This window comes from Panthera uncia (genome assembly GCF_023721935.1).
Source record: "Panthera uncia isolate 11264 chromosome A3 unlocalized genomic scaffold, Puncia_PCG_1.0 HiC_scaffold_12, whole genome shotgun sequence".
Taxonomy (NCBI): domain Eukaryota; kingdom Metazoa; phylum Chordata; class Mammalia; order Carnivora; family Felidae; genus Panthera; species Panthera uncia.
The window spans coordinates 9,580,084-9,701,979 of NW_026057579.1; the positions used below are offsets into that span (position 1 = coordinate 9,580,084).

Here is a 121,896-nt window from a genome sequence, read left to right on the forward strand (position 1 = left end):
CTCTGGTGGGTAGAGGTTAAGAGCTTCCTCGGGTGCCCTGGGCCACCAAGCTGAGAGGGGTCAGCTGGGCAGGGCTTCCCCAAGGAAATGACTTCCGAAAATAGGAATGACAATCACCCAGTCCCATCCAGTTGGCAGGCAAAACCCTGTTGATAGGCTCTGGGGCTTTACTGAAGGCAGATACCCTTCCTGATGAGAGAGGAAGACCCATCTTTGCATCAGTCTTTCTGCCCCAAGCAGTAAATCTACACGTGGCCCTGAGAAAATGTACCCAGTCTTAAAACAACAAACAAGCAAACAAACAAACAATTAAAACAAATTAAATACAAATACAAACAAACAAAGCCCCACTCTGGATTCTCTGTCTGGAATTCTGATTCCCTCAGAGTCCTTACAAGCCAGGCTGGGCCTTTTACTTACTTTCCAACCAGACTCCTCTTTTTAATACAACAACCCTGGGCTATAATAGCCCGCTCATATTCATCCACAGCTCCCCCCCCACCCCACCCCGCAACCTCTTCCCCAAGCTCTCATTATCACTATGATTCCTAAGAGACCATGAAAATATAAGGGAGAAGCACAGTAGATTTCCCCGGGACGCCGATGGAAGGGAATAAAGAGAATTGCGGGGTTATTGGGGCCTTGCAGCTTTTTATTACTCAGGGATTCTGTGCCTTAGAAACTCTATATCGTAGGCTTTTGTTGCTGTCAGGAGTGATGCTTTTTACACACCACTGTGCACGGAAACACGGTCTGACCTATGGTATAACAAATCCAAAGTACCAAGCAGTGATTTGTAACAAGATTTTAATGTATTTTCTCTCATTATCCAAGAGGAACCTTCCCCACGAGTACTCGCTCTCCTCGGAGTCTGTGATGGGGGTCAGAAAGATTGCAAAGAAAGAATACACCCCTGGATATGTCTTTTACTACATTCCAGAGACTAATTTAATGTCTTCCCTGCCAAAGTTCTTAATTTCTTTGCCTTGCACATGGTTATTTCCGGGGGGACTATGTGGCTTTTGAGAGCCTTTTGAAAGGAATAAAAATTGAGATGCAAATAGGTGTGATGCATCTTTTTTGCTTTGCAAAATTCCTATATGCAATCTAACCCAGTCCTGCAAAGCAGCAAGATCTAAAGAATTTGGATTTAATGCCTCAAAAACAATAGGTGGCAGGTATGGGAAATGAGTAAGTATTAAACCCATGTCTCTCCAATCTTAGACTACATATATTTCTTGGGTACTGATACCCATAAGCAGTAGAAGTCATATTCAGCTAGTAAGTTGAAAAAAAAATCCATGCATCCACGCACAAATATTTATTGACTATCTAAGAATGTAGAAAGACTGTGCTGACCACTGGCTCGTAATTGGTGTCCTCAAGGAGCTTGACATTTTGGTGGGAGCAGCAGGCAGACAACTGACAGAATGAAGTAAGGGCAAAACAGAGGAGGAAGAAGTGTGGGAACCTTTTAATTATTTTTTTTCTTTTTTCTTTTTTCTTTTGTAAAATTTATTTATTTATTTTGAGAGAGACAGACAGTATGAGCAGGGAAGGGGCAAAGAGAGAGGGCAGAGAGAGAATCCCAAGCAGGCTCTGTGCTGCCAGCACAGAACCAGATGTGGGACTTGAACTCATGAAACTGAGATCATGATATGAGCTAAAAACCAAGAGTCAGATGCTCAACCGACTGAGCCACCAAGGTATCCCGGGGGAATTTTAATAAGCAAAGATGTTCCTTTCTTGATCTTCCTTGTCAGTAGATAATGGCTGTCAAAGGGATATTATGCCCGTCCCATCCCAGAGTCACAGCACGTTAGTGGGCCATGTGTTGGGTACCAGCTATGTGCCACACATGTGCTACAGTCTTTATATACGCTCTCTCATTCGATTGTCACATCGATTGTAGGAAGCGAGTACTATTGTTAACTTCATTTTACAGATGAGGAAACCGAGACTCAGAGAAATTAAGTAATTTGCCCAGGATCACATGACTGTGTATCGCAGAAGCGATCTTTACAACTGGGTCCAAGACCAAGTTCTGAGGATTAGCCGTTGGTGGTCTAATTCTTCATCATTGCAAACATGGTCATAGTAAAGAGCAGTGGATAACAATCTGTAGTTCAAACACTACTGATGAATGTTGTTGGTCTCTGGAACTGCCCAGAATAGGTGTCCTAAGCCAGGGGCTGAGGACCTGAGGACTAGAAACAACTGTAAGGGATGGGAGCAATGTGTCTATTCAGTACTCTCACTTGAAATATAATGACTCTTGAGACTTTGATATTTACTACCGTGTTTTTGTGTTTCCTGGGGGAAAGCAAAGGTGAGCCGTTTTGTAGTAATTCCTCTAAGTCTTCAGACTCTGGCAGCACAGGAAAAATAGCAAGGAGAAGAGACCACACCTTCTGCATGATGAACTCATAAAATATGAGCTCAGCTACCTGCATCGTTCTCTTAAAGGCACAGCTGCAGGATAGCTTGAGCTGCATTGGTTTGGAAACCCTCAAAAGTGGGCCAAGACCTTCAGTCTGGTTTTGGAATGGGTGTTATTCCTAACCCCCCTCTGCAGGGAGAGGGCAGGTCATGAAGACTGCAGTTGCAGGCTTTGGACAGATGAACCAACCAAGATGGCGGCACTGCCAGTCATGGGCAGAAGGCATGGAGTGACCCTGCCCTCCTGCCTCCTGGGCCCTCCTGTTGTGTACCCTCTTTCCCAGGCTCAAAGATGTGTCCTGTGCTAAGAGGAAAATTGCAATATAGTTTGGCTTAGTTGTCACTGAGGCAACACATAAAAGACAAACTGCAGTAAAGGCAGCAAGTGAGGCCTAGAAAAATCTGATGATACAAATTAATTTGAGAGCTTCCAGTAAATCCTGTCTCATAGGGCTAATGTCATACTTTATGGTCAGTCTTCTGCTCTCGGCAGGGAAAAGGACCTTCTGGCTTGCCATTTCCTCTCTCTAGTCTTACTCTGTGTTTTCCCAGTTCCTGGTAAAGTGCCTGCCACATAAGAGGAATTTAGTTAATGGCAAATCCATCCAGAAGGAGGCATTGGGGGAGGCTTTGTGTAGGATGGAGCATGTCCTAGAGAAGGGAGGAACTGCTGGACGGGACCTTAGATGCATCCCGAATCCTACCATGGTGTCAGGCCGCAGGGGAGGCCCAATGTGGACTCAGAATGTTTCGGAGCTGGAGTCTGCAAGGACTTCATGTTGAGGTAGAGAAATTCTACAGCTAGATCCGGAGGGACGGAGGTAAGAACCTCCTTCTAAAATCAGAGTGGAAGGAGTACAATCTGAAGAGATGGCTGATATTTTTCCCTGAAAACTAAAATGGTGTATATCGAGGACCCAATCCAGCAATGCTGGAGGTTGAACTTAAGGGCTAGGGCAGAAAGAAGCTGGCCTTAAAGAATAGTATCAGGCCAGGCAGCCGGATGGAGAACGAATTCTGGAGGCTTCCAAGCATCATCCTGAAGAACACATCCACCCATCTGAGCAATGGGTGCTATAGAAACACTCTGGATGCCGGCATCATGTTCTTGATTTTGGCTAACTTCTTTTTAACCTGCCCTTAGTATGATTTCACGGCACCCTATATCTGCCGTGGCTTTCAGGGTTTCAAGCCGGGCTGCCACTCCACAATTCCTCTGGGTGACTTCAAGTTGACGGTCTCCGAGGAAGAAAGGCTTTCCTATCTGGGGCTTTCCACCAGACCTCATTTTCAAGAGGGTGACAGTCCTGAATGTAGGCCCTCCAAAACTGAACCTGCCTGAGAGTGATGACGGGCTGGGCCAGCCCCACCTGCTTGCCCTTGTCCAACCTGTATATCTTCTCCTACAGTAATTGCATCTTCTAGAGAACAGCCAGGAGCTTCCCGCAGAGCCAAAGCCTCAGGGGGAATTTTGCCATGCGGTTACACGCTCTCAGGGTCCCAGGGAGGAATGTAGCTTGTTTGGAAGGTGTTTGCTGTCCAGGCATCAGCAGAGACCTCGGTAAATCTCCCACTGACCCACTGACGTATGTGCGGCCAAGAGGGGCTTTTCCCTTCCCCCTCTTTCCCATGATTCTCCTTACCCCCTCCTCTGTCCCCCTCAGCCCCTGGATACAGAGCCTTAACTTGAACACCATACCTGCCACAGGGGAACAAGCGTGCAGACAGACTGTTCCGGATACAATTATTCCTTCTAGTTTCAGCAAGGCTGCCCTCAAGCAGAGATCTGACTGCTGTGCTGAGTCAAGCTCTCTTCCTTCAGCTGCCAGCTCAGGCTCAAAATCCAGACTTCTTGCCTGGCCGTGTGGCTTAAGGGGAGCCGGGGTGACTCTCAGATATACCAGCTCTCTCACAGTAGGGGGGCCGGAGGACACCGCCGAGGCCTACGTGTTTTCCCTTCAAGTTGCCACAGCCCCCGAAACTGCTATGAATCTTCCAGCACTTTCAAAGGTAACCCCACGGGAGGATTAGGATAGCAAGCCCCCACCCCTCACTGGTGCACGAGAGTGTATCCATTCATCAGCAGTTTCTTCCTAACACCCAGCTAAGAGAGATTCCTGGAGGGAGAGGTGCTTCTGAAAGATACTGGTTGCCTGAGGAGGTGGGGAGAGGGCCTCACCCCGGGGGGGAGTTGCCCAGATGACAAGGATAAGCCTCACTTTTCCTGGGCAGGGCAAATTCTTGTCTCTACCTTTCACTCCCCGCCACGGCTCCAGGCCCCTTTGAGGGAACGCCCTAGAAGCCATTCTCAAAGTGCGGTTCCCAGCTTTGTTCGGGAAGTCTTCTGCGCGGTCTGCAGACCGGTTCAAAATGCACGCGTGTACTTCCCGAGTACAACAGTCCACCCTCGGGCGTCACCCGTCGCCGTGGCGTCAAATCTGAGGTGCCCTAGGGTAAGCGGGGAGAGGGGGTCCCGGCATCCTGTAAGCATCGTCATCATCATCATCACAGAACATTCCCAAGATTCATGAATTCGGCCTTGACACGCATTCATTCGGCCAACTTTCCCCAGGTATCGTTTCTCCGTGTGCTGGGTTAGGGCAGGAAACAGAATAAGAAGACAGTGCCCTTGCCTTTCAAAAGAGCCTCTTTACAGTTCTCTGCATTCTGACAGAGGAACGCAAAAGTGCTGTGGGACCCAACCCATGTCTGCAGGGCTTACCAAAGATCTTCCCGGAGCAGGCGGCTTTCAGCAGACTTGTGAAGCAACGGTAGTTTACCACGCAGACGAGAAGGAAGACTTCCCAGGAGGCACCATGCCAAGACCTATTTCTGGGAACACGTTAGAGAAAGTTGCTGAACTTTTTACTCCTTCGTTCAGAAGCCAGATTTTTGAAGGGAGCAGCATCGGGTTGAGACCCAGTCTGAGATCTATCCTTAGAGAGATCTTTGGACATTTGGACATGGGGGAGGGATGGGCGTCCTAGGCTGAGGTGCCAGTAGCATCAAGGGTGGTGGGGAGTGGGCCATTCGGTTCTGAGTATAAGAAAAGGCATAGGGAGGAGTGGGGCTGGAATTGGAACTTCTCACCCCTCGGCCAGTCAACCACCTCGTCCTATCCATTCCATCTCTAAATGCAGTGAGTCGGGGCAGAGATGAGCACTCAGGTCTTATCTGTCCTCTGCTCTCAGTCCTTGTTGCCCCTCCCCAGACCCTCATCATTGCTCTGCCTTCCCTCTCAACTGCTGTCCCCGCCTCTGGCTTCTTTCCCTTCCCATCCATGATCCACACCCCCATTAGGGTTGCTTTCCTCAAAATGCAAGTTGTTCTTTGCCATTCTTCTGCGTAGACCTATCTCAGTGTTTCACCATCATTTTGGGGTAATCCCCGAGCCTTAGAATGCCTTGTATCATAAGGCCTTTTGGGATCCAGCCCCTGCCTGCTCCCTAGCTCTGAATCCACTGCTCCCACATGGCACCCTGCTTTAGATACACCCAACTACATAGGCTGTGTCGCCTCATGCCTTCAGGCCTTTGCACATGCTGTTCCCTCTCCCTGGAAAACCCTTCCACATCTTGTCCTCTCAGCAAACTCCTATTCATCCTTTAACGTGGACTCAGGTACCACCTCCCTCAGCCTTCCCATGAAGACTTAATCATTGCCATTACTCATCTCTATTTATATTGTTACTCTTATCAACTCTGTGGCTGGAATGAGCCCCTCACAGTAGGATCTTCTGCCAGACGCTGAACATCTTTAGGGCAAGAACTGAGTCTGATGCCTTTTCCCAGCTCGGGCCCCTAGCACAGGGCTGGGCTCATCCTGGAACAAAATGGAATAGATTGCTGAGTCAAGTTACACCGGGGTGCAGGGGCCCTCTGCTGTGGGTGCACTGCCTATCACCTGAGGAACTGTAAAATGCCCATGTCCTGGCCCCACCCCATCCCGCAACCAGGATCTCGGGGGGGGGGGGGGGGGAGGGGGCGGGGCATGATTTGGTTTTCTGTTTTTTTAAAGCTCCCGTGAAGCCAAGCTTGAGAGCCACTGGTGAGGCAAAGAGGAGGAATCTGGGGATCAGGAGACCGGAAGCCCAGACCACCACTGAGTCATCCTGAGATCTTGGGCAAGTCAGTTATTCCTCTGGCCTCGTTTTCTCATCTGTAAATTGGGAGTTCCAAAGCAAAAGCTTCCTAAGACCCATTCCACATCACTGACGTTTCCTGAAACATCATTAGGCCTCCCAGGTTAGGGCGCGTGCTGGGCACCTGGCTTGGTTCTGCTCTTCTCCCGACCGGTGAGGGGAAGACTGCTCATCCCTCAGCCTTTCCCGTTCTTCCCTCCACCAAGTGTCCTTCCCCCCTTCCTTTCCGGCGGTCCCCAGCCTCAGGAAGCAGCTAGGAGCAGTTGGGGCCGCAGGTGGGCTCCCAGCCCATTTCACACCGCTGAGCTGAAGCCGGATCTCGGGAGCCATGGGCCGGGGCCACTTTCAAATCACCGGAGATGATTTCTTTCAGGAATAAGTGTGCTTCACACACCACTTTTTCTTTTCAAAATCTCAGGCTTCTCTTTGGAGAGCACATGTACAAGGATATAATTAACAGTGAACTAGAAATATAAATGGTGTTTCCCTGGTACTTAGCTGACGGATCCGGAGGAGCGGGACTCTGGGTGGGGAAGGTCACTGCTTGTGAAACTCGGGCTTCTCTGCTGGGCGTACGGAGATTCTCCAACAGTTAGTCCCTGAGCATAAGAACGGCCTCTTGCAGCCCCTGCAAACAATTTCTATCATCGGCAATCCGGTGTGTCCCGATCACAGACGAGACTGTGTCGTGTGGTAATAAGCGAAGACCGAGCCCATGATGCCTCCATTTTCATTAGAAATAAATCATGTCAGCCTGTCCCCACAGTCAGTATGAATTTGATGTGTTGCAAATAAAAGCAGCTCTAACTTGAGCAGACACCATCCATTATCCTGCCATCTGTTGTGTCCCGGTTTCCATTTCAGGATAACTGAAAGATGGGGCTTTCTTGAAAGCTTGGCACTGTGGGTGCAGAGGAAAACACACTGCCTTCAAAGGATTTTATACTGGGTCTCCCAGATTACATACCATGAAATCAGCCTTGGGTCTGTATAGTCCCCAAATTGCTGGGTTTTCCCATTTTGGCTATTTTGTGTCCTTCGTGATGATTAGGGAGGAGGAATAAAATCACTTTTCCTTTCTCACTTATCTGCCCCTTTTAAGGGTCATCAGTTCCTAACCCTGGCTATGCATTAATTTTCTGGGGAGCCTTGGGAATTTCCTGATGCCAGGGCAGCCCCCATCTTTCCAAGATTTGGATTTAATTGCCTAGGGTGGGCTCCGGGCTCCTATAACTTTGAAAAGTTCCCTAGGTGATCCTAATGCACAGTCACGGTGAGGACCACTGGGCTGAGCAGTGTGGAGCTTGGTCTGCCCTTGTTGTACAAAAATAATTCACAGATGTTGAATACGCTCTCGCGAATCTTTTTTGTTTCAGATTCAACACTTATTACACCATGGAGGGCAGACACTATGTGTCATATGGTTCTACCTTATGTTTGGAGTTGACCTCTCTCCAGCCCATCAGTCTCCAAAACCTGTTTCTATCCTATTTATTCGTTTATCTGTCCCATAAGTACGTATTGTGCGCCTACTTTGTGTGAAAGGGTCTTGGCTGGCATGTGTCTTTACTAGTCTCCTTTTCAGTGTTTTGCCCAAGTGAGTGCTTACAGACTCTATGTGCCCCCAAATTACCAGGGAGAGATAAAAAATGCAGATTCCTAGGTCTCTCCATTGAGTTTGAATTTAGTAGATAGAGGATGTAGCTAAACTGATGCTATTCATTCTAAATAAGCCTCCGGGGTGTTCTGAGACAGGCAGGGTGTTTACCCTGGTTTGTCTTCCATAGCGCTGGCAGAGCGATCTTTCTAAAATGTAATTCTGTGTCACTCCCCAGTTTAAGATACCGGAATGTCCTCCCATGGAATATAAGATGGAGCCATATTCCTCAGTTAACAGGAATCACCCGTTGTGATCAGCTCTGCCCCGCTTTTTGGGTTGTGCTTCTGCCTGTTCACGTCTCCAGGAACCTGTGTTTCTGTTCTGCTGAGTACTCGCTGTTCCTCTGTGCCTGGAAACTTGTCTGTTCTAGTCCCCCCCTTTTTTTTTTTTAACTTTTATTTTATTTTATTTATTTATTTTTTTAGTTTATTTATTTTGAAAGAGAGAGAGAAGGGGAGAGAGAGCGAGAGAGTGAGCAGGGCAGGGGCAGAGAGAGAGGGGCACGGAGAATCCGAAGCTGGCTCTGTGCTGACAGCCAAGAGCCCGACACGGGGCTCGAACTCATGAACCACGAGATCATGACCTGAGCTGAAGTCAGACGCTTAAAGCACTAAGCCAAGCAGGCACCCCTAGTCCTTCCCTTTTAAACCAGACCACCCCACCTCGCGGCTGCCTCCAATAAACAGGAAGCTCTGTCTCTTCTCCATCTCCTCTCTCCCTCTGTTCTGCCAGCTCTGACCCTTTGACTCTGTTGTCAACTGACCTGGCCTTTGTCGGTGATGACCTCCCAGCTCTCTAACGGGCTTGGCTGGCCCTCCTCTCTGGCTCTCCCTTCTCCTTGTTTCGCTTGACTTTTAGGTTCACGGCCAGCTTGCCTGGCCCATGCCCTGGAGGGACCCATTTTGGCTCGGGTGAGCAGGGATTCAAACACATTTGCTTTTCACCTGGAATGCCCTTTCCTCACTTCTTGGCCAGCGGAGCTTCTCAAGACTTCGCTTCAAAGCCACATCCGCATAGATACGCTTTCCAGTGTTCCCAGGAAGAATGAGTGGCTTCTTTCTCTGGACTCTCCGGGGACTCTGGGCACACTTGGAACTATCCTTATCACACTCTTGCTGACCTACCACTCCTTGAGGCCGGGAACTTATCTTAATGGACCCGCTGCTGTGCCGGATCTTCAGTGAGTGCTTCTTAAATATTTGCACAATGAACAAAGGCTTTCTGACTTCTCCTCTGCCTCAGGTTTACATTCTGGGCTCCAGGTGCTGGCTACCTAGGGAGTGCTAACCACAAATTGCACATCAGTAACAACAAAGTATAGAAATGCGCCGATCCTAATCGGGCTGTGCGTCTTCCTTCCTGGGCTGGGTCATTCAGATCTCTTAGGTGAATTTATGGCCTTATTGCTCCAGGATTAATTGCTCTATGTCCTGCACACTTTGACACTCCTGCTCCACATCACCCAACCTTAGGAATTAGTTCACCTTCTGAGAGTTGTGCACTGAGTGGTAGTCCCAGATGAAAATTAACCCGAGTCCCTCTGCAACTTGTTAATAATTATAAGCAGGGAGAAGCTTAGCAATGCTTCATATATGTATTGTTAAAACCCAGTACGTAATCCTAACAGATAAATAATGCAACCCTTATTCTCACAGTGAATTTCAGCTTTTTCGTTTTATTACTCACCTCACTGGAGGCTGACCTGTGAAAGTATAGATCTGTGTTAGGACAGGTTATAGTTTATCCGAGGGTTGTTTTTGCTGGCTGGGCTGGGAAGAGCTCATTATAGGAGTTTTGCTGTGACCTGGTCCCACAGCATGGCCTCTAAGGACAGTGCTGGGCTATAGTCAGGCTCCAGTGGATTCTGTAAACTTTTAAAAGTCATGAGGGGTGGGGGTGGCTGGGTGGCTCAGTGGGTTAAGCAGCCGACTCCCGGTTTCGTCTCAGGTCGATCCCAGGGTTGTGAGATCAAGCCCCGAGTTGGGCTCACCTCGGGGCATGGAGCCTACTTGGGATTCTCTCTCTCTACCTCTCTCTCTGCCCCTCCCTGCCTCTCTCTCTCTCTTAATTCTCAAAATAAATAAACTTAAAAAAAAAAAGTCATGAGGTGTGTGAAATGTATGCCCACCTCTCCACTTGAGATGCAGTACAAACATGAGAAAAACACAAATGATGACCAGCATTATCTGGTACCAGACAATAACTGGATATTTAGTGACAAGGACTAACTGTTGCTTAGAAATTGGAATATTCTCTATTAAACAAATGTTTACTTATTTATTTTGGAAGAGAGACAGAGTGCGCACGAGCAGGGGAGGGGCAAAGAGAGAGGGAGAGGGAGAATCCTAAGCAGGCTCCACCCTCCACGATCCTGGGATCGTGACCTGAGCTGAAATCCAGAGTCAGACACTTAAGCAACTGAGCTGACCAGGCGCCACTATTCCCCATTTCTTTAAAGTAAGCACAATTCCATGCAGAAACAACTTTAATGATACCTTTTCGTTTTATAGGCATTGTCTCGTTGAATCTCTATAGCCAGGTATTATAAACTCTGTTGGTAGGCAACGAAAATAAAGTTAAGCATTTTGGCCAAGATCACAAGAAACGTGGACGTTGCAAGTAGGTTTCCAGCTCTAAACTTTAATATTTTCTACACAGTGTGGGGTTCTGTTGGTGGAGCAGCCAGAAGTGCCAAGCGAACGGCTGTGGCCAAGGTCATGGGCTATATGCCCAACTGGTTCACTTAGCCACATGGAAAAAAGGACTATATGTTTCATCATCCCTTCCAGTACACGTGGTTTCAAAAATATATCATTGGTGTTTCAGGTGTTTCAGGCAATCAAACTTTACTGAGTGTCTCTTTTATGCCAAGCTCTGTGCTTGGTGCCAGAAATGCAGTCTTGCCCTCAAGAAACTCAGACTTTTTTTCTTTTTTCTCTTCTTTTCTTTCTTTCTTTCTTTTTTTTTAGAGAGAGAGCATGTGTGGGCACCCAGTGCAGAGCCTGACACAGGGCTGGATCTCACAACCATGAGATCATGACCTGAGCCAAAATCAAGAGTTGGATGCTTAACCTACAGAGCCACCCAGGCGCCCCCAAACTCAAACTTTAATAGCAAAGACAAACAAATAAATACAATGTGATAAGGACTTTGATAGAGACAGGTGAAGCATCTCTAATTCAGAATGGGGGTTGATATTGGTAAGAGTTTCCAGGAATCTTCTGACCACACAAATCTTGGACACTAGTTAGCTAGCCTAGTTGGAGGCAGCCGGGGAAAGGCATGACAAGAAGAGGGGACAGCTTGTGCAGATGTGCATTGTAGTGAAACAGCATGGGCAACAGCAAATGTTCTAGCATGGTGAGAACTTGGCATAGACAAGGTGAGGTGGGAGAGGTGGGTGGGGTCTAAACTGAGAGTGCCCTTGGGGCCCTGATAAAGAGTTCAACTTTGTCTTGACTGTTTTAATCAGTCATGAAGGATTTTAAATTCAGATCGGGGTGTATATTTCATAAAGTCCCCTTGGGAAATCATATGGAGGAGGGAGAGTTGGGGAGCAAGCCTGGATAAAGAGCCCTGGATGACCCAGGGTGCAGGCAGGAGGGGGAAACGGGGAAGGCATCGCAAAGGGACATCACGGAAGACAAAGTCGAGCCAGCATCATGACAAGGACTCTGTGTGCCATACTAGGTGCTCATCATGCATTGTCTCAAATCATTGTCAAGTTAACACCAGGAAGTTCGTGTCAACTACCCTCGTTTACAGATGGTAAACCTGAGGCTGCATGTCACACAGCTATCAATATTGGAGCAGGTGTTTGAACTCAGCCCTTAATTAACTCCAGAAACTGTGAGCCTAACTCCTCCATGATAACTGCCTTTTGTTGAGGACTGGCCTCATCCAGAATACCGAACGAGGTCTTTGTCTAAGACACAGGGCCTCTTCAGACAGGGCAGCTCAATTGTTTTTTTCTCTATTATACAGTGACAGAAAAGGGAGCTTCTGTAACACAAGGCAATAATTGGTAAGGATTCCACAAGTGGCTGATCTAAAACAGACTGCCGCCTCTATCTTTTGACATGGCTGGGATGCACCAGGGAAATGCTTGTTTTTGCTAAGTGGGACTGGGAGATTGGTAGAGCTCAGGAACAAGACAGGGTGATAACCCCTACTTCGTCTGACCAACTGTGAGAATTCCCTTCTTGGGGGGCCGGCATGTCTTCCTGTGACGCGCCATGCCCTCACCCGCATCAAAAGGCCGCAGTGGAAGCCGCCATGTCACAAAGTGGACCAATGAGCGCCTTCTGAAGATTTAGAGTGCAGTGAGGTGGATGTCTTCCTTCCAGTGGGTGAAGCTGCAAAATGAAATAGTCCGTGTGGGCAGCCACACATAAAGTCACAGACAGGTGCATACAGTCTCTCTTAGCCAGAGCACATGTTTATACCAGGTCTGCAGCTGTTTTCAAAAGGCAGACCTGCCTTAGCGTGGCTTCTTAGTCTCTGAGGCCTGATGGGTAAAACAGGTTGGCTACTTCTGGTTCTCTGTTATAGTTGGATATCTGAACAAGCTGGGATTCTAGGAAAGGTCCAGTAACTGTTCTTTCTGGTTGTCATAACTGACTCGTCTTCCATTTCTGTCCAACCCTCTATGTAAGAAACTTGAACCTGCCCAGTGGAGGGGCTCACTGGTGCCCAAATGCTGGGTGTGGTACAGGGAAGCTTCAGGATTAGTGCATGCCCAGTGCAGACAGTCAAAAGCAAGGAAGAAACTAGATCGTGTTCTCCAGGGGCCCAAGAACAAGGCACAAAACCCAAGAGATCTCAGTTTGTTTGTTTGTTTGTTTGTTTGTTTATTATTATTTTTTAATGTTTATTTTATTTAGAGAAGGAGAGAGAGAGCACGAGCAGGGGAGGGGCAGAGAGAGGGAGACAGAGAACCCCAGCAGGTTCTTGGTACTGACATTACAGAGGCTGATGTGGGTCTCTACCCCACGAGCTGTGAGATCATGACCTGAGCTGAAATCAAGAGTCAGAGGCCCTACCAACTGAGCCATCCAGGTGCCCCTCAAACAGTTTAGAAACCAAAATTGAGCAAGGGGTCAGAGCCAGATAGAAAACAAAGGCAGACAATCTAAGGAAGTGGCTGCCAATGGGACCAGTGTGCCCAACTCCCATTTATTGGTCTCTGACTTGTGTGCGTAGGTCTATTTAGATGAAAACACTGGTTACAGATGGGCAATTCTAGCAACCATTCAAAGATTAGGTTACCTGATGTACAAGAACCATGGGTTTAGGGGAGGACCTTAGGTGTGTCCGAACAGGGGAGGCACAGAGGAATGTCAGGTTAAGCAGGATCCTTAGCCCCAGGAAGCCCTCTGCTTCTCCTTTCCTTGACTTTGGAAGATGCCCAGCCATGAAATGGAACACAATCAAATACTCTTCCATTCTATGTCAACTTGTGTTGAAGTGACAGGGAATTTCATAAAACATCTTTATTTATCCAAACATTTGACTAGTGTGGGTGAAGATAAGTAGCATTATCTGGGCTCTCTGCAGAGGCTCACCAAACATAAATAGACACAGTTGCCTAAAAGCATGATTTTTGTTCTAATAGCTGTCTGGGACTCACTAATCAAGCCAGTTGAATAAATAATGCCTCTCTCTGACACTCACTTTATCAAGCGTGATGTCTGCGTGCCTGTGTCTTCTCACAAAGAACTGTTTGTTTTTTTTTTCATGATCTGAGCAAATAAAGTACAGAAATGGTTATTGAACCAACAAGCCTAGGGGCCCCGTGCTGCTTTCTTGTGGGGAAGGAGCCAGCCGGTTGCCCCAAACAGCGATGCGAGTCACTCTGGGGGTCTAGAGAAATGGGTGTGGCCATCAAAGGAGAGTCAAAGTGAGCCAGTGGGAGGTGGGTGAGGAACTCACTTAGTGAGCCCTCACTTCCTATGTGGGAAGCAGACCTTTGAAGTTCAAAGCCTAGCTCCTTTTGTTTTACCATTGCTGTCAAGATAGTTATTTAATAACTTGAATCAGAGGGAAGGAAGGTAAGGTTTTTGCAGTGCCTAGAAGTTGAAAGACATCCTTTGTTTTATAGTCGTGAGTAGCAGAGAATGCAACGGAGACCATGGCCGACGCCCCTTTCAGCTATGGAGAAGTAACGGCCGGTCAATGATTCGACAGACACCCGCTTCTCGTTTCCTTTCCTCCAAAAGGAGGATACGGAACAGGTAGCAAGGAACACCTCTAGATCCTCCCTCGAAGTCTTTCCCCTACCTGGCAACAGGGCCACCCGGCCGCTGGGCGGACCTTTCCACACGTCGGATTACACCACGATCTTGAGTAGAATTCTTTGGGGGCCCTCATCCCCTACGAGACAAGGTCCACACTCAAGCTGGTGTATGCTTAGCTCACATCCGAATATAGTCCTACCTGCCTCTTCGCCTCAGATCTCTGGTCCATCCGTAGATGGTTCTGAGATCACAGTAGGCTCTTGCCCCATATGCCTATGTGCATGCTGTCCCTTATCTGGATTGTTTCTTAGTCCAGTTGACTGATGTCTACTCACCCTTTAAGACCCAATTCAGAGGCTGTTACTGAGAGGCTTTCTTTTCCCTGACCCTCCTGACCCTGTGCCCAGGAAGACCACTCTCTTCTGGGCTTCGCCTTGCCCACACACAGTCCTTTATTATCTCATGCAGTACTTAAGTGTCACTTGAATGTCTCCAACTCACCTTCACAGTCCCCTAGGCCTCACTAGGTTGTGTGCACAAGTGAGGTCGCATTAATACTTAAAGCCAAATCTGACTGGCTGTTTATCCCTACCAGGATGGTGGCAGGACCTCAAGTCCCCTTTCTGGGTCCCCTTCCATCTAATCTTTGGGTGAGGTCTCAGGTGAGGTCCCGCAGTTCTGGGGGAGGCCGCAACTACCCTGGCTCCTGGAGATGCTGGCGTCTGGGTACCACACCAGCCCAGAGGTTGGTCACACACTTGTCCTTAATTCTACCCCACTGACAGCTCTGGGAAAACAGGAAGGAAAATAGAGACTCCTCTGCTTGGCTTCTAGCCAGCCCACAGACACAGATCTGTTCCCGGGTTTCCTTTTCTGTTCCCGTTTCCAGGGGCTTGCCCTGTCAAATGACAGAGGCACCTCCTAGCCCACCCCTCGTGAGCCAGCTTCCCTCATCGCCACTGGCAAGGCTACCTATGCCCACAGCTCTAGCAGGCAGTGTTTTTTAAAAAGTACAACATGAATGGCACCCCCTGGAGTTGTCCAATAGCTCTGAGTGGATCTGCTTCCCAGGCTTCTTGGGAAACTCGGTCTACAGTAAAGCCAGAAAGGCTACAAAGTTCCTGCCTCTCCCCCGTTCAAGGCCCTCCTTCCAAGCTCTCACTGAATATTTTAGCTTTTGCCTCTTCCCAGCATGCTTGACAGTGGGGGAGCCTACCCCGCACCCACAGATTGGGGTGCCCTCTGGGGCCTAGTTATGGAATGCAATATAGAGTCCACATCCGACTTCTGTTACACAATTTACGTGCCTGTCTCCCAACTAGGCTGTGTACTAGGTTCTGCGTCGTTTTCATCTTTATATCCCTGGAATCCAGCCACCGTCAGTAACTGGTGAGTGAGCGGATGAATGAAAAGCTTTAGTTCTATAAGGCATCAGTAGGTGATTACTGAAAACTTGCCAGCTCCCCATGTGTTGGGCTTTTCCTTTCATCTCCCTGTGGCTTCTCTGAGACCCTGACCATGACCCCGTCCATTCCCTCCCACCACCCCCGCACCTGAGCCAGGCGCGGCTTAGCCTGGTGGTTCTCAACCATTGGATGCACATTAGAATCACCTGGGGAGATAGAAAAATATTCCGATGCTCAGCCCCCAACCCAGGCCAGTCGAATGCAGCGTGCAGCCGGGGTTGAGAAACTCCACTACCAGCCTCCCAGAAAGTCCCCGATGATGTTCTCTGAGGTGGCAATGTGTTCAAAAGCAACGCTTGGTGTTCACAGCACTCGGCATCCACAGTGCACATGGAAAGTCCAGAAGAGAGTAAACAAAAAAGCAGGAAGGGAATAAAATAATGTTTATGCTCTGGATAAGAGCTCTGTCGTAATACACGGGGCAGCTATCCTGGGAATCTGCTGTGAAATCGACAGAAGTAGAAGTAACCAGACATTACTTCTGCCCTGGGACTTTGGTCCTGCAATCAACCGTTGCCCAATCTTCCATGGATCTTTCAATCACCGTGTTCTAGCGTGTGACAAATGCATGCCTTCCCTACTGGTTACAGCACAGTAGCATCCACTGTTCACTTACCCCCCATTGAAGCCCAGGCTGGCCACCATCCTTGTCAGACCCAGGTGACCTCTAGCTTAATTGGCACTGGTGTCCTCCCAAGAGGTGGAGCTGAGGTCGCAGCTGATTCCTCACGGCCTTGCACCCACTTTGGGGGCAGCTGGGTAATTGCGTAACCATTAGGGCAAGGAGGCCATTCCCTGGGGCTGCGCCCACTGACTTCAGAGCCAGTGAAGCAACTTAATTGTGAATTTTCAGCCGCCACTGTGGCTGTGAGCCCCTGGAGCAGTTTCTACTTGAAAAAGTGCTCACCGGCTCTGTCATCATGACCCCCTTTTCCTCGACTTCCTTTTGTCAGGAGCCAGAGACTTAATTAAAAACGCTTAACCTTTTTTGGAAAAACTTGCCGTCATTTTAATGGGAGCTCCTGAGTTGGGTTCTGTCCAGAGAAGCAGGTCAAAACACAGTTCCCTATTATTTCTCGGGATCATAGAATGTCAGAGGTGGAGTTAGAGCTCACCTGTCACGGAAGTTCTCAAGCATGGTAACACGTTGGAAGCGCCCGAGGGGTTTTAAGAAGTACGGCTGAGTGGGTCGGACTAATTAAACAGCACCTCCAGGGACCGGGGCTCAGGCACTGGTGTTTTATTTTGTTTTTGTTTTTTTTGGCACCAGTGTTTTTAAAGCCCCCTTGGATACTAATATGTAGTCAGGGTTGAGAACCATTCGCTAATTAAAATTCCTTTATTTTTCATTTGAGAAAATGAGGGCTGAGGTGTTGGGAGGCAATTCTGAGCTCTTAGCCCTGCTTGGATGTCCAGTGTGGCCAACGAGTCAGAGTAATAAACAGCCATCAGGCAAGTTCTGCTCTTTTCTGCCAAGTAGATCTCTCTGGACCACTTGCCTGCTCTCCCTTTACTTTCCCCTCACTGACTTTACATTTCTAAGTCAGAAATCTCAGAAGTTCTAGAATCTCTCTTCTTTCTAAAGCAGAGGCTGCCTGGTCCAGGACCACCCAGCAAGTGGCTGTGTCCGGGGTCCCATTTGCTGTCCTCATTCGGGAAACTGCGGAACTTGAGCCCTCACCAGGGGGCTGTCGGAAGGACTGTTCATATTTAGTCCTGTTTCAAAGCTGGAGGTTGTGACATTTAAAACTGTAGTGGTTGTAACTTGAGGAAAGCTCGAAATGTGGGGGTTTTGTTGACCCCTTTTTACTCTGTAGGTGCGAAATCATTGTGACGATACCGCAGGGGTGGGGTAGTAGATGGGGAGGTGGTAACTGGGCTGGGACTGGGGTGTGGCAAGCAAAGGGCCCAGGGGGCAAAAGTGAGGGAGGTGTTTATTCTCAAGGTTGTGTAAGGGCCTCCTTCAAAAGTGTGCCCTACGCACCTCATTTACCTCATTTGCGTCACCCTAGACCTGGCTCTGAGGCAGGAACGGTGAGGGCAACGAAAGAGGGAAATTCTGTCTTAGCCAAAGAGCTCATTCTAGAATGTATTTCACGTTAAATATAACTGGAATGCTAGTCAGTCAGTCCTAACCTGCCTTAGGCACCGAGTCCAGCTCAAAGATCAGTGACTCTCTAGGCAGCTGAGAGGCACCCGAGGATACTGGGGTTCTGCTGAGGAAAGCCCACCTTGGCTCCCTTCTGGCCGTGGCTCGCTCAGTCTAGCACCTGCTGCACCAGCCCTATGTAGCCTCTGGGCCAAGGTGGCCCCTGGAGAAGCCAAGCAAAGAGACTCCTCAGAAGCAGCAAGCCTGAATATTTAATTTGTTATTTTCGTTCCTTTGACTTGAGAAGTAAATTCAGAAATAAGCCTGGATCTGGAGGCTTTGCACCTCTGCCAGAGTGCAGCACAAAACAGTCACACTGATCAGGGCGTGGGAAAGTCTCTCCTCTCATGCATAGAAATGCTCAACCTCTTGTTCCTCTCTGGTCCCAGAGTCTGTGGTTGGAGGCTTATACTCTCTGTCCAATGTGAGCTGCAAATTCCTCAGGCATTTAGCACACTGAGGCCTATGGAACATTCCTGAGAGCTGGATGCCTGCCCTACCCCTGGAACACATCCCATCCAGGCACATCGGGCATCCCACCAGTTCTGAGATATGTGCCTAGACCTCTCTCATCCAGAGAGGATGCTCTTTTTATTGTCTGCATTTGATTACTCATCCCGTGACTTTTCCTGTATTATTAAATGCATTAGTGCTCAGCATGGAATCACTGGTGAAATCTGGATAAAGTCTGGAGTTAATAATAAAAATGTAGCATGTCGATGTGTTGGTTTGGACAGAAGCACCCTGGCTAGGCAAGACGTTAACATTAGGGGAAGCTGGGTGAGGGATTGCGCAGGAGCTCTTTGTGCTATCTCTGCAAATTTTCTATCAGTTGGGAATTATTCTGAAATCCAAAAAATATTTTAAAAAATGCGTTAGACATTTTATCCTGTAGCACAGTGGAAAGACTGAAGCTTTAGAGTGAGAATCTCGACCCAACCACTCAGTAGCTGAGAGCTCTTGGCCAAGCAAATTACCCTGGGTCTGTTTGGCCGTGAAAGGCAGATATGTGCTATGTGGTCAGGATTGGACTTGCCCACTGAAACTGGTCCTCCTCCTCTTGTACAGTAATAGAACCTGGCTGGCCACCTTGAAGTTCATTATGGTCAGGTAGCTGTTCTGCCCGGAGCCAAATACCTGGTCAGATTCTGGAAGCCGGCAATGGGACTGACTAATGCTGAACACACCTGGCTAGGGGAACCCACATCAGTGAGGCTGCAGGGGAGTTTGGGTAAGAGTGGTTGTGGCTACGGTGTTTCATGTTAAATCACCTGGGAGCCGTAAGGAAACCCAGATGCCTAGGCCACACCCTGGACCAGGAAACTCAGAGGCTCTGAGGGTAGGACCTGGGCTTTAATATTTTCTCAAGCTCTCCAGGCGACTCCAACACACATCAAAATTGAGCACTAGTGAACAAAGTCCACTCTTGAGCTTCTGGATAGTACGCAAACCATGCTTTTGGACTTTAGAAGGTGTTTCCATATCAATCAATAATGGGTGTGTTTGGGAATGCAAAACACGCTGAATGAAGTCTGGAATCTCACACTGAAGGGCCTGATGTAAGAGGATTTAGGAAGTTAAATTTCCTCATTCTGACCCCGTTCCAACCCTGCTTCACCCTCTTCTCATTGTCTAGAACCAGCGTGACTTTTCCAACGGATGAAATCACCATTCTTTGAATCACTGTTTTCTGGATCAGGAAATTAAGTGGGCTTTGGTAAGGCCTTAGAGAGAGAGGAGAATTTGTGGAGTCAAGAAATAATTTTTACCAAAACAAATGTGACCATTTAGAAAAGTACTCATACGACTTGTATGTGTCCATACTAGTTGGAAAAATACAGCAAAGTGCAAAGAATAACATTTAAATCACTCGTATCAATTTCAGAGATATAAATCATTAACATTTTGGTATATTTAGTTCCCCTTTTTTATTTACATAAAAGTGGGATGATGGTGAATATAAAGTATTGTACCCTACCTTACCACTTATTATTAGTGTTTTGCACTAAATATTGTTGAAATCCTGATTTGAGTGGCTACATAATATTTTATCAAATGGTTGTTTCATATTTTATGTAACTGTTTTTTTTTTTATACGTGCCATTCCATATTTTCCCTTTTAAAATTTCCTTTTAAATTTCCAACTGGGTGGCTCAGTTGGTTAAGCGTCCAACTTCGCCTCAGGTCATGATCTCATGGTTCATGAATTCGAGTCCTGCATGGGGCTCTGCACTGACAGTGTGGAGCCTGCTTGGGATTTTCTCTCTGCTCCTTCACCACACTCTCTCTGTCTCTTTAAATATATAAATAAACTTAAAAAATCCCTTTAATAAATTTATGTGTTAAATGGCTACCTTTGGCCAAATGCCTTAAGATTTCCTGTGTGTGTGTGTGTGTGTGTGTGTGTGTGTGTGTTTGAGGCTGCTGCAATCATCTGAGCACTTGCTTCCTTGCACAGCAAAAATCTGCTCAAGCATATTGTTTGGGAAAGTCTTGCTTGTTTTCTTAAAGAGGTCTGGAGGCCCTAACAAATACCTACGGCTTCCTTCTATTCATTTCACATATTTTGGTTCAAAGATTTCATAACTCCATTCTCACCCTAACTATTCCCTAGGGCATAAGAGAAAAAGGAAAATATTTTTTAAAGGGCAAGGATCGTAGTCTTTTGTTGGCATGTTCCCCAACAAAGCCCTGTGTACACTTAAGGCTCTGTATAAATAAATGACATAAATATAGAGCTTGTGGGGGAGGGTTCTTGCCTGCTGTTTTTCTGGGGCCCAATGAAACGGTTTCGTTCATATGTTCGTGAACTGAGGCTGCTTGTGTTTTGAGTTGGGACCAAGCAGAGACGTATTTGAGTGTTTGAATTAGACCAAGTCGAGACATGCAGATATTGATTTTCACACATGACCTCATTTGAGAATTGGGGGAAGAAGATGATGAAAGATGAAGGGGAGAAGAAGAAGAAGAACAAATACAAGGAGGGGATGAAGTTGCAAGGGCCATAGAAATACCATGGCTTAATTTCCTGTGCATCCAGTTCCCTGGAGATCCTGTTAAAATGCAGGTTCTGATTTAGTAGGTCTGTGTGGGGCCTGGGCCTCTGCATTTCTAACAAGTTCCAGGTGTGGTTGGCGGAGCCACGCGGCCCTCACTTGAGAAGCTCGGTCTTCATGCAGGTTGAACCATTTTAGGACCAGTGCAAAGGCGCTCTCTTTCATTGTTGCTATTCCTATGTGCTGGTTCTCTCTCACTTCTGCTACCTCCTTGATCACTGACGATGCTCTTTCGTGTTCATGTTTTACAAAGGTGCCTCAACGCCGAATGGGACTTGTCTTCACTCTCCCTCTTTCCAGCAGCTTCTCTTTCCCATCCACCATGATTTTCAATTTCTCCATCTCATCTCCAGCCCTTTCTTGGCTTGAATCACTCATTCAATTCTTCTGTCCTCCTCCCTCTACCAAACCTGGGTTTATTTCTCTAGAGATTTTCATGCACAGTCTTTGCCCCAAGAACGCCTTCCACCTTTTCTTTCTTGTCCTATCTCAGAACAAAATTGCAAATGGAATTTCCTAGCGGTGGATGAGTTTAGAGTAGACCAAACTTGTAGCCTTAGTGGACAGCTTTTGTTCAGCTCCCAGTTCACTTCTTTATGAAGTAATGTTCACCACAATATATGGTTTCTAGAAAGTCTGCAGGAAGACCGGTGTTTTCCCTAGAATGCAGCTCCTAGTCACCGTGGTAAATAGGCATATTCAGACTTGCAGTCAAAGAAGGTCTTTAAGATTCCCTTTGGATGAGACTAATCCCAAAGGCTGCCTAACCTCCCTATAAATAAGAATTTTATAAGGCTTATTGCCCAAATGTTTGATTCTCCTGGCTGAAAACAGTGGTTTGAGTGTGAGTCACTGACCACACATCGAAATGCCTGACACCATCCCTCCAAACCCACTCGGGGCCAGTAAACCGTGATTAAGCTTACAGAGCTGAAACAATCCTTTCCAGACCTAACTATGCATTTCACTCACAAAAACTTATAGCTGTTTTGGCAGTAACCTCATTATATTGTTCCATGGTGTGTCCGTTCAGAAATAATACAATGTTATTTAAAGGTTGGCTTATACAGCATTCTAGCAAATGGAACTATTAACTGGTATTTCCACAAAGTTATGATATAATGGTAAATGACATTTGTAACGAAGAGCCCAAAGCACTTGCTGCAGTGTCTTCTGAATCATTAAAAAAAAAAAAAAAAAAAAAAAAAAAAAAAAGATGTGATTTTTGCTCAATAATTTTGGGGGTTAAATATATTTGGAGTTTACTCTTGGGGAATTGGCCAGGTATACCTAATGATATCTTATGTTGGCAGACCAATTTGCCGTTTACCCAGTATTTTACACAAGAAAACTTTATAATCCACAGTCTAAAGTGGAAGGAATTGAGACGAAGTGACTTGCCCAGAGTCCACAGAAGGTAGTAAGTGGAAAAGCCAGGACCCGGGATCCAGGTCTCCTGTTTTCTTTTATGATGGTTCTTTACCTGATTAATCAGAACACCCACTTCTCTTTGCAACCACTGACGAATCAAGTTAACTGAATGTTATCCTGAGTCGAGAGCAAGACTGTACACTAAGGAGACAAATTTGGTTTTACCTCCATGTACACTTTGATAGAATTTGTATGTCCAAAATTCACATAGGACTTGCTCTCTAAAGTAATTTATTTAAAGCTGATATGCACCTATTACTTTATCTTTTCTTCTCACATTGTTTGTGAGTTGAACAAGAAAAAGAAAATGGCTTGTTATGTCAGAGCCATACTCAATGTCAATTCAATTTGATTCAACAAACATTGGTGAAGTATCTGGTGTATGTCATGCAGAGACATGGTCACCCCCACCTGGAGGGATTTACAGACTTATAAAATCAGTGAGTCTAATAAAGTGGTGAGGAGACTACCATAGTGGCCCAAGGAGGGAATGGTCAACTGGGGAATGCAGGTTGCTGGGGGGCGGGGGGATCTGATTCTTTTTTTCGTGGGGGGATCTGATTCTTAAGGATGAAGAAGCAATTCCTAGGCACCGGTGTGGGCAGAGATTATTCCAGCATGAGGAAAGCTGACACATGGTCAAATAGTTGCTAGATCAACCCAGTCGCTAACAATCTAGATGCCTGAAGTTGAATGTCTAGAGGTCTTGTCAAGAGATAGGGCCCAGCCAGGTCCTGTGTGTCACCCTCATGGACAATGGTGATTGGCGTTTACCCTTCAACAAGGGAAAGCCGCAGAAGGGTTTTAAGTTGAGGAGTAACCAAGAGCACAATACTTGGCAATTCTGGCTTTTGACCCTCATGAGGTCCCTTCCTCCTCTTCTCTCATTGGTTACCTTTGCTCTCTGCAGAAATGTCCTTTCTGCTGTGTAGTTAGAGAGCAGGCATTTCCAGCAAAGCTCGTGAGAGCCATCGTAGTCAGGGGCTCACCTGCTCACACTGCGATTTGAGGTCCCAGATTGTATATACCTGTTTTATTTACCAGACTTGACCTAAACAGTCAACCACATTACTTGATAATCAAGGTAAAAGAAGTAGAGACTTCCCACTAAACGAAACGAAGTGGGAATCCCTGTTGCAGATGCTTAGATATTCTAAGCTTGAGACTGTGCCCATCTTTGGTGCTGCAAGATCGGTGAATTTCAGAGGTGAGTAGCTTAAGTTGTGACTTCAGGAGAAAGTCATGATCTGCTTTCTGACCAGCTGCGGAACAGTAGGTGAAGTAGCATCAAAAACAGAAATGTCTTGGGGCACCTGGGTGGCTCAGTCACTTAAGCGTCCGACTTTGACTCAGGTCCTGGTCTCACAGTTCATTTGTTTGAGCCCCTTGTGGGGCTCTGTGCTGACAGTGCAGAGCCTGCTTTGGATTCTCTCTCTCCCTCTCTCTCTACCTCTCCCCTGTTCTCACTCTCTCTCTCAAAAATAAATAAATAAACATTAAAAAAGAAAACCCCAAACAAATAGAAATGTCTTCAGTCTTTCTCTACAACCAGGGACCTAGCCTTCTCGCACAGGCTCCTAGAGGAAGAGAAGCATCCGGACCCACCCGATGCCTAAATGGCTCCCTCCCTGGCCATCCCAAAGCTACAGAGGCTTTATCAAAAGCAGCTCCAGCCTCTTTCCCAAGTAGGCAATTTCATATCTCTGCTTCCATCTCTGTCTTCCTACTTCGTCTTCTGAGTGTCCAATCCAGGCCCCCGAGGTCACTTCTCACCAACTGCCACTTGGTTCCAATCAGTGTGTGTGGTTCAGCAGTGTGTGGGGGGTGGGGGGGGAGAGGGGGCAGTTAAAGATGAAGCCACTGGGAGTACTCTCCTCTGCTCGAGGGACAGCACTGAGGGACACTCTACCCTCACTCAGCCACCCACCGTCCACTCCTGCCTGATCCAGCAGAGGAGCAATCATCACATGTCATATTTGCAAACTGTTAGATAAGTAACGAAAGCAACCTCACTCTGTTTGGCCTGATAGTTTAATGTCTTTTTTCCACTTATTTGAGGATTACCCGGAACATCAACGCAGTGTATACAACATACAATCATCAATGGTGTGTGCAGTACCTACAAGGTGTATTTATTTCACAGGCAATCAGGGTTCTACAAATTTCATAACTTCAATTACTTAAGTTGTTTAAGTGGAAAAAACTTTTTTAAAGGGATAGCACCTTAATTTATAATTTAAAGAATTTGCAAATATAACTCATCTACCTGTGCTTCCCTCACTAATATTTTAATTATCTTTGATTCTTCCTGTGAAGGATGAACATTTTGGAAGTACATGCTTATCTCTTTTGAGCCTTTTATCTTGTGCCTTTATTGTCTTTGCTGAAATTTTTGGAGAAGGATATTAAAATTTGTCATTACCAGTACTGTGGGCTCCCAATGGGGCGGAGGGAGAAAAAAATTGCAACTGATGCTGATTACGGGTGAGGGGGAAATAGCTGGGGTATAGGAGAATGGCAACAGACTCCCCCTCCCCCAGGAGTAGAACCCATGGTTCAAACCACTAAGCTTGGGGAGTGGTACTAAGTGTGATCTGGACAGGGCTGGTCCATGGGAGAATTGTATCCAAGTTAAGCAGGTAGAGCAGAGGGTAGGATATCTAAGGAGAGTTTGGGTGTACTATGTATATCCAACATGTTTATCCAACATGTCCATCTGTCCTGGGGAAGAGACAGGAATGAGCAGGGCCCCAGCCAATTGGACCAGAGCTCAGGAATGGGCCCTAGTCCCAACAGGGATCTGGAGAGGAAATTGGAACCAGAAATCATGGCAGAGAACAGTCAGACAGATGGACCATATGTGGTTGCTTGGGATAGGGAGACTGCAGCTCCCATTTCTGTGGACACCCAAAGGCAGATTCATTCTTGCCAGGAGCACTGGACACTGGGCATGGGGCTCTTTCCAGCTCCCCGTCAACAGTGGAGAAAGCTGCAAGCCTGCATTGCAAGCCTGCCTTTGCATGGGCTCAGAGACCAGGCTAAATGAGCCTACAGATCTTGGAGCTCCTTTCTTCCTATTCTGAAAAGCTTTCTTTTCTCTCTCCCTCCTTATCTAGCCATAGATATTACCATCTTACATTTACAGTTGACACTTTACCGGTTACAAAGCAATTTCATACATACTGCCTCAGACAGAATCTAATACCAGCCTGAAAGATGAATCAAGGAGGAATTACTACATATGAGGAAATGGAAGTCAAGTAAGTGCCCAAGGTCACACAGTGAATCCTGTTATTATGCCCCCCCCCCCCACTCAAGTACAGGACTGCCCACATTCTGAGATAAATTCCGAGGATGTCTATAGGAAGCCGCTGGCCCAGAAAATCTATGATTCTGATGAGCTGCGTGTTGGGCACTGGGAGCCTTACCTGAGTGAGTTCCCTGGGCCCTTGCTTCTTGGGTCTTTAGTCGTCTAACTGGGCTTTTCCATCCTGTAGTAGCTGTTTCTGAGATGTACCTGCCTAAGCTCATCGGGCTTACCTGCTCCCCTCTCCCTTGAATGATGCCCCTGGAGTTGGACCTAGGTCCTCATAATTTGCCTGCAAAGCCTATACCTGTCTCTTGTAAGGAAGTGGTAGGCTAGTTATCTCTAGATCCTTTAGGGCTAAGGGCCTGGGGGAGCAAACACTTGGGTACATCTTGCCCCACATTTTATTCCCTTTCGTGAGGAATGTCTTGTGTGTCCTTTTTGATGGTTTAAAAAGTATGCCTCTTTTATAGACGGTGGTCTTGCTATTATGATGATCTCTCTCCAAGAATCTTTGCTCTTTGTGGGGTATGACAGTAAGTGTTGATGCCACGCGTGCAAGTGCTGAAAGGTGACAATTAATTCGTTTAAGGTCACAAACCAAGTCAGAGATGAGACAGAAACAGCCTCTAAATCTTCTCTTTCCTCCTAAATCGTCTTTCTCCAAAATGACAGGCAACACTGGAGAGTCCGGATTCCTTTTCTATTCAGCTGGGACAAAGAATGAGTTATAAATCTCCTGCAGTAAAAAATGCCATGAAAATGATCAAAAGAGACATGATGTTAGCAGTCATTCTTTTCTCATTGTTTGGTCTCCTTCTTAACATCTAAAGCGAGCGCTCAGAGAAGATACTAAGGGTGGGGCGGGCACAGTTTAGAGTTTTACCAAATGCTCGACATCACTACCTCCACCCTCCCACCGCCTAGTTCCAAAGGTCCTTGTAACTCTGGATCTCTGGACTTTGTTAGGGGCCCAGGATGGGCCTCAGACCGTGATGCTAGTCACGGAATTAGTAAGCACTTCTGTGCAGTAGTCTGAGCATTGGTGCAGTGGGTCTCAGGGGCTTTTTGACTATGTTTGAAAGTGGACCGGACGGGCTTTGGCATGGAAATAATGAGGAAGGAGCTAAGCCAGGATGTCATCCCAGCTGCAGTCTAGCTTTGTTTGATATGATCCCAAAGGAGCACGGATGGTATCCCAGAGCTGGTTCCACCTTGCGATAGGGCTGCAACTGTTTGTATAAGGGGCTACTCCATATCAATCAGACATTGGCCCGCTGCCCCAAACGGAAGGGATGGTGCAACCTCCAGGACGAGGGGCTCCCATGCAGTGAAAGTCAATTCTCCAGAGATGAGGCCAGCAGTGAGCCCTTCACAGCTATCCAGGAGGGGGACCAACAAAGTCCATCTGGTACAGGGGGATGAATGGTGATCATCACAGGCCACTTGGCAGAGCTGAAGCCATAGAAATACCTATCATATTTTGACTTCCTGGTACTAGACCGAGCAGGTCTTATTGGGGGACTGATCTAGGTTTTGTGAGTCCTGAAGCTTATTACAATTTGGGGAGCCTTCTCTAAGAAAAAGGACACAAAACTATGTCAAAATTAGGTTCCCAGCCTGTGCAGATGGTAGGTCCTGAAGCTAAAGCTGTGTAGTCCCATCCCATCTTTTGCTTCTTTCTGCAGAAGAGAAGACTGAGGATCAGAGTTTAAGGAAAATTGCCCAAGGACATCAGTCAAGGAAGTGGCTGGAGCTGGAGCCCTATCCTTCTGGCTCGTAGTCCAGAGCCTGCTCTGTGATAACACCAGTCAAGCCCACAGCAGAAGGCTGCTAGGAAGGTCAGGAGATAACAAATGGGAACATGCTTTGTAAGCTCTCCCTGAAGGGTCATGTGGCTATAAGGCATTATGATTAAACGGGCAATTGATCTGGGAGACAGGATGTTGCCAAAATGAATAACTTGGTCAAAGAATATATATATATATTCTCTCCTCCTGCGTTTTCCACACTGGTTTGCTAGGTTTATACAATAGCAAGTATCTCTGGCTTGATTCAAACCTGCGAGCTCCCAAAATTGGCATGAGTAATAAATTGATAAATCTCCCAGGCTTGTGGCTCCTTGCCTGAGCATGAACGCAGAACACAAAAACTTTATCATAGAAAACAAGAGCATACCTCCTTATCACTCTGCCAGAATGAATAGTTGATGAGCCCTCAACGGTTCTTAAGAGGCTGAGGAGATAAGAGAAGTAAGGGGGCGGGGGGTGGTCTCCTGAATGATAGAGTAGCTTCCTAAAAACATTTTCTCTGTCCAAAAACCGTTGCCAATGGGCACAGCTAACTCTAGGTCTTGGATACTCCAGTTTATGCCCAGTGAGTTTTTCTTCACCCAAGTTTCATCAGCAATGAGTCAAAAGGGCCCACCAATCCCCTGAAGGTAACTGGGGGTCAATAAACTGGGATTCTGTTGAGCCCAACCAAGCTCATTTGCATATAGTCATTTGCACTATATAGAGAATTAAGGCATGAGGGCTTGAAAATTTGCCCTTTTCTATTTTTAAATCACTGATCTGGGCTCCTTGCCCGAGTAGAACTTACTAGTGGCATGCTCTTTCTCCATCCTCTCCTGGCCTTTCTTGGTTTTCATACAGCAAGGCCATTTCCTTTAAGTGTGTCTCAACTTCTGGGGCCCTGGTGCTGGGGATGGGCCTTGTGGGGATTCCCTGTCACCACTTTGTTTATAGAGCCACTCTCTGCTGGAGAGTGGAGGAAGGGGTGTGGGTAGGGGCTGATGGGTACAATGAGACTGTTTTCAAAATCTTGGGAGTTTAGAATCTTGCTGCTTTGAAATGCAACTTTAATTGCCCAGGTTGTACGTTGCAGACCAATCCCTTGAAGCAGAAGTGAGCCATGCAGTGAAGCTAACATGTGGGCCAAAGAGGGAACCACATCTTTGGAATTTCCCTAACTTTTTTGCATCCCAGAATTCTAGGTCAAGGGCTGCAACCAGCAGGCACTTAGATGTTACATTTAAGGAGGTATTTGACTATTTACTTTCGAGAAGCAATAACCCCAAAGCCAATTGTAAGGAACTCCTAAATTAGAATGTACGCTGCTTAGACCTTTGTCTGTATCATGTGACCCTGCTTGCTATTGCGCCAAAGGAACAAAGAAGAAAACAAATTGATTTCCTCTTTCCCTCGGAACAGAAAATGCACAAACATGGGATATGGGGTAGAAGGTCTACACTTTCTATCTGTGCTAACTTTCTAAATTTGGCCAAGATCAATAAAACGGAAACCACTCTCGTCAGTAAAATGGAAGGGACGATGGGAGTCACTGTACCTGAAAAGAAGGAAGTTATGAGGATTGTGATTAGAAATTGTTGAAGTGTAAGAGAAAAAAATAGCTTCTACTGGAACGAATAGGACTTCAGGTGACATCACGGACATGACCCCTTCATTGTCCCCACATTTCCATTTCTAACACTAATCCTGCTGGAACAGGTCACGTGGCCACAACGCCCATGCCAACAGCCCTTCTCCTCTCAGTACTACTTGGGTAGTAGTAAAAGTAACTGCAGCCAGTGTTTATTAAGTATGTGCAATGAGCTTTATCATCTCACTTATTTTTCACTATAAGCCTTTGTGGTATCATCATTTTTCAGATGTGGGAGCCCAGGGGTTAAGTCACTTGCCTAAGATTACACAGCTAACAGAAATATAGTTCTTTCGCTTTTTCTAAGTGTCCTCATTCACTCTGGCTCAGATCATCTTCTTGTTGTTGTTATTTTGGTCTTCTGGTCTTTTTCTGAGGTTTCCACCTTACGCTGCCTGTTAATTTCATCGACATATCTCCAAATTCAAGGAGATCCAGTGAGGTGAATCCTACCAGATTGCATACTCTATGAGAATAAGGAACTGTGCCTGCCATGTTCATGCCTATATCCTCTGACACATAGTAGGTGCTCCGTACATATCTGCCATATGAAATATTTGTTAGTGAAAGAATATGTCCATGGGGATTTGCTTTTGGGCTGAGGTCAGTCTTCTTGAAGCTCTGGGTCTGGGTTGACTGTTCCTGGGAAGTATTCTCTGGGATTTGAAAGGTCTGGGCAGGCAGATCCCTCCCCTCCACACCCCCCCAGAGCAGCCCTGATAGAACTACAGAGACAGGATCCATCCAGAATATATGGCTGGGTTCTGAAGACTGTTTGGAAGAATGCATAAAACACCATAAGGTGGAGTAATTGTTCAAGAGACGTATGTATGTGTGTGGTATTAAGGCCAGAATGAAATTTCTGCTGAGAATCCTCATAAAGAGATGGTGATTATACCACGTCTTCGATGACATCCATGCAGGAGACACCATGGAGATATTCTATGGCTCTTTCCTGTGGCTATACTCAGTAGAGGTGGATGGTAGTTTCCAGAAGTGCAGTCAGAAGTCAACAGGCCCACCTCTTGGATGCCACTGAAGAGGCAGCCTTCTCTCTGTTTCTACTCATCCCAGTCCCCCTGATTGATTCATTGTAGGGGCTTTGCCCCCTGGGACCAGTTGGGCACCCTGGGGAGACTTCACTCTTAGATTGTTCTAAAAGCAGCCCTAAAAATTCAAACACATGCCTTCATACACCCTGTGCCTTCTCTCTGACCCCTTACTAACCCCGAAATATGCTGGACCCAAAAGACCATTTTGCTTGGAGGGAGACAAAATAAGGAATAGTAATATTTGCTTTCTAAATAAGATGATGGAAAAAATGCAAAACAACCCAGCAATAGCCGCCCATTTTGCAGCTGGTGTCCTTTGTTTTGATGCAAATTTAAGACAGACCCTGGCTGGTAAAGAGAAAGTGGCAGCACAGGATCTGGTTCCCCAGAAATGTGAGTTTTCATTCTCTTTGGTGTGCTTTGCTGATGCCAAAGCCTTTTGGAAAAGCCACTTATTCAAAATCAACACTTACAAAATTTTCCAGCCCACGGGGAGTCTTACAATTTTCTTCGGAGCAGCAAAATAAATTCCAGACCTTATCATTTTGTCATTTAAAGTCCCCAAATCTAGAGCCAGTGTGATTAGGGACGCTGGCAGAGTCAAAGGGAAAAAGCTCTCTCCCAAGACCTCGTTGCGTCCCAGTGAGTTTGCCAGTTCTGCCTGTCTGTCCAGCAAGAGATTGTGTAATCCCAACGCTCCTGGGAGCCTACCAGTGCTGAAAGAGCCTGCCTGGTACTTTAATCTAGCCCAGCAGGTACCCCAAACAAAGAACTTCTTCATTGTCCCTCCGCAGAACCAGCTTGGACCACATCGTGCTGGATTTAAAGCTATAAACCAGCCACCAACCAGCACAGGAGGCTCAGAGACAAACCTCATCGTATTTGCGGAAGTCAGGACTTGTGAGCTGACTACTGTTGCACATCCCCAATGAGGGTGGCACCTGAGGGTGTGACCTCCGAGTACAGCATGGCAAATGTAGGATCCACTGAAGGAAGAGCCTCTGGCTGGAGCAGGTGACAGAACCCTGTTCCCTGAAGGAGGTGGTGTCCTGGAGGTTGGGGAGCTCTGATTCCCCTCGGAGCAGCAGTATTACCTGTAAATTCTAATCTCAAGGAAGTCTGGAAAGCTTCCTGTCTTTCAGACAGAATTTATCTTTTAAATATGTCCGCTGTTACGACTCTGTTTCTTGTTGAACAAGCTGTCCAGCGTTACAAAGAGTGCCCTTTTAAAATGTAATTACTTTACGGTAGGTTCTGCCTTAAACATGACCAGAGACTTTTTTTTTTTTTTAAGTGTATTTATTTGGGGCGCCTGGGTGGCTCAGTTGGTTAAGTACCCGACTATTGATTTTGGCTCAGGTCATGATCTCACAGTTGGTGAGTTCGAGCCCTGAATCGGGCTCTGCGCTGATGGTGTGGAGCCTGCTTGGGATTCTTTAAAAACAAAACAAACAAAAAAAAGTGAGTTTATTTATTTGAGAGTGAGAGAGAGAGAGAAGGGAGAAAGAGAGAGAGAGGGAGCACATGAGCAGGGGGAAGGGCAGAACAAGAGGGAGAGAGAGAATCCCAAGTGGGGTCTGCACTGTCAGCACGCAGTGATCATGACCGGAGCCAAAATCAACAGTCAGATGCTTAACTGAGCCACCGAGGTGCCCCTAAACATGACCAGTTTTCTAGAAGTGACAATCAGGAGCAGGGAGGAAAAGGCTGGGGTGGGGGTGGGAGCCCAGAGCCCAGACAGGGCAAGGCTTAGATGGGAAGAGATTGAAAGAGAAATATCTTGTTTCTAGACTTCATTGCCTCCCAGTGCCACCAGTAAGACAAAATAATGCGACGGGATCCCTCTGTTGTAAATGGGTTGAGGACAGAGCCAGGCTGGGAAGGAAAGGGGAAGAAAGAAGGAAGGAGGAGAAAGAAAAGGGAGAGAGGTGAACCCTTGGTGTGGGGTGGGATTGGGGCTAGTCTCAGAGTGTGCAGGGGGCGGTGGGGACATGCCCAGTTTTGCCCCCTCTTCCCCCCACAGCTCTTGGCTACTGATCGAGGGTCCGTGGATGTGTCTGAAGGTGCAGGCCGTGTGGTGGAGCAAAAGTGGCCCTGTCCCGGATGGTGGACGTCCTGGTCCCTGTCCTGCATTACCTGGTAGGGTGACCTCCAGGGTTTCTTATCCTTAACAGGAGGGGCTGGCAGAATGGGACAGTTCTCCAATTGTGAGAGGGTGATGATTTGAAAAGGCCTGGGATTCCACCACCAGCGGGGAGCAACCCCCTGCCCAGAAGACGTCCTAGTTAACCCAGGGGAAGGCTAGCTGTAGAGGCCCCATGTTCCCATCCCCGAGCCTCGAGCCTTCAGCCTTGAGCCTCGCTTCTTGGCAGAAAGTTTACAGGAAAAGTGCTTGGAGACTGCTGCTAGTCTTAATTCCTTTCTTTAACCTTGAGATAAGAATGCCTTTGTTTGAGTCTCAAGCAAGTCTCAAGTTATGTAACTCACTCTTATTAAAACTCTCCCTGACTGTTTTATATTCAGCCTTTTAGCTGCCCTGGTTTGCGGCTTTAATTGAATAGGTGGCCTTGTATTGATGCTAAGTTTTTTTGTCTTTGTCTTTCAGATCTTGACAGGATAATCACATGGGTTTGTTTAGTAAACACGGAGGCGGCTCCACAACCCAGCTGCCTGGCAAAGGGCCTGTGACTGCTCTGGGAAAGCTTTGCTCCTAGCACAGGGCTTCAGAAAGAGTTTTCAGGGGACCCAGTCCCAACTGAGCCAGATCGGCCTCCTTTCCAAACCCATAGCCGCTTCAGAGAGCCAGACAGTTTTGCAGGGGAGCTGTCTGTCGGTGCCCGCAGGGGAACTTTGTATTGGGTAGTTGTATGACTATGCACCCAACAGCCACTACTGAGGCTCTGGGCTTGCTGGGATGGATGTGTATGTAAATTAAAAAGAAAAAAAAAAAAAGAGCCTGGAGGTATGTTGATAAAACTAGAAGTTTCCTTGAACCCTCCTGTTCTGTCCTGCTAAGCATTTGGGAGGTTCCCATCCATTGATTAGCTACTTGATGTGCTAGGTACAGGGATGGGGTAAGGAGATGAATAAAATAAGGCCTGTTCTCAAGGAGCTCAACCAGTCCAGTGTGCGGCTGGGGGGGACATGCGAGGACACACAGGTCAATGACTAACTCTGATACAGTGAGGTTGGTGCCTTAACTGGGTGATGCACTCAGTGTCATGGAAGCAGTAATTGGAGGAGGAGGAGGAGGAGGAGGAGGAGGAGGAGGAGGAGAAGCCTTCAGCTTTATAGAATACGGGTGCAACAGGGGTTTGACAGGAGAACGGGCGGAAGGGCATACAGGCATGAGGAACAGCAGGTGCAAAAATATGGGGCCAAGAGAAGATGTGGGTGTCACCAGAACAGGAACACGTTGCTGGAGGTTTTTACATGTGCCGGGAAGGTAGTGGAGGTGCAGGAGGGTAGAAGGCTTGGAGGAGCCATGGGGACTGGGGCTGGGAAGGTTATCTGGGGCAGGATTGCGGAAAACCTGGCTCCAGGGCCTCCTAAGGCAAAGAGAAGGAGGGAGTAGGGCAGCCCGTAGAAATGTAGATCCCAGACTTCCTGGGCTGGTGAGAAGGACCCTGAAGTAGTCAAAAGGAAGCATATTTACAAGCCTCTGGGTCCTGATTGTTGCTGAAGCTGATTCTAGAAATTTGTAATTGCGTTTGGGTACATTCAGGAGTAGGGGCAGGTTTGGAAAGATCTTTTAAAGAAAAAGAATACCAACTTTGATTACAAGAGTGCTGGAGTGCCTTCCCGGGCCCGGAAGAGCCTTGTACAAGCAGGGCACTCTGAAGCTTATCTTCCATTAGCCTCAAAGTGAACCCACCCCTGGAAACTGAGTGGTGTTTATATAAAATACTGCAAGTCAGAAGTAAAGCCTGATTTTATGATTTCATAGCTATTCCCCTGGGAGAAAAGTCTTTTGCTGCCAGTTATTTCTCTTCTATAAACAAGTCTTAGTCCTGTGCCCTCTTTTCTACTGACCCCCTTTCCCTAGCTGACCAGCTTCTGGCACAATCCGTGATGTTTCCTGCACTTGAGCCCCTACCTGCCTTTCCAGCCACCTCTCCTATCGCTCCCTGCTCCAGCCCCAGGGCCTCTCTGTCTGGTCCTCGCACTTGTCAAGCTCCTTCCTATTTTAGTACCTTGGCCTCAGCCTTCCCTCTCTGCCTGGAGCACTTTTTTTCCAGAACTTCCTCCTCACTTTCAGCACACAGCCTCAACGGCCCCCTCTCTGACGTCCCTGCTCACCCAACCTAACGAAAACTCCTAGGCACACTCTATTGCATTGCTTTGCCTTATTTTCTCCATGGCACATTTTCACGAACCAAACTCACTTATTTATTTATTACCATGGAAGTACAGTTGACATACAGTGTTGTGTTGGGTTCAGGTGCACAACATTCAACAACTCTATGCATTACTCAGTGCTCATCATGGTAAGTGTCATCACCACCTATTGCCACACAACATTATTACAATATTATTGGCTGTCAAAGTCGTCTTGTTTTATTTATTTACTTTTTGACTTTTTACCATCTATAAAAATACCTCCTCATCACATGAGTTGCTCGAACACTGGGACCTCGTTTGTCTCGCACACTGTGCTATGCTTTAAAACAACAGAGTTTACTGGTAGCATTCTTACGTAATTATAATACTTTGCATCTGCGTAGCCCTTTCTAGTTTCCAAAACATTTTTACATACATAAGCTCACTTTTCCCTCCAAACAACCCAATGGTGTAAGTAGGAGAGGGATTGTTTTGGCTACATCTTAAACATGAGTAAATTGAAATTTAGAGGGGTGGAATGACTTGTTACAGTTTTCCAGCTGATAAGTGACGGCCCCAGGTCCCCTTCCATCAAGACGAACTCTCTTTTCCTCCTGGCTCGTATTTTGCTAAGACTTGTTTCTTCTCCTGTTCCCCAGAGCAAGGGAATCCATCCACGTAGGGATTGAGAAAGCACCTGTCCCTGTCTCTCCAAGAGGAAAGGAAACGAGAGCACATAAAGATTTATGGCAGACAGCCTAACCTTCACCTGTGGGCTGAGCAGAGAATGAGACTGATAATAATCTCCTTTGGACAATAACGACACATTCCCTATGTGCAGCAGAATTGTGTTACCTATCATGAAAATTGAAAGGGACTTGAATTTTCATTTTGATTTAATGTTGAAAGCATCAACTGCTGGGCAATTTCACATATTTTACCCTTAAAGGCAAACTTATTATTAAATGGTGATTGAAGAATGAAAGCCAAACTTGCTATTTTTAAAAATAGAGGTATGACAAGTAATGTTTTTCTAAAGTTGTCTAGAGAATCAGTAACAGAACAGGGAGTTCAGAAACCTGCAATTCCTGGTCCCAGTCAGAGACGACTGGCAGTCAATTTCTACAACTCTTCGGGCTTTGAATCTCGACTGGTAGAGATCTTTAGAAAATGTTGATGCATTTGAAACACTTGATGTGACCCTTATATGGATTACTTTATTGACAAATTACGTAGAAATGTGTGCAAATCACGGACCCAGATGGGGCACCTGGGTGGCTCAGTTGGTAAGCGGCCAACTCTTGATTTCAGCTCAGGTCATGATCTCATGGTTTGTGAGTTCGAGCTCTGCATCAGGCTCTGTGCTGACAGCTCAGAGCCTGGAGTCTGCTTCAGAGTCTGTCTCCCTCTCTCTCTGTCCCTCCCCTGCTCCAGCTCTGTTCTCTCTCTCTCAAAAATAGAATAAACATAAAAAAAAAAAAGTGTGCAAATCACCTACAGCTCAGTGAATATGCACAAAGTGAACATTCATTTGACCACCTCCCAGATCAAGAAATAAATCATGATTATCACTCCTCTTGCCTGTCATTCCAATAACTACCCTCCCTGAACAAAGGTAACCACTATCTTGAGTTCTACCACAATAGATAAATTTTATCTGCTTTTGAACTTTATACAAATGGAATCATGTTGTATGTAGTTGTCTTTTTTTTTTTTTTTTTTTGGGTCTGGCTTTTTTTGCTCCACATTATGTTGGGCTCATCCATATTGTTGGGTATAATTATGGTTTGTTTATTCCCGGGGCTTTTTAGTGGCTTCTTGCCTGAGTATGTGACATATCTATTCTGCTATTGATGGCCATTTGAGTCGCTTCCGGTTGGGGGCTGTTATGGACAGGGCAGCTATGACCATTTTTTATATGTCTTTTGGTGAAAATATATATGGATTTCAACTGGGTATAAATCCAGGAGTAGAATTTCTGGATCATAGGATATATTTATATTTACACGTACTGCCGAAGGATTTCCCAAAGTGGTTTTACTGATTTGTTCTTCCATCATTGATGTATGGGCGGTCCAGTTGCTCCACATTCTTTTCAACACTTGACATTATCTATCTACTCATTGTAGCTATGCCAGAATGCAATCATGTGTGTATATATATGTATATATATTTTTTTAACGTTTATTCATCTTTGAGAGACAGAGCATGAGTGGGGAGGAGCAGAAGAGACAGAGAGAGAGAGAGAGAGAGAGAGAGAGGAGAGAGAGAGAGAGAGAGAGAGAGAGAGAATCTGAAGCAGGCTCCAGGCTCTGAGCTGTCAGCACAGAGCCCAATGTGGGGCTTGAACTCACGAACCATTAGATCATGACCTGAGCCGAAGTTGGATGTTGACCAACTGAGCCACCCAGATGCCCTGTTGGTGGGTTTTAATATATTAAATTATAATTGGGGCGCCTGGGTGGCTCAGTCGGTTGAGCATCCGACTTCACCTCAGGTCACGATCTCGCGGTCCGTGAGTTCGAGCCCCATGTCAGGCTCTGGGCTAATGGCCCAGAGCCTGGAGCCTGCTTCCGATTCTGTGTCTCCCTCTCTCTCTGCCCCTCCCCCGTTCATGCTCTGTCTGTCTCTGTCTCAAAAATAAATAAATGTTAAAAAAAATTTTTTTTTAAAATAAAAATAAAAAAATTATAATTAATTTAATTTGTTATAATTTATTATATATATAGATTAAAGTTTATCTATTTATTTTGAGAGAGAGCGGGGGAGTGACAGACAGAGGAGAGAGAGAATCCCAAGGAGGCTCCACACCGGCAGTGCCGAGTCCAATGTGATGCTCAAACTCATGAAACGCCAGATCGTTACCTGAGCCAAAACCAGGATTCAGACACCCAACCAACTGAGCCACCCTAGCGCCCCAATTTGTTATAACTTAATGAATGTATTTGCGGAATGGTACCTAAGAAACCCAAGATTAGGTAAAGATTAGATCAATTTTGTTTCACAATTATATTCTTGCGTTCTCTAATTCCTTCATATATATAGGTTCAGCCTACCCAACAAGATGGCAAGTCTCCTGAGGTCAAGGGCTTTGTCATAAAGTTCTTTCACATTTGTTATAGCCCTTAGCACAATGCTGGGCACAGAGTAGTTCTGGTTAAATTGGGCTAAACTAAATAATGGAGGCAAACCCACTACAGTCTATGGAATATCTCTCTGTTCACAGATCCTTGCCAAATCGCTGTTTTCAGGCACTTCGTAGGGTGATGCAAGGATCCAAGAGGAATTCTAGAAGATGTCCAATTCCTTGATGTTCTACCAGGACCTACATTCCAGGCACTAAAATTCTTTAGGTAGAATGAGCCCTTCTATTTTCAACAGGATTTTCCTGAGGCATGTTCCTTAGGCCACCAGAAAGTAGACTGTCTTACCCTGAGTTATCAGGAGGAAGCTGTGCTTGTGCCCTTCCGTGCTTAAAGGGGTGCTTTGGACTCAAAATGTCTGATCTTATTACACTAGCCTAATTTCCCTATGGCTGCATCCAGTTTGATAGAAATTTCTCCAAAGGCCACAGTAATCTCTGTGAAACTCAGTTCCCTGTTTGGCTGATTTTTTTTTTTTTTTTATCTGTCCTAATTTCTAAGTACTATTTCTGTCATCTCATCAGCGAAAGGATCTGTACTCAATTGCCCATTTCGACATGCAGCCTTGTATCATGCTATGCACATTTTTGTTCATATTGAATATCGGCTATTTCTGGACTGAGATCCTGAGACTTTGAGTTAGTACATTTGAACAGTTCTGATTTAGTTTGGAAGCAGGCACTCGCTGAAAATAATTGGTAAGAATATTCCTCCACTCCCATCCCTGGCCTTTCAGTTTTGGACTCTGACTTTCAGCAAGGAAGATAGGTTTAAATGGATGTGGTCATTAAGTGAGGGTTAAAGAAAGAAAGAAATGGCCCTCAAGAAACATGTATAGAATGCTGACAAAACAGAGCCAGTTCCCAGACTCCATTTGGGCCACCTACTGTCAGACCTATCCAAGTAAGAGCGTGTGTGTGTGTGTGTGTGTGTGTGTGTGTGTGGTGGGGGGGGGGGGGAGGGGAATGGTATAAGAAACGAGAAATCCCTGAAAAGAATATTGTGGTAAGATCCCAAAAGCATATCAGTCAGTAATTGTATACAGTCACTAATGGGAACAGCCTTGTTCTACGAGCTAAAATCATGATCGTTAGGTAATCAGATCTACTGCTCTGGGGCCTCCCCCGACACGGTGATTGTTGTAGACTAGATCAGGACATAATAGCATGTTTGATTCTTTCCTCCTTCTCTCCTATCAGGGCTGGCCAGTCGCCCAAGATTTGCGGGGAGAGGGAGGAGGGCTGTGAGTTTCAGAATGTTGTTTTCCTCGGGGATGGGCCTCGTGTCTCAGCCTTCCTAGGAGATCATATGTCTCCTGTTACGTGTTATGCACACGTATGTCTCTCCCTCCATATGTGCATTTGTTCTTCAATCTCAGGCTGAACTGGCCATGACTTTTGGGTTTATCAAATTCAGGTGCATCAGGCAACCCCATGCTTAGTTTTGATCAGGTGGTCAGGGGCCATAAGCTCAGTTGTTTGGGTTGGATCGAGCAGGCAGCGTGAATATGAAATGGGAGTCTGCAACAAGCTGGAGAATCTACTTCCCTTCCCAGGGAGGGTCATAGTCAGCTTCAGACAATGGTTGTCATGTGATACCATGGTCAGACCTTTTGATTTTTTGAGAAAATCCAGAAATCCAGATTTTTAAAAATGTAATTTCCTGATTTTAAAGGTTTGTAATTAATTAACATTAAAAAAAATCACTTTATAGGCTAACTATGTAAGGATAAAATAAGACAAATCTGTAGGTCTCATTTGGCTCCCAACCCTAGGCCTCCAGGTTAAATTGATTTTCTACAGAGAAAAATCCAACTTATTCAAGTTACTCTAAGTTATGGGAGACTATATCATAAGGATATGTGACAGTAAGATAAACCGGATTTTCAACTATGCGTTCAGGCCTCATAGAAACCCAGGACCTCTATTAAACAGCCCAGATCAAGGAACGAACAAGAACAACACTTGACTGATTGGTACTTACTGAGAATTGGAAGGCCCTTTATCACCATCAATGGTGTAACTTATGCTTCTTCTTCTTTTTTTTAAATGTCAATTTATTTTGGGGAGGGGGGCAGGGCAGAGAGAGAGGGAGACACAGAATCCGAAGCAGGTTCCTGGCTCTGAGCTGTCAGCACAGAACCTGATGTGGGGCTCGAACTCACGAACCATGAGATCATGACCTGAGCCAAAGTCTGACACTTGACCGACTGAGCCACCCAGGTGCCCCCTTGATGCTTCTCGGTCAGTGGCAGGTTCGACATAAGCTGCTTATGGTTCACATTAATTTTTCTGATACTTGTAGAATTCTTGACTGGGTCCCAAGGCTTCCAGTCTGTTCCTAACCTGTTTGCGAAGGCCTTCATTACTTCAGTTATGCCCAACTTTGGGAGTAGAAGGGGGAAGGGTCCTTTTCCTTGTGGCAAGTGGATTGCTGGGGCAGGAGGAGCAGCTGGTAGGTCAGGGTAAATCTGGAAAGCATGTTCTTATCTATGACACCGAATATGGCTGTCTCTCCATCAGCCATTTGTCCCTTCTTCCTTACTAACACTATCTCAGCTTTGTTCAGGTATCGGGCAACTTATGTGCTTCAGGGAAAGCTGATTTCAGCCCAAAGCAGGGTGGATCTTGACTACATGGAACCAATCATGGCAAGGCCATTTTCCTTGTCAAAGATTAGTGTAGGAATTGGCATGGGTAGTAATTTTGAGCAGTGAGATTGCAAGAAAGTTTAAAGGAAACTTAAATGAAAATTTGGAAAACGAAATTAAAACTTAAGATGCCTTCTGAAGTAAAGAGTTTCAAGGCAGGAAATGGACCCTCTTTCATTCACACGGCTGCATCTCTATGGAGCTCTGTGTTGCACTTACAACTCTGGCAGCCAGTTTGCAACTACGGAGGATAAATGTGTGGACAAAAGTCAACCTTTTGGTTGGAGGAAGGAAGAGCAGAGGAAGGTAGACGTAGAAAATTGGAAAACAAAATGCAACCGGATGTCTTAATGATGTCGTTGAACAGTGACAGAGATTACCAACCCTGAAACCGCTCTACCTTTGAACGTAACTATTACGTGAAATGCTACATTCTCGTTTTTGTTGTGGATGTTCCTGGTTGGGTTTCCTATTATTTTCACCTTAAAGCATCCTAATGGATTATCAATTATTATTCCGCTTGGAGTAATAAAAGAGACTAGCTTTCCCTTCAAAATTAGACTGTATCCTCAAAAAAGCATTTCCTAGAAGCAACCTGTGAGTTTTTTTTTTTAATTTTTTTTTTTTTTTTAACATTTATTTATTTTTGAGACAGAGAGAGAGCATGAACGGGGGAGTGTCAGAGAGAGAGGGAGACACAGAATCTGAAACAGGCTCCAGGCTCTGAGCGGTCAGCACAGAGCCCGACGCGGGGCTCGAACTCACGGACCGTGAGATCATGACCTGAGCCGAAGTCGGCCGCTCAACCGACTGAGCCACCCAGGCGCCCCGAACCTGTGAGTTTTAATGTTGCTCTTTTAGCTCGTAGAAGAAGCCTCTGCAGTTACAACAGTCTATGTTGGAGGAATCTGCTAGACTTGCAGATGTGATCGGAGGTCTCAGTGGCAGGAGAGAAGAGCTATTTTGGAAACACATGGTGGACTAGTAGTTTGTGCCCAATACCTATCCTTACTATACTACCTGGGGAGTGAGGCAGTCTTAGATTTAAAACACTCATACTCATTGAACTGCAAATGATGTACATTTCAATGGATCTACTGAACTCACGAAGTTGCCTTTGTGTTGTGATCACTATCAAGGAGCCCGGTGTAGACCCCCTGGGGCGCAGTCTACCAGATCCCCCCCCCCCCCCCCCCCACACAGATCCTGCGCTTATCTCTGGGTGTTTCCCCAGCAGCACGTCCCAAGTCTCTCCTCTATTGCAGTACTTGATACTTTGTCCTTTATGTTCCCTTCCCACTTTTGTTGTCTGTACGCTTCTTCCTTTCCCTGCCACCCAAGAGGGGATAGGTGGCCATTTTGCTTTAGCGGGTGCTGGGGAAGATAGAATAGAAACCAAGGTCATCTTATTCTTCGTTTCCTTGCTGTGGGGTTTGGGAATACCCTCATTTATTGAGCAGATGCAGATTCCCTGGAATCATTTGTGACTCTAATACATTCCATTTATTCTCTTTATTTGGGGTTCCTGAATTTATTTTTTTATTTTTTTGAGAGAGAGAGAGAGAGAGCAGGATGGAGAATCCGAAGAGAGCTCTGTGCTGAGAGCAGAGAGCCTGTTGCAGGGTTTAAACTCACAAACCGTGAGATCATGACCTGAGCCGGATGCTTAATGGCCTGAGCCACCCAGGCGCCCCAGGGTTCATGAATTTTTGTTGCTGAATTTCTCTTTCCTCCTTCCTGGCTCTCAAAGGGCACTTCTTTGCCTCTCAGCCTTTTCTTACCTTCCTAAATTGAATTTCCTCTTAACTTCCTCTTCTTATTCTTGACTGTTCACATCTAGCTCCTTTATCCCCAAATATCTCTTTTCCTGTTCTGTTTTGTTTTGTTTTTTCCACCAGAGACCTGTTATTTTCCTTCCAACCCTCCTGGAGCGTCTATGTGTGCACCAGGAATTTCGGTGGTGTCCTAGAGCTCTCCTGTCTTAATTTTGGGGAGTTACCACATATCAGTCTTCTGCCCATAACGTTTAACGTCCTTCCAGAGCGGCTACCGGCGCCTCCCTTCTCACATAGGCATTACGAAAGATGTTAAAGTTGCTCTGCAAACAGTTTTCTTCGTTAAAATATTAGGCTGAAAGATTTTGTGTGTTTTTTTTATGCAACTGCAACCTTTTTTTTTTTTTTTAATGTTCATTTATTTTTGAGGGAGAGCATGCATGCAAGCAGCGGAGGGGCAGAGAGAGAGAGAGAGAAAGAGAGAGAGAGAGAGAGAGAGAGAGAGAGAGAGAGAATCCCAAACAGGCTCTGCACTGTCGGAGCCTGACGCGGGGCTCTATCTCACGAACCGTGAGATCGTGACTTGAGCTGAAATCGAGAGTGGGATGCTCTGCAACTTTTATGGTGAGAAGTAACCGCTTATCTTGTCAAGAACAAGTGCCCTACCTATAGTCCTGATCAACTTCCCCTAGTGTTTCTTCAGTGCATTTGACAAATCCTATCGCTCGCCATCATTCAGGAAGAAATAAAAGAAAACATGAATGTGTGTGAGGACAGAGTTCCAGTTTGGGACAGAGGGTGTTGTTGTTGTTGGTCTTGACCTTCAGATTTAAATATACCCATGACTAAAATCTAAAAATGCTGTTTTCCAGATGGACATGCACATTTTTGGTTCTACATACTTAAAATAAAAACAGGAAGAAAACATTTAACCCATGCTGAAATTCTTAAGTATTTTTAACATCTGTTACAGGGCAATTTTGCCTTATTGCACTAGGGCCAGAATACAGCTGGCGAGGACAATGTTTCTCCTTCAAGTCCCTTTCGGCTTTGCCCCCACTTTCATCACGAGCGCGTGCATTGTTTTGTGCCGGGTGGGTCAAATATCCATTGCTCTTGCAGAGAGGACAAGTAGGATTAATGAGGAGTCACAACATCTGGAAGGTGCTGCAGACCCCTGGTTAGAGGGGAGAGGCCAGAATCCGAGGAACTGGCTTCCTGAGACTTCGAGGCACTCCCGGCAAGAGGTGAGAGGAAGAAACCGCAAAGTCTTGAGAATCTTTAGGCACAAGCAGAACTGTTTGGAACAAAGCGTGGCGGGGCTGGTTGGAGCTTGATCTCCCCGCCTCTGCATGGAATCTTCTCAGCTGTGGTGCCCAGTGGACCAGAGGCTCCAGGAGCATCAGCAGTCTGCATGTTTGGCAGCGATCCTAGCTCTCGCCATGGGCCCTGTCAGCACCAGCAAGGATGTGGCTTTGTCCTTAAGAGCTCTGAGGGAAGCGGAGGCTGAGGGCAGGGTGCTGGAGGAAATGGCATGGGTGGGCAAACAGGTGCGCTGAGCACGGATACTTGCTAAAGGGGGAACAGACCAACCAGTCTGTCAGTGATAGTAGCAGGTTGCCTCCCCTCCCCTTTCAGTTTTATGGCAACGAAGGTACATGAAGTTTAAATACATTTTCAGGTGATCCTGTCACAAAGTCAGAATTGCAAGCCAGAGCCCTTACTGCTTCAGTTTCTGGGTTATCCATAGCAAGGGTGGTTATTTCTAAGGATGAATTTCCATGGATTAAAATACGAAACACACATTGTGCTGGGAGTGAGCCTACCTTTAAGATGCTCCAGAGGCTTCTGGAATGGAGCAGAGAATGGGTATGGGATTTGGATGTACTTGGCCTCTGCCAGGGTGGCCTAGTGTAGTATCCACAGTTATCCTGCCCCTCCCCAGCTCGCGGGCTGTTCCTCTTTCTCTCAAAAACAAATAAACATTAAAAAAACAAAAACAAAAACAAATAAAAATGGGGATAGTGATAGTACCTCAGATTTGGAGATATCGTGAAGCTCAATTGAAAAAAAAGTGATATAAATATATTATCTTATTATGGTAATGAGAATTACCAGACGTATGTAAGAACCTGATAGACGTTGTTAATAAGTCTTACTAGAGAATTCCAGGGATGTTCCCGTGATGTGAAAATCTGACTCTGGTGTCTTAGACTGCATTGTTTCTACTCCCCCCTAGAATAATAGCTTAAGGAACAGGCTTGCAGAGAGAGTGGAAAGCTTACTCAGGTGGCCGTCTGGCAAGGGGTGGGGGACGTGGACGTGCCTGTGTCCCAGTGCTCTGTGTGGGGTCTTGCTGAGCTCTGCGGTGAGGCGGCTTGGCCAGTCGGGTCACTGGGCACCTCGCACTCATCTGTGACGTTGCAGTCGGTCTGCCTGTGCTTTGGTCTTTGTGTGCCCAGGACCCAATGCACATTTTTGCGGATTCGGGTCACCTTGGTGAGACATGCCTGTCTGAATCACAGCTACAACCCTCATCTGACTCCTGGTTTAGGTTGAACACTCTGTACTCACAGTCATGACCTTCGGTTCCCAGCTCAGCTAACTTTATTACTGGTCCTTCATAGTATCTGTGGTGACATCCAGGTCCCATCGCCACCTAACCCCCATGCACCATTATTTTTAATCTGCTGTGAGTGTTTCTTAAAGGAGCAAGTCCACTCTGTGCCATAGGTCCCTCCCGAGTTCCAGATGAGGGAGGGTGGAAAACCCACCTCTGCTTCCTGTAATCCCTTCAATCTATTTAACTTCCACTTCCTGGATACAAGCTCTAGAGGAGCAAACTAGGACACATATACCCTTTGTCTCTCTAGTCCTGCGTTCTCCAACTCAAAGGTGATAGGAACATGTAAAAGAAAAGAAGTAAAAGAGTCCTACAGTGGCCGGCTCCAACCGTATGTGGAGAGTAGAGGGAAAACATTGTTTGAGAAGTACGGAAGAAACCTAGTCTAGGGGGAAAATCCTTCCAATCACGAGATGGGTAAAATCATAAGAAGAAGATTTTGATCCCGTCAGTAACGATGAGAAGTGGAATTTCTCCCCTGTCAAGAATCTGCTGCAAAATGCAGCATATGCAATTATAAATGCCACATGCATTTTCAATTCAGAGTATTTGAGACTAGTCACTGAGAAGAAAACTTGATATGCCCTGAAATCTGACACTCCTGCACAAAAGAGACCTGATAGAGATCTACCCGAATTTGACAATAATCCTAAAACTTCACATGACATCAACAATAAAATGTTCAAGGCTGACAGAGACTTTTTAAAACTATCAATAAATAAGAACTTTATGAACTATGCAAGAAGAAAAACTAAATTGTCTTTCCATTTTGTCTTTAGAAAATGATATCCCTAAATTGGTATATTATGAAGAGCCAATCAAAGACTGAATTTTAGAAAAAAAGTATTTTTATTTTATTTTATTTTAATTTTTTTATGTTTATTTCTGAGACAGAGACAGAGCATGAGAGGGGGAGGGGCAGAGAGAGAGGGAGACCAAGAATCGGAAGCAGGCTCCAGGCTCTGAGCTGTCAGCACAGAGCGTGGGGCTCGAAGTCATAAACTGTGAGATCATGACCTGAGCCGAAGTCAGTCACTCAACCGACTGAGCCACCCAGGCACCCCGAAAATTTTAGAAAATTTTAGAAAAAAAGTATTGGAAATGTATGCCATAAAGTTAATTAATAAAAGTATTATTTTTCTGTATGTTTGTGGTATGTGTTAGCTTTATAAAATTTGTGGTTTCTTTTTTCAATTCTAGCATTCTTTTTTTTTTTAATGTTTATTTATTTTTGAGAGAGAGAAAGAGAGACAGAGTGCGAGTAGGGGAGGGACAGAGAAAGAGAGGGAGACACAGAATCCAAAACAGGCTCCAGACTCTGAGCTGTCAGCACAGAGCCTGATGCAGGGCTCAAACTCACGAACCGTGAGATCACGAGCTGAGCTGAAGTGGGATGCTTAACCAATTGAGCCACCCAGGCACCCCTCTTTTCTCATTCTAAATCAACATTTATGGGGCTTCTGGGTGGCTCAGTCAGTTAAATGTCCGACTCTTGGGTTTTGGTTCAGGTCACCATCTCATGGTTCATGGGATTGAGCCCCACATGGGGCTCTGTGCTGACAGTGTGGACCCTACGTAGGATTCTCTCTTGCACTCTGTCTCTGCCCTTCCCCCTCTAGTTCTCTCTCTCTCTCTCTAAATAAACTTAAAAAAATTTTAAACATAAATATTTACTTTCACATCTAATTTTGATTCAGAATTTGTTTTCTTAAAGAGGTTCCCCAAATTCGTAGATGCTTTAGGCGCCACAAATCCTGGACCGGCTCCTGATGGGTGCTTCATGGCCAGTAGTCTAACCGACAGGGGCCACCAATGGATATTTGAGCACGCCTATGGGAACATGTCCTGCAAATGGATGCCATTGCACGCTTGTATTCCTGTCAAATAAAACAAAACAACGACAACAAAAAATTAAAACCCACTCTTCTAGACAGCAGCAGCAAGCAAGTAATTTTACCAAAGAGTGATTACCATGACCCTGAATTCAGTGTTTACTGTTGTTACATATTTGCTTATTGTTTTGCCGCATATATATGTTTATGCATTGGTATCACACCATGTGCATGCATTCTCGTTATCTATTGTATAACAAATAGCTCCCAAACATAATGCCTTAAAACAACAGTCATTTCATTATGTCTTATGATATCTCACCTTCCTGGAGGACGATCAGGACAAGCTTGAAAGATAAATATTTGCCGATCAAGTGCCAGTGGCATTCCTTGCTGACATCTCAGCTCCAGGAAAGAATGGTTGTGGGAAATAGAAAGGAGGAGCTCACGTTCTGAGCACTTGTACTTGAAGATAGATCCCAAGAATATGAGGGAGGGGAGAAGTGACGTGGGGCTTGGGGAGCTGTATGAGGTGAGGTGCAGATCTGTCCAAATATAACGATGAAATTTCTCCGGTGGCAGTGAATCCAAGGATTACATAGGTTACAACAAGGACAATCAATTCTAAGGACATTGTCAAGGTGGAGTGTTCTGTCTGCCAACTGGCCAGTCAGATTTTGGGAGCTTGGAATTAAGCTTGGGTGTGAGATAGGAAAGGTTTGGCTGCTTTCCAGCTACAAATGAAATATGTTGATTGTTATAAGGCCAATGTAGATAATGTCCTAATCTTAAAAGAAGCTAAAATATGCAATTCCTTCAGGGAGGCCTGGATTTCCCACTGACTTCAAAGGCATTCCTGAAGGCTGGGGGTGATGGTGGTGATGTTAGGTGTGCCCAGATAGGCTGCTTCTGCTTGGGGAGGGTATCATTTCCTGCCCTGTTCTCAGATGAATTGAAAGCACATGGCAGGGTTCCCCCCAAGCCACAAGCACGTTTTCTGTATCATGATGGTTCATTCAATTCCTTGTTATTATTTTTGAAAAGATGTTATAGAATATGATAATAGCTCCTAAGGAGTTCCGGACCGTGTTCTTTTCTCTTGCATGCTGACCTTCATTTAAAAACCGGGCTCTGTCTGCTCTCCCAAATATCCTCAAGCAAGTCTAGTTCACAGATTTGGATTTTTGTGGCTCCTATTATTCGACTATTTTAGGGACTACAAGATACCTATGAATTCTGTAGAAGTTGGTCGTTCAAGTAGATGGTCCTGTTGCATTTAGGAACGTGCTTCTCAGAATGCTGGGGGACGCCCTTGTCCTGGACTTTGAGTGGCGTCTGCCTCCACTCCAGCAACCTGAAACAGTTTCCTGGACATCCAGAAGCTGCTTCTAGCTACTTAGTGGTCTGCACAAATGGCTTCTGATTATAGAGTTTTCAGCTCCTAGCCTTTAGACCAGTGTGTAATCTGGAGATACATGGTTAAGAACACAGGCCTTGGAGGCAAACAGAACTGCATTTGAACTTCAGCTCTTCCATTTGCAAGTTATGTGGCCTTGAACAAATTATGTGACCTTTTGAAACCCCAGTTTCTTTTTCTGTAAAAGGCTGGCGATGCCAATAATACTTGCCTCATCAAGGTATTTTGTAGATTAACTGAAATTCTGAATAGGTACTATTATTATTAATTGTGTCCTTGCTTTTCAGTCTCTTCCTAGACTCAAAAGAGCTGCTTCATTGGAGCAATAATCATGATGGCTACCATTTATTACCGTGTGCCAACCACTGGGCTAAATACTTGATCTACGTTATCTGTAATCATGGCAAAAATGCTAAGAAGAAACCATTACTTTACAGCAGAGGAAACTGAGGGTCAGAAAGGTTAACTCACCTTCTCAAGGTTATAAAACCAACCTGCAGAGCTGGGGTCTGAACTCTAAAGTTGGTGTTCTTTTCACTAAGCCACACTGATGCTAACGTATCCCAGTTCAAGTCGTTCTCTCTCGGGATCGATGTGGGTTGCGGAGGTCATTGTTTCCCTCTTGCTCTGGAGAAAAAATGGACAGGGGCGCCTGGGTGGCGCAGTCGGTTAAGCGTCCGACTTCAGCCAGGTCACGATCTCACGGTCCGTGAGTTCGAGCCCCGCGTCAGGCTCTGGGCTGATGGCTCGGAGCCTGGAGCCTGTTTCCGATTCTGTGTCTCCCTCTCTCTCTGCCCATCCCCCGTTCATGCTCTGTCTCTCTCTGTCTCAAAAATAAATAAAAAACGTTGAAAAAAAAAATTAAAAAAAAAAAAAAAATGGACAGCTACTATTAAGCAGCAAGCCCAGGGGAAACCCAATTGCCCACAGTGTTCCATATGGAGCCATTGCCTTTCAAGATGCAGACAAATACGAGACAAACACGGTTGTGTTGGAGAAGCATGCCCTCACGTCCAGGCTTCTGCAAGTATTAGTCTCAAGGAAGCTTTAATGTTCTTGGTTTGCTCTCCCTTTTTCCTTTTTCTTCTTTTAAGTTTATTTATTTATTTATTTATTTATTTATTTATTTTTTAACGTTTATTTATTTTTGAGACAGAGAGAGACAGAGCATGAACGGGGGAGGGGCAGAGAGAGAGAGAGAGGGAGACACAGAATCAGAAACAAGCTCCAGGCTCTGAGCTATCAGCCCAGAGCCTGACGCGGGGCTCGAACTCATGGACCGCGAGATCGTGACCTGAGCTGAAGTCGGACGCTTAACCGACTGCGCCACCCAGGCGCCCCTTAAGTTTATTTATTTATTTAAGGGAGAGAGAGAGAGAGAGAGCCGGGGGGGGGGGGTTGGCTAGGGAGAGAGGGTGAGAGAATCCCAGCAGGCTCCATGCTATCAGTGCAAAGCCCATTGCAGGGCTCAAACCCACAAACCATGAGATCATGACCTGGGCCAAAATTAAGATCATGATCATACCTTAACCGACTGAGCCACCCAGGCACCCCTCGGTTTGATCTCCCTTGTAGAATATAACCAAACGACCCTGGCTCATCAGCTTTGAATCTAAGTAAAATCTCCCTGCCAATCAGTAACCCTGAGTCCCTATTCTTATCTACACCCACTCTGGTTTCCCTCTTCTGCTGCAAAACATTTCCTCTCTGGCCTCTCCCTCAAAATGTTTAATCCCAAAGAAATCCTCATGGTGGCCAAGCAGTTTTCTAGCCACAGTCCCGTGCAACTTCTGGCATTAATCAGTGGCCACTACCGCTGAGCCTGTGGCGTCCACCAAGGGATGGCAGTGATTGGGTCAAGCTCAGTGGTTCCTAGTGCTCCCGACACTGCCAGACCCCAGGCCAGTCCCCCAACCTTGTTCTTCTGTTTGTCAGCTGGGCCCTGAAGCAACTCTGTGCGCAGAACTCTACGTGGTCGCGGGGAAACGGCTCATTCGCGAGTCTTGCGCGAGAAAGAGAACATCTTTGCATGAAGGATCAGCAGCTCGCAAGCATGGCATAGCTTAAATTACACTTATAGGAGACACAATACTGATGACATAACAAGGTCTATCTGTGCTCCTAACGCAGACAACTTTTTCACCCTCAGAGAGTTAGTCGTGTCACGAGTCGTCTCGTGTCAGCCTCAGCAGTACCCAACGCCTGTTCTATTGCAGCCACTATTTTATCTTTGTTTACCTGTTCCCTGACACGAACCCTGCCCCATCCATCCGATGTCCCCTAAACCAAGGGGAGAGTTTCGGCCACTGGATGTCCAAATCTCTACTTCTTACTGGGAGGAACCGTCTTTCCACCTTCCATTGTTTCCATGAAAGTGAAAAAGATCATAAGGTCAGTTTCGGTCAGTTCTTATACTCTCGGTACCTTGTGTTTTCCTTCCATAGAAAACTCAGCAAGAATCCCTGAGATAGGAGAGTGGGAGGTTTTCTTTAGGAATCACTGCCTTTTGTCTCTGAGAAGGCTTTTTTCTTTCTTTTTTTAAAATAAGGATTTGGCCCATCTTGATTCAGGCATAGTAACCACAGACTGGGGTGGGGGTGGGGGGCAAGATGCACAGAACACCAAAAGGAGAAAAGTATATTGGAGGAAAGGAAAGGGAAACACATGGGGAACCAGACTGACAGAATTGGATTCCTTAAAACTGAAGTGAGGGAAAACCATAACGTCTCTATTACATGACGTTTTGAATCTTCCAAAAGAACACCTACGCACAAGAGTAGAGAGTAAAATGACTTCTCAGGTAAACTTACAGGTCAATAAAGACCGCAGTAGCATTTCTGTTGACTATATAAGCTTTAATTTAGCAAATGATCTATGCTGTCCTGCTTATAAACTGTTTATTTCTATGTGTCTTGGCAAATTTTTTAGTGAGTAAATGACAATGTATAAATCTTTGTGGAATGATCCTTTTAGAGCTTTTTTCTTTCTTTGGTCTTTTAAAAAAATATACGGTTTTGGGCGCTTGGGTGGCTCAGTCAGTTAAGCATCTGACTCTTGATTTCAGCTCAGGTCATGGTCTCACAGTTCGTGAGTTCGAGCCCCACATTGGGCTCCTCTCTGACAGTGCGGAGGCTGCTTGGGATTCTCTCTCCCTCTCTCTTTGCTCCTCCTGTGCACGCGCACGTGCTCTCTCTCGAAATAAACAAATAAACTTAAAAAATAAAAAAATACTATATTCTTCAGGCCAATAATAAAGCAGAAAATGCCCTGACAAAACAAGCATCTCAAACTGTATGTCACTCCGATGTTAGGAGGATGCAACTTAGAAGTTGATAAAGGTCCTGCCATTGATGTCCAGATGAGGGAAAGGTTTATTATTCTTTGATTGTGGTGGTGGTTCAGGTCCCAGAACGGGACCTAGAACCCTCGGACAACCTTAGTTACTCAAAGAATATTGCCAACCATGGAAATGCTATTTCCTTAGTTTTATGTGACAACTGGAACAGACTCCTGATTCAGGTTAAATATATTTAGATTGAGTCCATGGCTTTTCTGTACATCAGCTTTATTCTTCCTGTTCAACTTTTCAGGGAAATCAAGCAATTTCCAGAGGTCCTGTAAGAAAGGAAAAGGGAGTGAGTAATTATTAAGAGAAGAGGAAACGGGGAAGGAAGTTCTCCAATTCTCCTCAAAAGCATAGTGATGACATATTCACAACTGAACATCTGAATGCACGATTTCATACATAATAGGGGATTATGTACGAAATCAGAATCAGCTGGAAAATCCAGACTGGATGGTTTGAGAATATGCTGAGAGTTTTCCTTCTGTTCTAGGGACATAGAATAAGCTGTGAAGAATATCCCAAGGTATTTTAGCTATGTTCTATATAAAAGGAACAAGCTACATATCAGAAATGGAATTTGAGAGATGTTGGGCCATTAGTTACCCTGTTTAAAATTTTTCTATTATTGCTAACTTGTGCAAATATTTTTTTAGATATTTATTTTTGAGAGAGAGAGAGAGAGAGTGAGTGGGAGAGGGGCAGAGGTGGGGGTGGGGGGAACAAAGGATCTGAAGCAAGCTCTGTGTTAACAGCAGAGAGCCTGATGTGGAGCTCAAACTCATGAACCACGAGATCGTGACCTGAGCCTAAGCTGGATGCTTAAACGACTGAGCCACCCAGGTGCCCCATGTGCAAATATTTTCTAAGATTTCTTCCAAGAAGGAAGTCATAGACATTAGAATGTCCAACTTAAACACTTCCTCTTGAAATCAAGATCCCTTCTATCCTCTATCACAGAAATTTGTTAGAAGCCCAAATGAGCCACTTGCAAAGTAATTTTTTAAAAGATTTTGGGCAATACAGCAGGACTACAGAAGATTTGTAAAATAGAGAATAAATATAATCCCTGTATCATCTTACCAGTTTTTAACATACCTCCTACCAGTTTTTCTATGTCCATACATGTCTTTACATAGTTGTAATCCACTTTTTTCCTCCTTGACATTATAAAAATTTTCTTCTGCCACTAAGTTGTTAATGGTGATTATTTTTAATAACTGAAGAGTGAGACATGAAGTTTTGATCGATCTTTGATCCAATTAAAGAGATAGGTTTTGTCCTTTAAAAGAAACAATTAAAAAAAATTTTTTTACATTTTTAAAATTATAAAACCCAAACAAATCAATTTTGGAAATAATTTTAAAATTACAGAAAAGTTTCAAGAATAATAATAAATATTGACCACCTATAGGTTTGATATCCAGATTCACTATTGCAAATATTTTGCCCCATGTGCTTTATTGTTTCCTTTCTTCCTTTCTGGTTTTTGCTTTCTTCTTCTTCTTCTTCTTCTTCTTCTTCTCTGTCCCTCTCTCTTTCTCTCTGTCTCTAATATTTTCTAAACCATTTGAGGAGAAATTTTATACATGCTGGCTCTTTAAGATACTCCTGTATGTATTTTATATAAATAAGAAATAAGAATATGCTTTCACAAATTTACTACTGATACGGTACTTTTACCTACCATCTGTATTCCAATTTTGTCAGTTGACTCCATAGTGTCCTTTATAGCATTTCCCCCTCCTGTACAGGATCCAGGCTAGGATCAGATCAATATCTGATGTAGTTGGTTGTTATGCCTTTTCAGCCTCCTTTAATCTAGAACATTTCCAGTCCTTCTTTTTCTTTTATGACACTGACACTTTTGAAGAAAATATCCCCCCCCCCTTTTTTTGAATAGAATGTTTCTTGTTTTAGGTTTGTCTTAGGTTCCCTCATGGTTAGGTTCATGCCAGATTGGCATACTACATAAGCGATGCTGTGTTTTTCTCGGGGCATCACATGTGGAGGCACATGATATCCACTTGCCTCCTCACTGGTGATGTTAAATATTTTTTTCAGTACTCTACACCCAACATGGGGCTTGAACTCATGACCTCGAGATCAAGAGTCACATGCTCTATCAACTGAGCCAGTCAGGCACCGCTGGGGATGTTAATTTTAATCACCTAGTTAAAGTGTTGTCTAATTTCCATTTCTATTTTTCTCTTGCAATTAATAAGCAGATGTGAAGAGAAACTTGAAGACACACAAATATTCGACCCTAGATTTGTCAAATTTTCACCCCAAGATTTAGTATCCATTGATGATTCTTGTCTGACCCAATCTTTGCTGTCATGGTTGCAAATTGTGAGTCTTTAACTCTAGCACGGTCTCCACATTTACCAGTTGACCCTCAGCATTCTACTGTAGACAAGAGTCTTCCCTTTATCTGTCTGTCTACCTCCTATCTATCTATCTATCTATCATCTATTTATCTATCTAATCTGTCATTGGTATAGACTCATAGATTCTTATTTTCTCTATTTTCTATAATTCATTGTAGTCCTTAATTGTGTTAGTCCTTAAATTGTTTCAAATTTGGCCAGTGGGAGACCCTTCTGTGTCTTTTTGATATGCCCTATCTTTTTTTTTTCTTTGAGTACCTCCTTATTCTGTCACAAAATGATGCTCATGTATCATCTTGTACCCACCCTGTTCTAGCTCAGAAACCAGTGATTTCTCTATGGACTCCTGCTTCCTTTCAGTAGGGAATCATATTAGAGACCAAGTTTGGGCATTGGGTATGATCATTGCTACTTGGGTGTCTTTGCTTATAGGCATATTCTGTGGATAGGAAAAGGAAATATATGCACGTACATATACACACATAATCTGTACGTATGCATATACGTATATATGCACATTTACACTTACATACACACATGTATGTATTCATTTTTATAAAGCTTCAGTCCATATCAATACCTTCAGTGTAGTCTATCCCATAGGATTCACCTTGCTTTCCCCCTTTCATTATTTGTATGACCCTTCTTCCACATTGAGAACCCTGGCTCTCAATAATATCAACACATTTACTCATCTATCATTCAGCTAAAATATGTTTATATATTTACTCATATATAAATACACTTATATACTATAGAAATATATATAGATTAATGATATATATCAATATTATATACATCTATAATACAATCTATAATACATCTAAAATAGATTCAGAATTGCTTTGCCCATACCTCTACAAAAACAAGCCTACTAAAAAGGCTTCAGGATTTGTTTGCTGTTCTCCCCCTACCCTGACAAAGATTGAGAAATGTTTATAGTCTGATTCTATGTTTGTAAAGTACTTGGATTAGTTGGCTCTTTTTTCCTCTTCAGTGCGGTTATGTTATTCATTTAAATACTTTTATAATCATTTATTTGGTTTGCTTTTAGTTTTAGAAACCCCTTCCCAACTTTAATTTTTTGATCATGTGAAACATGTTTTCAAGAGTCAACACTATATAAAATGGTATAGTGAGAAAAGCATCACTCCATTCTGTATTCCTTTTGCCTTATTCCCCACGCACCCCCCTTTCAGGGAACTATTGTTTTCTCTTTAGCCTTTCGGAGCTTCTTTTTGGACACATAAGTGGATACACGCACGTTTTCTTATTTCTCCCCGTCACTCGAAAGGTAGCATACTACAGATGCTCTTCTGCAGTTTGATTTATTCATGTAAGAATATCTCTTGGGGATTACTCCCTATCAGTTCATAGAGGTCTTTCTTTTCTCCATTTACAGCAACGAATTACCCCATTATGAGTATTTATCATAGTTTATTTAACTCATCACCGATGCCCAGATAGCTCGTTTCTAATATTTTGCAACTGCAAATAATGCTGCAGTGAATAACCTTGTGCAATTTGTGTGTGTGTGTATTATTGGAGTTGTGCCTTCAGAATTATTGCCCAGAAGTGTGATTGGCAGGTCAAAGTGTAAATGCGGATGAAGTTTGTTGGACAATGCCAAATTCCTCTCCATGGGGGCTGTACCATTTTGCATTTTCAGTGAGAAAGCAGTGTGTGAGTGCCTGTTTTCCCCCATGTCCTTGCCAACACGATGTAATCATAAGCTTTTGAATTTTTGCCAAACTGATGGGTGAGAAATGGTGTCTTAATGTTATTTTGAGTTTCTCTTATTACGAGTGAAACTGAACATTTTCTCGCATGTTTAGGGTCCATTTTTATGATGCCTTTGTCGCAAATTGTGGACATCTTTTGCCCATTTATTCATCGGATTTAAAGATTTTTAAAGTTGTGTATTTGGAAGACATAGCTTTTAATACAATTTACACTAATGGAAGGCAGAATCCCAAAGTACCTGCTGTGGATAAGCTATGGTTTCTGCCCTCCACGAATTCACAGTGTGTAAAATGAACACTATCACAGTGGATATGAGCAGAAACTCTGGACCCAGATTGCCTAGACTTCTTCAAAGGCCAGTTCTGACACTTAGGCACATTTTAAGCCTCTTGGAACTTTAGTTTTTTCTAACTGTAAGATGAGAATATTCAGAGCATATACCTCTCAGGATTAAGGATGAAATGACTTAACACATGATAAGTACTTTGAAGGGTGGCTGGAACAGTAAACATTTCATAAATGTTAGCTATTTAGCAGTCAAGAAAATGCTCTGAAACCCACTCATCTGAGCCCATAAGAATTTTGTTTTAAATAGTTATAAAAAATGAGGACCTGGAGGTTTTGAAACATTAGGTGAATCAGTGGTAGAACCTGAGTTTTTTAAAAGTAATCTCTACACCCAGCATAGGGCTTGAAGTCAAGATATTGAAATCAAGAGTCATATGTTCCACCACGGAGCCAGTCAGGCACCCCTGAATAAGACAGATCTTTGAGCCCCTGGAGCTCACTTTCTTATACTGGAGGGGTCTGTGGGCTGTAGGAAGGAAAAAAAACAAAAAACAAAAAAAACCTAAGTAAACTAATTTTGTCTGTCTTGTTGATTACTCGTCATTCAGCACACACAACAGTGTTAGAACTCATTTGTTAAATGAAAAAAATGAGGAATAAATGACTGAGTAGTGAAAAACGCAGCTCGATACGTAGTTAGGGCCCAAATCATGAAAGGCCTTGCCAACTATTCTGAAGAGTTTGGACTTTATCCTGAGCAGAGAAATCACATCACCGAACTTGCATGGAAGAAAACTTAAGCCAGTGGCTGCGTGGAGGACCCACAGCAGAAGGGCCCCCAGCAACAAGCCACCTCGGTGTAGTGGGAAAGAAATGATGAGTGCGGAATCAAGAGGGAGTCTGAGGGGATGGAGAGGAGAACTGGACAGAGATTTAGAAGTCAAGACTGACTTTACACACGCTTGGTGTAGAAGGAGGGTGGGGGAGGGACAAGTCTGCAGTAACACTGAGGTTTCACTGTGATGAGAAACTGAAGAGGGATAGCTGACTGGGGAAAACAAAGAATGGATTTTCCAACACACACAGATATGAGGCGACCGTGGGACAATGCTCAGTCTCTTGACTGTACTTGCATTTAGCTTCTCGACACTCCTTGAACTTGGGAGCTGTGTGGGCCTGTTCGGGGCACTGTAGTAGCAGTCTATGACATTAATATAGTGTCTGACCCTGGAAAGGATACCAGTTAGGTCGATTGACTAGGAGGAGTGCAGCCTTAACTCCCTGGGGGTTCCTGATGGGGGTGCACCCAGTAGTAAGTTCACTGCTGACTCTAACGGAAAGTTTATTCTTTGACTGCAAAAATACTCCCTTTTGCATCTTTTTTCATGCCCAAGATGATACCTTGCAGAAAGCAGATTGTTGGCAATACTAGATAGATGCCGCATAGGGAGATTATGAAAGGAAATCCATCATCAGGCCAGGCTTATGGCTTGAGCTTAGGCTGCCCCAGGGGCACTGAACCAGGATGCAGGGAGTTAGGAAGTCCAGGAGGAGCTTCAAGTCCCTTTCCATAAAGACAGAGAACAGATGAATAAACAGACAGCCCAATGAAAACTCCTCTAAAATGGCACCCTGAAGCTTTCGTGACACCAGTGCTTTCCAAGAGATTGTGCAGGAGGTAAGGCCGTGATATTTAGACTTTTGAGAAGACGTGGACAAGACAGCAATTCAGATACCTGGACGCCTGTCTTTACCAAGGAAAAGGAGTTTTTAATACATTGGTGATGTAGTAGAAATCCAAAAGAAAAGAGACTGTGTTTCACAGAAGCTTCCACGGACTGGTGTTTATTTTAAAAAGTGACCTGCACTTTCTGCAGGATATCACTGGATCCTCACAAGGAGGTTTCATCATAGTTAGGAAAGGACCTACTACAATTCATTTGCTGATGACAGTGCTTTCTGGCTTGTCCCTGCAAGGTACTAGGGGCAAGAAAAGGTATGCAGTCAAGAAGATAGGGGGGAGGGTCTCATAAGCAGATGGGAGCTATTGCATATAAACCATAGGATGGTCTCTGGAGGGGAAGCAACATTAGAGACTTGGGCGAGGAAAGATCAAGAGGAAAAGCAGGGCAGAGCAATAGCTTAGGAGGAAGGCAGGTAGGGTGGTATCTCCCACAGAAGGTGGCGGATAAAAAAGAAAGAAAGGCGTGCGAAAGCAACCGCACGTGCAGGGCACGAGTTAAGGATTATGAAGAAGAGCTGTAAAAAGAATTGGGTTACTGAACTGGGAAGGAGGGACTTGGTTCTCTGGAGATCCCTTCTGCGTTCACACAGACCAGCCCAGCGCTAAGGGGGTGTGGTACTGAGCTCGCAGCGGTGCGGATGCCAGGTGACCGCGCTGGGGGCGCCGCCCAATCCCATCCAGTAGCGGGAGGCCAGGAAAGCCTAGGGACAGGCTGACAGTCGGGCAGGGAGGCTGGCAGGGCGGAGGCGGAGCGAAGGCGCCGATGGGCGGGACGGGGGAGGGCGTGGGGAGGACAAGGAGGCGCTGGCTACTGGCGGCGCTAGGACCCGCCAGCGTCCCGCCGGCTCCCGGGAGGTTGATAAAGCGGCGGCGGCGTTTGACGTCAGTGGGGAGTTAATTTTAAATCGGTACAAGATGGCGGAGGGGGACGAGGCAGCGCGGAGGCAGCAGCCGCACCAGGGGCTGCGACGCCGGCGGCGGACCAGCGACCCAAACACCGGGGTTAACCACGTCTCGTCCACGACCTTCCTAGGTACGCGCCGGCGGGGCGGAGGCCGCAGGGTCCCGGTGGGGAGAGGGCTCGGGCCGCTCGGACCCGCGGGCACCGGCCGCAGGCGGCGGGGTCGTCGTCCGCGGCTGGCTCAGCTCTCTTCCCGCCGTCGCGTCTGGCGGCCGCGGGGCCTAACCCCCGCCGCGCCCCGAGCTCCCGCGGCGCGCGGCCTGAAAGGGCGGCCCTCGGGCCGCGGCTCCCGCAGCTGTCGGGTGAACGGGCGGCGCGCGCGTCTGCGCCCGGGCGGCCCGGCCCCCTGCCCGCCCGCCGCGTGGCTGCCGCCGCGTCCGCCCCGACCTGAGGGGGCGGCCTTGAGCCGGGGCCGCAGACCGGGGGCGCGGGGAAGTCGGCGGCGCAGCGGCTGGGTGCTGGAGAGCCCCGGACGCGGCAGGGCGATCTGTCTGCCGGCGGGCACTCGCTGCCCTCTGTCTCAGAGAGGGAGGACGGAGTGGCTAGGGCTTTATGGGCTCCACGGAGGAGGAGGACGCGGAGCGCGTGGGGGGAGCAGACACCTCGCTGCCAGGTCGGAAAGCTCTCCAGACACCCTTCCAGGAGGGAACCGCAGTCCGCAGGCCAGGGCTGTGCCCCGGGGCTCGCGTTCCGGGGCTCCTCGGCCCCCGAACCCACTCCCGCCGGTTGCGCGTGGCTAGGATGCAAGTCCAGATTTAGTTGTTAAACTAGGCTGGTGAGCCGTTTACTAGTCACCCAGACGGTAGTGAGGCCCGATCAGACTGAAAGGTCTGTGGTGTGAAGTCACCTGATCCTTCGCTCCCCGGTTTTGCTGAATGTGAGCTCCTACTGTACGTGTACCAGGAGCGCCCCTGCCCCCTCCAAGACGCATTTGCTTTGGCAGCGGAGTGTTGTGTGTCCCTCTCCTAACACCCCTATTTTTAGGAGTTCAGCATTTGATCTTTTGCTGTGGTGTGAACCGAACGCATGAAATCCTGATTGAGAATTTTGATAGTACTTAAAGGCATGAAGTTTTTCAAATGCTTATAAACAGTAAAAGCTTACGGTTAGGGAAGTATGGCTGGGGCATAGAGAAGATTTTATAAACTACACTAAACGTGAACTTGTGTTCTTCAGATTCCTCTTTCCACAATCTGATAATGGTTTAGTGAGATGAGATGTAAAACATTTTGATAAGATGTTATCCGTGAAGACACTTCAAGAGAAAAGTTTATGTGAACTATGTATTTCATCATTCATAGTAACCCTTGGACATGGTGACCATATGTCAGAGGCGACGATAAACTTTAGAGTTTTGATACGGGATAAAGAACAGGAAATAAAGTTTATTTTATTATTGCCTGCCAAAGAAAGCACTTGACAGAACTGTTTACATAGAAAAACCAAAATACAACCAGAGAAGAGGGGTTTTGCTTTAGATCTCTTCTAGTTGGAATTCTCAAATAATTAGTTTTGGAATGCTGATGGATTGATTAATTTAGATCTTTTGGACCCTAGGGGTCTGTAGTGTGTGTGTGTGTGTGTGTGTGTGTGTGTGTGTGTGTAAGCTCTTGTGCTTTATATATATATATTTTTAAGGTGACCGTTTTCGATGTTGTTTCAGAGTGTTTTACGTACTTGCCTTATTAGGAGAAGCAAAACTTTATGACTTAGTCATGGTGATGAACATTGTTTTTATTTTGTGGTACATTGGAAAGAGATGTGATTCTTAAGAGTTGATAAATAGGGCTCACTATTTATTAAATGTTCTGTCTGCTACTCAGAGGTGTTTGTGTGCTTTTTCCCCCCTACTCTGGAGGTAGCCCTTCACTTGGTAACGATACCTATCAAATGACTGCCTAAAACCTGCTAATTTGCTCTGAAGTCTCTCAATACTACATTAAAATCCAAATAAAACTTCTTAAGATTTGTGTTTAAAGTCCTTGCAGACAGGCTGTGAATGAGTAGGGACTCATCTATTTTTGACTTTGTAGAAGCAACTCTTTGTCTCCCTCTGCTTTCTGAATAAGTAAAGTTGAAGAACTGAGTTGGGGTGAGTCAGGTGCCACTCCAGTAGTTCAATCTTACGAAGGTGCTTTGTGTCTCTTAAGAGAAATGCTTACTCTCTTTAGGAATGTACGATCTTTATAAAGTACTTATGTACTCTTGTATTTTAATGGCTTTGTGGGGTGATAGGAATCTGTGGATGTGATTAAATCTCCTTAGTAAGGTGTTTCAGAATTCCTGGAAATTCTTTATTTGGTGAAGAAAGATCTGCCTTACAGTTAAGAGTTAATTATTATAGGGAAAATAAACTGTGAGTTAAAATGAGATTCTGGCCTTAAGTCAAGTGTGTCCATTTGGGATTCGATTTTAGTTTGCCACTATGTTTTAACTTTAGGATAAAATTTTTGAATATTCACAAGTGAAAGTAACTTTCTTGAAATTGTTAGACCTTTTCCAAAATTGTGCTTTTTCCACTTGTCTAGTATTAAACAGTTGTTAAAAGTACCTGGAAAACTGTCACCTCGTTCCATGCTGGAGTTCAAGACATATTGTGAGAGGGATGCCTGGGTGGCTCAGTGGGTTAAGCGTCCCACTTCAGTTCAGGTCATGATCTCACGGTTCGTGGGTTCGAGCACCGCGTTGGGCTCTGTGCTGACAGCTCAGAGCCTGGAGCGTGCTTCGGATTCTGTGTCTCCTCCTTCTCCCTCTGCCCCTCTCCCGCTTGCACTGTGTCTCTCAAAAATGAATAAACATTAAAGAAAAATTTTTTTTAAATTGCGATACTTTTTAGCAAGATGCATTAAAAAATTGTTTATGCTCGTTTCAAATACTTGTTTGACATGATTGTGAGCAAAGCCTTTTGGCAGGCTCTCAACGTTAAGAGACAGAAATGTAAAGAATGGGAGTGGAAGTCAAACTTTTTTGTAACGGTGATTTATTGCTTTACAGAAGTTTTCTCTGGGGTGGCTACAGGGAAACCCCCTTTTTTCTTTAAAAAAATGTAATGGTATTCTGTGTAACCATTTTAGGGTTCTAAAATCCAGGTATGTTAACTTTCTTGGGCATTATTTAACTTAAGGAAGATAGATGTGAGTATTGAGTTGCTGAACTTGATCCCCCAATGAATTCATTACCCATGTTAAGTTTCTTCCTATCCTTTACTGTTCCCTATCACCTTTAGTACAGAAGAATGGTTGAGGGCTTTCTCTATAGCTTTAAAAGTGAGTAGTTGAAAAAACTCCACCAATCTGAAAATATGGTGGCAATAGGATAATCCTTGATATTTTATAAAGTGCTTTAAACATCTTGCTTTGATTTTTTTTTTTTTTTCTTTCTTAAAATCTGCCTTTGAGAGATCCCATTGGAGGGAGTGATTTTGACTTGTCTACAGTCACAGAAACTACTCAGAGGCACTCTTACCCCTGTAGACTTGGAGGAGAGTATGGGTCTTTCTTCCTTGAAAATTATCACAGGCATAATTAGAAATGCCAGGGTAAAACTGTTGAATGATGTCTGAAATCATACTAATGATTTTTTTTTTTTTAGTTTTATAGGCATTTAATAGCTTACCAGTTGATACAACAGGATTTTTTTAATATGCACAAAACATGAATAAATTTTGTTTTACGCAGTCTGAGAGCAACAACTCTTACTGTAAAACACAAGAGCAATATTATATACATTCCTTTACTGATTTTTTTTTAATTGTGTTAATATCTTCAGTTAACGTTTACAATCTGGGAACTGTTTTCTCCACTCACCACCACCTCTGCAACATTCATATGAAATCAGTGCTTGCTTTCATGTCAGTGTCAGATCAACTTCTAACTCGAAGATTTTGTGTTTGTTTCTGTCATCTTCATAGTGAGCCTTAGGGATGCCTGAAGGATAGGCAGGACAAAAAGCAGTTGTGACTTGTAAATCCAGCTTGCCCTTCCCCCACCCTACTGAAAACAAACAAACAAACAAACAAACAAAAAAACCCCAAAACCTTTTTCACCAATTTTGTGCATGTCTTTTCTCTACCAGGAGATTCTTTTTTGCATCATCTAGATTAATTAACACATTGGACTTATATACAGCTGGACAGAAAGTAACCATTTTAAGTGCCTTTTCCTTCAACAATTTTAACTTCAGTTGCTTAAGGATTGGGACAGTTAGTGAGTAACGATAGAGCAAGTCACTAAGTGGAGTAGGAGATTTTAAAGTAGAAAGGGAAAAGGTAGAAAGAAGAATTCATAGAAAGAAGTAGAATTCACGAAGTAGAACAACTTTGCTTATTAAGTACATTGAGAAGTACAAAATATTCAGAAGTGCAAAGCCAAGATAACTATTTTACAAATGAGTTTTCAAGTCATTGGTAATCCTATCTCTCTGTTTAGGTGTACATATATTTGCTAAACTTAGGTAGATTTTTGTAAAATGCGTATTTAAGTAGCCACCCTCACTATCTACTGTGGGATAAATGGCTGTAGGTAGGCGGTTTTATGGGCAGATGATATCTATTAGAAGGAAGTGTTAAGTCATGAAAGACTTATTTATACATTCTCTATTTTCCCAAGGAGATAGTGTACATTTTGATTAATTTGGGGTTTAGTTTTCTGACCAGTACAGGTAGGATCTAGGGGATGCCTGGGTAATGTACTATCTTAATAGAAATTATTCATACAAATTATATTTCTGTGACTGGCATCAAAATAACCAGTAACTCTAGTAACTTGTTGGTGAACTATGTAACTTATGAAAGAGCTTATCAAGGATCTATAGTACATTTCATCTTTTTATTGCATAATACTCTGTGGGGGTAATGTTTCTTTAATTACAGAGAAGCAAGATAGTGCATTGGGAAAGAATGAGGAATCAAAAGCTGAGTGACATCACTTAAACTCTCTGAGCCTTGAAGCCCCGCACATATAGCAGTGATGATAATCCCATGATAGGGCTGTTGTGGGAACAAATGAGATGACAGGTACAAGTGTTCTGTAAATTGTAAAGCTGTCTGTGTTTAAGAGACAGTAATGTACATGTAAGAATGTGCCAATTCGACTATGCTGTTATATAGATGTGTATATTTGCAATCAGTCTCTTCTAATTTTTTTTCACTGCAGTGTGGACAAAGGTTTATTTTGAGCAAGGGTAGTGGGTACATTTTTAACTTTATCTGTAAAATGCTGATAATGTGTTCATGATTAGGGATATTGCAAGTATTAAATGTGATAAATGTGCTTAACCCACCGGCAAACATTCTGTTGATGGTAGTTATTACTATAATGTATAGTTATTTAAGATGAGACTCTGAACTAAAAGTTAAGTTTCACAATAGGTGACTTGAAAGACCTTTGTTAGTTTTTATAAGATAAAAATATACATGCATATTTCTCAGCCGTCTTCATTTTAATAAATTTGCACTTTAGAGAATCAGTTAATCATATGGCAAAACAGTCTTCTGAAATTGTTAATTTTTTTTAAGATTATTTATTTTTTAGAGGTAGAGACAGTGTGAGCAGGGGAGAGGCAGAGAGAGAGGGAGACACAGAACTCAAAGCAGGCTCCAGGAGCTAAGTTGTCATCACAGAGCCTGATGCGGGACTCGAACTCACAAACTGTTGAGATCATGACCTGAGCTGAAGTCGGGGGCTCAACCGACAGAGCCAGCCAGGTGCCCCTGAAATTGTTTATTTCAATTATAGGATTCAGTATGAAGTAATTTCTTAGTTAAGGTCATGGCAGTTTCCAAGTGGAGTGAATTGACTTTTCAGACAGTAAATGTGTAGAATCTAATGGGTCTGTTATGCCCAAGAGTGCCTCAAGAATAATTGACTTGATTATACAAATTGTGAATCCCAATAAATCTTTTTTCCCCCTACATGTAATAATCATTTATAGTAGAGTCATGGATAGTGCTTAGGACATATTATTTTAACCAAAGACTTACTTTTGAATTCTATACACTTCTTACGATCATCAGAATGGATTTAGAATGGAGGCTTTAATTTAGAATGGAGGTTTTAATGCTAGCTCTATAATAACATTTTTTCCTTCCTGGGAGGTAATATCTGCCCTAGCAAACTTAAGCCAATTTACAGGTGTTTTGGGGTTTTTTTTTTTTTTTTTTGATTGTTAAATAGTCTGTGAAGGCACTTTAGAAACTTTAAAGCCTTCTATAAAGAAACTTTTTAAAGGGGGTGAAATTGGAATGCTAAATGAGCTACTCTTTCATATTTGAATGAATGGGTTCATGAGATATTAAAAGTTGGATTAAATTCACTTTTATCAGAATGGGAGGGAGTTGATTTTTTTGAAGTAAGTTGTAGAGAAACTTTGACACGAAATCACCCTTCTTCTGAGATTTTTTTTGAAGACCTTTGTTAATCACATCTTCAGAAATTGCTCTTTTCTTTTCATCAGCCCTTTAATTTTAAAAATAGATGTGTCAATATGAACTGTGGAGATTTTGTTTAGAGTTGAGAGACTTTTTATTGCAGGAGAATGGCTGTGGCCTTGGGTATTTATCAAATTCTGAAGTGTAGGCTAGAAGTTCTCAGAAAGGTTGAACAATGTTGTTGATGCCAAATGTCTTACAATTAGATACTAAGATAGAAATGTACTGCATTTAAATTACAGCTGAACTTGTGATTGGTCAGAGCTTTTAATCTAATACAAGTCGTGGATAATTTATACCTTGTAAAAGTTTTAATTTTTGTAAAATTTCAAAAGCAGTAAATCTTTATAGACTTTGGAAAATACAAATAAAATAAAAAAGAAGAAATAAAAATAATATCAACTAGTGGTAAGTGATATGGGAAACAAAGGCAAAAGAAAAAATTAAATTTCCTTGCTACTTATAGCCCATTGACAAGTCTTTGAGACAGGCATAGTGACCTTCCTCTAGGAACTCAGCTGCCTCAATGATGACACTTTGCTAAGGGCAAAAGGCAATATTAGCTTAACATTATCCCGATCTCTAGGGTCCTAGAGGATTCTGTAAGTCTACTTTAACATATAAAAACTCCTTAGGAAACTTCTTTTATCTCTACCCCCCAAATACATGTCAGCAATCATCCTCCAAGTATATGGCCCACTGATATACATCTCAAGGATCTGGTGACTAAGGTTTTATTAGACAGTAATAAATGAACTTTTCCTAACAGTAGCTAGCCCCCTTAAGGTCCTGGAAACCTTGTTTCCAAAATTCCTTAGAGACTTGCAGTGTCCCTAAACCCCCTCCCAACCTGAAGGTATGTAATCAGTCATCCATCACAACCCTAGTGCAGCTCTTTCTGCCCATGGAGCCGGTGCCATGCTTTAATAAAACCACCTTTTTGCACCGAAGAGGTCTTAAGATTCTTTGTTGGCCGTTGGCCCTGAACCCCAACATTTCTACATCAGTAAGTACTGCTAACATTTTAGTGTACATCTTTTAGTATATATCCTTTTTGAATGCATAATTTAATTTTTCCTAAATTGGGATCTTACTGTAATTTTGTAATTTGCTTTTTCTTTAAAAAAATATTTTTTTAATGTTTTATTTACTTTTGAGAGAGAGAGAGGCAGAGTACGAGTGGGGGAGGGGCAGAGAGAGAGGGAGACACAGAATCTGAAGCAGGCTCCAGGTTCTGAGCGGTCAGCACAGAGCCTGAAGCAGGGCTCGAACCCATGAGCTGTGAGATCATGACCTGAGCCGAAGTCGGACGCTTAACCGACTGAGCCACCCAGGTGCCCCTGTAATTCACTTTTTCATTCCATATTGTATTTCCTTGTGTGATTAAATAATCTTTACAACATGATTTTTAAAGTGGCATTAAAAATGGGGATTTTTTTTGTGAACAATGCTGGCAAAACATCTTTGTAGATAAATTTTGACCTTTAGGATATGGTTTTAAAAGTAGGTGGGTCAAACTACCTATACGTTTTCAAGATTGAAGACACATCAGCAAATCATTTGGAAAGGTTGTTCCCCTATATTCTGTGTTCATTTGGATTAGGTTTGTACTTGTTTACAAATACTTCTGTTCACACGTGGATGTTGTTATTTAAAAATGAATGCCAACACATAGGTAAAAATGAGGACCTTACTGTTGCATTTGCATTTCTTTGATTACAGTTGATCTTGAAATTTTAATATGGTAACTGAGTATGAACTCAGAACTTTTTATTAATTGCATTTTTATAATCTTGGACCATCTCAGTGTTACTATTTTGTAAAAGTCCTGTTGTGTATAAGAAATTCTTTTTCATATTTGCTTTTTAATTTTGTGGGGGAGGGGGTTGGCGAATAGTGGTTTTTTTTTAAAAAAAAAAAGGTTAAAATGGCTCCATATGAGTGCTTTTCTTAAATAAATCGGCAACTTTTCAATTTACTGATGCTCGTCTCTTCTGAATCTTTAGGTATGCTAGAGGGTTTTCTTTTCTTTCTCTCTCTTCCTCTCTCTCTCTTTTTTTTTTTTTTTTTAACTGTTTTGAATTCTTCCTGAGATACTGTTTGTTCCTGACTCATTAATGACAGAGTATGTGCATCTGCTTTGGTGCCCATAGTGTGATAGAAGTTCCTAGCTTAGGAGCTGCGTTCATATTGTCCCACCACCAAGCTTCAACTTCCTTAACTAAAAAAACCTACTTTGGAAGTTTTTAGATTAAAAGATAATGTCTTAAAAGCACTTGGCATGTATTGACCATACAAAGAAAGTTATCACCCCTTCAGGATGAAGAGAGCCTGAAAGGGCTGGGACTTGTTTTCTTTTGGGAGAAAAGAGGGGGAGTAGGGCAGGCTGATAGAAGACCATTTTTAGACAAAGAACTAGCTTTTTTTCCCTTGATGCTATCAGTTGACATATTGAACACCTACCTTTTGAAAGGGCTTTTCAGTTGTGTGTAATGAGTACCGGTGTGGAAAAGTGTAGAACAGATCCCTGTTCCAAGCTTTCATGTAGTTGGGAGATCAGATAGACCTTATGCATATTTGTGAGTAAAGTTTATCATTAAGTTTATAATTTCAGAAGTAGGAACCCCTGTGTGTGAGGGTGGGCTTTGTCAGGCCTTGAGGAATGAGTGGGTCCTAGGAGGCCGAGTGTAGGATATCCTACTTGTTTGAAGATAGCCAGTATTTGGTAAGTTTTTTTTTTTTTTACAAAATAGTTTAAGCACTTGTCTATTTCTAAGAATTTTTCTAAAAGGGATGTTTAAAAAGTATTTAAAAGCAATTAGATAGTGGTGGCTGAAAGATCAAATGGTGTCCGAGCATGTGTAATAAAAAAAGAATATGGGGCACCTGGGTGGCTCCGTTGGCTAAGTGTCTGGCTTTGGCTCAGGTCATGATCTCACAGTTCATGAGTTCAAGCCCTGCACTGGGCTCTGTGCTGACAGCTCAGAGCCTGGAGCCTGCTTCAGATTCTGTGTCTCCCTCTCTCTCTGCCCCTCCCCTGCTTGCACTCTGTCTCTCTCAAAAATAAATAAACATTAAAAAAGAGAGAATGTGGGCTGTTTTTATAGCCAAGTTGAGCAAAGAATTAACTAACTGTATAGTTCCTGGAAAAACTGTCTGAATAGCCCCAAATGTGACTTCTTAAAAACTATGGAGATATGTTTCCCTTACCCCTGTTTTTAAAAATTATTTATTTTTGTTTATTTTTTGAGAGTGCACAAGAGAACATGAACTGGGGAGAGGCAGAGAGAGAGAGAGGGAGAGAGAGAATCCCAAGCAGGCTCTGTGCTGACAGCAGAGATCCCAACGTGGGACTCGATCTCCTGAACTGTGAGATTCTGGTCCAAAATCAAGAGTCAGATGCTTAACCCACTGAGCCACCCAGGTGCCCCACCCTGCTATCCCTGTTTTTGAGCCATGTGTATTTATCTACCACAAGAAACTCTGACATGTACTCTAAAAGTTGCCAAACTAGAGAAAGGATGAAAGGAGAATATATTGAGAACCTCTGACTTTCTTATTCCTTTTGTTTTTTCAAATTAGCCACATTTATCTACTTAGAAGGATGTTTGTCTGTTTTGGCACTATTCCTTTCTTTTTACAGCTGTTCTCGTAGTAGGAATTTTGCCTGTATTGAGCCGAGTTTGGGATTTGAGTGTATACTTTTGTTTTTGTTTTTTGTTTGTTTTTTGGTTTTTTTTTTTAACTGCTCCTATAATGAGCCATGTGAGGTAGAGAGTTGTGACAAAATGGAATGTAGCATCTTATTTCCAGAGTCTTGGCAGATACCTATTTGAGATTTGTCATAAAAACCTTATTCTAAATTTAAGCTTGGGTCCCTGTGTATGTATTTTAATGACTCCTTTGCTAACTGGTTATCCCAAATTTCAGTCGCTTTTCTATGGATTTAATATCTTTTAACTTACTACTGAGTTAATTTTGGGACCAGATTAAACTGTTTGCCTGAGTTAAGGAAACCTACTCTGGTCTTGATGGATTCCTGATCCCTGTTAGAAAACCTTAGAGTAACTGTTTCAAAATTACTTTTGGAAATGGAAATTTAGTGCACCATAGTTTTTTAAAGACTTATAAGAAAAGAATATGTTCCTTATAAAAATATGGAATAATTTAGTGTTATCAGTTGCCTAGTTCAGAGAAGGATGTTGAAGAACTGGCTGGCTCTTGCATTCATTGCTTTCTATTTTTACTGTCACCTTCTGACTTCGGGCTTCTCACCTTGTACTCTGGCTCTTCTAGTTGCTTAATATCTGATTTCCCTGTTTTTTTAGGTTCTCATTATACTTCTTACTCACTCATCACTTTTGGTTTATCTCTGCAACACAGCTTTGATCCTATCACTCCTCTCCTTCCAAATTTTTCATGGCTCTCAGGATAATGCCCAGTATTCTTACCCTAAACTTTTAAGGTTAGCCTTAATCTGCTTTTCAGGGCTCAGAGAGATGCAACCTTCTCCAGGATGTCTTCATTGATACACTAGTTTAAATAATCGAACATGGCTCTTTCTTTATACTGTTCTTTGCACTTATTTTGTCAGAGCCTTGAGAGTGAGGACCATTATCAGCAAATTGTATTTCTCAAGTATCGAGTATAATGCCTTGCTCTCTAATTACTACTAGCTTGAAGTGGGTAGGGTGGGGGACCTTTCTCACTTATTCATGACACACTGTGTACCATAAGAAACCATGAATTACACATTTATTTACATGTAACTGTATATGCATGTCTTACTGAAAATTGGAAAATAGTTTTATTGCATCTCATTTAAAAAAATTTAAAAAAAAAATTTTTTTTTTTTAATGTTTATTTATTTTTGAGACAGAGCATGAACGAGGGAGGGTCAGAGAGAGGGAGACACAGAATCTGAAACAGGCTCCAGGCTCTGAGCTGTCAGCACAGAGCCCGACGCGGGGCTTGAACTCACGGACCACAAGATCATGATCCGAGCCGAAGTCGGCCGCCCAACCTACTGAGCCACCCAGGCACCCCTAAAAAATTTTTTTTTAAAGTTTATTTATTTTGAGAGAGAGAGAGAGGAGAGTGCTGAAGGGGCAGAGACAGAGGGAAAGAGGGAGAGAGAATCACAAGCAGGCTCTGCACCATCAGTGTGGAACCCGATGCAGTGCTTGAACTCATGAACCAGGAGATCATGACCTGGGTCAAAATGGAGTCGGATGCTTAACCAACTCAGCCACCCAGGTCACCCTGCATCTCATCTTTTAAAAATCTGCAATTTAAAACTTGCCCTTCTAGAAAGCTTTTGAAGAAAAAAAATTGTTTCCCAAATGTTGGGGGATGGTATAAATGATTTGCTGACTGTATAAATGATTAAATTTTGACAAGGAAACTTTTGGGAAAAGGGAAAAATAGCTATATGCCAAGATTTGTTAATAAAGATGAGAAGTAAACCCTTCTTCCGTTTTTCTTTTTTTAAACAAACTACATTTTTGGTAACTTTTTTTTCAGCTTTCTAGAAATCTTGAGCACGTATTCAGCTCTGTGTTTATTCAACAAACATGCTCATTTGGCATAGTTGCAAGATGATGAATTTGACGAAGACCTGAGTGTGTATCCAGATTTGATTACTTAGGAAATACGTGTCCTTGCAAATTGCTTAATGTGAGCCTCAGTGTCCTCCTTTATACAAACAAGGAAACTCCTAGCTTACCCAACAAAGTGATTTTGAGGATTAAAGAGATATTATGTACTTATGAATCCAGAGTAGACACTCTTAAGTATTTTCCTCTGTTCTCCAGTAAAAGGTACACCTAAAATACTTAATTTGTACATTAAATTATTTCATAGAGTGGGGAAGTTATTAATAATGTTTTTACTTCTTTTCTCAGATATCTACTTCTTTCAGTTCTTTGCTCTAATAAATGTTTCCTCATTAGGGAAGCATTGCCTGGCCACTCTTGTACGAAGTAGCAACCCCTGTTTCCATTTCCCTTAACTTGCTTTATTTTTCTTGGTAGTACTTGACACCAGCTGATGTCATGTATTTGTTTTCTATTTCTTCATCTTTAGGATGTAATAAACTAAGGGCAGGATTTTTTTTTTTTTTTAATTTTGTTCACTAGTGAATCTTACAATTCTTAGAACCATATTGTAGGTGTTCAGTGAATATTTGTTGAAGGAGTAAAGACTTAATGCACTCCCACTTCTAATCCTTTAACCCCCTGCATTAGAATTACCTTGGTGGTTGTTAGTGGGGGTGCTAGTAACAAATGTAGATTTCTGGACCCTGCTCCTGATCAGCTTAATCAACTCTGGAGGTGAGATCCAAGAGTGTATTCCAAGGAAGCCACCCAGGTGGTTCTTAAGCTTCAGTGTACATGGGACTCATTGTTTTATGGTGTAGCCTTGGCTAATTAAATATTGGCAGTATAACTCAGACCCAGCTATAATTAAATTATGGACGGACTGACTGTACTGTAGCAGTGTTTTCCCCTGTTGATCTGTCAAGGGAGACTTGTTTTTCTGTAGTTTTGATTATTTTGGTTACTCTTATTATTTTTGTCCAGAACTCCAGTTTAATCTGGAACTTTAAGGATCTAGAAATTTCTTTCAAATATTAGATATATATAAGTCCACCTCTCCCAAACAAAATCAAACCCTTTAAGCCCACACATAATCTGTACTTGTCATTTTTTTTTTTTTTAATTTTTTTTTTCAACGTTTTTTATTTATTTTTGGGACAGAGAGAGACAGAGAATGAACGGGGGAGGGGCAGAGAGAGAGGGAGACACAGAATCGGAAACAGGCTCCAGGCTCCGAGCCATCGGCCCAGAGCCTGACGCGGGGCTCGAACTCACGGACCGCGAGATCGTGACCTGGCTGAAGTCGGAGGCTTAACCGACTGCGCCACCCAGGCGCCCCAGTACTTGTCATTTTTTACTCATGAGAACAGATGAACTGATATCAAGGATTTGTTTTAAGTGATAAACATTATTTAAAAATATGGGCTGTTTTTCAGTGTCCTTTCTGTGACTATACATCACTGGAAACAATGATTTTTATAAACATTATCCTGTAACATTGAAAGGCAGTTTGGTATAGAGGAAACAGCATGGGCTTAATTAAAGACCTAAATAGAAGTCTCAGTGCATATTACTTTTTACCTGTAGAATCTTGAATTTCTTTTTAAAAAACTTCTTTGTCCAGGGGCCACCTCGGTGGCTCAGTTGTCCAACTCTTGATCTCAGCTCAGGTCTTGATCTCAGGGTCGTGAGTTCATTTGACATTTTGGGTTTGAAGTTTATCTGTGTATACACACTTACATCATATTCGTTAATTTCAGTTTTTTCTGTTTCATCGATTATTTATCTATGAATATTTAGATTGCTTCAAAAACATTTTTTTTTTTTTTTTTTTTTGCAATTTCAAACAGTACTTCAGTGAACGAGAAACCTTGTTTTTCTCTTCCTGTGCACATGTGTAAGTATTCCTCTAGCATATAAATAACTTCCCAGCGTGGAGCCTACTCAAAAAAAAAAAAAAAAAAGCCCCCAAGCCCCAACTTCTTTGTCCACATTTCATCTCTCTGAAATGGGGATAATTGCTAAGTCTCAGGGTTGTTGAGAGGATTCCTGTCACAGTTCCTGGCCTAAAGTCATAGAGTCATTCGATAAGTATAAGTTCCTTTTTCTGTGGAAGTAAATTCTGAAGTAACTCAAAATACTTCATTGAAAACAGTTATAACCTATTTCAAACTTATAAAAATGATAGACGGGTGCCTGGGTGGCTCAGTTGGTTGTGTGTCCAACTCTTGATTTCTGCTTAGGTCATGATCCCAGCATCATGGGATCTGTGCTAAGCCTGGAGCCTGCTTGAGATTCTCCCTCTGCCCCTTTCCCCCCACTTGCTGTCTTTCTCTCTTTCAAATAAATAAAGTTTTTAAAAATTATAGAAAAAATATTAAAGATGTCCAAGTGCTCATTGCATAGATCTAATGCATTGTATATGCCCTAATTGTTTTGAATCGTTTTTAAAAATGTTTTTAAATTTATTTTTGAGAGAGACAGAGCGTGAGCGGGGGAGAGGCAGAGAAAGAGGGAGACACAGAATCTAGAGCAGGCTCCAGGCTCTGAGCTGTCGGCACAGAGCCTGATGCGGGGCTTGAACCCACGAGCTGTGAGGTCATGACCTGAGCGGAAGTCAGACACCTAACTGACCCACCCAGGTGCCCCCATTTTTAGTTTTATTTATTTTTATTTAAACAAAAATCTTTTTTAAGTTTATTTATTTTGAGAGAGAGAAAGAGCATGAATGGAGTAGGGGCAGAAAGAGAATTACCAAGCAGGCTCCGTGCTGTCAGCACAGAGCTCTATGTGGGGCCCTGAGATCATGACCTGAGCTGAGATCTAGAGTTTGATGCTTGGGGCACCTGGGTGGCTTGGTCTGTTAAGCAGCCTTCCTTCGTTTCTTCCTTCCCTCCACAGACACACACTTATCTTGAAGTCGGTATACATGTTTCCTGTTTTTTTAATAGTCCTATAACATATATGTATTTTTAAAATAAACAATATACAATACTGTGCTGTATTTAAAAATTTTTAGTAAGTGGCTTAAAGTATGTACTTGTGGTTTGATTTGTTTTTTTATTTGACATTGGTTTTGAAGTTTATCCATGTATACACACTTAAATCTTATTAACTTCAGTTTTCTATTTCATGGTTTATTTATCTATGAATATTTAGATTGTTTCAAAATTTTTTTTTTGCAATTTCAAACAGTACTTCAGTGAACAATAAACCTTGTTTTTCTCTTCCTGTGCATATGTGTAAGAATTCCTCTAGCATATAAATAACTTCGGTAAACATTTTTTTCAGTATTTCGTACTCTAATCTTTAACAACTGAGACCACAGAACAAAAGTGTATATCGCCCCCCCCCCCCCCCCCCAAAAAAAAAAAGTACATAAGAACAGATGTGAGACCGTTGGGGGTGTCTTGGGTGAGATTTTCCACAAGACTTAATTTTGGAAGAAAATTGAGAAAAACCTTAGGACTTTAGGTTGCAGAACCTAAACAGAATTTTTCTGAATTTCTACGTTGTTGCTTAGAGTCCCCTGAGCCATTATTTATTCTAGCATGTCTTAACTAGCTAACAAGATTGACTTAATAAACTGCAGCCTCATTTAAAATATCTAATTTAAATTAACTTCAGTTGAAAAGTGTTTTTCTGATCTCAAAATACACTTATATTTAAGTGCTTAATATTTGGTTATAAGCTTTGGGAAAAAAACCTCACATTTATATGTTTGTAGTCTGTTTTACATTTTTCTTAATCTAGATGAGTTCATAAAAACATTTTTATGCCTCAGTATTCTTTAAATGGGAACAACAAAAATTCTGTGACATCAGTACTGGTTACTGTGGAAACAGTAGTTTTCAAGTGAAAAATAATATGTGAATCTTCTAAGAAAACAACTTTTGTTTCTCTCCTGATTTGACAGTAATTAAGGAAGGAGATGAATTACATTAGATACACTTTAAAAGCATTTTTAGCAAAATGATTAGCAAAACAGGCAGAGCTGGTGTGGGAAAGTATCTGATACCTGAAATTGTTAATAGATCTTCTGGAATCTTTGAAGTTTTTATTTTTGCAATTTGCATTCTGGTTCCCATTTTACATGACAGAAGTTTAATAACTTTGTGAGTTCTTAATAACGCTATTTTACGGGAGCAAATAGTTAAAACGTTTTCTTGTAGGACCTGACTGGTTAATAGCTGCTTCTCTTTTTCAAAAAAACTATATTAGGGGCGCCTGGGTGGCTCAGTTGGCTAAGTGTCCGACTTCGGCTCAGGTCATGATCTTCTGGTTTGTGGGTTCAAACCCCGCATCGGGCTCTGTGCTGACAGCTCAGAGCGTGGAGCCTGTTCCGGATTCTGTCTCCCTTTCTATCTGCCCCTTCCCTGCTCACGCTCCGTCTCTGTATCTCTCAAAAATAAATAAACATTAAAAAAAAAAAAACTATATTAATGAAGTCCAAGTTTGTGTCAGTAATCTTATTCTGGGCTGCCTCTGTCTGGGGGAGAGGGAGGGAAGCCCAGCACTGTTTTAAAAAGCTCACCCAAGCTTTAAGAGACTCTTAAAAACTGAGAACAAACTGAGGGCTGATGGGGGGTGGAAGGGAGGGGGGGTGGGTGATGGGTATTGAGGAGGGCACCTTTTGGGATGAGCACTGGGTGTTGTATGGAAACCAATTTGACAATAAATTTCTAAAAAATAAAATAAATAAATAAATAGCTCACCCAGGTGACTGATGATGGCTCCAGACCAATAATTTTCAACCCCAGCTATATATCATGTCAGCATATTAAAACATTTTCTGCACTTGCATTTTTAAAGTAGGGATATCTACGTTCACTGCCTTATTTCCCTGTTTCTCGAACCCTCAGTGGCTAGGCTGGAGGTTAGTTACATCAGAATAATAGCAGTCTCCCAGGAAGAATACAGGATTATAGTTTGGCTTGAAAATTTATCTCCTTCTGTGAAAACTTTAACATAGGTAGAAACTACAAAATAAAATTAGTTTACATATTAACACCTGTAAAATACGGTGATCCTTGGTATTTCATTAGGTTCTGAGACCAGCAGTATTGGTATCACTTTGGAGTTAGAAATATGCGGTTTCAGGCTCCACTCCAGATTTACTGAATCAGAATTTGCATTTTAACAAGATCCTGAAGTGATTCATATGCATGTTAAAGTTTGAGAAGCCCTGCTGGAGAGGAAAAACACTAATAAGACCTGGCCCAGTTCTCCCTGCAAACAGAAGTCTAGTCCTGTGTTTTCCTTACCTGTAAAATGAGTGAATTTGGCTGCCTAATCTCTAAAACCCCTGTGAGTGATATATTAGATGAAATGTTAGGTAGTGAGGCTAATTTTTAGCCATAGGTACTAGAACTTGAATGTCCTCATGTATCTTCTAGACATGTATTCTAGAAAGCATATGTATAATCTGTTGATGCTTAAAATACTTGTAGGATTAAAAAAAAAAAAAAAGCCCTTCCTTCCTCCCCAGTATGAACAGCTGTCTTGAGTTCTTTAAGAAAATAACTATTAGTAATTTCCTAATACCTTTTTGTTTTCTTTTTTTTATTTTGAATTTTATTTTATTTTTCTTTCAATATATGAAGTTTATTGTCAAATTGGTTTCCATACAACACCCAGTGCTCATCCCAAAAGGTGCCCTCCTCAATACCCATATACCTTTTTGTTTTCTAACCAAAATATTTTGGCATGATGAGGTAGTGGATTCACAGGAATTCATTTATAGAGGAGTATGTTTTTCACCATTGGAGACAATCAAAATTATATTTTCCAGCTCCCGAATTCAGGTCAAGAGAAAAAATTTTAAATTGAATTTGAGCAATGTCAGAATTATTGGACAGCTCTAATTTTTTTTATTTTTTATTAAATTTTTTTTTTTTTTACATTTATTTATTTTTGAGAGAGAGGGAGAGACAGAGAACCAATGGGGCAGGGGCAGAGAGAGAGGGAGACACAGAATCCGAAGTAGTCTCCAGGCTCTGAGCTGTTGGCACAGAGCCTGACCTGGGGCTCGAACTCACAAACCATGAGATCATGACCTGAGTGGAAGTCGGCTGCTTAACCGACTGAGCCACCCAGGCACCCCTGGACAGCTCTAATTTTTCATCACATTGGAGTATAACCTTCATGGGCAATATTCCTTGATGGGGACAATACTAATTAGAGTATTTTTGTTCTGGAAAATGATTAATAAGTTGGTTGTATTGCTTTATCCTCTCATTTAATAAATGAAAGTGCTAAGGGGAATAGGCTGCATGTGATTTTTTTTCAAAATCTGCCCTACTGAAATTATTTACATAAAATTCACTGAGTTTTGAGTACCTTTTGATGAGTTTCGATGAATGCATAGTTTTGTAACCACCATCACTGCCACCACAATCATGATACAGAACATTTCCATCATCTGAAAATGTTCCCTTGTACCCCATTATAGTTGTCTTAACTTGGGATGCTATAACAAATTAGCATAGACTGGGCAGCTTAAGCAGACATTTATTTTTCAGTTATGAAGGCTGGGAAGCCCAAGATCAAGGTGCCAGCAAATTTGGTTTCAGTCCTCTTTTCTGGTTTGCAGATGGCTGTCTTGTGTGTCCTCACAGGTGGAGAAAGAGGTTCTCTCTCTCAAGTCTCTTACTAATCCCGTACATGAGGGCTCTACCCCCGGGATCTTATTACCCCCCCCCCCCCCAACAGGCCCCACGTCCAAATACCATCACATTGGGGATTAGGGCTTCAACATATGAATCTGGGGGACCCACATTCAGTTTGTAGCAGTAGTCAGTTTCTCTTCCCCTACCGTCAGCTCTTGGTAGTTAGTGATCTGCTTTCTGTTACTGTAGTTTTACTTTTTCTAGAATTTCATGTATGTAGACTCAGACAGTATGGCATTTTGTGTGTGGCTCCCTTTACTTAGTATATAGCTTTTTAGATTTATAAGTGTTATTGTGTATTTCAGTAATTCATTTCTTTTCCTTTTTTTCTTTTCTTTCTTTTTTTTTTTTAAACATTTATTCACCTTTGAGAGACAGAGACAGAGCGTGAGCAGGGGAGGGACAGAGAGAGAGGGAGATACAGAATCAGAAGCAGGCTCCAGGCTCTGAGCTGTCAGGACAGCACCCAACACGGGGCTCGAACCCATGAACCGCAAGACCATGACCTGAGTCAAAGTCAGACACTTAACTGAGCCACCCAGGCGCCCCCATTTCTTTTCCTTTCTAAGTAATAGTCCATTGTATGGATTTAACACAATTTATGCATTCTCTGGTAAATGGATATTTGGGTTGTTTCCAGTTTATGGTCATTATGAATAAAGCTACTATGAACATTCATTTTCAGGGTTTTTTGTCATAATGTTTTAATTTCTCTTTTAAGTACCTAGGGGTGTGATTGATGGTTGTATGGTAAATATGTTTAACTGGGGCTCCTGGCTGGCTCAGTCAGTGGAACACGCGACTCTTGATCTTGAGGTCGTGAGTACAAGCCCCACATTGGGCATAGAGATTTTTTGGGGGAAAAAATGTTTAACTTTCTGTACGGTATTACCAAAAAGTTTTTCAAAGTGGTTGTATCGTTTTGTACTCTTTTTTTTTTTTTTTTCTAAACCTTTATTCATTTTTGAGAGACAGAGCACAAGCAGGGGTGGAGCAGAGAGAGAAGAAGACACAGAATCCGAAGCAGGCTCCAGGCACTGAGCTATCAGCACAGAGCCTGATGCGGGGCTCAAACCCACAAACCGTGAGATCATGCCCTGAGCCTAAATCAAAAGTTGGACGCTTAACTGAGCCACCCAGACGCCCCTAGCATCTTTATTTTCTTACAACAAATTCCTACAAATAGGTTTGCCGTGGTATGAACTCTTTAAGGCTTTAAAAAATACGTGCTAGAATAAACTTCTGAATACTTAGATACTGTTTTCACGTGGTTATACGGTGTAAATGTTGAGGGCAGGTGCCAGACACCAAAACATTGCTTTTGTCAAACTGCTAATTTTTGTAAATAGACTGAGTAGACTGAATCCAGGCTACTTTCCATAAGAATGTGTTTCAAGTTTTTAGTTGGAATGTGAATAACTTATACTTTCATTGCTTTTGAATAACTATACTTTCATTGCTTTTGAGAAGTGAATTACTCCTTACTTGGTTCTCTCTCTACAAATTTAATTTTGGGCTGAAATAATCTAACGTTAGTAACATTTTATTGTAATGCAGATTTCTAGCATCTTTGTATTGCCTTAGTGTGTAATTATGCCTGAAGTTTGCAGACGGATCTAGGTCAGTTCTGAAGTGTAAATTTTGCTGTTGATTCGAATGTATACTGACTGTATGAATTTGGCAGATTTAAGATCAGTGTGTTTAAAGAGCAATCAAAAAGACAAATGTCTTTTTTTTTTTTATATAGACTTCTTTTTTTAGAGCAATTCATAGCAAAATTGAGTGGAAAATACAGAGTGCACATGTACCCCCTGTCCCCACACACCAACAGCTGCCCTGCTCCACACCAGAGTGGCACCTTTGTTACAACTGATGAATCTTCACTGACACATCATTATTCCCCAAAGTCCACAGTTTTCATTAGGCTTCATTTATGGGGTTGTATATTCTGTGGGTTTTGACAAATGTATGATGCCTTGCGTCTGTCTCTGTAGCATCAGGGAGAACAGTTTAACTGCTGTCAAAATCCTTGTGCTCCACCTGGTCGTGTCTCCTCCCCCCCAACCCCTACCAACCACTGATCTTTTTTGCACTTAGACAAGTGTCTTTTTGTAGGCCTTGTGGCAAATAGGTTAAGTATACTTAGTGTTAAGTATGGGGAAATAGCTGAGGAACAGTTGATCTGCTGTAGGTATCTTTCAGCTTTGACCTTGAAAGATGCATTAGGCGGTAGAGTGGGGGAGAACTGACTTGAAACAGTGAATCAGGAAAATTTATTGGATGGTCAAAGTCTACTTCAGTCATTTTTTGGCATTGAAAAAGAAATAAAATCACTATTCTCTGCCTAGCATTTAACTTCAATTTAAAATCTTAGAGCAATGCTAAATTTAAAAAGATTTCCAGTTGTAGGTAATCACTGAATGTTAATGTTTACAGGTAGTCTGATGAAATGTACAATTCTTATATTTAGTTGCTTATATCAGTGTTTGATGAATGAAGTACTGTGTCTGTAGTTAGTACAAAAATGGTAGAGAAATCATGGTGGGGGAGTAAACTTAGTGAACCGTCTCATTGTGCTCCATCATGCTTTTGAAACATGTTTGCTGCACTTCGCTTTAGAAGTCTGTAGCCTAGAAATGGTGACAAAAACGTAGACACCTGCTGCCTGTATATCTGAGGTACCTATCTTTATCCACGCTAATAAAAGAAAATTGGCTACATGGTAACTGTAGTCAACCAATCTAGGTGAAATTTCAAGTTAATAACTTGTTAAAAACAAGTGGTTTGTTTTTCTTTATTTTTTAATGTTTATTTTGACAGAGAAGCAGAACACAATGAGTGGGGAAGGGTCAGAGAGAGGAGAGGGAGAGAGGGAGGGAGGGAGAGGGAGAGACAGACAGACAGAGAATGAGAATCTCAAGCAGGCTCTGTGTTGTCAGTGCAGACCCCAATGTGGGCCTTGATCTCATGAATCATGAGATGACCTGAGCTGAAATCAAGAGTTGGACGCTTAACCAAGTGAGCCACCCAAGGGCCCTTGTTTGTTTCATTTTTAAGAAACTAATGCTTTCTTTACAGTAAGAACAAGACTGTTTGTTGGTTTTAACAAAATCAGCAATCTCCAAATTTGGTCATTGTGATATTTTAGCACTTACTGATTTTGGGTTCTTTTTAATTAGTGTATTGGTAGAACTTCATACTTCTAACTGTAATTTTGTGATAAATATACTACTCTTGAGTTGCTGGAAATATTTTCCCAAACTAGTTATGTGATTGTCAGATTTGCTTGTAAAATACCTAGGGGCAGGTAGGTATAAAACTCCTGAGTAAAATGTGTAAATTTCTTTCATTCAAGAAATATTTATTAAGCACCTGCTAGGTGCCAAGCACTATTCGGGGTGCTGGGAGATAGAGTGGCCAACAGGATGATTGAGATTCTTATTTTTGTGGTATATACTTTCTGTGGAGGGAGTGATATAAGGCACAAATGTAAACAAATGAAAAAGGGTTATTTTAGATATTGAAAAGGACTATGGAAAAAAAACCCCACAAAACCTGTTTTGTTAAAGTGATGTGGGAGGGTCTGTAGACTGAATGGTCAAGGAAGGCCACACTTACGAGAACATTTGAGCTGAGACCTAGATGATGGAAGATAAAGCCACATGAGTTTCTAGGGACAGAACATTCCAGACAGGGGAGAACACAGGACAAAGATTCTAAGGTGGGAAACAGGTTTGACCTGTTCAAGGAACAGAAAGAGGTCCCGATTGCAAGGGCCAGATCACATAGGACTGTGGAGGTCATGGTCAGGACCTTCAGAGTTTTGTTTTTTTCTGTATATTTTCTGGTTACAGTGGGAAGCTAATTGAGGGTTTTAAACAGAGGATTGGCAGTCTAGAGGGGGAGACCTATAATAAATAAGCATTTACATAAATATTCAAATGATGGGTAGATTCAGATTAGGGGAGTATAGGAGGACTAAACTTGATTAGGAACCTTAGGAAAGATATTCCTGAGGAAATGACGTTTAGGAAATGACGTTTAAACGGAGGCTTAAGGAATAAGCATGAGTTGATTAGGGCAACAACGTGGAAAAGAATATTCCAGACAAAGGAATATCCTCAGTGAAATATGAGTCTAGAAAGAGCTTTAGTAGCATAAGAATCTGAAAAAAGGCTAGCTTGTCTATTTGTAGTTTACACAGGCAAGAGTAGCACCAAATGTATTTGGGGCAGGAGAGATTTGGCAGTGAGTACAGGATTTTTATAAGGTATGTGTAGGATTTTAGTTGTTAATGCTCTGTAACAGTGATTTTAAGGAGAGTAATTTAATAACAGTCACATTTATCTATATTATTTGTCACTACTCTGTGGAATTTAGATTGGTTTAAATTTTTTTTTTTAACATTTTATTTATTTTTGAGACAGGGAGAGACAGAGCATGAACAGGGGAGAGTCAGAAAGAGGGAGACACAGAATCTGAAACAGGCTCCAGGCTCTGAGCTGTCAGCACAGAGCCCGACGCGGGGCTCGAACTCACCGACCGCGAGATCATGACCTGAGCCGAAGTCGGCCGCTTAACCGACTGAGCCACCCAGGCGCCCCTAGATTGGTTTAAAAGAGGGAGCAAAAAGGGAGACCAGTTAGGTACCATTCTGTATTTGTATACCACTGAAACTGGAAGTGATAATACTGTCTTTAATTAAATATTGATTGCTTTTACTTCCAATGATTCTCCTTTGAAATTGCTTGCTCTTTATATTGTCACCGTTTGTAGCACATTTTGAAATAGTGTTGCTGCTTTTGCTATGTTCAGTTAAAGGTGCCTTGTGATGGAAGAAAAGGCTCTCATAGTTTTTGCAAATCAAACAAGCTAGATATTTCTTTCTAGGGGAAAAAAGGAGCCATGAATGTAGATGTATAATCTTTAAGAATAGTGGTTAGTTGGATAAGGTATTCTTGCCGTGTTGGCTACTAATATGCCACTCCTCAGTGGACTGGCTGTCTCCTGGGAGAGAAGGGATTGTCATTGCACTGAACACAGTAGATACTGTATGTCTCCTTAGATTGCAAAGGGTCATTTAGTACACAGACTCAAGGGGAGAGTCTCTTAAAAATGTTGGGGTGGGGGAGGATAAGGTCCCTACCAGTGATTTGGCTACATGGGATCAAGCAATTGATAGGAAAGAAAGCCTGACAAGGGATAGAAGTCTCTGAAATCAGCTATTAGGTGTTTTTGTTTGTTTTGTTTTATTAAAAGGACAGAAACCTAAACTTTAGAAACTCGTCTCTGCTGTTGCATATCTTTTTTTAAGTGTTTATTTATTTTGAGAGAGAGAGAGAGAGAGAGAACAGACGACCATGTGTGTGCTCAGAAGAGAGAGAGAGAGAGAGAGAGAGAGAACGAGAGAGAACAGACGACCATGTGTGTGCTCAGAACAGGTTTAGGGGCAGGGAAGGAGGGAGGGAGAGAATCCCAGGCAGGCTCTGTGTTGTCAGTGTGACACAGGCATTTCCTGCTGTTGTGTGTTTTATCGTTATTTCTTCATTACTATTCAGTAAAGTTCTGCAAAGATTACCTTGTTTTGGTGTGCTGGGTGAACAAAGGAAGAGTTGATATACCTGTTTTGGGGAGTTAGGTAATTTGAAATGGTGGTTGTGGTCTGTAAGAGCCCAGAGGCAGATGAAACTATAGGATATAACTCTGTACCTCACTACTATTCATTTTGTGTTTTCCAACAGAACATCAATCCTGTGCTTTGCTTTAATAAAGGAAGCTGTACTATTAGGTTACTCTTACTAAATTAGGGACTCATTAGCTTTACCATTAGTGTCGGTTTTAGAAACTTCTTAGGACCCCAGCGTAGCCATTTAAGTTTCATAGTGAAAAATGTTTACAATTCATATGTTTTAATCTTTGTAACTTGGAATAATATCCAGGAAATGCCTACCAGGAAAATTGGAATTTGAATTATTAGGTAAAATTGACCCCCCCCCCATCCTCCCCTCACATAGATCCGGTTTCAGTGTGCATACAGTAGCAGAAATTGTTTATAGAATAATGCAGTGCTCAAGAAACAGCTACTGTTCACAATTAGCTGTTTAGACTTAATAGTAGAGGCTATACTTACTGTTGTGCTTATCTGTGTGTATAGTGGGAAATCTTAGCAATATTCTTGGTCCTACTATAGAGGGAGGGAGAAATCCAATATGTACTTGAATATCACTTTTTGCAGATGATCTGTAACAAAGGGGAAGTTACTTGAAGTTTTGGTTTAGTTGTGATCCTTTAGGAGAAGTTTGTAATGCAGGAATTCAAGTAACCTTTTTCTCTTTTTTTTAATTTTAGGTGAGAATCATGAAGATGATGACCTAGTAAACTCTGATGAGGTTATGAAGAAACCATGTCCAGTACAGATTGTTCTTGCTCATGAAGATGACCATAACTTTGAGCTCGATGAAGAAGCTTTGGAGCAGATATTGCTACAGGAACACATACGAGATCTTAACATAGTAGTGGTATCCGTGGCAGGAGCTTTTCGTAAAGGGAAATCATTTCTACTGGACTTCATGCTTAGATATATGTATAACAAGGTGAATAGTGTCTTTTAAATTGAACCCAGTTAAAAACAAAAAACAGCCAACCAACCCTGTTTAAAAATAATAGACAAAAAACAGTAAGAGCTGTGTCTTTCATTTTTCAAAAATCCAGTTCTTGCTAAGACTTCTCAGTGAAGACAGTAATCTAAGTTCGTTTGAGTTCTTGATTCTTCCTCATCTCCATAATTCCATTTTGCGTGCAGTCCATATGGATACATATGACTGAGCATCTATGTTACAGGCATTGTAGCTCTAACCCAAGCTGTCTGAGTATATTTTAAAGCCTCTGATACGCTGTTCTCTCCCTTTTGGTTATTTCTTCACGCCTCCCCTTTTTTGATCACCTTTACAATAATGGGTGAAGTAGGCTGATAGAGACTTTTGTAGAAGTACACCTGTGCCCTTTCAAATAAGTCAGCTTCAGTGACTATTACATTTTGAGATAAAGTCTGGTTCCTTAGTGTGGCTTCCCTGGTCTTCGATAATCTCTGAGTTTCATATCTTGCTTCTCTGTGTCAGGTGTACTGTAGTTTTTGCAGTTCCTCAGCTGTGTCATGTTACTTCTCAAATGTTGCTATATCCTTGGCTGATCTTTTCATAGGAGGCCTTCCCTGATTTTTTTTTTTTTTTTAAGTAGGGCCACGCCCAGTGTGGGGCTTGAATTCATGACCCTGAGATCAAGAATTGCATGCTCTACGACTGAGCCAGCCAGGTGCCCCGAGGCCTTCTCTGATTTTTAAGACTATATTATGTCCTTCTCCCAACTCTCATGGCACTAGTCATTTGTTTCATTGAAACTACTTTAGTTACTTATTTTTCCTGGCTAGTTTAACTTCTGTCAGGAATGGGTCTTCCTGTCAGGAATGGGTCTTCTCTTGGTTACCATGTCTCCCTCACCTAACATTAACTAGCCTGCTGTAAACACTTATTTTCTGTTTTGATCATTGAATCTCCCTCTGTCCATAAATTTATACTTGATTTATTTTTAATAAATATAAATCAAATTTATATTTGATTCCAAATACTTTTTGATGGTACCAGGCAATTAGTTATTTCCCTCCCCCTTCCTGACTTTGGAATTTTTCCTCTGAAAAAAAGCAAAAAATAATTTTACTTAAATCAGTGTTTTTCTAACAGTTGAAAGTTGGGCTGAGGGAATGGGAATTTGATAGGGACGAAGAAGGAGGAATTGGAAATTTGGAGTGGAGCATTTAGAAGAAAGGGCTTTCCTTACATGGCGTTTGACATTCAGAAGCCACGTGAAGATGCTAGAAATAACACTTTGACAGAGTTATGTAATTATCTAAGCTCTTGTCAGGGTGCTCACCTTTATGAGTTCTATATTAATCCGAAACTGGGTGTGTATGCATCTGCCTTAAGGTAAGTAACAGTTGATTTTCCAGGAAGCTTTTCAGTAAATTCTTTTTGTAGGGATCTCTTTAGGCATCATCAGGAATGCCTGAGTATCAGGAATGTAATTCATATTAAATGACACTATTTTACATGTTTAGCAAATTGAGAAAGATACGGTATTTCATCCATTTAGACTTGATTATTTCCCACAGTTTTACATCTGAAATAGAGAAATGAATAGTGGCATATTTTTTTTTAAAGACTGTGCCTTTAAAGATGATATTTGAGGTTCTGACTCCTTAAGTAAGCTTGTATATGTCATATTTATGTGTGTCTGAGCTGTTCCTGCAAGTGTATTTGATTCCAAGTAGGTCACAGACCGAATGTTCCAAGGGCAAAGAAGCTTAGATCATTTGCCTAGCAATGACAGATAGGTTTCACCTCAGGTGCCATTTCTGAATCCATCTCTGATCAATTGGTAGTGGTTGTTCAGAGGAGAGTAGCAGCCCACACACGTGTCATGCGTTTGCAGTTCTTTTCCTGGGGAAGTCGCTGAAGCCACGGGAAGGTTATGAGGGCCTGAGTGAGGTTACACACCTGGTTAGTGGCTTCTAGGCTGAAATATCTTTATTAATTTTCATTGATATGCTTTCCATAGAGAATTTATGCTATAAATAATTTATTCTGTTAATTGAAAATGGCATTAAACATTGTTGAGTTTCGGGATAACACGCCTCAGCTTACACTGATTTGGTGGTGGGTCATGCTTTTCCTAAGAGAATGAAATTAAAGAAGGAGATAGTTTTGAATTTATTTCATTAACCTATCTGCCTGCAAAGGTGGGATGCTAACTGAGGGAGGTAGGAGATGTATTGACTTCATATGTCCTTTTTATTGACCTGGGTAAGGGTGTAGTTCACTAAAGGAGCTAAATACAAATTTTTTACATATGATTTAGAAAGAGATGACTGTTTTCATTTTAAGTAGTTAGTAATCATAACACAAGAGCACATGAACATGAGCTCTTTTCTGTTGGATACAAACAAAAACTTCAGTAGTTCTTAAAACTAAGACTATTCTGAGATTTTTACCAAATCTTTTTTTTTTTAATTTTAATTTTTTTGAGAGACAGCAGGAGCAGGAGAGGGGCAGAGAGAAAGAGAGAGAATCCAAAGCAGGTTCCAAGCTGCTAGCGCAGAGTGCAGAGTGGGGCTCCAACCCACAAACTGTGAGATCATGACCTGAGCTGAAATCAAGAGCCAGATGCTTAGCTGACTGAGCCACCCAAACATTTACCAAACATTTCTAAATTATAGGGGAAAATTCTGACTTTTAGTTCTCCTCATTCTCTTGTGAAGTAAACAGCTTTCTACACAGTTTTCTTTTTTTGAATTGCTACTTATATTTTGAAAATAGGTTGTTTTTAAAGTATAGGAGGAAAGAAATTAGTCTTTTGTAAACTTAAGAGGTGAACTAAACCTTTTTCTAGAATAAAATTCTCTTATGTATGTTGGAGTTAATCAATTCTGTAGTTAGACTCTAACCATGAAATATAACAGAAGGTGACTAAAATTGCTGATTTACTGGATTCATAATGTAGAAGACCTTTTGAACTTCCAAAGATATCACTTAGGACATTTACTATGAATGCCGTATATGAGAAATACCACAAAAATTCAAGTTGTTAGTGAACCTAACAATTTGTAAGTAGAATATTTATTACTTGTAAAAGTCATTCTTAAAAAGCTATAGATGAAATAATTATAAAAATTTATGTGCAGGGGCGCCTGGGTGGCTCAGTCAGTTAAGCATCCAACTTGGGCTCAGGTCATGATCTCAGGGTTCGTGAGAGTATAAGCCCCTCATCGGGAGCTTGAGATCATGACCTGAGCCGAAGTCAGACACTTCGCTGACTGAGCCACCCAGGCGCGCTAGATAAAGAAAGAGTCTGAATTGTGTACAGAGTTGCTTGTACTTTTATATCATTCTCTTTTTTTTTAAATAACTTTATTATGAAGAATTTTTAACACATGTAAAAGTAGATAACAGTATAATGAATGCTCATGTATTTACAGTTATCAACTCTCAATCTCATTTCATCTATATGCCAACTCATTCTATACCTTTTATATTGTTGTGAATATGTCCAGATATATCATCTCATTTGTAAATATTTCAGTATGACGGGTTTTTTGGACCTTACAGTAATATCGTACATAAAAATAAATAGTTCCTTAAGTTAGGTATATATAAGGTTAATATATGGGATCAATTTTCCAGTTGACTCAGATATTTTAATTTTTTCATTTTTAACAGTTTGCTTAGAGTCAAGAGCCAACTAAATGAGGTGCACATTGTGATTGGTTGTCTTTAAAGTGTTTCTAATTTTTTTTTTTTAGGCTTCCCTCCATCTATTTTTCTTAGCAGTTTATTTGTTGAAGAAACTGACTGTTGGTCTTAGAGAGTTTCCCAGTCTGGATTTGCTGATTTTATCCTATTAGTGTAATTTTTACATGTTCCTTTGTCCTTTGAATTTGCTGTAAATTGTTACTTAAATCTAAGGACTTGATCAGACTCAGGTTTGACTTTTGGGTAAGAGCACTTCCAAGATGATGTATTGTTCCATGAGAAAGTGCAGATTATCTTTTTTTTTTTTTTTAGCTTATTTATTTATATTTGATAAAGTGAGGGAGGGGCAAAGATAGATGGAGAGAGAGAATCCCAGACAGGCTCCTTGCAGTTAGTGCAGAGCCTGATGTGGGACTTATCTCACGAATTTTGAGATCATGACCTGAGCCGAAATCAGGAATCAGGTGTCCCCAGATTATCTTTGACGATAACAGTTTTTGAATCTTTACTGAATTCTAGGTATTCTGATTACTGAACATTAAATAGGTATTATTTCCCTCAGTAGTCACATTCCCCCTATGCAGTAGTGTTAGTATTTCAGCCTGATAGTTGAGGAAATGAGGTTCAAAGGAGGTGGCGAGGCTGAGATACAAACCAGGCAATTTGATTCTAAAGCCTTTATTCTTAAAATTACTATGTAAAATGATGTTTGATCCTTTACCTACACTAAACTGTTTTTTTTTTTGTTTTTTGTTTGTTTTTTTTTTTTTTTGTTAGTGTTTACTTTTCACTGTTTACTTCAGAAGTTGAGATAGCCTGAGAGGAGTGCATGCTTGGTAACTTTTTTGCTGCCCACTGGTATCTATATGCTTAATGAGTAAAGAGTTTTGACTCCATTTATAACATAATTGCTAAAGACATTTTAAGAGAAATTGTAGATGATATTATTATTATTATGATTATTATTTAAAGAGCTGCTTCCAGAGATCAGGAGTAAGAACAGTTTTTAAAGATCATATGTGCTGCTACGTACAATTTGCCAAAAGCACAAATATCTCCAAATTGGCCATATGGGATATTGAACTTGATTTCACCCTTTTTTTTCCTAAGGCTAACATTGTCTGAGATGTGGGGCTTGTGAGAAATGTGTGAATGCATGAAGGAAAACTTGGTTTGTTTCATGTTCCTTTTTTAAGAAAGAAATGTATTTGGAGGATGAACGGTATTTTTAAAAGGTTCTGCCTAGGGTCATTTTATTCTGTTTTTTTTGTGTGGTATAACTTGCATATAATAATAAAGTGCATAAATCTTAGGATAGCCAGTAAATTTGTGTGTACCTATACTTTTTGTAACCACTGCCACTCAGATCAAGAAGGAGAATACTACCAGCACTCTAGAAGGCTCTCTCATTTCCCCTGCCAAGTATTACTATCTCCAATACTCAGAGTCCACCACCATCCTGATCTACATCACTATAGATTAGTTTGGTCTACCCTTGAGCTTTACATAAATGTAATCATAAAGTATGCGCTCCTGTGTGTGATTTCATTGACTCAACATTGAATCTAAGAGATTTATCCATGTTATTGCATGATCCAGTAATCGTTGTTTGTTAGTGCTGAGTGGTAGGTTATTGGGTGAAGATACCGATTTATTTACTCCTTCTTTTGAAAGACATATGGGTTGTTTGTAATTTTTGTCCATTATGAATAAACCTACCATGAATATTTGTGTGCAAGTCTTGGTGACATAATCACTTATTTCTGTTGGGTATATAACCAGGAGTAGAAATGCTAGGTTCATAAAGCCCATTTCATTGTACTAGGGACTGCCACAATTTTTTTCCAAAGTGGTTTTACCAATTTGCACTTCCTTGAGCAATGTAAGAGACTTAAATTTGTTATACATCTTATGAACAGTATTGTCAGTCTTTTTAACTTTAGCGATTCTGATAGGTATGCATTGTGTTAATTTTAGGTCATCATTGTACTCTATACAGGGTCATGCTTATAAAACTGTTACCATATTTACTGTAGAAACGTAGCTTATTCATTTAATTATTACTTTAACTGCATTCACGTTTGTGAATTTCACTCATTATATGTGAAGCAATGTATGTAACTTATGTAACAAGCTGTGGAAATTTTAAGTGTTATATTATTACTATTTTTGCCTATGCGAGAAGCCAGCCAAATTTGATCAGAATTTTAAGTCAGTAAGGAAAATAAAAATTGGTTCCCTTATTTTTATCCCTGAATGTAAGCTAAGGAGTGAGTATAGAAGTTATGTGGACTGTGGACTACCTTTTTTCCATTAGCTCACTGGCTTTCTTTTCCTCCTAGATTTTGATTTCTGCGTTGAAACTAATCTGTTCTTTCATGTGCAGGTTTAAAATTAGTGTGAGTAATTTCAGTTAGAAAAACTTCAACAAGTGTTCCAAAGCTGGAGGAAGCAGAAGCAGAGGAGTCTACAATATATTGTTCAAAGTCCTTATAGCACTGTCTTAGGAGAGGCTTTCTCGGCTGCATTCCTGAATCTATTCCCTGAAAATGTTGTGTCATTTGTAGTCTTTCAAACAGCTCTCCAGCTTTAAGCCCCAAATGTATATACTGCCTGTTTTGTATTTTCATCAAAAATATACTATGTCATCACATATGTGGACTTGAGAGAACATAAATTATTTGTTCTAACAGACCTTTTTCCATTCTGAAGTCTTTGTTCCTTTTAAGTTAAAATTTACTATTTCTAAAGTACTTGATTCTATTTAGGTCATCTATTAAAAGATATCGTAAGTAATAGATGGTTAACATAAACACTGATTACTCAAACACAGTTTTAAGACATTCAGGGAGTTAAACAGTCTTGTATAATTTAAATTTCTTTTACATTAATGGTCTCTGGTGAAGAAATACGTTTATTTATTTATTTATTTGAGAGAGAGAGAGAGAGAGAGAGAGAGAGAGAGAGAACGAGCGAGCATGTACAAGCCAGGGCCGGGCAGCGTAGCGGGTGAGAGAGAGAGGATCCCAGACAGGTTCCATGCCCAGAGCAGAACCTAACATGGGACTCAGTCTCACAACCGGGAGACCGTGACTTGAGCCAAAATCCAAGAGTCGGATGCTTAACTGACTGAGCCACCCAGATGCCCCAAGAAATAGTTTCTTAAAGTCATTAACCCCCTGCCTCCCTCCCTTATTCTCCTAGACAGTTTTACTACTTAACTCATGAGTTTTACTTCAAGAATGTTTCGTTCTCACTATTTGAAACATTTTTTTTTCTTACACATTTTTTAAAAAAGATCTAATAGGATGCATTTTCTGTAGATACTTTGGATAATGTTCACCATAATCCTTTCATGAAGAAGCAAGTTTAGGGGTGCCTGGGTGGCTCAGTTGAGTGTGTGACTTTGGCTCAGGTCACAGTCTCCTGTTTTGTGAGTTCGAGCCCTGCACCAGGCTCTCCACTGACAGTGCAGAGAGCCTGCTTGGGATTCTCTCTTGCTCCCCTTCCCCCACTTTTGCTTTCTCTCTCTCTCTCTCTCTCTCTCTCTCTCAAATAAACTTAAAAAAAAAAAAAAACAAGTTTAGGAGTGCCTGGCTGGCTAAGTTGGTAGAGCATGCTACTTTTGATCTTGGGGTTGTAAGTTCGAGTCCTGCATTGGGTGTAGAGATCACTTAAAAATAAAAAAATCTTTAAAAAAAAAAAAAAGCATACTTAAGCCATAGCGTTTATGACATATTGCACTATAGATGGATATATAGCAGAACCTCCAATGACCTTCCTTTTCCTCCTAGACTTTTGTAGTATTATTGGGTGGATTTTGTATGACTGGGAGTCTTTCTTAAGCTTGTGTACTAAATATATTTGATTTTTTCTTTTTCTTTTAACAGCTTTATTGAGATATAATTGACATACCGTATAATCTATGCACTTAAACCACACAGTTTCATGAGTTTTTAGTATATTCCCAGGGTTGTGCAACCATCGCCACAATCGATTTTAGAACACCCTTTTCCCTTCACAGTGAAAAAAATGAAACCTGTACCCTTTAGCTATCACTTCCCCTTCCACCATCCCCAAACCTTTGGTCTTAAGGAACCACCAGTCTGTTTTGTTTTTTTTTTACAGATTTGCCTATTCTGTGCATACATATAAATCAAATATAATATGTGGTCTTTTGGTGATTGGCTTCTTTCACTTAGCACTTTTATTTATTTATTTAAAAAAAATTTTTTTTTTTTTAACGTTTATTTATTTTTGAGACAGAGAGAGACAGAGCATGAACGGGGGAGGGTCCGAGAGAGGGAGACACAGAATCCGAAACAGGCTCCAGGCTCTGAGCTGTCAGCACAGAGCCCGATGCGGGGCTTGAACTCACGAACTGTGAGATCGTGACCTGAGCTGAAGTCGGACGCTTAACCGACTGAGCCACCCAGGCGCCCCTCACTTAGCACTTTTAAAGGTTTGTGTTGTAGCATTATCATGTTTCATTCCTTTTTAAGACCTGATAATCTGTTGTATAGATATACCACATTTTATCAGTTAATGGATATTTGGGTTTTCCACCATTTGGCTTACAATGCTATAATTATATGAATATATACTAATATATAATATTTCACTAATTATAATACATTAGTATATAATCATGTTAATGAAATGAGATAAGGATCTAGCTTCAGTTCTCTTATATCTGCTTATCCAGTTGTCCCAGCATTTGTTGGAAAGATTATTCTTTCTCCATTGAATGGTCTTGGCACTTTTGTTGAAAATTAGTTGATCAAACTAATTTCTGGACTCTCAATTTTATTTTTGGGCTCTCAGTTTTATTTCATTGGTCTATCTATATAGGTCTGTTCTTATGCCAGTACCATACTGTCTTGATTACTGTTGCTCTGTAGTAAGTTTGTAGTAAGTTTGTCTATTCTTGGCCCCTTGCAATTCCGTATGAATTTTAGATTTAGCCTGTCAGTTTCTATGGGAGGTTAGCTGGGATTGTTGGTGATTGGGTTGAACATGAAAGATCAACTTGAGGAGTATTGCCATCTTAAGTGTTCCAGTTCATGAACATGGGATGTTTTTCCCTTTATTTAGATCTTTATAGTTTGCAGAGTATGTGTTACTTCTTTTGTTAAATTTATTCCTTTTTTGATGCTTTTACATTTGGAATTGTTTTCTTAATTTCATTTTCAAGATCATTCATTGCAAGCTTAGAAATACAGTTGATTTCTTTTATGTTGATCTTGTATCCTGCAACTTTGCTCAATTCCTGAATTAGTTCTGATAGTTTTTTAGTGTATTCTTTAGAGTTTTCTGTATACTAGATCATGTCACCTGTAAATACAGTTTTAGTTTTTCCTTTCCAATCTAAGTACCTCTACTCTCTCTTTGAAGTACCTCTGGCTAACTGTCCTGGTTAGAACCTCCAGTACAATGTTGAGTACAAGTGGTAAGACATCCTTACTCTTTTCTTAATCTTCAGGGAGGAAGCAGTGAGGTTCTCACCATTATGTATGACTTCAGCTGTAGGAGTTTTTTTGAAGTTCCTGTTTATTCGTAGTCTGTTGGGAGGTTTTTTGTTTGCTTGCTTTTGTTTCTTGTTTTTTTTTTTTTTTTTTTTTATCATGAACGGATGTTGGATTTTGTCAAATGCTTCTTATGTATCTATTGATGAACATGTGATTTTTCTTAGCTTCTTGATATGATTGATTATATTGTTAATGTTTTAAATATCGAGTCCATCTTGCATCCCATGGAATAAGTCCCATTTAGCTGTGGTGATAATTCTTTAATAAATGTTGTTAGATTTAACTAGCTAATGTTTTGTTGAATATTTTTACATATGTGTTCATGGGATATATGGATCTGTAGTTTTCCTTTCTTTTAATGTCCCAGAACTTTTTTACCTTCCCAAACTGAATCTCTGTACCCATGAAACTCCCATTTTTTCCCCTCCCCTTCCATGGACCATTTTCTTCTGTCTCCATGAGTTTAGCTACTCGAGGTACTGCATATGAGTAGAATCATAAGGTATTTGTTATTTTGCGGCTAGCTTACTTTACTTAGCATAATGTCTTCAAAGTCAAGGACATCTTTTAACTAAGTTTTTAAAATTCTTAGGACGTACCTAGGTTAATAGACTTGTCCTTTGTCTGAGCTTGTGACTTGGGTCAGTCATAATGTTATCTATTTGTGTAGCCCTAAAGGGAGGAATTGGACATGGGGGTAGGTAAGATGTGAGACAGTTTTAAACTGTTTTAAGACTCTAATGCTTCTTAATTTGTTCTAGAACTTGCGGAGTATTCTTACATATTTTAAGTGAAAACACTAAATGATGCTTGGTGGTCAGAATGTGTATATTTTTCTATCCACTCATTTGGGTGTTATTAATAACCTACCTCCTAAATGAGGTAGATTTATAAGATTAAGATTTTCTTTTTTTTTAATTTAAATCCAAGTTAGTTAACATGTAGTATAGTAATGGTTTCTGGAGTAGGATTTAGTGATTCATCACTTACATACAACACCCAGTGCTTATCTCAACAAGTGCCCTCCTTAATGCCCATCCCACATTTAACCCATCCCTCCACCCAACACCTCTCCGGCAACACTCAGTTTGTTCCCTGTATTTAAGAGTCTCATATGGTTTGCCTCCTTCTCTGTTTTTATCTCATTTATGCTTCCCTTCCCCTATATTCATGTTTTGTTTCTTAAATTCCACATATGAGTGAAATCATATATTTGTCTTTCTCTGACTTGTTTCGCTTAGCATAATACACGCTAGTTCCATCCATGTTGTTGCAAATGGAAGATTGCATTCTTTTAAAAAACATTTTTTTAACATGTATTTATTTCTGAGAGACAGAGACGGAGCACGAGACGGGGACGGGCAGAGAGAGAGAGGGAGAGACAGAGACACACACAGAATCTGAAGCAGCCTCCAGACTCTGAACTATCAACACAGAGCCTAATGTGGGGCTCGAACCCAGGAACCGTAAGATCATGCTCTGAGCTGAAAACAGATGCTCAACTGACTGAGCCACCCAGGCTCCCCTTCATTCTTTTTGATCGCCGAGTAATATTCGCCATTGAATATCATACCACATCTTCTTTATCCATTCATCAGTCGATGGACATTTGGGTTCTTTCCATAATTTGGCTATTGTCGATAGCGCTGCTGTAATCATGGGGGCGGGGCACATACCCCTTCCAATCAGCATTTTTTTATCCTTTGGATAAAGTTTACCCAGCTGTTGTTTCACTTTGTTACCAAGGAATGTTATCTTTCCTATGGTGAAGTAAGAATTTGTGTCTTACTATTTAGAGTAGGTAGGGGTTCTTATGTTGATAATTACATTGGTAAGTCTTTTTGGCAAGGGCTTATGTTTATTTGTGGTATTTGAAGTTTGGGTGTTTTCAGATTACTTTTTACCATTGAGGTTTATTCTAAAAGATCTTCCCTTTTAATTTTACTGGAGGACTGATTATTTTTGGAATTTTGAGTTTTAAGGCTTTTTTTTTTTGCCTCCACAGCACTAAATGGTACCAGATTACTATTTTTCAAGTTCTTAGATTTGTTTTTAGTAATTTACGACAAATAGTATCAGTGAGTCTGCTTCTAGAATTAACTAGAATGCTCCTGGAGGGGCAGGAATGTTTGTTATCATGCACTGCTGTATCCCTAGAACCTAGAACAGTAGCTGGCACATGGTAGGGTGTTCAGTGAATACTTGTTGAGTGAATGTATGAACACATTTTATGTAAGTTATCAGTATTTAGTATGATACAGAGATAGACTTCTTAACTTCAGGTTTAAAAATAGCAAAACTTATTAGTCTGGATTAGCTAGCTCTCTGATTTGCCTTTTCTTTCATCCTTTTATTGACTGATCAGATCAGTTACAGGGTAAACTAAAAAAAGATGATAATAGATTTTTTTTTTTTATGAGACACTAATTTTTTTTTTTGAGACACCAGTTTTTTTTGTTTTTTCATTTTTTTGTTTTTTAAGTTTAGGTTTGAGAGAGAGTGAGCACACGTGAGTGGTAAGGGGCAGAAAGAAAGGGAGAGAGAGAGGCGGGGAATCCCAAGCAGGCTCTGTGCCGACAGTGTAGAGCCCATCGGGGGGGCTTGAACTCACCAACCATGAGATCATGACCTGAGCTGAAATCAAGAGTTGGATGCTTAACTGACTGAGCCACCCAGGCACCCCTGAGACACCGATTCTTTTTAACGTTTTAGAGAGGGTCAGATTAACAAACGTGTTAGCCTATGATTTCAATCATCTCTACTTCTTAAAGTTTATTTTTACGGTCTTGTCTGTGTAATTATTTTGAAGAATAGTAAAAGGGATATTTCTTCCATATTTCTTACTTATGCTCAAAAAGGAACACATTGAAGCTTAATAACTAAAATTTCTTATGTATTCATTTATTGAATAATGTTTCTTTTTGAGAGAGCAAGTGCAGTGCATGAGCAGGGGTGAGACAGAGAGAGAGGGAGACACAGAATCTGAAGCAGGTTCCAGGCTCTGAGCTGTCAGCACAGAGCCCAGTGAGGGGCCCGAACTCATGAACCGTGAGTGAGATCATGACCTGAGCTGAAGTCGGATGCTTAACTGACTGAGCCACCCAGGTGCCCCTAAAAAAATTTTTTTTAACATTTTATTTATTTTTGAGAGAGAGCGTGTGTGTGCATACAAGCAGGGGAGGGGCAGAGTGGGGGACAGAGGATCTGAAGCAGGCTCCACATTGACAGTATTGAGTCCAGTGCGGGGTTTGAACTACCAACCACAAGATCGTGATCTGAGCCAAAGTCAGACACTCATCCAACTGAGCTACCCAGGCACCCCTTGAACAAATATTTTGAGTGCCTGCTACAAGCCAGTAATTGTCACGGAAATGTGGTTCTATGTTTTGAGGAAAAAAACAGACAAAACTTCCTTCTTCATGGAACTTATTTATCTTATTTCTCTATATCCTATATGAGAATATAAGTAAAATGTAGAATGAAAACAGATGTCTCTAACAGGGTAGATTCTTTTAAGTTATTTACGTAGGTTGGACCTTTTAAAATAATCAGTTTGTTTAGTGCCACTTCAACATTGTTAGCGGAATGAGAATCCACATGTGAGAGCCAAAAATGGGCTGAGATACTTTGGTAGGAGCAGTTTGGTAAACAGGTGGAATTTATAGCCTGTGCTCTTAAGACTCACACAAGAAGTGCAGTGTAAAGCTGTGTAAAGATAACCATCTGTAGTTATAATATTCTTTAAGAGTTCAGAAAAGTTGGGAGTTTCTTGAATTGCTGGCTCAGTTCAAGCAGAGAACAGGTAGAAAAGATAGAGCTATACTAAACAACTTAAATATTTGGGAATAGCGACCTTTTTGGTATGGTAGCAACAGGAATTATGTGTGTGTGTTAGGGGGACTATCGGGAATATTGGGAGCAGAGATAGGAAAAGTAAAGGTTGGTTATGTTCAACAGATCTCCAGATAGTTCTATAGGTAAATGAAGAACTACAGATGGCTTTTTTTTAGGACAGTAGCATGATTCCATCGCTTGTTGGGAAAATTAAATGACTACGGAAGAATGCGTTGGAGAATACAGCATGGAGGTGTAAGAAAATCTATTTGGAGCATCCAAAATATAGTCCAGGGGCACAGCCCCCACTGGGCTTGTTTAGGGGGTACCGTTAATCTTCTAATCCCCGTGAAGAGTCCCTTCTGAAGCACAGGTCCTTAGTATATAGTGTGAATGGAGTTGTGCTATGAGGCAGCCTTGTCACCAACAGAGAGATGAGGGCCTTACATTGAAGGTTCTGAAAGGTGAAGAAGAGAATTTTGTGATTGATAAAGTTGGTAACCTACTGGGGATGGGAGTTTTGTGGAATAATTACAGATGGTTGGAAGTTTAAGGCTGATCTTCACATTAGGTGGTGGCCTGGACAACACTTTTTTTCCCCAACCTTATCTGTTTTTCATAAATTTCTACATCCCTCGTTGGGCCTACCTTAAACATCTTTACTCCTAATTTGAGTTGTTTTTGTTATTTGTTTTGAACTACGTATCTAAGCTTATCAGAAGTATTTCTGAAACAAAGGAATTTTTCCTATGGGGTACTTTGAGTAAAGGTTGTATGGGCTTTAAGTATGCAAAAGTATAGAGGTCTTGATATCTGTCAAAGGTACTCATGTATTATGTCCAAGATATACTTTTCCAGATAAATTATCTTACAAGTATTTTAATTTTCATATTATTTCACAATTTTTAATTAGAACCATTTGGCCCTGTGATTTTATTTAATTTAGTTTAATTTATGTTTTTTTAAGTGTTTGAGAGCGAGCGAGTGTGAGCAGGGGAGGGGCAGAGAGAGAGAGAGAGAGAGAGAGAGAGAGAATCCCAAGCAAACTTGGGGCTTGGCTTGATCCCACAAACTGTGAGATCACGCATGACCTGAGCCCAAATCAAGAGTTGACGCTTAACAACCAACTGAGCCACCCAGGCGCCCCTAGTCCTGTGATTTTAGTTAAAACATTTTATTATGGGGAAAATTTTAAACATATCCAAAGATAGAATAACATCATGAATCCCACTGGATGTGTCAACATTTTGCTGATCTTCTTTCATCTGTATTCCTCTCTGTGCTTTTAGTTTTTTGCTGCAATATTTTAAAGCAAATATGAAGCGTATTTTTCATCATAAACTTGAGTTTTTAAAAGATAAGAACTATGTTATTGTTAGTATTACCCACAATACTGTTATCATGCCAAACAATCATTTTTACTCTGAGTTAGCACCGCCTAGTAAAATAGCATGAGTTCAGATTTCCCTTTTGGTTTTGAAAAAGACTTTTTTTTTTCTTCTTACAATTGTTTGAATCAGGTCCAAGCAAGTCTTGTGGTTATTTTTAAAGTAGATATTTTTTAAAGAGAAAAATTAAGGCAGTGTGAAAAGCATTTTTAGTATAAGCTATTCTAAGAGAGCAGTGCTTTTTTGACAGCCATTCTCTCTGGAATTGAGTTGTGCTTATCTGTACAAGAAGATGTCACAATAGCTGGCATCTATTTTTTATGCTTTTTAAACATAGGAAATTTTCAAAATGGGAACAAGTGGGTGTGGCCTCACTTATATAGAAATCTAGATAGCAAAAATCTGAGATTTGAGAAGGTTCGGGTTTGTAGGAGACCACATCTCTAAGACAAAGCACCTCAGGTGGGATTTGGGATTGCTCTCGTAACTACTTGTGTAATGTTACCGTGTATCTTATCTTGCTGGACTTACTTACCTGCCTTGGCTCATCTATAAAATAAACAATGGGTGATTTCTTACACTTCTCCTCAGTTCTTTATTTTTTGTGTTTTATTTTACATTTATGCTTGACTTTAACAGGATTCTCAAAGTTGGATTGGTGGAAACAATGAACCGTTGACTGGCTTTACATGGCGAGGTGGTTGTGAAAGAGAAACAACAGGCATACAAGTCTGGAATGAAGTATTTGTGATTGACAGACCTAATGGAACAAAAGTAAAATTCTGTTTATATTTTTTACTGTTTTTTTTTCCTTCCATATTCTTTTTTGAACTGTTTTCTCATACTAAAGATCAAAACAACACAGAGCTATTAATGTCTGATAACTTTAACATAACATATGGATTATGTCAAAATGTGTGAGATGTAGCGTACTTTTCTTGACTTAATTGCTGATTTTGACATTATTTCATTTTATTTTCTTATATATTTTTTTATTTGTCTCTTTGGGTTTTGTTTGGTTTCGTTTCAAGTTTTTATTTAAATTCTAGTTAGTTAACATATAGTATAATACTGGTTTCAGGAGTAGAATTCAGTGATTCCTCACTTACATACAACACCCAGTGCTCATCACAAGTGCTCTCCTTTTTTTCCCTTAGTTTTAAGTTTATTTATTTGTTTTGAGAGAGAGAGAGAGAGAGAGAGTAGGGGAGGGGCAGAGAGAGAGAGAGAGTAGGGGAGGGGCAGAGAGAGAGAGAGAGAGAGAGAGAGAGAGAGAGAATCCCAAGCAGGCTCTGTCTGTCAGTGTGGAGCCTAATGTGGGGCTTAAACTCATGAACTGTAAGATCATGACCTGAGCTGAAACTGAGAATTGGATGCTTAACCAACTGAGCCACCCAGGTGCCCCAGCCCTCCTTTTTTTTTTAAAAATTTTATTTGGTTTTAGTTTGTTTTTATTTTTGTGAGAGAACATAAGCAGGGGAGGGGGAGAGAGGGAGGGGGACAGAAGATCCAAAGTGGGCTCTGTGCTAACAGTAGTGAGCCTGATGTCGGGCTCAAACTCATGAACCGGCTTATGACATGAGCCAAAGTTAGATGCTCAACTGACTGAGCCACCCAGGCACTCCAACAAGTGCCCTCAATACCCATCACCCATTTAGCCCATCCCCCTGCCCACCTCCCTTCCATCAACCCTCAGTTTGTTCTCTATGGTTAAGAATCTCTTATAGTTTGCCTCCCTCTCTTCTTCCCCCCTTCTTCTATGTTCCTTTCTTCTGTTTAAGTTCCACATATGAGTGAAATCATAAGTTAGTTGTCTTTCTCTTTTTTTGCTTAGCATAATACACTGTAGCTCCATCCACATCATTGCAAATGGCAAGATTTCATTCTTTTTGATGGCTGAGTAATATTCTAGTGTGTACACACATCTTTATTCATCAGTTGATGGATATTTGGGTTCTTTCTATAGTTCGGCTATTGCTGATAATACTGCTATAAACGACATTTATCATTTTAAATTTGGTTTTAATAGTCATTACTGATGAGTGTTTTACTTAGTATTTTAAACTTTTAAATTCCTAGGTGGCTGTGCTGCTAATGGATACCCAGGGTGCCTTTGATAGCCAGTCAACTATCAAAGACTGCGCAACGGTATTCGCTCTGAGCACCATGACTAGCTCAGTCCAGGTGAGACATGAAGTGCTGTGCTATGATTGGGTCAGATAGTCCTAATACCTTTGCTTTTTCTCAAAATGCCTTTTCATTGGAGAAAAAAAGATTAAAAAAAATTTTTTTAAATAAACATTAAAAAATGTTTTTGAGAGAGAGAGACAGAGTGTGAGTGGGGGAGGGGCAGGGAGAGAGGGAGGAGGACACAGTTTGAAGCAGGCTCCAGGCTCTGAGCTGTCTGCATAGAGCCCGATGTGGGACTCAAACTCACAAACCATAAGATCATTACCTGAGCCAAAGTCGGCTGCTTAATCAGGTGCCCCCCCCCCCCCCCGAGAAAAGGGTTAAAGTCAGAGTTATTTACATTTCTCATTGGTCGTGTACATTTCACGCTTACTGTTCTGGTTCACAATGTGAAATTTCATACTTTGGTTATGTAGGAAGTAATAAACCAAGATCCAGGCCCTTTGGTTTTTCATCATAGCATCTATGCCTTTTTTTTTTTTTTTAAAGGAAAAGCTATTGCATGTTATTTTTAATTGAATTCAGTCATGTGGTTCCCAGATACAGTAAGGTGTACAACATGTCTTTTATATTTTGGCTAACCAACTAAAAAAAAAAAAACCAAGTAATTAAACTTAGTTTTTTTCTTAACATGTATGACAACTAGTACTTGATTATTTGAACTAATGGTGATAGAGGCATAAGAATTAATTCATATTTAACTTAGGAAATGTATGTGATGTTTCTCTGATACACTAAGGACTTATAGGACCCGTTTAATTTAGAAAGGGGTAATAAAATCCCTTCTGGTTTTCACTTACTCTATATTCTAATTGTGTTTGGTATTGTATCAAGTTCTTGCCTCTTCAAGCTAGGCCATCTCTTTTCTGTATAATTTAGACTGATGGACTGAATTAAACCACCACATGTCATTTTGTATCTCTTTATTGTCTCTTTGTGAGATCATCTGTGGTCGATGCTTCTCTGACTGAAAAATGAATTATTGAGTAAGGTGGTTAGCCCTAGCTGGTGATGTATCCAGAAGTGTATATGCAAATATTAGAAATATGTGCTCCTTCTGAGATAACAGAGGTTTCTTACTGATGGTAGATCATAAGTGATTCTGTCACAGTGTCTTGGAATTTTTGTAATGCTTTCTGGTTTTCTTTTCTGGTAATATTCAGAACATATGTCTGGTCTCTGTAAGTTCCCATTTCCTTCCTTCTTCAATTTGAAATAGCTGTCAGAATGGAAGGGAATTTGGGATGTTATTCTGATATAAAAAAGGAGTACTTTTCAGCTTGGCTTCTGTTTATTATAGGGCTGGGAGCTCTCTTACTACCAATTAAATGATACTTTGGGGGGAGCCCTTAGAGTATCTTTTCTCCATTTTGTTCTACTTTTTTTCTTTTTTTTCTTTTTTAATCCTACGAGGTGGCACAACTGCCATTTCCTTGAGGCAGGCAGAAGCCAATCTTTGTGCCCCTCGAATTAGCTGGCTCTGTAACTTACCTTAAAATATTATATAAGGGAATTCTCTGTTCTGAAGCTTGTACCTTGGTGTTCTCTTGTTTATATATTCAACCTGATGATAGTAGGAGGCCTGGTTTTGGATAACCACTTAGAGCCACTCAGCCACTTTCTTATCTGTAAAATGAAGATTTTATCCATCTTAGCTGTGATTGTTGTGTGGAGGTAGAAATAAGATCTAAATGAGATAATGCATAAGAAAGTGCTTTGTAAACAATAAATAACAAAGGTTAAAATTATTTTTATTATTGTTTTCTTCCTCTTTGAGACTACATTTCTTTTCCTTACATAAGTTATCTGGTTGATAAATAAATGACAAATCCTCTTGTCATTTATTCTTTCAACAAATGATTATTGAGCATCTATTAAGAGTCCATGTGCTAAGTACTAATGATCTAAGGTAAACAGATCCTCTTTTCTCTTTGCTGTTTGCAACCTGGCCTTGACAATGAAAGTATCTCAACCTGTTTTCTAAAAGCTAAGGCCCTATGGGTAAGAATAGGTTGGTCATGTTTTTAGATTGTAAGTTTGGCTCCAGTATAATCATCTCAGTCATTAATTACTTTTTAAGTACCATGTTTGGAGTTAGTCAGCTGAGAATGTCATTTTAGGTTTGCTGGCCTATTTTGGCTGTTTATATTCTTGACCTCTGAGTGATTCAGCTAGATTATCACTCATTTGCCCTTAGAACAAATTGTTCTGTCTTTGGAGTAACCCTGTTTTCTTAGACATAAGTTGTCTTTCAGCAGAGGTGACATCTGTGGACACCCGCTTTTCTCCTGTGATGACCTATGTCACTTTTTAACCTGACTCAGAAGGATTGGACCTTTTTTTCAAATACAGTCTTTTCTCCAGTTTCCCTTCCTTGACACTACTTATACCTTCAGCTCTGGGCTCTGTGCCTTGGAGAGCCTCCTAAAAAATTCTAGAAAGGGAAAGAGTGCCACCTACTGTTATTTGTTCAGCTACTACAGGCTGGTAAAATTTTCATTTTTTAAGTTATTTAGACAAACGATTTACTTAAAGTAAAAAAAAAAAAAAAAAGAGCCATATTAGAGTTTGTGGTAGTTGAGACACCCACCAAATAACTATGAATTACTTATGTAAGCTATAAACTATATATATAAACTATATGTAAATATAATATATAAATATGTGAATATATAAATGAATACATGAATATATAAATATATAAACAAATATAAACTACATATAAACTATAAAATACACTCACTCACTCACACTATGATTATACTAGGGAGGAAAATATCTTTGTAGAATTATGCCCCTCATATTCATTGACTTAGAAAAATAATTGGGGGGGGCGTCTGGGTGGCTCAGTCAGTTGGGTGGCCAATTTTGGCTCAGGTCATGATCTCACGGTTCATGAGTTCGAGCCCCGCGTCAGGCTCTGTGCTGTCAGCATGGAGCCGACTTTGGATCCTCTGTCTACCTCTCCTCTCTGCACCTCCCCTGCTCATGCTCTCTCTCAAAAATAAAAAACATTAAAAAAAAAAAAAAAGAATTGTGAAAGCAATCTTCACTCTATTAAAAAAATGATTATGTTATAACATTAAAGAAACTGAAAAGGAGGAAAAAAAACCTTATTACGTGACATACTTTTAAAAATGTCTGCCACTTTCTAGGTCCCTTATGTGTGTATTCATGATTTTTACCTAATTTCCTACCGCTGCTTCCCCCTTAATGTTTATCCTGTTAGGAAAAAAGAGAAAATCCTTTTCATGTGCCACTGGTTAAGCTAATGGCTAAATGATTCATTTGTGCTAAGGTTATAAAATAACCTCCATTTCTGCAAGTAAAGTTAGAAACAGCTGGGTATTAAAAAAAAAAAAAAGAATAAAAAGATTATTTTGTTTTAACAGGTATATAATTTGTCTCAGAATATTCAAGAAGATGATCTTCAACACTTGCAAGTATGTATTTCTCAAAGAATGTGTGCCAAAGAATTGAAAATACAATTCGTGTTTAATCGTGACTTTCCATCTGGAAGCCCATTTTAGTATAAGAAGATTGAATATTATATGAGTTTAAATTGACGTATGACTTCTTAACTAGAAGAAATTTTAATGTATGCCCAGTCTGTTAGAAAATTAAGTGCTTAACTTTCAAATGATTTTAAAGGCTCTGATGTCTGATACAGAAAGGCTTTACAGATACCTTCTTTCAATCTCTTTGGGGGCGTTATTTTAAATAACTTGCTTTAATAGTTATTTACAGAGTACGGCAGACTTGCGATGGAAGAAATCTACCAGAAACCATTTCAGGTAAATAAGCATTTTATCCTTTGTAAAAACTTACCTATAAATAGCTATCAAGCCACCTGTCTTTTAAGTCTGAAGATACTTAAAAGGTAAGAGGATATTACAAAAAATTCGTTTTTAGCAGCAGATTCAGTGGAGTTGAAACTAATGTCATTACCACCTGATCAGCAGTAGGCTCACAGAATAGGAAATAGAACTAATGAATATAGTTTGATCCTTAATACTTAGATTAAATGGTTAGTGTTTTCTCTTAGAGATTATTTAATTCCTAAACTTTAGACAGTCATGTAAATTTCTTTTATACATGGTAAACTATTACAGAATAATATTACTGGTTTTTTTTTTTGGTTTTTGTTTTTTGTGGTATATTACAAGTTGAGGTTAGTCCTGTTATTCTTTATTTTGGTTTCATGTAGAAAAGTTCCAGAATTTATTAGACCTGTCCCCTCCCTCCACCTCTTCAATCTCCATATGTTTTTTATTCCTTTAAAATGTCAGGTACGGAGTATTAAGTCAGAAATTAACCTGGGTGGCGTTATTTGAGAAGCATATGTTATGCTTGCTTCTGTGGAGTCCTGTCATGACAGAGATTTAAAAAAACAAAAACAAAGTTAATTTCAGATAGTTTCTTTTTTGAAGTAAGTGTAATTTATAAGTTGACGTTTAGTACTATTTAGTCGGTTGTGTTATAGGAGGTGGGAATGACTCCACCCTGTTTGCTCATCAGTCTCTGAAATTCTTTCTGTGTGACAGCATTGCTGGTGATTCTCAAGTGTTGGTGGGTTTACATTGATTCTGCCTCAGTCTTGTCTGGCTCAAGTGATCACTTTTATGAAATATCTGGGCAGCTTATGGCTTTTTTGTGTATATGGATACATATACTCCATTTGGCCTATATCAGTTTTTTTTGACCTGGGATAATTTTGCTAATGTCTGGAGACATTTCTGGTTGTCACAGTTTTTGAAGGGAGGTTAATGCTACTGGCATAGTGCGTGAAGGCCAGAAATGCTGTTCAGCATCCAGCCACGCACAACTAAGAACTGGTCCAAATACTTAGGGGCTGAGATTGAGAATCCTAAGCACATGTGAGTAAAAAATTTAGTCTAAAATTAGATTAGTTGGGGGCGCCTGGGTGGCGCAGTCGGTTAAGCGTCCGACTTCAGCCAGGTCACGATCTTGCGGTCTGTGAGTTCGAGCCCCGCGTCAGGCTCTGGGCTGATGGCTCGGAGCCTGGAGCCTGTTTCAGATTCTGTGTCTCCCTCTCTCTCTGCCCCTCCCCCCGTTCATGCTCTGTCTCTCTCTGTCCCAAAAATAAATAAAAAACGTTGAAAAAAAAAAATTTAAAATTAGATTAGTTGGTCTTTTAGTTATACAACCTTGATTTAAAATTATGATCTGTATGCCCTGTTAGGCCTTTTGTTCATTTTTTAAGACCCTGTATTATTGCTTGTGGTGGCTCTTTCTTTACATACCATGAAGTTCTCAGATGGAGGCAGTTGCTTGGTATAGGGGCTGGGAGTGTTGTTGACTGAGGGAAGCCCTTGCTATCACTATGAGCAGTATTAACCATTTGGTTACTATAACTTTTGATAAGGAATTCTTAGGGGAGTGATTGTTAAATTGTTAAAGTAGTGATTTTCTTGTAAAATCTTGTAAGAAATGATTTCCACTGTTTTCTTTCTATAGACATTAATGTTTTTGATTCGAGATTGGAGTTATCCTTATGAACATTCATATGGTTTGGAAGGTGGAAAACAATTCCTTGAAAAGAGATTGCAGGTAAGCCCCCATTTCCCAGTGAGGAGAGCATAAGCACCCAGCCAGATGAAGGAGCGGGCTGTCTGGACTACTGCTTAGACTTCCAGTCTCTCAATGTCTTTGGCATAAATCGTGTGTCCCAGGTTAGCCCAGGTGGCTCCATACAGAATGGATGAAAAGTAAATTGGTCGTATTTCTGCCAAAGAGGCCAATGCCCTTGGATAGAAATTAAGGAACAAGTATTTCTCTTTAGAACCAACTGTAAATCAGTACTCAAAATATAAAAATTTGAAGGAGACTAACTTTTTGAATTTACTTAGATTGCATGTGTGTCTCTTTCTGGCCCAGCTGAGCTTCTGAACATTTGGGACAGCCTGGATAATATAGTATGCATATATTGAACACAGATGATGTGAGACCCTCTCTCCAAAGAGATGTCACTATCCTAGATTGACAGCATATAGAGCTAGAAGAGGGATCTTAAACATCATCTATTTAAAAATTTTTTTTAATTATTTTTTTTATTTTGAGAGAGTGTGCACAAGCTGGGGAGAGGGGGAGAGGGGGAGAAGGGAAGAGAGAGAGAATCTTAAGCAGGCTCCATGCTCATCACGGAGCCTGACATGGGGCTTGGTCCTACCACCCTGGGATCATGACCTGAGTTGAAATCAAGTCAGATGCTCAACTGACTGAGCCACCCAGGTGCCCTCACCCTTCTTTTTTTTAATATATAATATAACTGGAACCCAAAACAGTGACGTACCTTTAGTCGCTTAACTAATTGTTGATAACTGGGACTAGCACCCAAATATCCGGACTCCTGGCCCACGCAATATGCTACACCAAGGCCATTCCTAAAGAATAGCCTCACCAACATGATCCTTTCTTCCTAAAGTTACCCTCCCCTGGAAGTACTTGGGGAAAACCTCAGGTCAGATACTACTCACCTACTCACATACACAAAGAATACATGAAAATCCCATAAATTCATAAGTAGAAGGGTCATCTTTTTTTGGTTAATAAAATTTTATTTCCTTTTAGGATGATGCATTTAGTTTCTCAACCACATTCAAAAACTTGGAGTATAATATAATTTTCTTATCACTAAAATGAGATTAAGCCAATTCCTCATTTTTGGGCTTTTTAGAAGGCATTTCTAGACCCTGTTGTCAGAGATAATTTCAGCTGTCAGAGTTTTCTCTGGTTTGTTCAGAAGAAATTAACACAAAGCACATCAGGCATGTTAGCAACTCAGAATCATGTACTTCAAAGACAAGATTTTTTTTTTTTAAATCTCATTGACATGATACAGGAAACTGCTCAGATGATGATGAATTTATACAAACTGAACATAGGTGCGTAACAGCACCCATTTTCATCCACTAACCCCCAAGCCCTCTGGTACTGTCCTGACCTGACAGGTGCTGTGTGTACTTTTTATGAAAGGAATCACATACAACATGTATTCTTTTGTGTCTAGCTTCTTTTGCTTAATAGTATGTTTCTGAGATATTGTTGCATGTAGTTTCGTTCATTTATTCTCATTGCTATGCGGTATTCCATTACATGAATAGACAACAGTTTCTTCATTCTACTCTTGATGGAGATTTAGGTAGTTTCCAGGTTTTGTCAGTTATAAATGGTGCATTTTTTTTTTTTTTTAAACGGTGTTTGAGAAGAGTCTGAGTGAGTATATGAGTTATATTGGGATAAGTAGCTACTAAAAAAAATCGAAGTTTGAGGGGCTGGGTGGCTCGACTCTTGATTTCTGCTCAGGTCATGATCTTATGGTTTGATCCAGCCCTGTGTTTAGCTCTGCGCTGACAGTGCGGAGGCTGCTTGGGATTCTCATTCTCTCTCTTTCTCTCTTTCTCTCTCTCTTTCTCTCTCTCTTTCTCTCTCTCTCTCTCTCTGTCTGTCTCTCTGCCCTCCCCCCCCCCATTTGCATGCACTTGCTCTCTCAAAATAAACATTAAGAACAAACAAATAAATTAAATAAAAGTCTAAGTTTAGGATTTTCTTCCAGAAAATACATAGCAGTTTTTCTTCCCAAAACACTGATAACTAGCATCAATCATAAATAATCATGTGGAGTAAGTACTGAAATTCCAGTAAGTTTCAGAGGTTCTTTGGACTTTATTGGAGCTTTTTCACTTGAGCTGTTATCTTGCTCAAGGGCTAACCTTTTTATTAGCAAATTAGTACTTTGTTTTTTCTCTTTGCTGTTATAAATACTTTAAAGGCAAATCCTTCATTTATTTACCGGTTTGTACACCACAGCCACTACTTGTTAGTCTGGTGTTGGATATTCTGATTAGTTATTTGTGTATTTGTATTTTTTCATATTTAACATGGGAAAAAACATCTTTTCTAGTTTTAAGACAAAAGTGGGTGGGGTCTTACTAAAGGGGTCAGAAATGCATCTTCAGTAAAATTTTATATTGTCAAAAAATACCCATCTGGAGTAGCATCTGAGCTAAGTGTGCACACTTGTGAGTGTGTGTGTTTTCTTGAGAACTTTTTTTCCTTGTTTGTGCCTTTACGCTGTCTCCTTCTGCCCTCAGGTAAAACAAAATCAACATGAAGAGCTACAGAATGTAAGGAAGCACATTCACAATTGTTTCTCAAATCTTGGTTGCTTCCTTTTGCCACATCCTGGTCTTAAAGTTGCAACTAATCCTAGTTTTGATGGGAGATTGAAAGGTGGGAATTCCCATTCTTGCTAAAATCAGAATTTATTTTTTAGAGGCTGAGAGTTTTAAAAAAAAATACATGGTTCCTTAAATTTTCTGTCTTCTACCGGAAGACATTTTGATGCATTGTTAATAAGGTGATATTAATGCTCTGTGTGGTCTGTCTAGCTTTCCATTGGGCTGTTGTAGACTTGTAGTGTATGGATTAGCGTATTTTATAATGTGGTCTGTTGTTCATCACCGGTGTCCTAAAAATCCCGCAGGCTGAGAACATTTCAGTATTTCATCTGTTTGTAGTCTGTAAAATGTTTTATCAATATATCGTATTCATGTAATCAGATTTAAGTCTCTGTTTTAGGGATGATGTAATTTTTTGAGTATGTCCTAGGATTTGAGCATGACGGCAAAAGGCTGGAGGAATAATGAAATTTTTACAGAATGGCTGGAAAACAAAATCTAGTATTAAAATTTAGTATAATTTCATGAATTGTTTGCCTTTTGAAAAGGATAGTTTAGTCAATACTAATGTGGAATTTATTGCGGTAGTCCACAATTTATTATTTGACCTGAAAGAATTACTGGGGCATGAGGGAAATGGAGCAGGGGCGGAGGGGGAGAGTATATTTTTTCCTAGGAGATACGATGTGTTTGGATAAGGTTTTTTAAATGAATGTACTCGAGGAATAGATCGTGTATACTGTCATTTCATGAAACAGAATGTTATTAGCTCTTACCAGTGGGGACTTCTTTACTCTGTCTTCTTTTGACTAACATGTTGGCTTATATTTCGTTTCCATTAGATATTGATGAAGACTTTAAGCGAGAGCTTCGAAATCTGGTTCCATTGCTGCTTGCCCCTGAGAATTTGGTAGAAAAAGAGATAAGTGGATCTAAAGTCACTTGTAGAGATCTTGTAGAATACTTTAAGGTAGGAAAACTGCTACATTAAATGACTTGGTCTCAGTTAGAAAAATAGCTGACTCAAAACTCATATGTATGTACAAGAAATTTCCTGTCTTTATTTTACAGCAAAAAAGTGAAATTTATAATTTTCCCTTCTTTGCATTGGCTGTACCAATTTTTAAGGATATCTAAAATGATACCAGACAACTTGTATGTTCTAGACGGTAGTTTTGTTTATGGGATTATCCTCCGTTTCCTCCAGCTCTGGTAGGGAGAGAGGAAGAGCCATTCACCATGTAATTAATTGTAATGCCACTCTCTCATTTGTGAGGGACAGTGGATATGCGGAGTGGCATTCTGCCTCTCGAGTTCTCATAAAAGAGCCTTCTCTCTGAGTTCTTGAGGACTTAATAGGAGCAGCTGAAAGTATCAAACTGGTTTCTGAATCCAATTACTTGTAGATTTTTTTTTCTCTCTCTGCTCTTCTTTAGTCTTGGTAGCTTGCTTGCCAGAGCAAGACCATTATCAGGGTTCTAGTTATTCATAGTAGTTACGGGTAGATGGAAGGGAAACTATAGTTAACTAAGAGTATATTTTTGGTCATTTATTGGACAGTTGGTCACTTTCATAGCATTTTTGGTTAGTTGTGAAGTAATTCAGTCAGTAGAAAGTTGAGATGAACAATTTCTATATGGACTTGTTAAAAACTGTCATCTTTCCTTCTTACTCTTAGAGCACAAATTAGGTAATTTTTTTCTTGAACTGAAATATCATTTAACTTGATTGAAGTGAAACATTGAGTAAAAATGTCTAACATTTAAAACAGTAACAGTAGGGGAGAATTATGGATTCCTTTTCATAAAGTGGGTGGCATTGTATATGTTACTTTTAAATATAACTTTTATGCACGTTGGAATTCTATTTAGAAACATCTCTCTAGGATATTATTTAACATATGTTTAAAAGTATGAATTATTTTTATATTTAATGGATTTTTTTTTTCCCTTCGGAAATCTAGAGCCAAATTGTTTAACCTGCCAATGTAAAGAGTCTTTTATATTTTTAGGCTTACATTAAGATTTATCAAGGAGAGGAACTTCCACATCCAAAGTCCATGCTTCAGGTAGTGTGTGTGTTGTACGTATATTTATTTTTGAAGGTGAAGAGCCTTTGGTTTAGAGATAAACGCTAGAAGTGGGATTATGCTTCTTTTCACGCAAATGAATTTCAGATATTTAAGTCAATACGGGTCATGGGTCCTGAAGTTTTTCTATGATTGCAGACCTTGCACACATAGGCCATCAAAAATAAAGTTGCTAGAGAAGTGTAGAAAACTTCCTCTTGCAGGAGATAGCTTAATAAGGGCCTGTCTAAACCAAACTTCTTCTCTTCTCTGAGTCTGTGACATTGAATGTTTTTAGTAAGGCTTATTTCATCTTGGTATTAATGATTTAGAGCTGCTTCTAGTACATACAGGTTTTTTTTTTTTTCTTTTTTCTCTCTCTCTTTTTTAAAAGGTGTTCTTTGGGGACAATGTTATTTTAACCTAAGTTTATTTTTTTTAAAAGATAAAGCAGCTTAATTTAATAAATCAAGAATAATTAATATTCATGTCCGTCACTTCTTACTAAATTTTACTAATTTCATTGTGTTCATACTGTTAATTTTTCACCCAAATTTAGGTTTTATTTCTTTCAGATACATATCGAGTTTATGTTTTTTAAGATTTGCTATTTTGGACAATTTTTCAGTTTTATAGTGGATTGAATAGTATTTTCTTCTAAAACTCCTGTAGTAAGCAGTTTTGTGGATTTAAAAATCTCTTGTGTCATACTGATATGAGAGAGCAAGCATATGGGTAATTTTTAATTCTATACATCTGGAGACTTGACACTTCTTAGGGTATGTCTAATTCTCTACAATTTCCTGAGCATGTGTGGTATTTTTTCTTTTTTTTTTTACAAACCCATTTTAACAAACCTAAGCAAAACAAAATTAGACAGGCAGTCCCATTAGAAGCCATTACTATATCCCTTCCATTGGAAAGGAAAACTGGAAGTTGATAATGTTTTCTCTGGTTCATTTTCAGACTTGTTCACTCTATAGACTTTATTGTGTTAGTCAGAATTTATAGAGCCGCTGGGTATTTTTTGCATAAAATTGGCACATCTTGTTTTATTTTTCTAGGCAACAGCTGAAGCTAATAATCTTGCTGCGGTAGCAGGAGCAAGAGAGATCTATTGCAAAAGTATGGAGCAGGTTTGTAAGCGACATTTACATTTGACACTAAAGTGAGACAGAGGATTTTTACAGTTAAATAATTGAAATAATTTGTGCTCCTTACGTACTGTCACAATACATCATTCACTGATTCCCCTTCATCATCTCTGCTGGAAATAACTAAGAAAATAATTCTCATGTTTAGAGTGCACAATATAGGTGGCAAGTTACTACGTAAATCGTACTAAAATAGTTTTGACGCATGATTCAGAGTGCTCTTATTAGCAGCTTCTGATGTAATATTAGTTTAAGGCCAATGACAACTTCTGTGCTAAACTTGTTAACTAGAACGTTAAAGGACCTTTTTTATGTGTTCTCTTTTACCTACTCTCTGCCCATAGTCTTGTGAAGTCGGGTACAGATTTTTTTTTTTTTTTTTTGTCTTTACTGGTATTAGTCATACTTGGAGAATTTATTTTACCCGAGTCCATTAAACATACAAGAAATAGGTTATGATTACGTACGAGATATTATGAACAAGTTTAAAACTGAACCATGTAGATGGCTTGACTTTTTGAGACTGAAAACTGTGAACCAGGAATGTTTTTTAAGTGTGAATTGTTTCTAGCCAGTAATCTGTCTTGTACTCTTCTGTACAGGTATGTGGTGGGGACAAGCCTTACATTGCACCTTCAGATCTGGAACGAAAACACCTGGATCTCAAGGAAGTGGCGATTAAACAATTTCGTTCAGTAAAAAAAATGGGAGGAGATGAATTCTGCCATCGTTATCAGGACCAGCTTGAAGCTGAAATTGAAGAAACCTATGCAAACTTGATAAAGCACAATGATGGCAAAAACATCTTCTATGCTGCTCGTACCCCGGCCACACTGTTTGCAGTCATGTTTGCTATGTACATAATCTCAGGACTAACCGGCTTCATTGGCCTAAACTCTATAGCCGTCTTGTGTAACCTTGTCATGGGGTTAGCACTGACATCTCTTTGTACTTGGGCATATGTAAAATACTCTGGGGAGTTCAGAGAAATTGGAACAATGATTGATCAGATTGCTGAAACACTATGGGAACAGGTTGGTATCTATCTTTTGGTTTTTCAGTGACTAATCTCATCCCTGTGACATTTCCCTACCCTTCTCCTGCAGTATTCGCACACCTCCTTTTCCTTTATACGAGGAATGTCAAAAGGATGTTTTCTGTTTTGTTCGGTTACGGTTGTGTAATCTGAATATAAAGTATGAACTGAGTAATTTTTTTTTTCTTAAAGTCATAATTTTAGTGTGCTTTGATTGGCTTAAATCTGTAATATCTTTGGATAGATTCTTAGTCATAGGCCTGATAATACCAGACAATGGGCAGGGCCAGAGTCTCTACGGACTTTTTTCTTAGAGGAAAGAAAATATAATCAGTGTAAGAAAGAAATTTGGAAGTGCAGTGCTTTAAGAAAGCAAAAGAAGTGTCTTATTAACCCTGGCAAGAAGCAGTTCATGCCTATATTTGAGGGAAAATATTGATATTCAGGTCTTTGTTGCCTTCCGTGAAGATAGTGGTGATTTACTGATGGAACAACCTGATAGGGATTTCTTTTACCAAAGGAATTTTGTTTGCTGTCCGTACTATGGAAACACTAATGAACAAAACAAAGCGCCACAGAGAACCAGCTTCTCTTAATCATAATCTTTGACTTCAACCAGAATTCAAATCATAATCTTTTACCTCAAACCAGAATTCAAAGTCGGGCCTGACAAGAATCTACTAAGGGAAGCCATGTTGAATGTCCACCTGTGTGCTGGAATTCCCCAGGTTCAGAAAATTCCGTTCAAGGATGTTGTCATTAAAATGATCATCGTGAAATACTTGAGCATCATGTCAAGGATCAGAATGAAAGCTGCAGTTAGTATTGATGGACAGCAGAATAGGCATTTTCAGATACCACTTCTGGGCATAAGAAGTATTGGGCTTATTTGGAGGTCTAGGACATGCAGGTCCGTGTTGGTTTTGCCTTTAAATTTAAAGACGGAAGAAGTAAATCATTTTTTGATGAAGGTTGATTGGGCATTGACTTTTCTTGTAACAGTGTCATTATTTTATGAAGTGACCCGCCATATTAGTTTGGATTTTGTGTTTATTCCTTAGAGAAATTTGGATCTGATTTGGAAGCTCGTGTTTGGATATTTGTTAAATTTAACCCTTCATTTAAAAAAAAAAACTTCACTCTTGATATTCCTTTGATATCTTCTAATAGAGGATGGATTAAAAGCTATTGCAGCCTCGCTTTTTAAAAAAAATTCTCTACTTTAAAATTGCGGACCATCACTAATTTTCTGCAGCATGAATTTTAATCATTGTGCGATGTCTCCATTTGAAAACCAGTCATCCTCCTATATCATGCTCCGGTAGCACTGATTCTAGGACTTTAGAGGTGCCATTATTACAAAACAATTAAGTGGAAGAGTCTAAAGTGTGTAAAATTACCAGCGTAGTTGAGGTAGGTTGATCACTAGTCAGAGAAGATATGTGCTGTGTCAACAAACCTTGCCTAAATCTTCTTGCATTTCTCTTTTCTTTTGCTTCAGAGGAGTCCCAGGAAGGTGAGAAACTCACAGTCGCAGATTCTTGTAGTCTTAAACGCTTTAACTTCAAGGCGCTCTGAGTCATTGTCCTAACGAGTCACTCCATGTTTTAGGTGTTTTCCAAACTGTTTGAAGTTACTAGACGTCGAATGGTCCGTCGTGCTCTTTCATCAGCACAGCGACAGAGACTGTCATCCAACAATAACAAGAAGAAAAATTAGACAGTATTTTTAACTTTTTTCTCTATCTGAAGTTGTTCACCCTTAAACATGTAGGACAATAAGCAGGACCGTCTGGGCCGGTCTGCATAAATGCTGTATACTTACCAGATTTGATGCTGCATAGAGGGTATGGAATCGCACGTCCATCTCATAGGAATTGTAAATGGTTTGAGTAGGAGGAAAGTAATTTTTGTTGCATTATAAGATGTCTAACTGCATTATTTGTAGCCTCATAGCTTTTTTGGGGAGAAGCATCTTTTTTATTTCCCACATTCCTGGTTATTTTCTTCATTGCTTTGGATTGAATTTTTATATCTATTTTTCTATGTACCTCTTTTTTTACCTCATGTTTTTATTTGTTTTGCACATCTCTCATACCACAGGTATTGAAGCCCCTGGGTGATAATTTGATGGAGGAAAACATAAGGCAGTCTGTCACAAACTCTATCAAAGCAGGCCTGACTGACCAGGTGTCTCATCATGCCAGATTAAAGACAGACTGACAGTTCATCTCCTCATGGACTCCACTCTCCCTTTTTTTCATGCTTGCTGTACAATGAGAACTCAAATAAAAATAAACCAAAGTTTACAATCAACTGTAGAAGTAGTTTAGTATAACTGGCTTCACAGATGGCTGCCACAGAGTGTGAAAATTGTTTGTTGGTTTTAAGCATTCTGTTCTTGGCTCCTAAGACATGGAGATTGGCTGAGGAGCATTAGTTTATCATGCACATTTGTGCCATGTTTCTTTCTTTCTTTCTTTCTTCCTTTTTTTTTTTTTTTCCTTTTTACTTAATCTAATGTTAATGAAATTTGTCTTATGTAAAAGGATATTTCAGGGAAATCTTTTAAGAAATCTATTTAGAGTCTCTTTAACACCAGTGTCCCATTGAAATTTTAATTTCTAGTGAAGTTATGAATCACTGTATCAAGAATCAGATCGGAATGACAATGAAGCCTTTATTGAGCCACTACATTAAAAGTATATATTGCTTTACTGCCTTCAATACCAGTATTACATAAATGCATGTGTCAGAAGTCTCACAGAAATTACATGACAACTCTTGTAGCTAAGAAAGTGATTCTGAGGTGTACATTTGTCTTGCCTTTTTAAATTTATAAACCTGCCCTAAAAGGAGATGCATATCTGGGAAACTGAACTGTCTTTATTCAGTTTAGCCTTCGTGTACATAAAATATGCCATTAATTTTATTGGGGGAGAAATTCCATCCAAAAATGTTGCCTACAGCTATGAGTTCAGAGTGTCTGTACAGTGTGTAGCTTTTATTTTCTAAAACCACAGATAGGGCATGTATATGAATTATAAATATATAAATACGATTTTGTATTAAAAGTTTTGTAGTTTATGGCAAAATCTGGTTCTGTGGTAGGCTAAGTGCAGTCCCTGTGAAGGAATGTTTGTGGCTCATGTCAGTGTGTGAATGCATAGACAATTTGAAGTTTTTGATATATTTGTGATATTTATCTTCCTTGAGCACTGCAGTCTCCCTCCCCACCCCCCCAAGGGAATTCAATGGGAATGTTTATCGTGACTTTGTCCTCTGTTGCATTTTAAAGTTATTTCCTGTAATTTATTTTCAGTACATAATTAAAAATTTGTTGTATATATAAAATGAAACTTGTGATTCTTTTTTAAGGAATCCTTCAAGTATGTATTCCATTACATAAACCGTATTTGTTTATACTGAAAAGAGCATGAGCAGGAAACACCCAAGTGAGAGCTCTAAGGTATTGTACCCAAAGCTAAGCTTGTAAAACTCACTTTTGTCTGTCTCTGTTAGGGAAAACTGAACTGTGATTAGCCTAGGTGTAGCTGGGGATTTGTTCATTTCTTTTCTCCCTCTTTCTCTCTCTCTCCCTTTCTCTTTTTTTCCTTCCTTCCTTCCTTCCTCCCTTCCCTTCCCTTCCCTTCCCTTCCCTTCCCTTCCCTTCCCTTCCTTCCTTCCTTCCTTCCTTTCTTTCTTTCTTTCTTTCTTTCTTTCTTTCTTTCTTTCCTTCCTTCCTTCCTTCCTTCCTTCCTTCCTTCCTTCCTTTCTTTTCTTTCTTGTTACATGTAAGGCTAACATTTTTGCCATTCTTTTGTAGCCTTCTTTATAAACACCTATTAAAGTACCTATTTTGGTTGTTAAGTGAAGAAAATTCAGATGTTGAGTTGCATGCCTGAAAGCTCTAAATTTACTTTGGTTGATATATCTCCCCCCACCGCCCCTTTTCAAATCCTGATTTTATATGGCTTGTATTTGTTTCCATCTGTATTAAATTGCTACTGACTCATCTGTTCTTCTTAAAACATAATGAATCCACCTGAAAAGTCTTTTTATTTCTTCTAACATCCTGTTTTATGAATGCTGTGGACTGTTTTTATGAATGAAAAAAAATAAAAGGTTTGTTGTATAATAGCAATTCTTCTGAAATTAAAGGCACACAAATTCACTTAAACAAAACAAAACAAAAAGAGTTGTGAAATCTACACCATGGATTTGTTAGTTTTTCTTGTTGGAGAATGTGTTTTCCACAAAGAAGATACAATTCTATAAAGGATTCCAAGAAAAAACACTTCGGTGTCAGCTGGAAGACAGTGAAAATCACTATTAAGGAGCAATAAAAGGGATTAAAGACAAATACAAAGCTATTGGCTGAAATAACTTGGGTGTTAGTATGTTTTCTGTGGTACAATTTTGTAGTAACCCACGTAATAAGGTAGGTTTTTAAAAAATACTTAATGACAAGTGATTTCCTGGTTAAGACCCAAGTAATTTTGTGGAACGGACGGTCGTTTACAACCTACCGAGTCTGCCTTACACATTTCTCCTGAAGATAGCTAGCCGGTCGATCATCCTCACTTGCCTGAACATACTCTATCTGTGAACTTGAATAGCAGTGTTTCGCTGGTGAGCGTTGTGTTTTCAGCAAACTCCGACCTGGACTCGCTTTAGTTGTTTTATTTCCGGAATGGGACAGACCAGGGGCTTCATCTTGCTGGAGATGGGAGTGCTGTTGGTGTCAGTTACGTTGTTTCATTATTATGGGATCAAAAAAGAAAAGGTTTGTCCTTAACTTGGTTAAAAACCTGTTAAAAATATATACCGTCCAGGGTCAGAAAACACGGCGGTGCTGCTGTTAGTGGTGCCCTGTATAGATATTCGAAATGGCCCTTCACAAAGTTTTTTAAAGCACTTGCGGGAACTGGCTCTTTGATCGGCCGTGTATCTGCTAACGGGGGTTGCTTGTGTCTGATCTCCACGCTATTAGGCTTCATTCGTGGTCTGAATTCCCAAACTTTGATCAGAATCAACCTGTGCGCCTAAGTGTTTTACCATTCCCATCACAGTTGCGGGATGATGATAAAAATCAGCCTAGAGAGCTGTCAGCTGTGCGGCTGGCAGCCGGCGCTTACCAGTCTCGCAGGGTTTGCTAACCAAATGGCTGGCTGTCTTGGATTCATTCAGTCTGGAGCCTCTGTCACAGAACTTTGGGGAGCCTTCCAGTGGGCTCCTGGGCAAACAAAGCTAAAGTAGAGCTGAACCAAGCAGGAGAGAGAATTGCTACTTTCTCCACCCAAGTCTTAGATCCTAGGGATTTATCCCCTTTCAAGTTTGGGGTTTTTGCCGGAGTTTAGGTTGAGGAACTGATCTACCCTTGACATCCTTCAGTGCAACTGAACAAGTCCTGTATGTTCTTTTAGATTTGTGACTTTGTGGCTTCTTTGGAGCCAAAGCTAGCAGTTGGCCAGGTCAAAAGTGCCCAAAGATAAATGCAAGCAGGTTAAGAAGAGGGGGTCACAGCCTTTGTATAACCCAGTGAAGCACTTCCACGTATGTTCGCACTTTTCATCCAACAGTCCTGTGAGGAAGCTAGGAAACCACGTTATCACAAAAGCGTCTGGGGCACCTCAGGCTTGCAAACCAGGATGCTAGCACACGCCTCCAGGGTTTCAATCCTTCAGAAGTTTCAGACCCAGAGAGTAATGTTCCTAACTCAAGATGAAAGCTCTGTCTTGGTGGCATTCTGTGAAGCACCAAAAGGTGGAGAAAACATGATTTTATTATATTGAAACAAGGTGGAAATCACCTATAATATTACTCTTAAAAGACACGAAGCAAGAAGTGAAATTTTCCTGTTCTTCTGACTGTGCACCTCAAAGGTAACTTCCTGGGTGTGCTATTGAAATCATCCCCATGCTTATCGACACATCTGTAGGTGCATAAAGTATACTCTTGATTTTTATTTTACACAAAAATAGAATGACCCCGTATATGGTTTTCTGCGCCCTTAGAACACATTTTCCTAAGCCACTAAGTAATTCTTTAGTGCTCACATGATTGCTTTGATTCTTCTGAGGGTCGAAGGGGTTTTGAGGAGAGAACATCAGACCTTGGATTGCTGCTGTGGCTTTCTTATTTTTTACGCGTTCTCCCCACCACAGGATTGGTGAGAGAACCCAATAAGAACATGTGAAGGGTGTCTGGGAAGCACATACAAGAATAGAAAATGTGCACTCTCAATTTTTCTTGTTCTAAGGCTCCACGTGCTGCCTTCGTTTGGCCAGGAGTCAGATAAACTACTTCCTGAAGCTTGGCCATCACTAACTTTTTTTTTGGGGGGGGGGGGGAAGGGCTCATTTGGGCCTTCGTGTATACTTCCCAGTCACAAAACATGAAGACTACCAAAAAAACTTGGAAGAATACTTGCCTTTCAATTCCAGGAAGAGGAGCTAGATCTTGGAGTTAAAACTTTGACCCCAGCACCCCTGCTTTCCACTTGTGAATTTGGGTAAGCGCTTTGGAACAGCCTCGCCTTGGCTGCTTTGTCTATAAAATGGAGAGAATGCCTATCCCTCAGGGTTGCTCTCAGGATGGGGTGAGAACCTATTTTGAACCCTTTTTATGGGGATGATGTTCGAGAAAAATGCATCTACCCAATCCTACCTACTTTTAATTTTATACCTTCTGCTTCCTGAAGAGACAAACAGGATAAATCTTGGAAGGTGATGGTCATTGCTATCTTGTCTATAAAAAAATGCAGTGTCAGTAAGTCCCCAACTAGTTTAAGCTCCTTGGAAAGAATAAATCGATACTTTATGCATTCTTTAATCTTTCACATTATCCACTATTCTTGTGCATGGCAAATGCACGGAATATTTTATTTTATTTATTTATTTATTTTTTAACATTTATTTATTTTTGAGACAGAGAGAGACAGAGCATGAACGGGGGAGGGTAAGAGAGAGGGAGACACAGAATCTGAAATAGGCTCCAGGCTCTGAGCGGTCAGCACAGAGCCCGACACAGGGCTCGAACTCACGGACCGCGAGATCGTGACCTGAGCCGAAGTCGGACACTTAACCGACTGAGCCACCCAGGCGCCCCTTGCACGGAATATTTTAACATGCGTTGGACTGGTCCACTTCATCCCCTCCGCTCACCTCCCATACTTGTACCATCTACTGTAAATGAACCAGGTTGTCGTTTGGCAACTGTGGACTCCTAAATATCCATGTGTTTTCTCCTCTTGGCTTCAAAATGCTAAGGAACATGATTATTAACTAAAAAATACCTGGTAAAATAATTTTGGCGTAGGGTGAGTGTGGTCTACCCTTAACAGATCTGGATTATCTTTAGAACTTTAGTTATACTGATTTGATCTGATGCATCTTAAGTATCTGCTCTTTTAAGTTGTTCCAAAATTTGGTTCACAAGCCTGTGCATTAAGGAGTTAAGAGTTGTTCTTACATTTATCGTGTCTCTCTAAGAATGTTGATGTTGCTTAGAACGCTTAGGATTCCTGGGAGGACTGAAGCCCTTACAAGAGGCCAAACAGCAACAACAAAACCCAAAACCAAAAAATCAACCAACCAAATGAAAAATCCAAAAACCCCCAAACTAATACATTTAACATCTAAATACCGCCAGTGCTGGGGTAATGACTTTGGGGTGGGTCCTCTTTACCTTCATGGCAGGGGTGGGGCAGAGAGAGGGAACGAAAGAATCCCGAGTAGGCCCACACCCAGTTCAGAGCCGAAATAGGGCTCCATCTCAAGACCGTGGGGCTCGATCTCAGGAGTTGAGATCCTGACCTGGGCCAAAATCAAGAGTCGGATGCCCGACTGACAGTCACCCTGGCGCCGCATCCTTCGTTTTGATAGAGGAGTCCTCTTGAGTCTCAAAGACGTTGTCTGTGTTTACCAAGGGGGTGCGCTCCGGGATCGGAAGCCGGGCCTGGCTTTAGAGTCCAGAGAGCCAAGTACTTGCCCACCTTATCACAACGAGAAGCACGCATCGTCCTCCACGGGCAGAGGAAGGAAGTGGAAAAAAGATCAACAAGGAGGAACACAGCCGGGCTCCAGTGCAGGTGAGGCCGGTGTGGGAACGGTGGATGTGGCCCCGGGAGAGAACTGTAAACACAGACAGTCAACATTGCCGAGGGCCCACGTGGGCGGACTTGGCGGTTAGATGTTGAGGATACCCGAACCACTCTTCCAGACTTGGAAGACATCAGTTAAGCGGCAGTTTTAATAGCCTTAAGGTAGTTTCTCAAAGTATGGTTTTATTTATTTTCTTAATCAGAATTGCCTGGAGTGCCTGTTTCGCGTATGCACCCCTGACCCCCCTCACACAGTGGGTAATGAATTTAAATCTGTATTTCTAATAGGCTTCTTAGATAATTCTGATGCCTACTGAAGCTTAAGATCCGGTATTAGAGCAGTGTCATGTTAGAGGAGTAGTTGGATTATAGATCTCTCCTGCAGTTTTTATACTGACTAGGAAAGCTTTCTGCAGAGACGTGAAATGATGTTCTTGTATTCGGTTGTTTAGCTGAGAGGCTGGTGGAGAAGTAGAGAAGGACATGTTGACCAGAGGTGGAAAGTGTACTCCTCTCCCATAGGAAGGTGGATCTCATCTCTCCCAAGTTACAGACCCATTCTTTACCTCAGCCCTTCTTTCAGCATTGCCACTGTGCCTCGCGGGCTTTGGACTGAATCTCTCTTTTAAGATACTTCCCTTGGGTAACAAGCTTGATACTGCTATCATTGCGGTCTTCTTATTTCATTAGGGAAATATTCGAGATTGATGAGACTTTTCATAGTGTTGTTTGTTTTTTCATCCGCTTTTGAATGCAAGGAAAAGAGCCCCAGGGGTAAATCCCCCAATGTCCGT

At 41.5% G+C, this 121,896-nt stretch overlaps 1 protein-coding gene and 2 long non-coding RNA genes across 5 annotated transcripts; 2 read left to right on the forward strand and 1 right to left on the reverse strand.

Moving 5' to 3' along the window:
- Window positions 1-24,413: 24,413 nt before the first annotated feature.
- On the forward strand, window positions 24,414-36,333 carry LOC125937526 (uncharacterized). Of its 2 annotated transcripts, none has more exons than XR_007462413.1 (6): window positions 24,414-24,704; window positions 25,695-25,838; window positions 27,574-27,726; window positions 31,173-31,392; window positions 32,402-32,517; window positions 35,358-36,333. It is a non-coding gene; the product is annotated as an uncharacterized LOC125937526 (long non-coding RNA). The 2 variants fall into 2 exon arrangements; XR_007462414.1 differs by lacking the exon at window positions 35,358-36,333 and adding an exon at window positions 32,984-35,345.
- A 22,072-nt stretch (window positions 36,334-58,405) lies between these two features.
- On the forward strand, window positions 58,406-115,457 carry ATL2 (atlastin GTPase 2). 2 transcript variants are annotated; one of them, XM_049652276.1, is made up of 14 exons: window positions 58,406-58,679; window positions 83,648-83,892; window positions 98,990-99,124; window positions 100,430-100,534; window positions 103,933-103,983; window positions 104,278-104,334; window positions 106,019-106,111; window positions 108,655-108,793; window positions 109,584-109,711; window positions 110,753-110,809; window positions 111,874-111,945; window positions 112,566-112,997; window positions 114,501-114,515; window positions 114,611-115,202. In XM_049652276.1, exons 1-14 carry the CDS (start codon window positions 58,562-58,564, stop codon window positions 114,716-114,718), a joined length of 1,755 nt encoding a protein of 584 aa, XP_049508233.1. In that variant the 5' UTR covers window positions 58,406-58,561; the 3' UTR covers window positions 114,719-115,202. The 2 variants fall into 2 exon arrangements, with proteins under 2 accessions (XP_049508233.1, XP_049508232.1); XM_049652275.1 differs by lacking the exon at window positions 114,501-114,515 and having other exon boundaries at window positions 58,522-58,679; window positions 115,102-115,457.
- On the reverse strand, window positions 101,965-121,244 carry LOC125937527 (uncharacterized). Its single transcript, XR_007462415.1, has 3 exons — window positions 120,995-121,244; window positions 109,518-109,640; window positions 101,965-102,166 (listed from the first exon to the last, which is right to left on the reverse strand). It is a non-coding gene; the product is annotated as an uncharacterized LOC125937527 (long non-coding RNA).
- Window positions 121,245-121,896: the final 652 nt, after the last annotated feature.

Excerpts from the sequence above, each read along its gene's own strand:
- ATL2 (XM_049652276.1), top strand. The coding sequence starts at position 58,562 with ATGGCGGAGGGGGACGAGGCAGCGCGGAGGCAGCAGCCGCACCAGGGG. Across the intron at positions 58,680-83,647 it reads CTCGTCCACGACCTTCCTAG|GTGAGAATCATGAAGATGAT; the intron begins GTACGCGCCGGC and ends TTTTAATTTTAG. Across the intron at positions 108,794-109,583 it reads TTTTGATGGGAGATTGAAAG|ATATTGATGAAGACTTTAAG; the intron begins GTGGGAATTCCC and ends CGTTTCCATTAG.